Source organism: Serinus canaria, chromosome 20 (genome assembly GCF_022539315.1).
Source record: "Serinus canaria isolate serCan28SL12 chromosome 20, serCan2020, whole genome shotgun sequence".
Taxonomy (NCBI): domain Eukaryota; kingdom Metazoa; phylum Chordata; class Aves; order Passeriformes; family Fringillidae; genus Serinus; species Serinus canaria.
The window spans coordinates 4,305,824-4,448,532 of record NC_066333.1 but is presented as its reverse complement, the minus strand read 5'-3'; the positions used below and the strand labels follow the sequence as shown (position 1 = coordinate 4,448,532).

Sequence of the window (142,709 nt, the reverse complement as noted above, 5' to 3'; positions counted from 1 at the left end):
TTTGTGATGGAGCAGGTAAGGGACACACTGGACGTGTCACATCATAAACATTGGCTTTGCTCAAAAGCTGTGAACTTAATACTTTGGTTAGCACATGCAAACTATTAGTTTGGGATATGGAATGCTGCTGCACACAACTTTAAACTTTATAGAAGAAAAAAACTCCCATGCCAGCAGGCTTTTATAGTCCCAATTTTCATGGGAAGTACTTGACACAGAGGCGTGAACACAGCTGAAACAAATTCACTTAAGATGTTACACACTTCCCTCAGATTGCACATGTGTTTGAGGGTTCTGCTGGGCTGTGGACCAAAAAATCCAGTCATAGAAATCCTTCTTGTTCTCTCTGAAATTTTGTTTTAGTACTTCTGGCCCATCCACACACGGGCTGAAGTTTCTGACAGAGGTCTGCAAAAGCAGAGTTAATGTTCACCACAAAATTCTCCCATTTACATGGTGGGGCAAGGCCAGCTGCAGAACTGAAAAAAGGTGGTGGGAAATGTCCCATTCCAGCCATACCCCTCAAGTTCAGCCTGTTTCTCTTTAGAAACCAAAACCTTAGAGATCAAAACCCGCTCTGGAGAGATGGCAGGTACCACAGCTTTCTCAGCAAGTGAAAGAGGATAACAGCACTGCTGTGAACAGAAACAGCTCACAGGGACATTTCTGTGAACAATTAACTGCACTAATTCTGTTTTCTTCACAAGTGTTTACAATCCAGCAGGCTGCTCTGACCCACAGCAAGTCTGCAGCTACCTCTGATGGTCCATACAAACTGTGACATGGTTGACAAAAACCAAAAATAACAGAGACAGAAAAACTAATTTAAACCATTTTCATGCCTGAAAGAAAAAAAACAAACCCCAAAACCAGCACTGGTACAGTTATGACTTTTTGGATAATAGCAGCTCTTTTTTGATCACAATCATCCTCCAGCCACCACCACACCCAAAGCACTCAAGGTCTCACCACCTCTTGCTCATCCCTTTAGATGCCAAGGTGCATTTCCTCAATTCCAGTAGCAGAAGTTCCTACAGCCACTTCCAACTGGACATGAATTCACCATGAAAAGTCATTTCCAAGCCCAGCATTCTTTGGCTTGCATTGGATGTGGAGCAAGTGAAGCATCACAGGAGGAAAGCAGTTTCAAATATTTGTGCTGTAGTTGATGGTAGCTGCTTGCCAATTCTTTACATTACACACAACTTTCCAAATAATAAAAGAAAATAGAAGTGAACACCTCCATTTATATAATGATATGCATAGAAATGTATTGTGAGTATATTGTCCACCCTCCAAAAAAATAAAAAAACATAAGCTCAAAAATTAATTTGGGTCGTTGTGGTTTTTTTAACTTAAGTTTTTCTTTGTCTTCTAGTCCCTGAGTCTTTACAGTGGAGCCAGATCACATTTTAAAGCCATTCTCACAAACCACAGTTACTAGAAATGCTTCAAACAAAAGCCAAGATTCCCTTGCAGTCCCTTGCCTCCAGGAGCTGGGATAATGAACACAAGCCCAAATATCCCAGGGCTCAGTAAAAGCACAGGAACAAGCAGCACTGTCTCCATTTCAGTGCTAAAAGGCACCAAAAGCCCTGGTCACTGGAGGGTATGAACCAAACCCTGCAGGATCTGTGACTGGAGATCCTTTTACTCAAAGGGATTTGTGCAGCTCTAATTTTATAGATAAAACTAGAAAAATAAATCTGTCCTGCAGAGTGTTACTGATAACCCACCCGTGGCCAGGGACCCTCCCACATGGGCAGAGGCAGCTGTGCCAGCTGGGTGGGAGCTCCAGAGGCTCAGCTTGGCTTTGGGATGCAAGATCCAAGCTGGTCCTCTGTTGGACTTCATTGGCCAACTTCAAGAATTCTGATGGGTTTTCTTCCAATTGCTCAACTTCTCTTGAAAAACAATAAAAAAATAAAAGGAGGCAGAGGGGAAAAAAATTGGGGGAGGATTTAGAACAAGATGGGTGTCTGAGAAGAGTTTAAAAGCCTCAGCTAAATGCAATGGGAATTGGCACACTCAGGTTTTATCATCAATTTTACCTTCACATGAAGTTTTACAGCTGCAGATGTCCCAGCCAGCTGCCCTGTGCCCCCTGCCATGGTGTGCAGGAGGTGACCTGCCCACTCTGCTCCCACATCTCCTGCCTCTGCACAGGTGATCACTGACCCAGGGCTGAGGTGAAACCTTCATGCCAACTGTCAGAGAAGAGCAGGGGCAGCAGGGATGGGGATTTCTCCATTTGGGATGTGTGTTCAGGACTAACTCCTGCACCCTGGTGTGACAGACCCCAGGCCCTGAGCATCACTCCCACCACAGCCAGGGACGTGCCAGGGCTCAGCCACGTGAAGGGACTGTCCCCACTCCTCTCCTGCCAGCTGTACCTGACTGACCTGGCAGAGCTGGAACCACGGGGCACCAGCTGCCTCAGGCAGGACTGAGATGGACTGAGGATCCAGACCAGCTGATGGCAGAGAACAGCCAGTCCTGTCCAGCACGCTGCTCTGCTGGCTGCCCTGAGAGCTGGAGCACAGTGAAACATTGCCCAGTAAAACCCTGATGGCTCTCCCTGGCACTGAGGGTGTGCCCAGCAGCATTAACCCCCTCCTGATCAATGACTGACTTCAAAGGACAGCCCCTTCCCTAGAGATCTCCAAGACCACCATTCCACAGGATTCTCCTCTCCATTTTAAGGAACCACACAAGTTAGGAGGAGGCCAATGCTGCAGCCCCAGCCAAGGGAAAGAGCAGGGAAGGAAAGACAAGACCCTGACTCCCAGCTCTGAGCTGCAGGTCAGAGTCTCAGAGGCTCAGCTGGTGGCATTGGGAATAAACACCCAACCCCCCAGAGTGGGTTACCCCCTGAGTATCCTCAAAGTGCTAAAAATAAATCTGAAAAATAAAAAGCACCAAAACACAACAGGCATCAAATTGCATTAGAATGTTTATATTGAGGGAAATTGCATCCTGCAAACTTAAATTATCTCTCTCCTCCCTCTCCCCTCCCACCTGCCACAGCCCATTTCCTATTATATTTTTCTAACAAACCAATAGATGCTTGAAATCATGGAGAGCCATAAAGAATTGGAATCAAATTAAGTCTACATTCTAACTGCATTAGGTGCTGTCAAGCATAGTTTACTCACTCTTCACAGTTCTATCTAGAGGCTAAACAATTTTGTACCCTTTCTCTACTAATCAAAACTGATTACTCTGATAATGGACCCCTGACGCTGAACACTTTATGAAGGTAAATTATGCCATATCGAACAGGAAGGGGAATGGAAAAATCACCCAGAGATAAATAGGCCTAAAGATGCATATATTGATCCTCCACTCATTCCTTCTCTCTCTCTCAGTGTCTCTGTGGCTAAAGGTTCAATCAATACTTCCAGTGCTGTAATGCCATCTTTTATAATCCCATCATAATTGGCCGTTCCCACTGCATGCCCTCGGACTGGTTTGGGCTGAGCTGGGCCTTCCAGAGCTGGCATCTTTTGTTTCTTTCCTTGCCAGATCAGGTGTGACTGAAGGGGAAGGTCAAACCTGGCCCCAGAGGTCTCTGAGCAGGACCTGCCTGCACACCAGGGCAAGGGGAGAGCAGGGATGCTCAGCCATGAGCTGGGAAATTCAGCCAACAATCTTCCCATCCCTTCACCAAGGAATGCTCAAGTACAAGCAGCTCTTGTGCTTGAACATGTTGATTTTTGATTGTGAGAGACAATACACCTTCACTCTCCTGGAGCTTCAAAACCCCTCCTGTCCCCAGAGGAAAGGTTGGCTTTGCTTTACAAGGTTTAGCAGTTAACAGAACAAGCTGCTCAGGGGAAAGAAATGCTGATTTGATGCCTACCCAACATGAATTTCAATAATTCTGCAATATTCTGTCAGAGGACAAAGAACAGGACTGCTTCCCAACCCTGCCCCAGCAATTCCCAGCACAGTGCCTCAGAGGGTAGATTTATGGTTCTCAGAGATCAGGGTGATCCAGAGAGCACAGTGCACACTCCAGAGAGGAAAGGTCTGTGAGGGTTTCTTTTAAATGTGGAAAACCTGTATTTGGTCACACTGGGCTTGGCTGTACTGGTTTCCAAACACCCTCCAAAGCTTCTGCTTGAGGTGCCACCAGAACAAAGCCTTGTTACCCTGGGCTAGGAACCCCTCTGGTTTTGATCCAGCACCTTCCTTCCCATTCCACTGTAAGAGGATGCTGTGCTTTCACAGGAACCAGGAGCACCCCAAAGGCTGGGCTCAGCTGCTGCTTTCACTGCTGCCTCCCCAGGGCAGAGTCACCAGTGCTGGACTGTCTTGCAAGGGCCCCACCTCACTGAGCACAGCTCTGATCAACAGCACAAACCTCTCTGTCAGAGCAGCCCAAGATCCCCACAGCCACAGAGGGCAATATGAGCATGAAATCCTCTATAATCACAGGCTAGGGCACGATCCAAGCTTGTGCAGATGTCAAGAAACCTCTTCTTGGGAATCAGGTGGCAAAAAAATAAATAGAAAGATAAAACAAACCAGAAAAACTGCATAAAAGCATGTGCTCCACAGAATAAAAATGAGCCTTGATAAAATTCCTGAATTGCATCTCTAAATATCCCATGGAATTCCTTCACTGCACCTATAAACATTCCACATGTAACTCACATGTGAGACAGGAGCCAGGTTATAAGTTATAAGTTCTTTGTTTTAAGAGCAGATGTAACAAAACTCCTGGGGGATCCTGCTAGCAAAGTCAGCTTGAGGTATTTTGGGAGAAAAGCCTCTTGCAGGGGAGTGATGCTCTTTGGTACAGCAGCACCTTCCTGCACCTGGGCTGCTCCTTCACAACCTTCCCTGTCTGCCCAAGCACCTCACCTGATCTCCTAGGAAATAACAAAATTTAACAGGTTCAGTGGAATACAAAACTCAACAGGGTGTGCAAGGAATACCTGTGCACCCCACAGTCACATGGCCAGAACCACTGAGCTCTTAAAAACCTTGATCTTTGCTCTGGAGTTAGGTAACGAAGTCTGGTTGAAAGAAAACATCTGAGAACACCAAAAGAAGCACAATTGTACCTTTCTGAAGGGACAGAGATGCAAAGGGTTGCAGTGGGTTGAGTTTCCTCTCTTTTCCACAAGTTTAATCGTGTAAAGCTGGAAGACCCAACAGCAAAAGAAAAATCCCAAAACAGTTTTTCTGTCACGTGAAAGAATGGGGAAATGGAGAGAGGAAGAAGTCAATCATTTTCTAAACCTTTGCAAAAGTATTTAATGAACAAACAATTCTTCCATTTTATACCCTGCAAATGTAATCAATTTTCTCTCCAAATTTCTTATTTTAGATTTTCTTATGAGGCTTAGCAATCACATATTGATTTAATTAAATTAATCTCCCTTTGCTGGCTGAAATGACCTTGTTGTCTAGAGAATGGCCAATGTCCCAGTTACATTTTGCAAACGTTTCCAATGGTAACAAAAAGAAAAAGAAAAAAAAAAAGAAAGAAAAAATATCCCACACCATAATCTTCTGGGTTTAGAATCTTCCAGCAGGAATTTCAGGTGCAGTTGTTTCTACTATCACATAAACCTGATGAATCCAGCAATTCCTTTAAGCTCTCTTCCCTACAGCTGAGCTACATAAATCCCATCTCTTCTGTCAGATTCCTTTGTGGACTCTTCTCTTCCCCAACTTCCCCTCCTCTGGGGGCCTGGCAGCTCCTGAGCTGAAGTTACTCACAGTAATTCACAAATGCTTTCAGGGCTCTGCATCATCACCACTGCAGGGACCTCACGTCTCCCCTCACTTAAAACCAGCATTTATTTCATCTTCCTTTCCTGCTTTGCTCCACAAGGGAGAGGGGCAAAAGCCAGAGGAAAGACAGAAGCCAGGGGAAGTTATCTTTCCTAAAAAAACCTAACAAAAGGGTGGAGTTTTTCCCTTTCCCAAGTAGCTCTGTTTTCCCAGGATTCAAGCACAATAAAGGCAGGTAAAAGATAACAGCTCATGTGAACAGATAATGGTGCAAATGCTGGGAGAACTAAAATAGCTCAACAAAATAACCTAATCAGAGCCTCTCTGTTGTTTCTGACTGGTTCTGGGACACTGCCCTTCCTAGACACACTAAGAACTGGAATAAAAGGGCATTTCAGCATTGAAGAGGTCAGGCAGAACATTTAGTTCCTAACTCACCTATTTCTAAAGTGTGTGAAACAGCAAAGATCTTGCTAGAAGATAAAAATAGTAAACAAAAGGAGCTCTTCCAATTCCCTGGGTTTTAATTGCACAGATACTAATGTCTAAGAATTATTTACTCACAATCCACACACCTGCAAGGGGCTAGCTGGACCTGTGTCAAGCCTTTAAATTAGGTATTGCCCAGCAGAGAGCAACCACCCATTAAACACAGGGGAGGTGAAAAGACTCTCCTGATCCCTTTAATTCCAAGAAAGAGGAAGAGGAGAGGAGAGTTCTTATTTAACATGCACCATCAAGACCCAAAAGTAAAGTAATTCCATCTCCCCCTGTAGCCAACCACACAGCCTCATTCATCTCTTCTGGTGCCTTATCCAGGCAACACTTTTAAACACATTTTCTCTTTTCACAGCTGCTTACATCTCTCCTTTCACACTGTCCTCTCACCATTAGAAGTTTTTTTGAAGTGTCTTGGAGTTGAAATGTTTGGATAGTTCCCAACACACAGCAGTGCCCAAACATCTCCTTATCCAGCTCTGGGGCAAGTTTTAGTTCCTGAGGCAGGCAAGGGTAGCTGCAGGTTGTGCCTACACCAGCACAACCAGCTGACCTGAGCCTGGCTCAAGCAGGAAATGAGAGCATCGCAGCCTCCAGGCACAAATTCAGGCATTTCAAGTGGGAGGAGGCAGGCAATAAACTTGTGTTAATTTAATTTTTGTTCCTATTTGAAATGGCTGTGTGCTGGCAGAAGCCTGTCCTCAGCTGCCTCCCTCAGCCAGTGCAGAGAAAACCAAGGAGCACAAATCACAAATCTGATCTTCCCTGTGAGAACTGACTCAGCCTCCTGCTCAGGGTGTTGAGGCAGGTGTGCACAGGTGTCACCAGGTGCTCAGGTGACCTGACTGACCCATTTAAGGGCCATGACCCAAAGCTCAGGTGGCTCCTGCAGGTGTCCTGGCAGAGCTCTCTCCCTCCCCAGCACCACAGGCTCCTTTTTTTGTTCTCCCTACAAAATCCACTCTGTTTTCAAACAACACAGCAAGCCTCATGCCTCTCCTCTGTGCCTCCCAACAAAGCTGCTTTGTCTCCTTTGCACTTAACAAGACAAAGAAGATGGTTAACAAGAACTTTTGCAGATATGTTTTATTTTTATTTTTAAGACCTTCGGAAGCCAACTCATCTGCTCTCATGGGCTCCTTGCTGATATGTCTCACTTTATTAGTGACTTTGGCCTTGAGTGTCTCAGCTGTTTGATCAATACTGCAGGGGGTCAGTGATATTTTCTCACTTTTAGTGTCTCCCTGCCTTTAACTTTGTCACCTGATGAACAGCACAACCCCTGGAACGCTTATCTCGTATCGATTTTCTCCAGGCTCCTGCTGCATTTCCAGCTGTCCCACCATTTCCCTCCCTGTCACCACATGCCCATTTAATGTTAACTTATCCCCTTTCTCCTAGGCTTTTCATTCTTATGGGGTCTTTTGCCTCCCCCCTCCCTGCCCAGCAGCAGATTGTCAAAAAAACAATTTCCTTTTTTCACCTGACTCATTGTTATCCTTCAGCCGTTCATTGTTTGTCAGCGGTGCCCCTGGCTGGGCTCAGAGAGGGGCTGAGTGGAAGCAGATGTTTGAAATTCCCCTGCCCCCAGCCACACCACCCAGCCTGGGCTGGAGGGCTCAGATTTACCATACAAAGTTTGTCTCCCTCACCAACAGAACTTTTCCTCTCAGCTCCCTAGCTCAGAAAGCAAAATAAAATTATTTTTGCACAGCGAGGTAGAACAAACAGCATAATAAAGTTTAATACCTTGTAAATGGTACCAATTGGAAGCTGGTTTTGGGGAACACTGGAAAGCAGAGCCCTCCTTAGGGCAGGGGTGTTTAATTCCACTGTACCTGGCTGGCCACAGGGTGGAGAAGACTCTCCAGCCATGCCTGGAAGCAGGAAACTGTTTTCAAAACTAGCAAGGTGCTGTCTGAAAAGAATCAACTCATTCCATTCCCAGCATCTGAGAAATTTACCCACAAAGAGCCACTCCTTCTCATTTCCAGAACTCTGGGCTTTCTGCCCTGGGCACTTCACATTTGGTAAGGGCAGAGTCTGATAAGATGAGACTGAGAGAGTGATTTCTAGTGAGAGAATCATTTCTAGTGAGAAAACCTTAGAAATGTACCTCAGTTTAGAAATATCTAAAAGCAAACCAATGTAACTAATCTAGAATTAAAACCAAAATTAAATCATAAGATCTAAACCAATTAGCCTGATTTCACATCCCAACAGAAAAATAAAAAGCAAAATAAGTTTCACCTGATTTTTGACATGTAAAAGTTCAGTTTATGAAGGAAAAGGAAAAAGGAAGCAATGATTTACATAGTTCTATTTTCAGTCCCATAGGTGGGAGTCCATTGGTTTCAGCAGAGCAGATCCAACAGGTTTCCATGCTGTTTCCCTGTTACCAGCTCTGATCTTCAGCCTTTCAAACTCCTGAGCTCAGGGCTGGAGAAATGGTACAAGACAATTGCTTACCTCGTTCTGCTTTAATGTATGTATGTATTTAATCCTTGGCTTGAATTGCTCCATTTTTAGGCAAATAGCACAGTAAATCTCAGGAAAACTATCCCACTACCTGAATTAACACAGGAACTGTCCTCTGCAGTACTTAGCCCAACATTTTCCTGATTTTTACCTTTTGAAATGTATATTTTCAATGAACACACCCCCCTTTAACAGTTGAGTATCCTACCAGGGGTTCAAATGCTGCCAAGGAGAGCTGGGGCACTGAGCAGTGAGTGGGGCTGGATCCTTCCCACGTCCAGGAATCAACCAGCAGGGAGAATTTATGTGTAGCCCAGCCAGGTGAAGCCATCATGGGTAGCCCACCCATCACTAAGGCAGCTGTGGCTCTGGGTGGAGGAGGTGCTCAGCACCATGAAGATGAAGCAGCAGGACTGCCCAGAGCACACTGGAGAGCCAGGGAACATTTTTGCCCAGGGAAGGGTTTCACAGGAGTTTGTTTCCCCCCAGGACTGTGGGAGAGGAGCCACAGGCACGCAGCACACTCTGCCCAGCAGGACAAGCAGAGCCCAGGGAGTGGAGCAAGAGTGCAGAGGTGAGTGCTGCTGCCTTCAGCTGCCACCAGTGCAAGGATGCTGCACAGATCCTGGCCTCCCCACTCCCTGCTGGGCAGCAACTCAGTCCCAAAGGAAGTTTTGGACAGGTCTCACCCTCTCCTTTTCTCCTCTGGTGGGTGAGAACAGCACACACACTCAGGATTGGGGAGCTGTTTGTCCCTGTCCTGCCCATGAGACGCTTTCAAACCCCTGGGATCTTCTTGTGCCTTTCTCTGAGCCATCCCTGCATGGCTGAAGGGCCACCTGCAGGTCCCTGTCCCCCACTGAGCCTTCCCTGAGCAGCTTTGTCCCCTGCCCAGCCCTCTCAGTCCCTGCCATTAGCCCCTGATTTAATGTCCACGTGCTTTTTTATTCATCTAACAGGTTTATTCCTTTGTCAGGTGCAGCCTCACGTGGGAGCTCTGTGCTGGGACAGGCCCAGCAGGATTTATTGTGCTAACAGGTTTGTTCCTGGAGCAGCTTTTCATTTCTGCAGGCTCCCAAGGAGGGAGGCAGGAGGCTCCTCTTAGAGCGAGCCTGCATTGCCCTCCTGCGGCCAGCACCCGCCTCCAGAGCCCGCACATTAATCATAGCAGCAGGAGTGTAAAATTCAATTTTACCTCTCCATTCATTCTGAGATGAGTTGAAGGCCGGCCTTGTACATATAAAGCACACTTTACTTCATCAGAGCCCTGGTAACAAATGGAGTGTCTTCTTGGGGGAGTTTAACCATCAAAAAGCAGCGCGCCGTTTAATTCCACGCGTGCCGAGGGTCAGAGAAGGAGCTCTTGGCATCAGCAAATGCTTCAGCCCTCAGCTGTGCAGTAAACTATGTTTTAGAGATTGTTCCTCAACAAGAAATGATCAGTCCATTTATCTGCTAAAGCAGCCTGTCTCTGTGTTCAGTCTCCCAATATTTTTTCCGCTGACCTGATCTGGACAATAAACCAAAGTCATCTTAAGATATTCACTGTTCAATTTGTTACTTGAGTGCCTCTGGGTCTGGCTGGCCCTGCTGTCAGCATCCTGGGCTCCCCAGCCTTCCCCACTGACCCCAGTGCCTGTGCCAGGCACCCCAGGTCTGCACCAGCTCATGGGGCCAGGCTCTGGTCCCAGCTCCTGCCGTGTCCCAAACCCCCAGCCAGATGTTCTGCCCTGCATCCCTCCCACACCAAACACACCTCAGCACCTGTAGAAGGGTCTGGGGCTCTCTGTGAAGCTGCTCTAGCACAGCTGCAGCCACAGTCTTTCCTCAGGGTGCTGTGGTGCTGGTTCCCTTTTGTGAGAGGAGCTGGTCTGTGCTCAGGGAGTGCCCAGGCCCCCTCTTTGCTCCCTGACCCCTCTCCTGGAGCTGGTGTCCCACCACAGTTTGAGTGAATGCATCTGAGCCAACATGCAGGGCAGGAATGCATTCACTTATCTCCTCCTATAGCTGGAATTTTAACTGTTCTGCAGCAGCTCCCCATCCTCACACCTCTTTGCACACTCACTAGCAAAGGCCACTGCAATGGGCTGTGTCCCTCTCCCTCAGAAGGGGATGTAACTCCTGCACAGCCCAACCACTGCTGGCCATCAGCATCTCACTGGTGTCTGAGCCCTGGGCTGCAGTGCTAGAACTGCTTTGCCTCTCTCTACATCACTTTGTGGTGAAGCTTTCAGAAGCTCAGCTCCACAAGAGGTTTCACAGTAGCTCAGAGAGCTGAGCTGGCTCTGGCACTACCACCTCAGACTCACTTTTCCCTGGCTACCTCAGGTACCTCTGGCTGCCATGCACCTTATCCTTTGGCATCAGCAGTCCCTCTGCACTGCATGGGGGATCAGACACCCACCCAAGGCTGTGGTGTCCCCTGCAGGAGCCAGACACCCCAGAGTCAGCCCTCACAGCTCCCTGACTCACACCCTGAGCCCTTTCATGCAGGGAGCTGTAAATAACTCGTGCAAGTTTACACTACAATGATGAGGGATTTAATCTTTAAAGGTGTTAAAAGAGCTTCCAAACCACCAAACCATCCTGGCTGCACAGACAAGACACTGCCTGGAAAAGCTGCTCCTCATAATCATTAATTTTGATTCCCTTGCCATTTTTCATGGTGGGTTTGCCCTGTGTTGCTCATGGGGAGCTCCATATCATCTGTCCAGCATCACATAAGCAGCAAGATTTTAACAGCAGCCTGCTGACTGCAGCTTTCTCAATGCTGTGCCACACCAACCCTTCAGCCAAAACAGAACCAGCCTGCAGGAGCAAGTGAGAGATGCTGGAAGTCTCTAGAAGGGCATTTTCATTTCACTGCAAAGGCCCAGTGAGTTGGACTGTTGTGGGAGTGTGTGTGTGTGCAAAGAACAGATTGGGGAACCACACCTCAGCAGCTGGGCAGTGGCAGACAGTGTCATAAGCTTAATTTGGGGGTTTTTCACTGAAAAATTTTCTTTAAAACATTTTTGATCTTTTTTTTCCCAAGGAAACCCCTAACACTTTATCCATGTTTTGGAGCTTCACCCTGCTTCTTTGACAGTTTTTTTAAAAAGAAAGGGAGAGGGGAAAAGCTTCCTTTGGAGATCTGCATCATTCTGCAGTGGAAAAGCACAGCGAGGAGAGGGATGTGGCAAAATGCTTTCTGCCACTCAGCCAGAGAGAGTGAAGTGAGGAAAAAAGTGCAACTGAAATCAAGCACAGCATTTAGAGATCAGTCAGCACTGAGAAATATCAGATGTCAGCAATCTGCTCTTTCCAGCTTTAGAAAGAAGAGTTTTCTCTCAAACTGTCTCAGCCAGTTTTGGCGACAAAACTCCAAACATGCAAACCCACTTGCCAAAACCATTTTTGCCTTCCAGAAAGCGTTGTGTTGGTGGGTGTCAATAAATCTGACAGACACTGCAGGCTCCTACTGCTGTGGGAGATAAAATTTCACCCATATTTACACTTCAGTAAAATGAACTACAAGTGGATTTACCCAGAGAGAGACAAAGTCAACAGCAAAATTCACATGTTCCAGTTCCTTGTTTCCAACCAAAAAGTGATTCCAGAATAAAAATCTGGAGGGAGGAGGAGAATAGTCAATGTTTATCTACCAGCTTTGGTAAAAATACCCCAAGCAGCCTGCTCCAAAATAGTGGATAGTGCCCCTGGAGTCCTTGAAGGTGCTTTTCCCTGTAGAACCCAGCTGGGGAAGAGCTGGGATGGTGACAGGCACTGTGCCTGCCTCCATGGCTGTGCCCTGGGCAAAGCTCTGTCAGGCTCAGCTCCACTCTCCTCTCACTGCAGCTGATGCAGGAATTCTGGCAAAGCCTAAAACTCCTGTCTTGCCAGAAGTTATTGCTTGCTTAGGTACAAGGGCTCCTGGAAAGTTTCCAAACCCTAATGGGAACTTCACTCAAATGACTGAGTAGTGGGTTCCCACATATTTCAGCCTCTCCAGTCCCTGAGATTTCCTTCTACAATACATCTTCCCTCTGTATTCCACTCCTCACTCTCACAAGACAACCCCTAAATAGACTCAGGAGGACTTTGTGACAAAGGGACAAGAGTTAGGAGGTGTCTGTGAAAAGCTTTTGGATGGAGAGCAGCAGGAGGACATGGAGCAGACCCAGAGCAGCAGCTGCTCTTACCAACATGTACCAGCCCCTGCTGCCTTCATTCCCTGTTCAATGATGAGTGCTTCCCACTTGGACATCCTCACTCATCTTCACAAACTTCCCTGGGGCACAGCACATCCCCAGGAGGCCTCCAAATGGGGCTGAAATGAAAAGGTGGAACAATGAATCACACCAAGGGCACAGAGTAACCTGCACAGAGTGGGTTTCACACTGCTCCCCTGCTGCAAATCCTGCCCCCAAAATGGCACCAGAGGGGACATTCTGGGCTGGGGGTCAGGAGGTTTGAATGGGGCCATTTGCCATTTATAGAGCTCACTGAAAATTAGCCTTTTCCATGTATATTTTGGGGACAGGATGAGAAACAGAACATAACATGAATCTTGACAGCTGCTTGGAAAATCAGTTCTAGAGGATGATCAGTTCTAGTTCAAGCATCACCATGTGGGGACTCTTGGCCAGACAAGGGGCAGTGACAGCCTGGTCCCTCTCTGCACAGTGAGAGGGAGGTGCCCTGCTGCCAACAAGAGGCACACACACCACCAGAACTGTCTCCTTCCCTCCATGGTAGCCCTGCAAGGCAGATCAGGTGCCCAAACCCTGCACTGACTCCCTGCCACGATGGTGCTCAGCCAGGCAAGCTCTGAGGGCAGGGTTTGTGACAGAGCCAGGAATGACCTCCTCTGGAAACAGCCCCGTGCAGCAGCTCCCCCCCACACAGCTGCAGGGGGAATCCCTTTCTGCTTCTCTAGCTAAACCAAGAAGCTTCAAGGCTTCTCTGATGGATCCCTCATTCCTGTAACATGCTGCTCTCCCACCTGGAAAATGCAAAGGGTTCAATCAGCAGCAGCTGCAATTTCCAAAAAGTCAGACTTTGAGTAAGCCAAGACTGGTTCAACAGCGCTGCAGTTCTGCCACAACCCCATGTGCCAGGCTGGCCAGCATCCCCAGGGAGCTGCAAAGAGCCTCCCTGGTGTCCTGGCAGCTCTGACAGCTCCTAATGGCCATCACTATTTCACACTGCCCAGCCTGGATTTACACCCAGAGCTGCCTCTGTGATGGATGCCTCCCACCAGCACTACCCCAGCCTGTGCCAGCACAGCAGGGCCAGGCAGATCCTGCTCCCTGTGGCAGGACTGAACATGATCCTGGCTCTTCCAGGTCCCAGCAGGGTCTTTGCACAGCTTATGAAAGCCTGGTATCTCCCCAGACACCAAAGGGAGAAGCAGCAGGAGTTCCATAAAACCTGGTCCAGGAAGAGGTTTCCTGACATCAAAACGCTCCCTGTCTGACAGGACCCTCTCTCTGCCAACAGGATCTGCAATAAACAATCTATTTCTTGGCTGAAGGAAGCCAAGAAGCTCTGGTGATTTGCTGCTCTCTGTCCTGCTCTCTCTCCTGTAAGGTTTGACTTTTCCAAGCACTACAGCATGGAAAGTCCACCAGGATCTGATGGCTGATCCCTGCTCAGGTGGGAGGGCTTGAAGGGAGCCTTGCAGGCAGAGGCTGCACAAGCAGAGCAGGACTCACTGCAGGGACCCCCACCCATTCCAGGCATCTGTGGGAGGGCATCAGAAACACCCCAAGGACAGGAAACATCCTCCTCTGGCTGCTTCTGCCTCAGCTTTCCTCCCCTGGTGCCTCTGCCTGCAGCACCCAGCCTGGGAGGAGAGCACAGGGAGCAGCCTTGGAGCTGGGAGAGCAAGGAGGCAGCAAGGGTGGGATGTGCAGCTGCAGGCAGCTCCTGATCCCACCTGAGCTCAGCAGCAGGGGTTTCCTGGAGTGGGGCTCCTGATGCTCTGTGCACTCCAGCAACTGCAAGGGACAGGTCAAATAAATCTGCAAGACAAATTAAATGCATTTGGTTATTTTAAATTCCAGCTATTAATCTAGAAAGGAGAAAAGAGGGATTTTTTTTTTCCCTAGGAAATTTTTGATTGTTCATAATTGGCAACAAAGCCAAATTCAACCCCTGCATGTCACAGCCTTGCACATCCACAGCCCTGCAAAGCCAATTTTGGTATGGAGCAGGAAGATACTTCTACATCCTCTGAGACAAATCACATCTGCCATGCTGCCACAAACAAAACAGGAGGATTTTCTGTTTGGTTTGGGGTTTTGGGGTTTTTTTTTCTGCATTAAACTGTTAATTTTGTTTATTACAATAGTGGCTAGAATCCAACAAAGCTCAAAGATTCCTTTGTAATGAATATGAAGTGTGGACAAACTGCCATTTTCTATGACTCAGGGTGTAAGTAAAAGAACCACTACAGAACATCCTGGTTGGGAATTTAGGGGGTTTTTTAGGGCATTTTGTTTGTTTGCTTTTAAACCAGCAGGACATTCAGCCCTCTGGCTTTTTCACTAATCTCTGCACCTCAAATATTGCCTTTATCCCACAGCCACTGACAGATTTGTCCTTTACGCTTTCTCATCCCACTTACCACTAAACCAATTAAATGTTAAAACTGAAGAATAAAGGAAACTTTTGAAGAATTGGCAAATTAGTTTTTGCCCAAGATACTTTTTGAAACCGGTGCCTGCCATCTACTGGCACTTTTCTCAAAATGCAGCCAGAAACTAAGACACAAGAACAGTTTTTTCCACAAGCTACTTACCTTCACCTTGCAACTTTTTTATTCCAAGCCCCTGCAAAGCCACTTACTCTAAATGCTGAGTTGGGGTGTCGACTTTCTTTGCCAGTTGTTGACTGTGTGATCACTTGACAGAGATGAACATTATGAAATTAGAGTAATAAACCTCTTTCCAAGCTGCTTTCAGTAAAATTGCCAGAGCCCAGTGACAATTACCAGTATCTTGGGATAAGCAGAGTTATCCATGTTTGTTACTGATGCTCCCAAAAGAAGGGATTCTGAAAGGCTCCCTGCTCTCTTCTCTCCCTCCTTCCCTGCAACCAAAGCTCCCAACTTTTAATTACTTTTCTCTTCAGATTAACCAGAAAGGGCTGTGACTGTTTTCCCATGAGTTTATCAAAATTACTTTTACTCCACAAGATGGGAAACATATTTCAATTAATATTTTCTTGGCTGAATCTTTGCAGTTTAAATTGATTTTCTTCTAGAGCTGACAATACTGAAATCCTGAGTAGAAACATTGACAGCACTTTCTGAGAGCCTTGAGGAGTGCACCTATTTTTTACCCCACAATCATTTGATGTCAATGGGTAGAATATTTACTTTTTAAAAAACCTGTCTCCTTGCCAGCAATGGAATGACTTCTATTCCAAGCAGCATTTTGATTCAACTGAGTGATATTTTAACCTCATTCTCCAAAAACCAGGGTTCAAATCCTTAAATGTTCCCTAAACTCCTGACAACCATCTTGAAATGACTCCAACCTTCCCCACAACAACCTGTTACTGCAGCAAAGAGCCCCACCAAGGCAGTGAGCCACCTCCTTGCACCCAGCTATTTAAAGCAGAATGCTCTGTACTAATCTAGCAGGGAGCTGGAGGCCAAAGCTTTACAAAATAATTAGATTTTCAGGGTTTTTTAAAGTTTTCTGTCTTCCAACACCTTCCAAGGGCCCACATGTCTGATGCCAGCAGTGTTTTCTCTCTAAAGGGGACCTTAGTCTGGATCCTATGAACACTTACTCTTAGCCTGCACTCTGCCTGTTCTGGGTGTGGAGATACCTCAATTTGTAAAACTGCTAAAAAATCTCAATTTTTTTTGTTTTGTTTTGTTTATAAAAACCTACTGCACTCATTCTTACCTAACTGTGATGGTTTGCAGCATGTGACAAAGCTTGCACATCCCTGGGTTCTGACCTCAGCAGGACTCACAGTCACTCCCTAGAGGAAATTCTGCAGCTGTGCAGCCAGGTAAAAGAACATCTGGACAAGACAGGTCACCAGAGCCACCCAAAATTCTCAGAGCTGGCAAATGCAGTGGCCACCCACTGCCAGCCCAGCCCAACACACCCTGCTCAGCCCAAAGTGATTGCCAAGCTTCCACAATTCAACAGTTTTATTTTTCTTAAGAATACTTCCAGAGGACAGAGAAACACAGACAATTGACAAGTCTTCATATTCAGTTCTTTCTCCAATCCTTTAAGAGAAAAAAACCTGCAAATGAAATCTTTTTAGTAAGTTCCAACACTGCTCTCAGCTCTGGCTAGGAGACAGTCCCTGCCCCGAGGAGCTTCCAGTCTAAGAGAGTGATACAAAGGTGAGGGCCACAGGGACAACAAGGAGGAAGGTGACACAGTTTTCATGCTGCTGGTGCCATTCCTGGAGACTGGTACATGTGTTTGTGCTGGCAGTCAGGATGGACACACTGAGGAGACCACACAGTGCACATGGCACAACGTGCTCTCTCTGCAGGTATTGGGAAGGGACAAGGTAAAGAAGCTCTCAAGAAAGTTTTCAAGGCAGTCCTGTGATGAGGAAGGCATTTTTTCTATGTAGAAATTTTTGCCTATTTACATCCCTTTTTTTTTAAGAAAATAAAACAGTTAATATGCCAAAAAAGACATTCATCAAATCAGTTGAATTAGAAAAATAAAATTTTCAAGCGATGTCTTTCTAAAATAAATAGCAATAGGTAAAAATGGAAAATGGAAATAAATAAATATGTGTATCCAAGCTGTCTTGTTAAAACACAAACAAGCATAATTCCTTACTGAAAAGTAGCCATGGAATCCCAATTAAAGCAGCAACTGTTCAGAGCATCCTTCTCCTCAGTAACAGAGGAAAACGAGTCCCAAGCAGCAAAGAATAGATTGGTAATAAAAGAAATATAAAGGACTGTGTTCCTTATAGGAAAGTATAGAACATTTCCTTCTTTGCTGATCAACAGAGGCTAAAAAACAGAGTTCCATGATATTCCTCAATGAAATTTACTGGTATTTCCAACCTGTGGAAGGTTAACATTTTTTCTCTCATAGGATAAAAAAGAAAAGTAAAGCCCCGTCTGTGAACTTGATTGATTGTGAACATACATCTTTAGTCCCCTGATTGAGGAGAAAATTAATCCATCTTAAAAATACTGAGCTGCTCTTTCTCCCCCTCCCCAGACAGCAACTCCCATGAGCAGAACCCAGATATTTGAGTCCCCAGGGACTGCTCAGCACAGTGGGCTGGGCCAGCTCAGCCTCGGGCAGGACACTTTTACTGCTTGGGAGCACAAGCTGCACCAGTTTGGGATGGTCCAACAGGAAATCCATGTTTCCATGGCAGCACCTTGCATTTCAAGGGGTAGTTGATTGCCCTGAGCTCCTGCTGGCAGGAGCCAGGCTCAGTTTGGCCGGTGTAAGTCACAGTGCTCTGGGTGACAGGAGGCAGGGTACCCTACTCCCCACGCTCATAAGGCAGTACACCACTCCAGGAAATCTGTTTCTTTCTTGAAGGTTTCAGGTTTTTTGTGGTCCTGTATGTCCTCTTACTTTTTAAGTTGTTTTTCTACCTATTTAAAAGGAGCAACATGCCCAGATTAACAAGAGGTCAAGTAGGCAAAGATTAAAATGTCCACAATGCAAGCTCTAGGTTTACAATGTACTGGTCATGCATAAACCCCTACAGATCCTGGCAGGCATTTAAACATTTAGGTTGATGGAAGATCAAATTGCTAATGAACTGACTGCTGAATGGACTGTAGCCAGCTTGAAATCACTGGTAGGTTCTGCTTCTGATGTCACAACAACTGAAGTCATGTCAGTGGTCATCTACTTTAGCCCTTTTTGCTTTCAAGGAAAGATGCTGCAAGAAAAGAACAAAAAAACTGCTTAGCAGATATACCAAAATTAGGGGAGAAAATCAACTAGAATGCTTTCTGTCCTTAATCACAATTTAAATAAATTATCCACACCCATCCAACCTCTGCTTGTTACTGACACAATTAAAATAAACCCATTAAATAAAAACCCACATGCACCCCAAACTGATATTCTGGCTCGTAATAAAATAACTCCTAGTTCTTCTGTACTAGCTGCAAGCATAGAAGCAATTTCCCACTGGAAGCAATAAAAATGCACAGAAAGATGTGCTCCCAACAATACATCTGCAAAAAACACCAGGAGAATGTATGTGAAATACAAGATTTTATCAACTGTATTAATCCTGAAGTTGCACTGGATCTTTGGAGCCTCTGTGCCCTTAAAGACCTACAAATGTGCAAGGAAATATGAAGAGTTCTGCAAAACTTGGAATGAGAAATAACTGACCAAGATCAAGCTGTAGAAGAACATTTTTTAACACAGAGTCCTTTTCAGTGGTAATTTGTTTTTAACTTGACAAAGAAATAAAACCTTTCCTTCCTAGCAGTAAGATGTATCCTTCAGTAGAAAAAGAGTCTGAATATCTATAGATTAACATAAACCTGTGTGATTTGCAACAGATCACTTATTCAAATTTTATATGTATGACTCAAAGTTTTACACAAGAGAAATATTTCTAATTTTCAAACATTTTATAAGGACACCCAAGACTTTTGGCTGATATGGATAACTGACCAGGCTGGAAGAGAGAATTTTCCCCAAAACCAGCACCATCCTTGAGAGCTACCATTTATTTTAGGATGAAAGTAATGATTAGATCATACTGCAAACTGCCTTCACTTGATCAAAAGGTAAAAAACTTGGTAAAGACTGAATTTTGATGTAATTTCCTAGAATATCTACATGTTCCCTTATTCAAGACAAGTCCTCTTTGCTACCACCTACCTAAAGGAAAACCTCACCCCAAACTTCAGCCCATGGAGAGGTCCCAACAGGATTTTGTGTGGGTGTGGGCTGCTAAATGTAAATTATGTGACAACTGTAAATATGTGAGTCAAAGGACTAATTATTGCAGGAACAGATTTGATACAGCATTGGCTCAGCTCCTTTTTACACCATGTCTGCAGATCATCTCCCAGCAGCTGAAGGCTCAAGGCTCTGCCCCACAGGGGTCATCACTGCCTTTGTCCAATGTCTCATAGAAAAAAGGAAGAAAATATCCAGCTACTTAGGAAGTCCATTTATAGATGGGAATTGTCTGGATAATTGAGATGAATTATCCAAGATGAGCATAAAAAACCCCTCTCTCAAGTCAATCACATGAACAGATGCCAAACTGTTGGGAGCTGTAACCACAGAGGTGTCCTAAGGTGCTCCCTGCACCACAGGATTCCCCATTTTGACAACACCCCAAGAAGTGAAGAAAACAAACATCAGGTTCTCCAAGAAGTCAAATAGTGAAGCAGATGTATAAATTAGAAACACAGCACCTTTTTCATAGGTCTGATATGCAAATGCATTTTTTTCACTCAGATTTTGGAAATATTTCATTAATTTAAAATATAAAGCTCAATAGATAGTAATGTCCCATGAGAAATTCAAATACAAGATCAATTTGGTAATCTGTACAGTATTTACAGGCTATGTGGTACCAACAGCTCCAGCTGAACTAACATTTAGATAATATTTAATTCCAATTCAGTTCTCAGAATGACCAGTGAATAAGTCTGGATTGACAGATTCACATAGGACAGTCAACAGAGGCTGGTGACAACTACTAAAAGATACTTATAAATAAAAGGTATCTGTATCACACACAGCAATTTGCAATAAAGCTTTGCACAAACAGCAGCTGTTCTTTGCCATTTCACATTTGAACAGATCAGAACTCAGAAAAAAGGCTCAGGATTTTCACAAACATTTGCAAAACATGCAAAGGGTCTCCTAAAATTATTATGCAAGGTGTGACCACTGCTTACCTACATAACTGCTCAGAGAAGTGCTACCAAGGGCCTATACTGAAGTGTGGAATGGCTGCAGGCTTCATTTCCCAAAGTGATCCCATGGTAAATGTAACTTCCCCAGCAAATGGATCTCATTTTGTAACCCTGAGATCCACTGGCTGGACCATAGGGAAAAACATTTCATGCATCAACTTATTACCCTCTTCCTTTATATTAAAACCACTACAATGACCAGAGCCAACTTAATTTCTGTCCCATCAGACCAAGCAAAACATAAACCCCTAGAAAGGTCAGACACAAGAGCTGCTGTGCAGCAATGGTACCGTTTGGCCTTTATGCCGATTCCGTACCGTTCCTTGCTGGTAAAAGTGGGGTGCCAGCTCCAACAGCCAGGAGGATTCCACAGCTGTCACATCTCTCATGTAGTATTTAGCAGTCTGTATGACTTCATTGTACACTACCCTGGGAGAAAGGAGACAAAAATGAATAGTGGTTGCTGTCAAGCAATGAGGGAGAGCTGATTAACAGCATATTTAGACAGTTTCACATACATGCTGCCAGAGGTGACACTTACAGAGTGACAACAGAGTCCTTAGGCTGTAATTCAGCCTCTTGCCTATTTCTCTGGTTGGTCAGAGTTGTCCACATTAAAAAATCTTCAGATTGCCATAAAAACAACCTCACATACTACTAGAATATGGGTGCAAGGTTTACATGAAAGGTTTCTCATAATAGGGTCAAGGGGGACTCACAACTGATGCTTTGGAAGACAGAATATGAATTACTCAGTGATATCACAAGGGAAAATGTCCAAAGCACCAAAACCCTGCACCCACAACAAGGAGGGCACAAACCCCAGCATGACTATCCCTGGCGCCAGTCTGCAGACAGGTGAGATAAGCATCGGAGGAAGAAATCAGCTTTAACTCCTGCCAGAACATCTCCTGGGAATAGATTTAGGAACATCCAACCATGTGGACTCATCCCCACTACCAGCACAGTCAGGTTGCCAGCATGGACAATCTATTTCTGAGGTCACTTTCAGTAGGTAAGGTCATTTTCCCCAAGAAGTGCAAACCCTTGCACTGAAGGGGCAGCTACCAAATCCTTAAGGCACCATCTGCTTTCTACACACAGAAGAGCTGCAAACACCTGAGGTTTGTGGTTTCTCATTAATTGGTATTTAGCTCTCAAAACAAAGAGGAAAGAGTCCAAAATTCTCTTTGCCAAATGTGTCCTGAGACATGGCAACTAACAGAACTAAAAATAAATCAGAGGAAAACAAACCAGCATGAAAACACATTTCCTACACACTTGTAGCAGAGAGAGAACTGAAGCCCTCAATAGAGGATGGCTGCCCAGGCTGCAGCAGCACTGAAATTTAGGCTGCTGATTAAGTTAACTCCTATGTGACAGGATGACACCAGGCCAAGCTTATCCTTCTAAGTCTCAGCAGCAGGCAGTGCAAGATGGAAGTCCAAATACTTCAGGCTGATCATGCTGACCTGAGAGCTCCACACACATTTCTGCTTGTTATCTGAGGACCTTTGACCTGCAAATGGAACGATCATATCCCAGCTAATGGGAAGCACAGCCAGTTCTTCCCTCAACCTGCTGGACATCCATAACTTCTCACATCATGCATTTTATGTGTAAGCCCTTTTCCTGCAATCCATTTGCCATTTCTGCAGCACCTGTTTGACAGGATATTTCCTTAATAGGCTTAATGAAAGTAAATTAACCCTAGCTCTGTTTAGGTACAGAGACTACTTGGAGAACAATCTGCAGTGCAAGATGTGATGCCCACTGAACAGGGTCAGCTGGCTCTGCTTTCCAGCCTCTGCAGGTTTCTTTGACAGTCAAACATCACTTATTCCCCTTATTTATTTGGATACTCCCAAAAAATTGTTGCAAAGGAAACACCACTTGGATTCTCCCTGTGGGAAATATGACCTTCTACATCTATTCCTCCACTGATGGAGAGAAGCAATTCAATTTGGATGCTGCAAATCCCTTTAAAAATCCCTAAAGATGAGAAAGCAGCTCTGACTTACCAGCGTGGAGGTTTCTCTGCATACAGCACTGAGCTGGGGTGGATATGGAGCTCATGGTCATCACGGATAGTCCTGGAAAACAAGATACTACTTCAGACTGTGCCTCTCTTTATTGCTTAACATTTGGCTCCTTTCTGCCCCAGTATGAATGTTTCATAAAAGCAAGAATGAAAGGGCTGGAGTAAATGAACAACATTTGCATTTAATGAGCAGATGAAACCAGGCTCATATACTGGTGAAAGGAACAATCAATAATTTGATGTCCTAAAAGAGTTTTATCTACATTAAATGAAAAAGTAGCATTTCAGGCTTTTACTCAGTGCTCTGGGAGTGCTACAACACTACTACACTAAGCAATCTAATGACTACTAGTAGCTTCCCACTATTAATAATTTTAGTTGTATTTGCCAAAGAGAAGAGATAAACACTGAGGCAGTTTCCAAATACAGAACTTCAAATATTTAGTGCATTGATTGTCACATGTTCCTAACTGCAAATTAGCAGAAACATCTGCTTGTTGATTAAACTTAGATTTATTCATCAGGGGAGCTTTCCAACCAAGCACCAGTTGTAGTGAAACTGTATATAGTCACCTGTAAGCTCCTGTGGAGTGGAATTTAGCTGCATTAGCAAAGAATCCAGAAACTATGCACCTCAAAACAGGATCTGGATCACCTGGAAAGAAGAATTTTTCTGTAAGATGAATCAATTGAAAGGCAAAAATTGCTAAAATACCACTTAATCATCTCAAACAACTTTTCAGAGTGTATCAGGCTTTGATAGCAAAGGCAGGAGAGCAGACAAACCCTGCAAGTCCTTTTGACTTCAGTTTCACAGCAAAGCAAAAATTGCTGCCTAAAAAATGAATGTTGCCACCTGTGTCTCCATGAAGAGTTTCCTGAAGCAGCCCAGTGTGACAGCTGAGCATTGAAGGCTGATTTTTCAGAGCAGGTAGAGACAAGTGCTAAGAACCAGTCCCAGTACCCAGGCACACACAGCACAGCTGGAAATCATATCCCAAAGGCTGAACAGCATTTTGAACAAAAATGGCCTTTTTGAAAAGACAAAGAGGGAACAGAGTGACCTATTTATGACTCTTTTGGAAAAGCTGTCCATTAAATAGATAATCACTGGTTTAAACTTATGCTGGAAATCTCAACTAATGAAGACTGGACTAACATTTAATCATACAAATAGGCTAAAGTACTCATCTGCAGCCATTTTTAGGAAAAAAATCTGGTCTAAATTAACATTATTTTGAGGCCCAGGTACTCCAAAGGTTACAAGAAAAGCAGGGAGCAGACTGACAGTTTGGAAATAACCTTCACTCTGTATTGGACAAGAGCTTAAAAAAAAATCACCTTCACTGGACTTCTTCGGCACTTTAAAGCGGACGAGAAGTTTTTTCAGCTGCTCTCTTACAACAGAAGCTCTCACAAGCCCTTTGTAGTTCAGAAAGTGTTCCTGACACCACTGGGAGCTCTTGCTGTGCTGTACAGTGAGAAGAGAAAAAAATCTTAATGAGATACCATCAGCAAAGCAAACCCAATCTCTTTTGGATAGCCTTGTTCTGTCTTAATTCTGATCTCCTGCAACAAATTTCTTGTGGTTTTCCCTGAAAATTACCTATTTACAGAGCAACTAACAAGGGTAGGTAGCACTAGTAACTAAAAAACATGTCTCAAACAACTTGTAAAGAGCAGCAGATCAAATGCTATGGGGTATTTTCAAACAGATGTGCTTTATTTTTTCATATGTGGTGAAAGAGAAGAGCATCAGTCATCCCATTTAATTCTCTCAGATCATAAACTCGTCTGTTTTCAACCTCAAAATATAAACAACCTTTTCAGTGCTGTTTTCATTGGTCTTCTCTCTGCAAAGGGCTGTTCCTCCAGAATCCAGCACTCCTTCCAAGAACTTTTGCATCTGACTGTTTCTAACAGAATTACACAGATACAAAATGTGAAAGGGCAACATTTCAGTTGGTGCCTGCCTGGCTGCTTTGTGGCTGGGGAAAAAAAAGTCATGTTTGAACACTTGGGTGGTTATACTGTTTCAACTCAGCAGTGTTCAAGTATTTTACTACAGAAGTGGTTTGTGCCAGCAAAATATACCTTTTCCAAATAGGTGGAGCAACTTCAAAACTATTACATAAACCTCAGCTTACAGAGCAGTACTAAGGTTGGTGTTAGACCCCAGGGTATGATGATCAATGAGTTAATTTAACACCAGAAAAAAGACTGCTAGAATTAAATGCAAATTCTCATCAGTAAAACATGAAAAAAATATTAATTTTATTGGAAATTTGGACATTTGTTTTCCCCAGGACCAAATCTCTGTCTACTTGAAAACACAGCTGTCTACCCATAAGATTGCCATGCTGTACCCCAACAAAATTCCCTTTTACTCCCTGTTCAGAGAACTGTGGAAGATCTGTGGCAATGGTGACCAGAGTAGACTTATCACTTGATAGGCTTGGTAAATCCTCAGCTTTGAGGACTTTCTGTATCCAGAACATCCAGATTCAGAAGTGAGAACCTCAGGTTCCTCCCACTCCTGCAAATCCACATCCACTTGAACTGACTTACTTTGACAAAGGCTTCATAAACATTCAGCATGGTCAGATGATCCCCTTCCTCCACAGCAAACTTTCTGTGCTGCCTGGCCTGCAAAACAACAACACCATTTTATAGGCAGACTGATTTTTGCTGAAATCATGTCTGACATGCCCAGTTCCCTTCAGCTCTGTGTTTCCTGGGGACTGCTAAATTCTTACCATCTAGGGCAGCTCCTCTGGGCATTAGCAATACTTTAATAGCCCCAATAAACTCAGGAACACTTCTAAAATTGAAACTGGAAAAATGAACAGATCGAGAATCTCCATTCATTAAAATTAGGCTATTAAGAATTTGCTGCACCCTTCCTGTTTTGTTCATCTCAAAAGGAAATGGTGTGTGGGAAGGTTTTGGGGGATTTTTTTGTGCAAACCCTTCCACTGATCAATATTGCTTTACAACCTTTCATGTTCCTGGACCTCAGGAGGTTTTTAGCACTACTAAAAGACTCCAAGGTTCACCTGTTATTTGTTTTCTTTTTCTACCTACAACAGTTACAATTCCAGACCTTATTTTATTTTCAAACAAAGTTGCAGTCTATAATAGGCACCAATAAAATACTTGCCAGAAGTCCAGAAATGTGGGAACAACAAACAGAAAAGGAGTCACAAAGGAACTTACAGCCTGGTTTTTTTGATTTGGAGGGATCACAAAGATGTTTTGAATCTGCATCATGGCAGCAATTGTCAAGATCTCCTGGGAGCAGCCAAAATTTCCTAAAGAGTAAATGAAGAAATTCAATAAAGGAAATTTTCCATTCAACTTACCCCCACAGAGAATAAAATGTAAAAGAAGCAGAATATATTTTTATAGTATTTAAAACAAAAATACATACACTCCTGTATTTTTTTAAAGGAGTTAATGTTTTCAGTGGAAAACTTAAGAAGAAAATGTTAGACTTACTAAACTGTGAAATGTCTTAGACTAATTATTTAATAGAGATTTTAACCAATTCTTTTCACTGCAGACCACACCAAGATGAAGTATAGTTTGAGTTTAGCAAATGTCTAACCATGCATTAGAACTACATGACTGAAACTGGTGAGGAAACTGATCTTTTTCCTCCTACCTGATTCCAGAAGCATCTTTGCAAACATAGGATTCAAAGGAAACTCTGCTATTCTCATCCCAAGAGGCTCTGTTAATCGGCAGTGCATGTCCAAACCTGCAGCACATTCAGAAATGTAGCTGGGACACAGGCAAAACAGCCCAGCAAGGCTTCTTTTACATTTAAACTGTACTAAAGAGCAGAATTACATGCTAAAATATAGCAAATGCACCTTAGAGTTGCTGAATGTGTATTACACTTAGCTTAAAGGCAATCCATGACACCCATTGACTCTCTCATGGGTCACCAGATTTATTTTTCAAAAATACTTGAACACACAAGGTTTTTAATTTTGACCAAGTTTCATTCTTACTGTCAATAATTTAAAAAACCTGCAGTCCAACTCAATGCCATGGCCAGAGGGGATATCAGCTGTTAGACCTCTGATCCTCTTTCTAAGTATTTAGTAACATCTTTGTTCATGGGGATGTAAAGCAGATGAGAATGAAAATGGAGATAAACGTGGGACAGGCATTATTGCAGGAACAGGAGGCACAGCTGATGGTAGGGTGCCATGTTTCTAAGCACATCTACTTAGGCCATGGAAAAAAATAATGTATTATTATGTAAACAAGAGATGCACAGCTGATGAAGCTTTTCTACAGTTTAGTATGGCTCATGTCTCATCCACTCAGTTGCCAGTCATGCTCCAGATGTAGCCTTTTCCCTGGAGATGGCACAGGAGGGAGGCCTGACAGCTTGATCTGTGATGGCCAGAGCAACCCTGCACATTTACCCTTTTAGAGGTTTGGCTCCCTCCAGTCAAGCCCCTGCAGCAAGGGTGACTCATGCAAAGCACAGGTCACAGTCTAACTCTGAGCTTTATACTGAGATTTCAGGGAAAAATTTAAATGCAAAAGCCTTTCCTTTGCAAGAGGATGTAGAATAAAAAAAAAAAAATACACAGGGAACAATAATAAGGAAAAAAGCTTGCTAAGAAAGGCAGCAAAGAGTAAAAATTGAAAGAGAAGACTTCAAGAGGCCAAGTTGTATGAGGTATGACAGAAAGGTAAAGCACAAGAGAAAGGCTACACAAGCAGGAGTGAGTGAGAGCCCAGTAGCAGGACTTTGGGGCATTGCAGGTTGCATAACCAACCACAGCAAAGCAACCTGAGGAAACACAACCACAGCTCTCACATTGTATAAACACATTATTTGTCAGACTGTGTGCTGGTAACAAAGCCACAGCTGCACTGCCGCTCTGTTTTACAGAGAAAAGCAAAACCACAATTCAGGTCAAGGAATGAGATCTCCTATAACTCATGTCAGCATATCTGAACCCACAGATCCCTCCAGCCAGTGTTTATTTTATTATTTGATATGCTACCAACTCATGACAATGTAGTGATTCATTCACACACCCCTACACTGTCCAACAAAACCTACCAGGCTTTTCACATAATGTCACAGAGTTTTCCTCAGAAACAGGTACCAAAGGCAACTTTGGTACAATGGTGAGCTAACATATTTAAACACAAAGTCCCAGCACCTGCAAAAAATAAGGTATGATAGCTTTCATTTGACTAGTGCCATATGAGAAGTTTAAATTCTAACACAACTAATAGCTTAGACAGGTTTTCATCTACAGAAGGACAACTGCATCCTAAGTAGGAAAAAGGAGAAATTTCCATATATTTATGCACCACTTTCTACAGGTGCATCAAGCCAAGATCCTTTGGCTTCTGCTACATCCTACAAATGTCAATACAATTTTGCATCATCTATATATGGGTTGTGCACAGATCTATTTGTAGTAATAAGCTTGAATATAGCCTGCAATGGATACTAGTTTGGAATAGGTGAAAGTTTCCTTCAAATAATCCTGGAAGCAATCACTGAGTCCACATATATATAGGAAATTAAAGATCTTAGAAAAAGATATTATAAAGATTTTAATTAAATGTGCTCAGGAGAGATTATTCAAGTACCATGGCACTGAAATGTTTCAAGTAACAACCACTAGTGGTGTGACAGGCTGAGGGCTTAAAACTATCCTTTTTAAATTTAGGTACAGTGGTTGTTTCTGATAGGTGACAACTCTCAAACAAATCTTCAACAGAGACCTGAAATAACCCTAAAAATAAAGCCACTTTTTGCCTGCTTATTTACCTCTTAAATTATGCTTAAAACCAATAAACTTCAACTGGCAACTCTCAAAAAGGAATCAAAGGAGAAGGCTGAGGAGAGATAGTCCTGATGTAATCAGTTTGCACCACTGTAAAAATAATCCCTCTACAAACAGTGGTGTGTTTATTCAACACAGCTATCTCACCTTAGGAGCATCTGCCCTGCACGAGGTGGCACCATGCTGGCACAACAGGAGCCTGACCCCAAACTGCCTTTTTGAATGTGGCTGCAATGCCAGTGATGAAATTCATGTTCCTACTTGCACAAGAGAAATTTAATCCTCACTGCACCTGCAAATGCTTGGGCAGCTTCACCTCTGCACTTGATATAAAATCTTTGTAATAAACCACTGAAACTTAACTTCACCTTAAACTTCAGCAAAAACTGAAGAGTGTATCACACACATGCACACATATTTCCTTCCATCTGAAACACCAAGATCAGCACTTCTCTGTTCTGCTACAAAGCTGTGCAGCCAAGAGAATAAGAGCTCTTTGAAGCTACATGAGCAAGAACACTTCTGCCAAAACATCACCCAGCTAATCAACGAGTTTATTGAACTTTCCTCTCCGTTTCCCTAAGGTGGTTTTGGCTGTGAATCCATCCTTGCAACACATTCCTGAGCCACTGTGAAGGTCCTTGTTCCAAGCTTGCAGAGGTTGCCAAGAACCAAGTGTCTTAAGTGAAACCCTCCTTTGCGAGATGGAACTGAACCAGCACAGGGCAAAATCCTGGCCAAGCAGAGTTACAGCTCCATGAGAATAAAAAGAGAGCAGACTGCCACAAGTTACAGCACAGCATCTGTGAGTGGTCTAAAAACAGCCACAAACCTCTGGAAGCTTCCAAAACTTACACAAATCTCCTTTATGCTGCCTCATGTTTATATTATGGAGCAAACATTGTCAACTCTGAATTAGCTACAAACAAGGAGCTGAAGTCAAACACAGATTAGTTTTGACTACTTGGCCTGGCATCAAGTTTCTGTTTTGTTTAGTTTGTTGCATTCAAAAAGATTACACAGCTGTCAAAAAAAACTCAACAATATAACAGTTTTTCCTATAAACAATATTAGGCAGCAGGCATCTCACTCACCACACAAAAAAGAGTTGAAAACTGTGTATAAAAACATATTACTACAGTGTGATCTGAGTGTTAAAAGTAGCCAAGAGCAGCATAATGAATAAAACCAGAATGAACACACTTAGAATCAAAGATTATCTCAAGTTGGAAAGGACCCACCCATAAGGCTCAAGTCCAAGTCCCTGCTCCTCACAGAACCACCTAAAACCAAACCATATTCCAACAGTGTTGCTCAGACTCCAATGAATTGGAGAACAAGCTGTGATATTAACACAGAGAACAGAATTTTTAAAAAGATACTCTTTTAAGTAGCTAAATAATAGAAAAGTACTTTGAATTATGCTCGCAAGATCTGTCAGACTAATCTTTTCATTACAAGTTTGTGTGTATGTGTTGACTTGTCCATAACTGGCAAGTTTAATACTGAAACTAGAGCAGTCTTTGCAAGTGGCATGCACTTAAAAGCATGAAAAGCCAGAAAGCTCTTCACTGAAACACACACACTGCCTTGAGAAACACAGTTCCAGTTCATCCAGGAGAAAATGTGCTGTTTTTAGGGATGATCAGGGGGTTTTGTTAGTGGTTGTATCCTGTCATCACAGCTAATAGCATCAGGACAGCTTGACTTGCTGTGGGTTTGAACTTTGTCTCAGCTGCAGGACCAACAGCACAAACATGAAGAGCATTACACTACAGCAGGTGTAGACTTTCAGCACAGCCCATCCTGCATCCAGAGCAGAGGACAGACTGGAATTCATTTAAAAAATTGTAATTAAATTAGCTCTTAATAACTTCTGTCAGACAAACCTTCAAAATCATAGCAAGGAGGGAGTTTGAAAACTACCACACTCACTGTGGAGTATCATGCACAGCCTCCAGGGACTGAGCTCTCCCAGATTCAGGCATCACATCTGACTCTCTGCTTAGGCAGGAGTTCCAGCACACACAGCAAGATCAGATAACAACTGCAATGTGTTAACAGGAAAATTTACAATAGACAGACTGTGCTTTTCAAAGTCTCACTAAGGAACAAAGTTGCAATTCTCTCAGCCTTGATAAAGTCTGGGTTACTACAGCCAAACCTTTTCTGTTTATATCTGCAAGTGTAACATGTTTCCTTGCTGGCACAGTGACATGAAATAAAAGATCACCACACCAAGTCTTAGGTATGTAACAATTTATCTAACTGGGTGCAGGTAAAGTTAGTGTCTAACTCCTCCACTGCTCTAATTAGTGTACAAACTGCATTTTCATATTCAACCACTCTGTAAGGACTGAAGGAACACAAAGAGGATCTGCCAGGGAAAAAAAACCCTCATCAGCTCAGAGCTCTGTTCCTAGCAAGGACAAATGGGTGGTTTCCTCTCATGAAATTGCAAGAAAATACAAATAAAACAGCTATAAAATACTCATTAACCCAATCTAAATAGTTAAATTCTAGTTTAATCTCCATTGCTGCTGTTTGCCTGCTTACCCATCTGAAATAACCAGAAGAAAAGACAGTAAATCCAGAAGAGACTGAGGTACACTCTAAAAACCTTCTAACAAAAAGTGTGTTTCTCCTTCTTTCTCAAAGCACAGTCCTGAAATGCAAATTTTATTAATGTCCCTCTAACACCAAATACAAATTACATTTTTTTTTCCACAACTCCTGCAATATAGCTACAAATAAAGCAAATCATTAAAATCTCACCTCCTAAAGCATACAGCAACTCTAAAGCTTGCACCATCGACTGTGCAGGGGGTGGCTGTGAAGAGAAAATGTCCATTCATTGAAGTTATCAGCATAGAACATGCATTCATAGATCTTCCTATTTTGCAAAATCCTTAACTACCTACTCTCTGCTGCAAAATGAACAAAGAGCTCTCACATTTTTCCCCCCCTCATAAATTCAGTGCAAAGTGACTGCAGTTACAATTCAGCAGAATTGTAGAAGTTTGTCTTTTGTCTTTTTAAGACTTTCCTAACTTCTCAACAATTGAAACATCAAACTCTGGAATCCAAATGGCTGTCTCTAAGTAGTCACACACATTATTTGCATTACTGGCTCCCAGGAACACACTTTGCTGCCTGACAGGGGACAATGAGCTACACTTTCCAAACCAGCAGGGCAATGGTGAATGGTTCTGGGGGCTATCCCCAAGTCATCTCCTGCTGTCTCTTCAGCCCAAGGAAAGCTGGCAGCCTTCAGAGCCTGGGACTCACCGAAAGGAAGGGGAACCTGAGCACGTTGTCAATCCCCAAAGCCTTGAGCTGCAGGATGACAGGGGCCAGGTTGCTGCGCTGCATCTCTGGCACAGTGGACTTGGGCAGCTTCTCAAAGTCCTCCTCTGTGGGGAGAGAAAAACACAGCTGGGGACTGAGCTTCAGCTCCCATTCATGCAGTCACCACGACAGATTCACACCCATTCCGAGTTTAAATTATCACATATGGATAATTAACAGCTGTTAAAAGACAATCTCTATCCTAAAGATTATCTGTCTCCAATAACTTTTATTTTACACTACTTTTATTTAAGTAGAAATTCAATGGTTTTGGCTACAGTTTTGATTTTGTAGTTCACCCACCCACATTTCAATTTGAAATATTATAAATTTTTCACAGAAATCTGGAAATGTTTTGTTTCTCTTCTGTTTAATGTTTTTGTCAGAAAATAAAAGGCAGGGTGCAATACTACAAAAAAACCCATTCTTTTAAAGATTCGTGGAAAAGTTTCAAAGAAGCATGTTTTCAGTACAAGAACATTATTTTTGTAACTACTCAAACAAATGGTTTAAAATATATATTTTAAATAGAGATTAAGGATGGAAAACCAATGTATTTAACAATGCCTTTTTAAAATCACATTCACTATTAAATCCATGTCTGGAAAAATACTCCATGTAAGGATAAAACCTTCCACTAACCAACTGTTCTGCAGTAAAAAAAAGGGCACATTCTATATCATTTTTACCCAAACTATTTTCATTTCCACAGAACCCTTTTCTTTCTCAAACATTCCCTAGGACAAAGACAGTGCTGTTTCTCTGCTGTTGTTCACTCTGTGCAATTTCTTCTTTTCTTTTTTATTTTGCCCTCCTTTAAAACACTTCTTAAAGCACTCCCTAGACCTTGAGCTCTTGAGCACACAAAAATATCTTCAGTGTAGTCATGGTTTCTCCAGTAAAACACTCCCAAAGCTATATAAGCTTGGGATATTGTGTAGCACATATTGTCTCCTGATTCTTACTGGGTACATATAAATTCAGGGCATAAATCATGGCTTAGTTTAACGTGGCAACTGCTGGCAAGCACAAACACAATTTAAAGGAAAATGCTTCACCTCCAAATCTCAGAGCTCCAGTAAAACTAGAGGGGACCTGAAGCCCATCAGCAATGGGAGTGTTCAGCTGCAAAGCCTTTTCTCATTAAGCAGCTGAGAACAGACACTTTGATTGCAGCTTTCTGGGCAGTGTGAGGTAGCCAAGAGATTTATTTATAACAGCAATTTTTGTGCACTGCCAGGGTCATTGATGCAAGGGAAGAATTTGGGGTTGGCAGCTATTCCTAGGAAAAAAGGAGACATGAAGTTTTCTCTGAGTTACATAAAGGATTTCCAGAGCCCTTTTGTTATATGCAAGGTCTATAAAGACTTCAGTCAGAGAAGAGAGATTATAATACTGGTAAGCATAAAAAGCTGAAACTGCTCAGAAACCAAAATCCTTAAAGAACAAACTTCTTAATAAGCTCACCACTTTTAAGAGCTGCATTTTAACATTTCATGTTTGCAACTGCTGACTCTGCCTCATTTGTGCTTCTGATTCACAAAAATATTCAGTTTCTAACATCTAGCACATAAGAATGAGGTATTTCTAAACAAGCTAGAGGAACAACTGTGGGAATCAGAAAAATAGAAACTTCTAGATACTAACTTCTAGATACTTAGTTTCATGTAAATGAAAATAAGAGTTTCATTTACAGCCTCAGAAGAAGCTTAAGTTGATGTAAAAATACAATACACAGACATTAAACTGAAAAATTATAAAAATATGTTTCTACAGTTGTAAGTAAGAATATAACTTAAGTAAGTGAGAAACTGTATTGATAAGACAGTGATAGGTTTATAATGTAGGGGTGAGGTTATATAGATTATATAGGTTAGAGATATGTAGTGTAGAGGTTATACAGAACAAACTAGTTTAGAAGTTATATTAGAAATATGTGTATTATGTACAACAGCAGCCTGTGAGACAAAAGTATCTGCAGTGCAGTCGAAGTAAAACTGATAAGTTAAAAAAACAAAATAAACCTTGTAACATCTGTCCATTAAACTAGAAAGAATATAAATATATAACTAGAAAGTTATATATTATATAAAATTATATCTATAAGATAAATATTATATACAATTATATAAATATTCTATAAATATATAACTAGAAAGTTATATATTATATTGTAACAAAGAAATTTGTGACTACTCTTGAACTATAACCAGCTACTTAATCTCATAAATCTCACAACCTCTAAAACTAATATTTATCTAAAGAATAAATAGTTCTTAACCCAAAAGTAATCCCATTCCTTCATCAGCAACAGCAACCGCGACAAATAACAAAGGGAAATATTGTTCTTTCGATGGATGAACAAGCCCAGCCTTTTCTCTTTAATCTGACACTGAACGGGAAGCACGGGCACAGCAGCGCGGCCCCGGAGCTGCTGACCTGTGTAGAGCCGGTAGCATTTCCCGGAGCGGTTGCGGCCGGCACGCCCCGCCCGCTGGTTGGCCGAGGCTTTGGACACGGGCACCACCACCAGGCACTCGATGGCCGTCTTGGGGTTGTAGGCACGCAGCTTCACAAAGCCACAGTCGATGACAAAGGCGATGCCGTGCACGGTGATGGAGGTCTCGGCAATGTTGGTGGCAACGATCACCTGCGGGCACGGGCACAGAGAGGATCCTGTGAGCTCTCAGTGAGCCCATCAGCCAAATACCAGGCAGGGACATCTCAGCCATGAGAGGCCCAGGACACACTCAGGAGCACAAAAAGATACAGTACAAGCAGAAGGAGTTGTCAGCTTGAGATAAGACAGTTTGTACAGCAGTACTCACAGCTTCACAATCACTTTGTTATTCAAATTTATTCTCTCTTCATAAAGGAAGAGCTTGGCAGTGTTTGCAGAGAAAAAGATTAACTGACTGTAAATCAAGTGTTCTTATGTAGCAGACTAAGAATGTTTTCTTTCTGCTTCTCAGTTACACTGAACTATTCTTCGCACACTCACAAAGCTACATAAGGTGAGGTGGGAAGACATAAAGCTATGTAAGGAATAAAGTGGGAGATAGGAAGGGAACAGGGTTGATTAAGAGTTCCACATTCAGCATTCCTGCAGGGATTCACTTATATATGTATGCCCTAAAATAATAAAATAATTGTTCACAGACAACAGTGGGAAATATAATGTTTACTTCACCTGAAATTAAAAAGTAAATTTTGAAAGTTAACTGACTAATGTCATATCCTGGAGAGAAGTATTTATATGAAATGTTCTTCAATGGCAGATGAACAATTTCACTTGTCAAACTCCAGCAGGTACAAGAATTACAAGTCACCTTGGTGTAGTTTTGTCAGCTTATTTCAGCCCCAACACAGGCTCTGCATTAGCAGAAAGCACTAATCACATCCAATTATATACTTCTGTGACATTAAATGTCTAAACAAGACTTACAGAAGTCAAAACAAAGCTTTTTTTTTTTCCACTAAAATCAAGTAAGCATGAACTTGTTCCTTAGATGAAAATGCAGCACTTACCCACTCTGTCACCAGTTTTTCTGCTACTGGTGGAAAAGAGTCATAGACATTTAGATCACAAAAAGAAAGAAAAAGGTAAAAGCAAAGGAGTTCAGAGGGTAAGAAGACAAATACAAAGTTGTATGGAGACACTTAAAAATTGCAGAGTTGGTGAGGCACAGAGGAGAGCTGGAACTGACATGTCTAGGAGTGATCAAAGATGAAAAGGGAAGCCAGGGAACATATTCTTGGTTCCCAGTTTGAAAGCTGACAGCACTGATGGGAGATGCAGAAAGCCTCCCTCAAAGCAGCATTTGCAAGAGTCCCGTAACCTGATAAATGCAACCTGATAAATGCAACCTGTGTGCTGCAGACACCCTTCTAGGTGGTGGAAATTGAGACAGACACAAGAGCTCACCTTCCTGACAGTGTGAGGGACTCTCTCAAACACTTTCAGCTGCTCAGGAGAAGGCAGCCCAGCATACATGGGCAGAACACGGAGGTGCTTCTTCATCCCGGTGCGAGCGAGGGCCCGAGCCTGCTCTATGAGCATGGAAACCACAGTCTCCACTTCCTCCTGCAGCCAGAGCAGCACAGGGCACACAATGAGAGAAGTTGCACTTTAACAGCACATTTCTGTCACCTAGATAAAGAACCTGTACCAAATAATAGCACTGTAGTTGTCCAAACTCCAAGATTTGACTAGCTCGCTCCATGCTGTAATGTTCTTAAGATAAATTGCTATTAGGAATAAATAAAGCTTTATACACATGTTTGTGTTCACTGTTATTTGAGTCAATGTCATATCACAAACACATGAGCAAAATCACAGGGAACCAAGCTTAGGAGGAAGTAGGTTAATTTTCCTGTCTGTCTCAACTGGTGAGAGCAAAATGGGAGGCCAGAGTGCTGTGGGCCTGGATCAGGAATGGCACAGGAACAGCACTGACACCTCTTGCTCAACTTAATGTTTAATCTCAGCTGTGGCATCTCACTCTTAAAGACAGAAAACAAAATGTTCAAACATTGCCTCATGAAAAAGCAAATTCATTATTCCAAAGTTAAATCAATAAAGGGGAGGAGGAATTGCTTTTGAAAATATGCAAGCTGTTACTGAAGTTCTTCAAGGGAGCTCCTCACTGGAGAAATGAGCTGCCTCCCATTTGCTCTTCCCAGCTGCAAAGTGAGCTGACAAGCATAAATAGAGCAGAAGAGACCAGTACATTTTGATCGCATGGCAATTTGTTTTTCTGTCAGACACTTCAGATGTTAAGCCTAACAAATGGAAACTCCATTTGCCTTAACTATTAATGATGACTCACTGTCAATTTAACAACTGGGTATGTGTGACTTGCACCAGCAAACCACACAGAATTCCACTCACTAACAAGGCTGAGAAATACAGCATTGAATGACAAAAACTATCATCCATCACTAGCTTTGATAAATTCAGGCCATATATTGTCTTCACATCTTTGGGACTGGCCTAGTTTTGCTCCCATCAATAGAGAAATGCTTGTCATCTTTACTGTGAATAAAGTAAGCACAACTAAAGAAAGCCTCAGGAGACTGAGGCAGCTTTGCAAAGCTCACAATACAGCACTATAAAGCAAAAAAAAAATTGCTTATGTCTATACCTGGCCAGTTAAAAATGCCAGTATATCCCCATCATTCTCCATCTGGTGAATTTTCATTGTAGTTTCCACAGTTGATTTTATATAGTCAGGAACAGGGCTATGGGGAGAGAAAACAGCAGAGACATGAGCAGAAAAATAGGTACAGACTGCTCCCCTCCAGCAGGGACAAACAGAGCAGCTTTGGGACAGCAGAGCTCTAACCTAGACAAAATGATAGCACAGTTGCACAGTCTCACTACTGCCAAGACCAGACAGGAACACACCTCTGTAGGTAAAAGATGTCCACTGGAAACGTCCTCCCCTCAACAGTGAGGATCACACTGGTGTCTTTGCTGGGGTCACCGGTATCATTTTGATTAAAGAAATCCCTGAATTTCTACATTAAAATAAAAACAAACACTTTCAATTTGACATTTCAAGGAATGGAGAGAAAAACGTAAAGACACAAAGACGTTAAAACACTACTATTTGGATGTTTACTTTATCAATATGACAATGTCAATTAAAAAAATGTGAAAGTTTGATTTTGTTGCCTTCTATTCTGTCTGGGGTTCAGGCACTTAGTACAAATAGTGTTGGAATGTCTCATTACTTTGAGAAGTAAAAACTAGAAAGGGAAATAAAATTGATTATATCAGCTGCTACAGTTGGAAAAAGAAGATGAAGAAACTTTTAACTGGAAGTTAAATCTATCAAAGTAGCAAAGTCAAAGCTAAGAAGAACTCAGAAATAATTGGGGCAAAAAGGTTTGTGCAGGGCCTGCATATTCTCATCCATTTTGGGGTGAGTGAGTTAATTTTACAGCCCTTACTGAACACCAAGATAGCACTTTGTAAAAGCAGAATTAGGCATGATTTATGAAATTTTTTGATTTATGTATTGTGAGACACCTTCATAAATTCAGATCTATTGTCATGAAGTATTTTCAATAAATAACAGCAAAAGATGGAACTTAAGAACCCATATAACTCATCTTAACTTTTATGAGCATTGTAGAGATAACCATCAACTCTCTGTATTAAAAAATATATTTATATAGTCACACCAATAATTTTGCTGTATTAAGTCATTTTAGATTAACTGTCATCTATTTGAAATGTGGTTTCTGGCAGTTAAAATTTTGCATTGTAATGTACAGAATATACAGCAGTGCAAACACTACCAAAGCACAGCACACTACCAACATTCATGGCATATGGTACTTGTCACTATAGGAAATCTCTTCAGTGCCACATGCAAGCTCTCACCACCACATCTTATTAAGACAGAGCAGTTAGGAAAAGTGGAGAAGAGGAATGAACATGATATAGGAGATGGAATAGCTACCATATGAGGAGAGACTGAAAAGGCTCTGCTTGGGGAGAACAAGCTTGAAAAGACACAGCTGAAGTTTACAGAATCAAAGGTGACAAAGTAAATGTAAAGCTGGTTTTGGGGGTGGTTTTTTTTAAACACAAATACCCCATACAAGAACTGAGAGATCCTTGATGAAACTAACAGGTTTGAAAGAATTAGACCAAGTACTTCATTATACAGCAGGTGGCAAACTCCTGGAAATTACTCATGGTGTCCTGGAGATTTGCAGATTCAAAGACAAATGAACAAACAGCAGGTCCATAAACACATAGTAGAGGGAAACAGCAGGAAGGTGCTGACTAATAGCTGTACTACAACTATTGCAGCTGCTGAGGCAGCTCATACTGAACAGACCCACAGCAGGTGCACAGCCTCATGTGCTCTCCCTAACAGCATCTCCTGTTGCTGCTGCTACAAGCAGAACACAGGGCTGGGTGAAACACTGCTCAGCTCTTAGAGAGTTTCTCTTCTGTTCCTACTCAAAATTAAATGCAGGGTGTTTTTACTAACTTTACATAAGTGTCCACAGGCCACGAGTCAATCAGGGATGTAGTAAGATCTCACTGGTATTAAATCTATGAATTTATCATTTATTTTTACTTGTCTATAGTTGTCTCAGGTTATTTCTATCAGCAAAACTGAGCTAAATGTCCCTTAATAAATTAAGCCAAGAGAACATATTTTTATGAAGAATACAATAAGGGGAAAAAAGATATCAATACATAAAAAGCAGATTCATATTTAAATTCACATCCAAAACAGTATGCTAATAGAACATGAAAACCCAACAGAGCAACTGAACTACAGCAGATTTTTTCCTGCAACCACTCAAGCAGCACAGAGGATAAGCTGTACATGAGTAGCAGTGGAGCTGTCACCTAATGTCACCTCATTTCAACCCAAATCTCTGAGCTGTACCTCTGCATCCAAGGTGGCTGAAGCTACAATCAGGCGAAGATCCCCACGCTTCTTCTGAACCTGGGAGAGAGACCAACAACACCCAGAGTTAAAAATGCTTTCTGAAATATAAGACTAGAACCAAGATTTAGAGAATCCAGATTATCAAAAACCTCTCTGTAAAACTACAAGACAGGTGATGAATTAGGCAGCCGTATCATCCCACAGGTCTAAGAACCCAATGACTGTTTGGAGTTTTATGTATTTATTTGAAGGGCATTCAGTCAGTTATTTTAATTTACTCTTGATTTCTGGTGGGAATCAGATCATTAGTAGGCTGAAAGTCAGCAACAAGCCCCAATCAGATCACTGCACATGATCAGCAGCAGCAGAATCAACAGTGTATTTTTGGAACTATCAGCTAAGGAGACATTTCAGCACCAGGGGAAAGAAACAGAGGATCCTCAATGTCAGATGACCAAAGTAAATAGCTGGGTATGTACAATAGGCTGCAGGATAAATGAGGAAGCAGCAATCACACTCCCTAAATGAGGAAGCAGCAATCACACTCCCTCAATTACCAGCCATCAGGATCAGAGGTTGAATGAAAAGGATGGAAATTAAAACAGTTACAGAGAACTGTATTAAAATCACCAAATTAAAACTACAGAATTACACTGAATTAAAAAAGAATTACCTTTTTTAGTAAGCCAATGGCAATGTCTGTATAAAGAGTCCTTTCATGAGCTTCATCCAGCATGAGGACACTGTGAAAAAAGCAGAAAGGTAAGGTTTCAAAAATTACTTGACTGACACTAGAATCAGTGTCTCCCTGTCTTCTAGAAACCCCATTATTTGAAATCTGCTGCTGGACTATTACTGTTCACAGCCACTTACAGACCTGGGGAAGTTAAAAAACTTGCAGCAGTGAAGCAGGGAGAAAAATGTACCTGATATCATATGGGACATACACACTGATCTCTATTCAGGTTAGTTTTTGGAAAGGAGTAGAAGAAAAAAAGGGCTATGTTTATTGTACTGCATAGAAAAGCCTCTTTGTTGTTGACTTTTTTTATTAGTATAAGGAAGAAAAAATAATCTAAAACTAGGAAATGAAACAATTCAGACTCCATAAGGTTCCTTTAGCTTTCATCTCAAAACTACAGGATCAAATCCTGTTGGTTTTGGTGTTGCAATGATCAACTAACAACAGCATGTTGTTACTAAAAACAATGTCGTTTTTACAACATAAAGAAGTCAGACTCCTACAATAATTTTCACTTTTTTGGTATTTAATTTTTAATAGCCACTAATAATTTATAAAAATTGCTATCCTAATAGCTTGAAAAAAGCAAGTTTTTACCAAATTGCACTTCAGAAATCACTCATTCCATGTTTTCTTACCTGTATCTTGTTAATAAAGGATCAGCCATCATTTCCCTCACCAGCATACCATCAGTTAGAAACTAGAAGTAAATGAAACAAAAAAAGGAAAAAAATTCTTGTCATATAGTCTCCACTAACTGTGATTTTTATAGATGCTTTTGTAGGCTTTTGCCTGAATGTTTCCTGGCCTCTAACTTTCTAATGATCTATCAAATTAGACTGTGATTGCAACTGTGGTCTTGAACTAAGAAAGAATTAATGGTAAAACCCTCCAAATTTCCAACTCTAAATGAATAATCATGCTTTAAAAAATTAAATTCAGCTCTATTTAATGAACAAATATCTCCATTTCTTTCACTGTAAAAGGAACACCATCCTCTGAAAAAAATAAATCACAAAGCAAAATGTCTCATTCATCATCACTGCTATTCCAGCACAACTAAAGCAAGTCCTTTTCTGCAAGAACACAAACAACACTAACATTGCTCACAGCACTGTAAAACAGCTGCAAAGTTGCTATTTAATCCACCAAATTATCTCTCAGCCCACTCATCTTGGGTTTTATCTGTGCTTTTAATCAAAATCTATTGTTAGAGGAGGATACTTTTAATCTGTGATTCACTGCAGCCTTTCCCTATGACTTTGTGTGACACACAGATCACACCAGTGCTGTACCAACAGTTGGCCATACCTTGAAATTGCCCTCTAGATTTAAAATGGTGCTTGTCAGACTATCAGAATAGAACAGGTACTCATTTTAAAAAGGTTTTGATTGCCACAGCCATTTCAAGCACAATTTTGGGGTACCCACCTGGGAAGCTGAAATGTTACCTTTTCTCTTGAGTGGGTATCACAACATTCTCATTATTTTGCAAAAGAACTTGAAGAGTTCCAACTAATCCCTTCAGATAACCACACACTGTTGGTGTTTCACCTTAATTCTTGTAGCCTGTGGGTCTGTGCAGTCATCAAAGCGGATGCAATATCCAACCTCATGTCCCAGCACTGCTCCTCTTTCATCAGCAACTCGGCCTGCAACCTGAGAAAAGAAATCCTCATGAGCAACAGCTCAGCACCCTTCAGCCTTGTGTCATGACAAACTACAAAGACATCTAAAGACACAATAAAACTCCAAAATACATTAATTAGTCCCTGTAGAATTTCAACCACAAGTTAGTGTCAGTCTTTGAGTGACACTCTAGCCATACCTACAGGCAGTGAGTTCATGATTTCAGTTGGAATTCTATCACCCCATCACCTTCAGCCCAAGAATTCAGGATAATTGTCAGTCTGGGTAATGCAAGCAGAAGTGCAGGAATTTCTAAACTATGCTTTATATGTTTGCAGCTACCTATCTTTATTTCTAACAATCCCCATGTTGTAGATGGGAGAGCAGATAAGTCACTTATTAAAATAAAATATCATTTTCAGTTCAGGACAAAGCAATAAATCATCAGTTATATTTCTCATCTCCAGTAACAGCCACAGTCCAGGCAGGCTGCAACAACAGTCTCAAAGAAAAGCCCTGCTGGGTCCATGTACTAAGCCTGAATGGAATAATCTTTCTATTTTAGGCTTAAAAATGACGCATTGAGACATGAAAGGGAAAAGAGAAGAGAGTTTTTGCTGTGAGAAATCATTGCAGCACTCACAACATCTCCTGTAAAACTTGTGCTCTGTCAGCTGGATGCCCTATGAAGGAGAAAAGGGAGGACACTGCAGGCAGGCTGCCCAAAGCACAAGATGCAGAGCACTGCTAGAGACTGTCCCCTTAACCAGGGCTGGATCTGGTCAAGGAATACTGGATTCCACAGTATCTACTGAGGTAAATGCTGGTGTATTGTAGATACCATTTTTTATATTACAGAGAACAGGCAAAATGAGGGTTATAAAATGGCACCTCAGCTCTCTGTAAAAAAAAGAATGCTGCAGCAGAAACTTCACCCAAATCAGAGCCTGGCAGCAGTTGTGAAGGCAAAGGAGCAGTGGATGCTTTATGTGCATCAGAAAGCATCTGCTGCTACCAGACAGAAGAAGTCATTGCCCTCAGCATTTCCTTTTTCCCCTCACAGCACATCCAGATGATGTTATGCTCTCCAAGACAAAATATAAAAACAACACCTCATAAAAACAACACCTCATAAAAACAACAAAAAATAAACACAAAAAATCTTAAAAACCTGGTTATGAATTGCTAGAAAGAGGCACACAACCTCTTGTTTCTTCCACTGGCTGCATAACTAAATTCAGATTTACATCACTGTTTCACCTTGTGAAAGAAGTTGAGGGTCACACAAGCACAGTTCTAGTCCTGAGTCAATCACAGCTCAGCCCTAAGTTCTGCACACAGTTCTGCTGACATCAGTCAGTTTTACTTCAAAGCTTCTACATCTGCAGTCCTGGAATGTTGGAATGCTTGGCCAGACCCACTAATCAGGTAGAATTCAGTGTGTAACACCAGCAGCTCTTAGAGAAAGACAAGCAGAAACATATTTTCCTTCAGGAGCTCGTGCAGATTCCTGCTATTCAGCAAAACCTGCTGACACCCTGGAGGTTCTAATGCCAACAGACTGGGGAGATGGGGACACTCACTGAAACAGCAGCGACCCGACGAGGCTGTGTCACCCCAACAACTCTTCCTTCAGCTGTCCAGCCAGCTTCTGCCAGGTACTGCAAACAACAGTGGGGACAGGAGAGACACTGTCATGCTGTGGTTACACCAAGGTGTTAGCTCCTCACACTTTGTTGTTTTTACCTGGTTCTGCTCAGTATGCCATGGAAAATCCCCTGGGGGGCTACCTGATCTCACCAACCCAAACAGACACTTACTTGTGGAATCTGTGTTGATTTCCCACATCCTGTTTCCCCAATAATCACCAGGGTCTGGTAGTTCTCCACTAGGTAAAGTATGTGATTTCTTAGCTGAAAAAGAAGATGACATTTAAACATAAAAAGCAAATAGTACAAAAATAAGAAAACAATTAAAATTACAATGTTTACATATCTGGCAGACACAGTAACTTCTTGTTACATGGAGTCCACTGCCAAAAGCTAAACAGTCCTTTAAAATCTATTAATGACACGTACAGCATTTAGTAAATAACATCCATCAACAAAGCCCTTAGGACTGTCACTTACAGTTGCCAAACAGGACAATAAATTCCAACAAATAGAGAGGAAAGCCATAAAATTATTATTTATGTTGCAAAGTGATTTTATACTGCTCTTTCAAAAAAAAAAAAACCAAAAAAAAAACCCCACAAGAACCAGGCATCATACAGCACATTTAATACATCAAAAAGAACTCCTGTACCTTAAAAACAGGCAGCTTTTGCCTTTGCTGTTCAATGGAGAGGGAAGCATAAGGGTTGTAGATGACAGTGACAGCGCTGCTCTCAGCAGGGCTCTGCCTCTCCTCCGAGACACTGACACCAGGACCTTCTGAGCCTACACAGCAGGAGTGAAATTTAACTGGAACAACACACTTCCGCCAGGTGTATCACAATACAGCCAAAATAAAGATGTTTCATGCAAATAGGAATCATGGGTGGCAGCATATTAAAAAAAACAAGTTTTCTGTGAAAGCAATTGAAATATTACCTAACAATAAACAAGGGATATGCCTCTCACTTCAGCTCTGAATTTACATCAGGAAGTGAAACTTGATTTATTCCTGCTGCAAATTATCACAAAGCTACTGACAACTGAAACTGTGGAATCACACAAGAGAACTAGAGATAAAAACCCATCTCAGTAACAGAATCTCCAGCTGCAGATTCAAGCAGGAAAGTCTGAGAGCAAAGAGGAGGATTCCCCTGCTCTGCAGGATTTCCTTCCTTGCACTTCTCCCACTGTTAAAAGGTTAGTTCTCTTCAGAGCTGCCAAGCAGTTCTACCATAAATCAACAACTATAACATTATTTCCAAGGTGCTTCTCCACGGAGCTGTTCTCCTCTCCCTGGTGTTAACCACAGTTATTCCCACCCCTGGCCAGGATTTTGCTCCTCCCTCAGAACTCCTTGGGATCCCCCTGCACACTTCACATCCCCTGGAGACCCCGGCAAAGGGCAGCACACCCACCCACAAACCACCCACTCCACACCGGGCAGCACCCAGCTGGAGCCACAAACACCCCCTGGCCTTTGGCAGGGAGGGGACAGCCATTGCCCCACTGGCCTCATTGAATCATCAAGGTTGGAAAAGACCTTCCCCATCATCCAGCCCAACCATCATCCCTGCACCATCACTGTAATCCCTAAAGCACATCACCCAGCACCGGACTCAGACGCCTCTTAAAAACCCTCACGGATGGTGACTCCACCACCTCCCCGGGCAAATTACTGCAATGCCTGACCACCTGAACAGTGAAACAAAAAATTATAATAGCTAATGGGAATCTGCCGTGTCTCAGTTTAAGGCTATTTCCCCGGTTCTCTGACGGCAGACACGGCAGAAGGGACCGGCTCAGCTCAGCCTCCTGTCAGAGAGTTGTAGGGAGCGCTGAGGTCACCCCTAAGCCTCCTCTTCTGCAGACTAAGCAAACCCATTCCCCTCGCCGCTCTTCAGACGACACGTTCTCGAACCCTTTCAGAGCCTTGCTGCCCTTCACTGTAAATGCACCAGCGACCCCAGAGAGCCGAGGGGAGCAGCGCCGCACCCCTCACCACGGCCAGCCAGCTCGGAGCTCTGTCCCCCACACCCCTCACCACGGCCAGCAGGGCTCCATTCTCCGAACCCTCCACCGCGGGCAGCCCGCGGCGGAGCTCTGTGCCCCGCACCCCCACATCCCGCTCCCCCCACATGCCTCACCCGGCTTCCAAAACTTCACCGGCCCCACGGGCGCCGCCATCTTGGGGTGAGAGGGCGGCCGGAAGCGGCGCGCGGCGCCCACGTGACGCGACCCGCGTTGCCATGGAGACACAGACACACCCACACACCCCCCCCCGAGCCCTCCCCTCACAGGGAGTGCGCGAAGGTTTCGGCCCATGGCAGATCTGCCCTTCTTCCTGTGGAAAATGTGTATTTTATGATTGGCTTTTCGCAAATAATAAAATGAATATTATCTGTGTTGTGTTAGAAAATGATGTTGTGTTAATTCTCTTAAGTAGCGTGTTAAATATAGTTTTAGGTTATAACAAAATGTTAAAATAGAAACTATGCTATGTGGGATACTTTTTTTTTCTAAAGAAAGGACTCGCAATCAGACAGCAGCCGCAGGACACCTAAATGTTTCAGAGAAAGAGAATTTATTGCCCCATTATCAGAAGAAATGAACTTCTTCCTGCCTCACTCAGCCCTGAAGATGCTGTCAGGATTCAGAGGCAGCAGCTGGCACTGCCCAGACAGAATCCTGGCTTTGAATGGAATTGATGCACCATGGATGAGGTGTATGAATATGCAACAGGCTGTTGCTTTTAAGGGTTAATTCTCTGTTAACATGGGTCTTTTTTTGGGCTTATTTTGCCCAAAAGCAAACAGGTACCCAGACATCCGTAGCTCTTTGTTTCTATTGTCTCATATTGTCCTAATTCAAATTGTCCAAATTATTATTAATCTGATTGTATTACTATTTTAATAATTTTATTACTATTAAACTTTTAAAACTTTAAAAGCAAGTGATTGGCATTTTTCACATTCCCTCTGCCTTTTCTCCCCTCACAAGGCAGAGATCTGCAGCCCACAGACGCTGCAGTTACTGTTAGCACTCGGGAACAGCTCCTTCAGCAAAATTGGCAGTGGCTGTCCTACCAGCAGTGAACTATGAGGGAATAAGGTACAAACTGGCATCAGGTGAGACCCATCAGAAGCTCTGACTGCCCCTGGATTCCTGGCAGTGTCCAAGGCCAGGTTGGACTTTGGGGCTTGGAGCAATCTGGGATAGTGAAATGTGTCCCTGCTCATGGCAGGGCTTGGGATGAGATCGGCTTTGAGGTCTTTTCCAACCCAACCCCTTCTCTGCTCACCTGCGGGAGCACATAGGATTTAACAAGGTCAAAGATCACTGCCCAGAAGTCCCTGCTCATTATTTAATTAAAGCTGATTCCTTCTCCAGTGAAGGATGCCTCCACACTATCCCCACCACAGCTGCTGCACTTTACACCAGGCTGAAGGACAAGAAAGAAAATTATCACACTAATAGTGAACAGATACAGCTGGGCCCCACCACAGGCTGCTTATAGCCTGTTTAAACCACAAACACACCCATGAAAGCCCATGGAAGTTACTATAAGAATGAAACTTAACAAAGGCTTTGAGTTAATTAAGTAGAAGCTGAAGGAAATACCAAAAATTATCCCAAACTGCCTCTAGTAAGTTTATTAATACTGTCATATATTCATGCTTATGGGAAAGTAAAAATCTAATCACATCTTATATTCCTATAACTTCCCACGCTAGCAGTGCAGTCATGGTGACTAACACAAACTGTACCTCACAACACTCTACCTCCCTGGTCACTTGTTATGCTGAGTAACCACATGTAAAAGAGGTTATTAAGTTATAATTGTGATGTTCTTTAAAGTTCTAAGTATATGTTTCAATGTACTTTTGATATTAAGTCCACACTATCAAAAATAAACACAACTCACAGTATTTTGTATCATCAATATATTTTAAATCATTGAGAAAAAATCCCACATGGAAAGAGTTGCCTATAAAGTAATGAGATGAACAGCAAAGTGGAGAAGTTATGCTTGGAAAAATATATACAGATAATTATTATGAAAATAAGACTGCACAAACAGTATTTTGCATAGAATCCAACATTGTACGGGGTTTGCCTTTATGGAAAATATAGCTAAGAATAAAAATACATATTTCAAACTTCTTTACATCTGGACGGATGTTAATAGTACAAAGCTATAAACTATTGAATATTTACAGATTAGGAGAGCCAGAGTGATTACATTTCCATGATTGTCAGTGCAGAAGAAAGAGGACCCAGATTAGTTGCATATTAATCAGTACATTTTTGCAAGATCCATCTGTCCAGTTTAACGTCACCTTGCTGCTGTTTAGCTGAAATTCCTCTGCCAAGTTTTAACCTTCCCCTCCAAAGCCCAGAACCCACAAGACACTCACACCAGCACATATCTGAGTATTTTGCAGTAGAAGAGCCACGAGAACAATTGAGAAATGATAAACCTTTGTTTTGCCTAATGAGTATCTGCATTGGCAGGCTGCTGGTACTTCAGTGCCTCAATGTGCAGCTGTTTGGGAGGATAGCTTATTCATTTGAGGGTGATTTTTTTCCCCTCCAGAAATGAATGGATTAAAAAATAATAATAAAGAATTGAGCTTCCAAGAGACGTTAAAAATGGTTCTGTCACTGTCTTCTGTGTCATTTCTGGTGAAATTAGGACTTCTGTGAAGAGGCAGCAGCTTCACAGATTTCAGATCTACTCAGCTTTTCCCACAAGCAGCCACAAAGATAACAAAAAGTCTGTATGGTAATGCCAAGGAATTGGTCTCATTTGGCTCTCCTACAAACATAGTGGGTCGTTTAGAATATTATCACTTGCACACATTTATTGCATGATGTCCAGCAATCCAACCAGTCTAATGTAAAGGCCATTTGAAATTCAGTCACACTAAAGCCTTGTTTGCTGACACATTAGCTCCTTCTGCCTGCCAGCATAGCTTTGTATGAAGAAAATGTAACATTTGAGGAGTAGTAGTGTGGTACTGACCTACTGGTTTCTAGATTAGGGTTACTCCTGGTTTGTGTCATGAACCAGTTGGTGGAGAGCTTGTATAGGACCAAGACTGATTTCAGAGCCTGCTTTCATCTTGGAACAGACTTTCAAGCAATATAAATTTCAATACCTAGATTTCTCAATTAAAAAAAAAAAAGGGTTGAGCTACTGAGCTATGACACTGCCAACCCATCAGCTTAAAACATGCATAAACAGGTTGAGAAATGAAAATTTAACAGAATAGTAGAAGTCAATAATGGCTTTATAGTATTCTTCAAACAAAGCCACAATTCCAGTTTCACTTTCTCTCAGTCTGAGATTTCTTTCCCAGCTGCCTTCACAAACACACTGCAGGACAGTGCTGGGCAGGGATGGACAAACATCCCTGAGGTTCTGCTGCTTGCTCTGCACGGACATGCAGTTCATCTCTCTATGATCCAGTGTGGCCTCATAACCAGGGAGCCATTCCTCTTAGTCAGCGGGGGAGAGGTGTGCAGCGTGTTATTTGGGGTGTACACAGCCTCCCTGGAGGCGTGCAGCCAGCTCCTCTTCCTCTTCAGATCTCCTACAAATGCTCTCAGATACAAAAATTCCATTCTCAGGAAGTGTTCCCTGGTCACGTCTCTGGAAGCCACTGTTATCCTGAACAGCTGGTCCCACACCCTGTTCTTCTTGCAGCTAGAAAACTCTTTGAGGTTGATAGGCTTTGACCGTGAATGAAGAATCCGAAATTCCAGGTCAAAGTGTGCAACTGTGGGGCCTGACAGGATCAAAATGTTGCTGCTGTTCAGCTTCCCATCTGTCCACGTAAAACTAGCAAAGGAAGAGTGAGAAAATCATGAGTTAATTTAAAATAATCACTAAAGAAAGTATTCACTGGAAATTCTCCTTCATCACATTTAGTTATGTTGTTCTTACAACCCAACTGATAAGCAGTGCGCTCTTTTAAGGATAAATGTTGGTGATAAAATCTGATAAGGAAAGCAATCTGCAGTATTGCTGGTTTGCCTTCCCATGGAGAAAAATCATGTAAAGTAAGAGAAAGAAACTGGCACTTGCCTGTAGGAGCCTGTTGTCACTCTAATGCCATCAATCAGCATGAACTTTTCCCGGACTTTTCCAATGATTTTGGTGCCCGACCTGGTGCAGTACGTGCTCCCCGTGATAATCCGAACCCTCATCAGCTGTTAAACACACAGCAAGAGTCAGGTGCACTGCAAAGTTCAGTGATTGCATTAAAGGAGTAACACAGAAACAACCTTCCCTCATGAACTGTGCACTGTCACTAGAGTCACTCACCAGGAACCAAGTGAGGATTTTTGTAGGCAAAGAGGTGACATTAAGGGGCAAACCCATAAACTGTGCAGAATGGGACTGTGAAAATTCCTGTCACCTAATCATCAGGATCCAAATTCCACAGACTCCTGAGAACCTGTTTCTCCTTCAGCCTTCAAAGTCTCAGCGAGCCCAAGCAACTCCAGTCATGCTTTAGGAACTGGACATTCCTCCTGCATTTCCTTGAACTTTCAATTAGTATTTGTGCTCAGAAAGCAACTGTACATCCAATTATAAAGGTTTCAGATTTTCTATTAATTGCTGTCTTATGTAGGAATAGTTAAATCTTCCAAGATAGAGCTGGAGCTACAAAACACCCATTTTAAGTTGTGGCAGTAGGTGTAATAATTTCTTCCTTTCACAGCTTAAAGCTTACAGTCATAAGAGGATCAGTTCCCTACCCCTAAAATATGACAAAGCTCACCTTTTCCTGCTCAAGGTCAACTCCCAGATCCTTGCACATTTTTAGAAAATGGGAAAATGAAGACTGATCTAGAAGGATATACACTTTAACTTGCCGCTGGCTACAGGCTTCCAAGAGGTCTGTGAAGATATCAGTGTCTGTGAAGGAATCCATAACCAGGGCAATCATCTGAAATGAGTTTCAGAAAAAACCATTAGGCTGTTTTCACAGTACTGCAAAAGAGATAGCACATAAGAAATTTGAGTTTCAAATTAAATGCTCCCCTCTGCCTTTTTTTCAGGTGATTACGGAACATATTACAGTCTTCCGTGATAAAGAGTATTCTTCCTCATCCTGAGATAAAACTAGACCCCTGTTTTTGCCTTATGTTAGGCAAATTGGATCTCTTCCTAAGCAGGCGAGGTCTTTTGCTTTTTTTCTTTCTTTTTTCAAAAGAACAGATGTCTTTTCCTCAAAAGCATTGCCAGAAGAAAAAGTTGAGCTTACTTCCAATACAACACTTTTCCCATCTTCCAACTTTTCAAATATAAAAAGAAACAGTTAGAAAATCCAAAACCACCAGAGTCTGACTGCTCTTTATATCTCAGCTCTTTGTTTAAGATAAAAGTCAGGTTCATCTTCACCTTACTATTCAGATTGTCATATTTCAAGTCAAGATCTGAATAAAACATCCCTTGAAAAGCCAGCTCCTACCCCCTCAGATCCACATGGACTGAACCCCAGAATTTGCCGTGGATGCTCCGCAGGATGGGGAAGCAACGGCTATTTCAAAATGCTGGGAATGAGCACTCCGGATTTTATCGCTCACGGGTGCCAACTCCGAGGGAACTTAGCGGCACCCAGAGAGCCCATTCAGTAGAATGGGGGGGGAGGGGGGGAAGCTGGCAAATTATGAACCAGATTAAAAAATAACTACAAAAGATGGTGAGAAAGACATATAGCAACATGAAACAGCAAAGTAATTAAAAACGGAAGAATATATAAGTAAGAATATGTAAGCGGGGAAGGACGAGCAGCGGGAGCGGGGCGCTCCGCGGGCACTCACTCTCACTCGCTCACTCACTCACCTGTCGGGCGGAGCGGATCTGGCGCCGCACCGCCTCCTTGCAGCCGTAGATGCTGTCCCCGCAGCCCGGCTGGAAATGCGCCTCCACCCGCGTCAGCCCGCGGAAGGCGCCGCTGGCGAAGCCCGGCCAGCCCAGCTCCAGCGCGGGCGGCTCCAGGTCCGAGCGCTCGGGGAAGTAGGTGAGCGACGAGGCGTCCAGCGAGGCTCCGGCCGAGGGCTCGCCCGCCGGCTCCGGGCCCGCGGCGGGCGGCAGCGCGGCCCGAGCGATGTCCTGCACCTCGGGCTCCGACAGAAAGGGCGGCAGCTGCTCCCGCCGCAGGAAAGCGCGCAGCGCCTCGGGGCCGCCCGCCACCAGCTCCTCCAGCGCCAGCCGCTGCGCCTCGCTGTACGGCCCGGCCGGCGGCGGCCAGCGCCCCGAGCCCTCCTCCAGACACTGCGACGCGTTGGCCATGGCCGGAGCGCCCCGGCGCTGCCCCGGCTCTTTATAACGCTCCGCGGGCTCCTGCGCGCTTTCCCCGCCCGGCTCCGCTCCTCCCGGCCGCTCGCCCACGGCACAGTCACGGGTGGCACAGCCCGCAGCCTTCCCCACGCCCAGGGAAGCGCCCGCAGAAGCGCCAACCTCGAAGGAGGAAGCCCAGCCCTGGTCCTGCTGCCCAGCCCGGATCAAAAGGCTGCTCTAAAAGTTGGAGAGGGCAAATGGCCCCAGCCGGAAAGGACCAAGCGCCGACGAAGTGCCTTAGTCACCTCGATTTAAAATGCCAAATAAACAGAAAGCAAAGCTCAGCGATGATCAGGTGAAAGCCCCATGGCAAAAAGGAGTTTATTTGTAAACTGTTTCTTGTTCCTGTTAGAGTGTCTTAACAGCAGCACGGTATAATAAAGTTAAAAAAGCACATAGAACAAACAAGGTAATTTTACATACATTCAAGAACTGCAGGACTTGAGCTCGTAAAAATACAACTCGATATTGGCTTTGAAGGTGTAATCTTGGCTCCCTCCCTGCAACTTGGTTTGCTGCCAGTGTTCCAGATCCACAAATCAAGCAATAAAGTACCTTATCGTTTTGAACAAGTGCAGACAGAACTTTTTTCCCCACCTCCAGCTTTAGTGAAGGAGTGGCTGCTTAGAAATCCAAGCAATAAAATCTCTAAGCCTCCTTGTCCATAGAGATTTCAGACAGAAATGCCAAAGTTAGTTACTCTCAACACTTGGAGCCTTTTTGAGTTATGGATATTTTTATTCATTCATTCATTCATTCATTTATTCATTCATTCATTCAGTATTCAAGCCAACAGCTGAAATGTGCCATCTACTGGACATACATGCTCCTGAATAAAAAAATACATAACCCAGACTCCGATTTGATTTGGCAGAATTCAGTGTGGTTGGTCACTGAAGTACTGAGATGCAGGTCTAAAGAAAAACAGTACAGGCCACATCTCAGGGAGACTGCACACACTGCTCAGGTGAGAGACCCAGCAAGCACAGACATGCACAGAAATCTGCAAACAGTCAGATAAAGGCTTTGCAAAGCAACCAAACCTCAGGTCCACTCAATATTTGAAGTATCTTGGAAAACTAGACTGGCACTTTAGCTTCTCAAACCAAGTTAGTAGTGGAAAAATGATAGAGCAGGAAAGAGTATTTCAGACAGCAAAGTTAAAAAGAGAAAAATGTTTAACTCCTACAGTTACTTGTAAATTAACATTACCCACATAACCCATAACATTCCGTAGTGCATTTGTCAGTTTACTTTTGAACAGGGGCTTTGTCACATGCCCTCAGTGATTGTCTCGACTTGGAGTTCACTGCAAAGAAGGAAGCACACATACACACTCATATATATTTATATATCTCTAAACAAAGGCATACCAGCATGATCAAACTAAAGTTTGCTCATTCTGTTTCAGAAGGCTTAAACAAAGGAAAAATAACACAGTTGAAGATAATCTGCAACTGTTTCAACACTCTTTGCAAGTTTAGTGGAAGAGTAACATATATATATATCAGAGAAGTTAGAATAAAATCAGCTTTATGGCTCTTTGTAAAAGCTGATTCCTCTCCTGTCAAAGATAAAGTAGAAATAAAAACCAATATTGGAAAAAAAGATTGAGAATTGATATAAGATAGATCTCCAAAGCTACTCTGAGCAAGTTCAGTGTGACTCAGAATTTCCAAGTTTATATAAATTAAAACTAGGGCATCAGCAATCCTGGAAAGCAGTAACAAGTTCAGTTTTGAGGTTAAATACCCAGAATTCAAATGATCTTCACCACTAATGCATACAAGAGGAACCTTTAAGTATAATGTCTCTTTTTCATCACTTACATTGCATAGTATAAAACAAAGTGCTGGAGAGTGGTGTATTAAAAAAGTATTAAAGAAATAAAAGTGCTGGACGGAAGTGGAAGAATCTTTAGGTACAAAGTGACAGCAACTTGAGCCTGGGGTTTGTGTGATGTGTGGTCAGGGCAGGAATCATTTATTGAGGGAAAAGAGCGAGGCATTGCGGAGGCTGCACAGGCTGGCGCTGATGTCGCGCCTCTGCTTCAGGCTGCTCCTGGCAGGCAACTGGTTCAGGTAGGTGGCAGGGACACGGCCCCGCCGGGACAGGATGGCCACCATGTGGCTCAGTTTCGACCTGATCGTCGAGTAGTGGAACTGCCTCTCTTTGTGCAGTTTTTGGAAATACTGTGCCCTGTGACTACTGGAATATTCAAAGGAGCGGAGAGAGGATATTGAGCCTGTAGAGCTTGCAAGAGAGCACTGGGATGATGATGAAGACAATGATTGCAGACTAGAACTGGATACTGCCTTTGCAGACAGAAAATGCTCTTCTTTTGACAACCTTCTGGGAAGAAGGGGTGTTTCTGTGCCCTCCTCTTCCTTTGTCTGTGTCACTGCAGTCTTCAGCAAAATGGATGTCTGCGTGCCTGTCACTCTGGCTGTGACAGAAGCCTGAATGCTACTGTCTGCTGTGGCAGTGCTGGCCTGAGTGGCTGCATTGCATCTGGTCACTGCTGCCATCTCTTCCCATGGGCCAGTTTGAGTTGATGCACTTCTCTGTTCCACTGTGGCCACTTGATTGCTGAACAACTCCTCTTCACACAGGCAAGAATGCCCCAGGTTGCAAAGCTTCCCTGCAGGAGTATATTCAGTTTGATTTGTTTTTTCCAGCAATTTCTTTGGCGTGCTAGACAGTCTGGCAAATTCTGCTCTCAAGTTGCCTTCCACAGTATATTCTTTGGAGGATTCTGTTCTGGTCAGCAGGTGATCAAACATGCCACTGTTCCTGCAGCTGGACGGTCGCTTTGGGCTGATGGGCAGTGACTGGGCATAAAGAATCCTGAACTGGAGGTCAAAGTGTTCAACCACTTGACCTGACAACACCAGCAAGTTGCTGCTGTTCAGCTTCCCATCAGACCAGGTGAAACTGTTGAAAACAAACCAAGACTCACAGTTAATCTCCAGTGCATGTCAACAATACAGCTACAGACAGCAAAACTCAGCTTAAAAAACGAAGATAAGGTAAGAAGTCAACAGACCATTCATTTCTGCTGGAAGAACTCTATTTAGCCATGGGCAAGCTCTCTGCTAGCAACAAGCTGAGTAAACCAGTTTTCCAAAGGTGTTCTCAGATTTGTGTCAGCCCCACATGGACTCAGCTAGTCCATGTGCCATTGGCACTCATTAACACCGGGCAAACAGCAAAGTTAATACATCCTTTTGCAGCAAATCCCCATTTTGACAGCTTCACTGGGCACCAGCACACCCCAATACTTGCCTGTAGGAGCCTGTTGCCACTCTAATGCCATCAATTAACATGAACTTCTCCTTGGCTTTCCCAACAATTTTGGCACCTGACCTCATGTAGTATGTGCTCCCTGTGAGACTTCGAACTCTCATCATCTGGTTCAGAAAAGAAAGGAAAAAAGTGACATCAAATTTAAATTAACTTTCAAAAATTTTGATTAGCAATTCTACTTGAAAGCAGGTAAGCACAGTATGGAAGATAGGAATGAAATGAACCTTTTTTATACAGTCTGTGTATGAGTGTTTTTGTGCTAAACTGTGTTAAACTGCTGTTAAATTAAGTGACAACAGTCAGTTCCAATTAATTACTGCCCAGTAAGGCAGGAGTGTCTTTCCCTCTCCAGAGAAACTTCTACTGCACTGAACATAAGCCTACCCAAGCCAAGTCAGAACACAGCCATGTCCATTTATATTCACAGCAGCTAAACAAATCACCTGGCTCACATCATCCAAACCTTCTTAAAAGAAAGTATTAGGAAAGAAAGCAGATGGTACCAGAGCTGTACCACCCTTCAGCTTCCCACGTTTCTGTTTTCCTTAGCAAGCAGTTCCTGGAGCCAAAGAATAAAGCTATTTAAACATTGCAAAATTAAATCCCTGAAAATTGCTGCATCCTCAGGACAGGAATCCCAGTGCACACAGCACATGAGGCTGGTACACATCATGGTTGTAGCTCCTACATATGGGCAACAGGCAGGTTGCTTTAGCCTTTCAAGGCAGTCTGATGCTTTATAGAAAGGTCTCTTTCATATGCATAAACTGTACCACAAAAATAAAAACAAACCACACTGACCTCAATTCAGTACTTACACTTTCCTGCTCAGGACAAACTCCCAAATTGTTGCACATTTCCAAGAAATGGGGTACAAAGTCCTGGTCAAGAAGGATGTAGACAGGGACCTGGCGATTGTTATAGGCATCCTGAAGGTCACTGAAGATCTCAATGTCTGTGAAGGAATCCATCACAAGGGCAATCACCTGTAAGGAAAGCCACACCACTAACTCATGGGATTTATTTTACACAAGACCACTGCCTTCTCCAGCCATTTTCTCCTGCTGCTATCATCGGGGCCTCATGCATTTCCTTGTCCTGCACAGGCTCTGGCAAGCTCTAAAAGATTTCTATATTCCCACAACACTCCTGTAAATTCATTGTGCCCCAGCATGCAAAGCATAGGCTTGAAGAGGTTTTTCCTCTGTCTGCTGCTTTTGTACACTTTCACATTCTCCTTTCTACACAATCCCCTGTAGTGTGGCCAGACTGGGGAAGCTATCACAGCAGAACCTGGCCTCCAGACAAGCCATCTCCACACCTGTTCTCCCAGTGTTTCAAGCAGCTACAGGAGAATTAGCTCGAATGGCCTCTTTGCTGTCAGAGCTCACAAACCCCAGCTGATCTCCACACTTCCTGGTTTCTATATTCTTACTGAGTTTCTATCCCTTACCATCACAGGAAATCCCTCCACTCACCCTAGTTCTTTCAAAAAGGCAAATCCTAAGATGGGGATATCACATTTATGAACCATCTCTCCAGCTAATTCAGAACCACCTCACACACTGATTTGGTGCTTGAGTTCTACCCTTCCAAACCAATTCTGTGCAGGGACACAAAGATATACAAGATTCAGCTCTATAACTGAATTTTCCACTTTTCTATTAAACCAGCATAAAGAACAATGAGAATACAACCACAGTGGGTACCTGGCACTTGCCCTTATCAGATGGAGGCTGCTGCAGCACACCCAAGGTGTATAAGCACGCAACACAGCTGCTCTGTGTGTGGCACAACCTGTACTCACAGGAAACCTTTCCCACAGGAACAGGCTGAGCTCTGCATTCCCACCTCAGTCCTGCTCCCTAAGGGACTGGCTCTGTTTGGCTGAGTTCTAACATATAACATGCACAAGCACATGAGTATTTCTAGATAAAGTTACTTTATGTTGGTGCTTCTTGCCTGTGTCCTGAGGCTCTTGCCACCCAATCACTTGTCTAAGTGTTGAAGAAGATTAAAAACCAATAAGATGCTTTTGACAAGACCAGACAAGTAAAAAAACCACCCCTGAAAACAAAACAAGTCACACTAAATCCTTGGGAACACTGATGCCTTCATATGACATCTCAATTCACAGCACATTTGAGTTCTAGTCCCAGAATTAGCAGCTAAAAAAGAAATACAGTTTTGCCCAAAATGTTTAGAGGAAAGAGAGAAAAACCTTTTCTCTACTCATCCATTTAGGATAGCAAGGACAAGATCACAGCAGTCATTTGAACTAACTGCATTTGAGTGCATTAACTAGGGAAGAAATTATGCAGGATCTGAAGTTTTCCCAGTCTTCACCTTAACTTGAGGACCTCAGAAATTACTGAGAAATAGAATCTGACATTCAGTAAATCTTAGGGTGTCAAAAATGCCCATTTATGTCCACAAAAATTCTCCCTGGATCAGGCACAGCCACAAAAGGGGCAGGAGCAGCTTGCCTTGCTCCTGGCTCAGAATGAGGGAAGGTGTTTGCCAGGATGCTGCAAGGAACAATATTACAAACAAGTACAGCTTTTGGGGGGAATAAATGCCTTTATTGCACTTACTCAAGTTACCAGACTGATATACCTGTAGGGATTGTTTGAGAACAGAGCTTCCCCTGTGACCGTTTCTGGCAAGGAGCCCATCGTTCATGTCATCCTCACACACTCCCTAAGCTTCTGCCCTCGCAAGGGAGTAGAGACTAAGCTCGATTCTGATTCAGGGTGTGCCGTGCACGTTACACAAAGAGACAGGAGTTGCTTCATCTGGCCACCCAAAAAGGAAGCTACACATTTAAATTTTAGCTGAGCCAATGGAATGGCTGCTAAGGAGAAGGGTGGTTCCCGGCTGGGATTACAGTTGGAGGCTATAAACTCCGGGAATGCAATGGGTTACAGGGAACAGTTACAAGTTCCTACGCCACGTGGTTTACAAGCCATACGGTGCATTAGAACAATAGCGTTCACTCCTGTAGGGAGAAAGTCCTGTCAAAAGCAGTTCTGTACGTCACTTGTTGAGCAAAGGAAGGAAAATACAATCACGGTGTTACATCTATAGGTAACCTTCTCTTACAGAAGAGGCTTATTCTGTGTCACACCTTTAAAGGACAGTAGGAGGTTTCTGCGAGCGCACATGTCTGGCGGTAAACATCAGTGGGGAATCTTGAATAGGAGACCTTTTGCTCCCAGTGAAAGCAGGGTCAGCTGGATCCAGCGGCTGTGCTGGCCACGGCAGCAGCGCTGCGGGACGGGGAGCGCTCGGCGCATCACCCAGAGCACCCGGTAAGGGGAGGGCTCGCAGATGCAGAAAACAGAGCGCCACTTTTTCTGTATTTTCAAGCTTGTCCTCCTTAACGACACTGTCTGCTCGACAAGGGCTTTAAAGCCACTTGGTTTTGCTCGGTGTCCCATGGAGACGCGCAGCGGTGCCGATCCTTGACGCGCTCGCAGACCCAGGGGAGAGGGGCCGCGGGCAGGGTAGGGCAGGGCGCTCCGTGGGCACTCACTCACTCACTCACTCACTCACTCACTCACTCACTCACTCACTCACTCACTCACTCACTCACTCACTCACTCACTCACTCACTCACTCACTCACTCACTCATCTCCTCTCCTCACTCTCTCGCTCTCTCTCCATCGTCGCTCTCTCCTCTCTCTCTCCGTCCTCTCTCGGTCTCTCTCGCGCTCTCTCCATCTCGTCTCGTCTCTCTCTCTCTCTCTCTCTCTTACCTGTCGGGCGGAGCGGATCTGGCGCCGCACCGCCTCCTTGCAGCCGTAGATGCTGTCCCCGCAGCCCGGCTGGAAATGCGCCTCCACCCGCGTCAGCCCGCGGAAGGCGCCGCTGGCGAAGCCCGGCCAGCCCAGCTCCAGCGCGGGCGGCTCCAGGTCCGAGCGCTCGGGGAAGTAGGTGAGCGACGAGGCGTCCAGCGAGGCTCCGGCCGAGGGCTCGCCCGCCGGCTCCGGGCCCGCGGCGGGCGGCAGCGCGGCCCGAGCGATGTCCTGCACCTCGGGCTCCGACAGGAAGGGCGGCAGCTGCTCCCGCCGCAGGAAAGCGCGCAGCGCCTCGGGGCCGCCCGCCACCAGCTCCTCCAGCGCCAGCCGCTGCGCCTCGCTGTACGGCCCGGCCGGCGGCGGCCAGCGCCCCGAGCCCTCCTCCAGACACTGCGACGCGTTGGCCATGGCCGGAGCGCGGCTCGGAGCCCGCCGGGACCGCTTTGGAGTGAGTTTGAATCCAAACAGCGCGGCCGCCGCTGCAGCCGTCCCCGCCCCGCGCCGCCGTTGGCTCCGGCAGGGCGGCACCGCCTCCGCCGGGCGGGACCGGGACTGGGCTCCCGGCTGGGGACACGCCTGCTGCCATTCCTTCCATGGAGCTCCCGGCTGGGGACAGCCCTCACCCGAGCCCTGCCAGCTTTCAGTGGAGCTCCCCGGCTGCGGAGACCCCTGCCCGAGCCCTGCCACCCTTCAACGGAGCCGGGACAGCCCTGCCCGAGCCCTGCTGCCCTTCAGGGGACGGGCAGGGTTCGCAGAGCTTTTGCCCTGTATAGAACCAAACCCCTCTGAGAAGGGCGCTCGTACAGATGCGTGCTAATAATGGAGCTAAAGCCTTGAAGGCTCCCACGGAAGGCAGGCACAGTTTTGGCTGCCCAGCTTGTGTCCAGCTCCAACTGCCACCACTTCACAGCATCACAGAATATTCTGTGATGGAAGGGATCTCCAAGCCTCATCAAAGTCCAATTTCTGGCCATACACAGGGCAGCATCAAGAGTGCCTAGCCCTGAGAGCATTGTCCAAACGCTTACTGAGCTCTGCATTTGAGACCAAAAGTTACATCCACCCACTGCCTAGATTTCCTCCTCTAGATATCCCCTGGCTGTAGACAATTGAGAGGCAGGGATACTTAACAGTGCCAAAACTCAAACCAGTTAAAAACCAACCAACCAACCAACCAAAAAAAAAAAAAAACCAAAAAAAACCCTCAGTAGCATTTTTGTATTATTAAAAGAAATTTAATATAATTTTTAAATTAAAAAATTCAATCTCTATTAAAGACACTGAGTCAGGTGCTAATACTGTCAAACATACGCTTTTGGCATGAGTTTTACATAAAGTTTAAGATTTTATGCATTGCTTCAACATGTTAAGAAACCATCTTCATACTTACAGTAGCAATAAAGTCAATTCCATACAATATCAAATATCCTTTTTTAAAAAAGTTTTAAATATATTAGACTCTGATTGCCAAAATGCCATTTTATACACAAAGCTGCTAATACAATATACAGTTCTTACATTATTTTTTTTTCTTCACATAAAATACATTTCATCAAGTTTTATCTGTACATCGTTTACTACTGATCAGTGGAATTACGAGTTATTGCAGAAGGCTTGCCATCATCTCTTACTGCCCTGTACACACAGCAGTCCCGCCTGTACCAGGCTTATCCACACTCCTGCACCTCACTCTGCAATCTAAAGGCTGAAGACATGGTGGTGGCAATGCTAAGGCTGCATCTGCACTGTTTAAAAACCCATGTGTCCCCTCCAGCTGTGGGTGGAGATCATTGCATTGGTGTAGCTTTGGGAACAGGTATCTCGAGCAGAGTCTCCTCTGCTACAGCTTCCGTGGTTGAAATACAGCAAAATGTTCTAGGTCATAACTGCGCCATGGCAGATGTTGCCTGGAGAGCCCAGTGGTACTTGAATTGTGTGAGGGAACTGAGAAGTCCATTGGCAGTTTGGCCAACATGAAAACAGAATAAAGGTGGAGAACAGCCAGGGAGAACTGTTCTGTCGCACAGCAAAACAAAACAAAAAATGTAAATGTGTTCTGGTGTAAGGGGTGAGACCTTGCTGCTGCAAGCATGTTCTGGATTCTGCCTGTAGAGAACTGACACACCAAAGCAGTCAACATGATTTGTTAAAATACAACAAATGCCCTGTGCATTTCCTTTCTGTGTATTTAGGAAGAGAGAAGTGGCGCTCATAAGAGAAATTGAAAGAGCAAAGAATAATGTCACAATCTGGCATGCTCTGGACTGTTATCCCCTTGCAAAAGTCTCCAAGTTAAAGATCAGCAAGAACTGTATCATCACCACAAACCTTACAGAGACAAGTTACCTTTAGCAAGTATAAGGCACAGAAATAACCCAGGTGTAGGGAGAAACCTTCCAGCAGACAGACAGTTCATCCATGGCTCACTGGAGACCAGTGATATTGCTTTCTCAGGATATTCCCTTTTCCATGGTAACTGATTTTGTTTCAGCAGGGATGATGGGGGTCATCAGAGCTCCAAGACTGAAGAAAAAAGATACTAGGCAGAAGTTATAATGTCATTTGGGAGCTTTTAAGGGATTTCAACCCCATGAAGATCCTGCTCAATAACCTCAAGAATTCACTGCCTCCACCGAGTATTGCACCGAGTCATTATTGCTATTGCCCTGCCATGCTCTTCTCCTTCCTACCAGGAGTTCCTCATCCAGGTGGTTCTTCAACCATACCTCCAAGATGGCACAGAATCACTTCAGCTAGAGTCAGTTCTTCCCAAAATTGGGAGGGTTTTAAGATTCAGGAGCACCAAAGAAGTGAAATTTAATGGGCTGAAATTGCATCACGTGGTATGTGAAACACAGATCCAGGTCTGATTTCAAACAGATCCCAGCAATGGGGCTTTAGCCCTTATCCAACACTTCAGGGCTGAGCTCACTAAAATAGAGACATTGTTTTGAAAGACACCTTTTTCCTCCATCTAACACATTTCTTTCAACATGGAATGTAAAACTCTCATCAACCACTGGAAACAAATTAAGCACACAGGAAAATGAGAGGAGAAGGAATGGTTATTCCCATGCAGCTCTGCCTGCAACAGACCTGTCAGTACATTCACATTCTCAGATCTTTGCACAGTCTCTATGAACAACTACAACCTTTGGCTCACTGGTAACTGAACTGGGACTCTAATCTGGCCTTGAATCTGTTATTAGATTTTTACTGATCTTAAAAATATTCAGTATATCATAAACTCCTCAAATGCTCCTCTAATAAAGTAAGATATATCAGTCATAACATGATTTCTAGGTTCTACAGATTTTCAGCCATATTAAGATCCAATGAAAAAGCCAAGGGCCCTCTGCTCTGTACCTCAGACCTTTCCTCTGGGATGGCCTTTAAAACACACAGATATCAAACCCCCACTATTGTTGTAACACTGCTAAATTTTACAGTGAAAAGTGTTATTCCTAGAGGTAGGCTGCTACAATGCCCAGGTAGAGAATCTGTGTGTTTTTATTCCCCCAAAAGCCTGATTTTCTCCACAAAATAGTCCACCAGAAGCAAGTTAATTATCCACCTTACAGAATCCCTCATCCCAGACCTACAAGCAACAGCTCTGCCAGTGTTCTACAGGCAGTGACCATTACATCCCAAATGTCACCACACAGAAGCATGAATCCATTCCAGGCCATTCTTCAACAGCCTTCCAGCTCACACCCTGTGCAGCTTCAGCCCAAAGCCAGTGGTAGGTAAATACTTGGCAGGGCTGTGAAACATATCCTGCAAGATTTATCCATTACTGCCTCTTGCCATTAATAACTCTCCTGTCTAATTAAGAATGGATTACATTTGATCAGACACCACTGGATTCGCAGCTAGGATAATGAGTTCCCAGAGTTTTACTTAAGTGAAATACCAGTGGAAGCCAAAAAGCTGTTTCCCCAAAAATGAACTGTTTTTCTGCAGTTTTAACCTATTATTTGCACTCAGTGAAAAGAAGCCTCAAACTACTTTACACTATTGCATTCAGTGATCTCCTTTATTTCCTTGGAATTAGGCAGGGTTCAATACACTTGCTAGCACAAAGTTGCTCTGAGAAGGAAAAGGGCCCTACTCCTCCTTTGCTGGGAGGGAAGGCAACACCTGGGCCCAGATTTTGCACCATATACAACCTAGTAGATAGCGGCACCAAAATTTGTTAAGAGTGAGTTCAGAAATCTCATCAGGATGGATGTGGAGAGACAAACCTCACCACCATGGGAGAAGAGAGGCACCTGAAAGAATCCTCTCCCCAGTTCTGAACAACAGCCAGGCCACACTCGGTGTTATCCCAGAATAATTTACTCAAGGTAATCAGAAGAACCACTGTTAACCACACAGATGCAGTAAAGTCTTTCCAGTTACCAAATCATCCTCTTACTACTAGAGAATGGCTTTTAAAATCCCTTAAGGACAAGCACAAGAAGCATTTCCTAGTTCTATAATTAGCTCATGTTTCAGTAATGGAGGGAGCCCAACTTTAGCCTTTAGCAGAACTGGGGTTTTAAGTGAACCAGATCAACTGCTATCACTTTCTAGTTTGCACCTAAAACAAGTGAGGAAAGAGAATTCTATCTTACAATTCAAACCATTGAACTGTCAGCCTGGTACCTCACAGGTCCAAAGGTGTCACCTGCACAGGATGGCAGTGGTGGTGACACACAGCCACCTCTGCTACCTCAAGGAGCCCAGAGCCCTGCATGGGAATGTGTCCAGCCCCAGCAATGGGGGGATTTGATGGGGGGCAGAGGGTAGCACTTAACAGTCACTGGCAGCCTCAGCCAACTTTTTATAGCCTAGAAGAAAGTTAAGGCTGTGAGGATCTTCACAGAGAGAGAGTACATGTGAAAGGGAATATTGATGTCTAACAGGTGCCAGATACAAGGAAAATGGGTGGAAGGTGCATTTGCTGTTGCTTGGCTGAAGCACAACTGAGCTGGATCTAATCCACTGAGGCTTACAGAGACCCAAACAGGTTCATGTCTTCAGAGTTTGGAATTTAAGCTGCCCAAGACAACACATATTCATGCAGGCAAACAGTTACGTGTGTGACAGCCCCTCTGTGCAGAGGAGTTAGAGATTTACAGTTATTTCTGAGATACACTGAAGCGTGGCCAGTTCCTCAGAGCTGTCCCACACTCTCCTCTCTCCTCCCCCAGGTACACAAAGCCTGAACCTGCTGCAAAGCCAGTGCCAAACCCCAGGTGACCCCGTGCCAGTGCCTGCCAGGTGGGCTGTCTGAGCTCACATGAACTACACCAAGACAGCGTTGGCACTGCAGCTGCTCCACAGCAGAGAGGCTTTGTTAAGTGTCAGGCAACTCCCCCAGACACAGAGGCATTTAAACCTTCCTCTGCCAGCTGCTACCCACTGCTGACAGCTTCAGCAAGGGAGCTGGAAAACAGAACAAACCATCTCCTGTCCTGCTGCAGTGTTCAGCTACCACAGCAATGGTCACAGTTGTTTCTCAGCCAAAGACTGCAGGTTCATACAAGTGTCTTTCACATCTATGGGATCAGAAATGCTTTCATGGCCTTCCTGGGTTAGTGTTGGCAAGCCTCTCCTTCCCATCCCTCCTGAGCCCTGTGGTTCTGGAAATCCAGAAAAAAAAATCAGAACACAAAGCATATTGCCCCTACTATCTGTGTACATACAGAGTAAACAAACAGAATCAATAGGAAAGTGAGATCAACAAAAGTCTTTTCAGTTTTAACAAATTAAGAGTCTAAATAGTACAAATAAGTTTTTTAAATTACTTATCCCAATATAGACCTTTGTCAGTATTTTATTGCAGTAAAATTCTATTGCCAGGGCCCCTTTATTGCAACATCAGTTTTAAAGCCTATTGAGTGAAGCCTGTTCCAGGAAAAGTTCTGCTTCAAACCTGATGGCAGTCTGCAGTGACGAGCTGACAGAGCAGAACAGGACCCAGCCAGTGCACAGTCTGTGATGGTGAGCTGTCACTGCAAGGAGGTAACACCTTGCAAACTTCCTAAGTGCAGCATCTGTGCTTGCTTGTTGCTCCAGCCCAGGAAGTGCTAGATCCAGCTGTGTGGAAAACAGTTCTGTCCACTCTTGCAAACCTCACGTGGGGGCTGACCTCCTCTCCAGGATATGTGAATCCCCAAGAGTGAAAACTCAGGTCTCATCTGTCACCTTCCAGCTGCTCGGTGACTTACAGCAAGAGGCTCAGACACAAAGATTTGAATTCACATCCTTTCTTTGTTCCAAGGCATCTCATGACTTCCCAAGGATGGGGAGGCAGCACACCATACCTTCTTCCCCAGGGAGCAAGACTCAGGAGAGTCTTTTGACATCGTATTGATGTGCATCCCTCCTAAGAGCCTTGCTCCACCTGCATTACTCATCCAGCTGCAATGGAAGTAATTGGCAGGGTAAAGTACAATTTGAGATGAACAAGGCTGCCACAGTCAGGATGTCCATAACCAAATTCTCCCTTTGAAATGCAAACAACCCGGCCACTGTGATAGATCCGACCCACGTCTCGTGTCCTCTGGGGTGAGATGCAGACCAGACTAGGAAATCCTGCAGCACCCATGCACCTTCTCTTCCATTTCCTCCATGGGAGCTTTGAATTTCAGGAGGGGCGGATCACCACTGGACACTGTGTAATACACCGAGGTCCCATTGGAGCTGTAGGGAGAAGTCCTGGATTCCATTAAGTGCGACTTGGCCTCGGCCACGTTCTCAGCAACTCCTGCCATGCCAGTGCTGAAGTGGGTGCTGAGGAAGGGGTGCTGGAGCAGCTTGGCTGCAGCTCGCTGCCGCTTCAGCTCCGACAGCGTTTGGTGGTTGTGCTCCTTGTAGGTGCCCCAGAGCTGCGGTGCCTCGGGCAGCCCGGGGTTGCTGTAGGGCAGCACGTGCCCGGGGTTGCTGTCGGGCTCAGGGTGCATGCTCCAAATGTCCCCGTTGGAAAAGGTGTACTGGTAAGGGCTGGCAGATGCCATCAGTCCATTCTGGAGAGGGATCTCGGTGTCACACTGGGTGCTTTTGTTCGCTAGCTCCGGAAGGAGGGAGGAGTTCTCCAGCACTGAATTCTGTAACAACGAGACATGAAAGAGCATTTTCCCCCATTCCCCATTGAACCCATGATATTTTCTGAAAAATCCTTTCCTTAGGATTTTTCCTCCTGAGAAGCTGAGAGGCCTCAGGAACAAAATGTAGACAATTCTTATCTGCTGCTGTGGGATGCACCAGGTGGATCTGGGATTGGTCTCATCTGGTTGTTTCTAATTAATGGCCAATCCCAGCCCAGCTGTCCAGACTGTCTTGGTCACAGACAAACCTTTGTTATTCATTCCTTTTCTATTCTTACCTAACCCTTCTGATGAAATCCTTTCCTCTATTCTTTTAGTATAGTTTTAATATAATATATATAATAAAATAATAAATCAAGCCTTCTGAAACATGGAGTCAAGATTCTCGTCTCTTCCCTCATCCTAAGACCCCTCCAAACACCATCGCACCCCATAGCAGGGTTCATCCCTGTGACAACCTCCTAAGTCTGCCCACACTCAGCCTTTCTACCAGACAGGTGCTGCAGCACAAACATTGAATTTCCCCACTAATGCTGTCAGCCCCAACCAGGAACTGTTTCCCAAACAGGAACCTTAACTCTGAAGGCCTAACACACACACACACACAAAAATAAAATGCTTATCTACATAAAATGACAATAACTTCATTTAAAACAAGTCACTGCAAAGCAAGTGAAAATTCTCAAGTCACTGCAAAGCAAGTGAAAATTCTCAAGTCACTGCAAAGCAAGTGACAATTTTACAATTCTTTAGTGCTTACCAGCTTGTGAGTTTTAGAATGAAAGGCAGACACTATTTCTTTGGAGCATCCTGGTTCATTTGTATATCAAAACTATGGATGCAGCTGTACATCCAAAACAGGCTTTCCACTTGAGTGGGACATCCCAGTTTATACCAAACGAGAATTTGGTCTTTTGCTTACACCTGGTGGATGAGGTCTACAAAATTTTCAGCCACCTTCCACCCACTGCTACTGAAGCTGCACCACCAGCCCTCCTCAGTGACTCCCATGAAAGAGAAGAGATTCCTTACAGGGTCTGTATTCTCCTGGTCAGACCGAGTCTCCCCAATTTCTCCAATGAGACCCGAGTTTCTTCCTTCTTCTGCTGCCCCCAGTTGCTGCCACACCATGGCCTCCTTCTCACACTCCTTCCTGTAAAGGTTTGTCCTGTCCGAGAGGCTGGCCCTCCTCACCACCTTCCTGTGGGACAGGGACAAGGGGCATCAAAGCTGTGAGCAGGACATGACATTTCCTCTTAGCCTGTAGCTCTTCTCACCTCCTCCTCCTCCTCCCAGCCTCTCCCTCTGGAATGGAACGTGGATTCAGCTTCCTGGCATCCACACAAAGCAAAGGCACTGGTGTGCATACTGAAGGTGGGAGGAATTTTAAGGAGCTCTAAACTGGCACTGCAAATTTGTTTTAGAGCTCATGCAGGTCACCTTATGGACCTATTCTGCAACCAGTGGAGTAAATGTAGAAGGAAATGGCCCATGGACTGCTTAGGGAGCTTTGTGGTGTGCAGGACTGCTTTGGTGTCTAGAAACATCTCACAAAGACCTCTGCAAACTGTGTCTCAGCACTGCATCTTGGCCATGTGACATAATACTGAAAAGCTCAGGTTAATCCACTTGAAGCACTGATTTTCCAACACCAGTTTCAGTGGTTTAACAGGGTAAATTCTCACCATTTGGTCCTGTGCTCTGGGCAGTTCTTAAACCACACCAGCACAAAACCATTTCCCCCCAAGAATTAGCATCTCTTCCTAGTGAAAAAACCACTCTTCAAAGGAGCTCTGCTTTCAGCAACCAAAGTGAGCTACTGCCTTTCATTCAGAAAGGACAGATGGGTGGTTCTCACTGACCTCAGGGTGCTCTGCAACCACACCTGACTGGCCAGGCCAGTGGCCCAGGTGACCTGCAGGGAAGAGCAGAACTCACCCCCGGCTGCCCGTGCTGGAGGTCCTGCGGCTCAGGGAGGATTTGTGCCTCATCTGAGACTTCATGATCACATCGTGTTTGTGCTTCAGCTCCAGAAGCAGAACTTTGAATTCCTCCTCTTCACACAGATCTATGGCACACACAGACCAAGCTCTTTGTCAGATAGCTCTCATTAACACCACATTACTAATTGTGCCTTCCTAGTTAGACACCCAGGTCTTAGGGCTGCACACAACAGCAGGGAGGCTCCCAAGCACAGAGGAAACACACAGCAGGAAGACTTGGTGATTGGGATATGCCTTCTTCCTTCTTTTTATGAGCAGGAAGAAGCATTTTCTACAGTAAAGTGGTGCTTCAAAACTTCAGTCCCCGTTAAAGAAACTTGAACTTTGATTCTAAAAGGATATCTAAAACATGTTAATGCTTCTGAAAGCACCATGTGGGGACTCCAGGCATTTCTTAAACATTTCTTTCTTTAGGCTTCATAAACTCACCTATTGGCATCTCATCCAAAGATGTCCTGGCACTCAAACTAGCCCCATGGGACACGAGTAATTCAGCCATCTGCATCTAAGGAATGGAAAGATAGCCAAGTTGATAGAGGTATTTTAGGCAATTTAGGCTTTCCTCCCTAGAGCTGAAAGGCTGGAATAAGATGAGAGGCAGGTTCAACTCGCCTCAAATAACTCTGGTATGTGTGTGATGTTAAACACTGTTCCCACCATCCACCTGCACTGGCATGCTCTGCCTGAAATTTCTCAGCAACCAGTTCTTTTTGGAGCCCTTGGGATCTCCTCTGATGCTGTCCAGAGAGCCCAGCCCCAGTTCAGATTTATTCCATTTGCAGAGTACTCCACTGTTTGTCCAGGCAGGAAGAAATGCCACCCTCACATGTGACACTTACAGCAAAATCCTTACCTGTCCCCAGAAAGCAGCAGCATGCAGAGGTTCCCAGCCATCCCAGTCCTTAACATCCAGGCTTGCCCCCTGGTCAAGAAGCACTTCAGCTGCATGCAGATAACCATTGGCTGCAGCTATATGCAGCTAGGAGATAAGGAACAGAGCATGAGCTGCCTGCAAGGACCACAAATGGTTTTATACACTGAGTTTCAGAGGATTTTCTTGGATAGTGTTTGAGCCTAGAGCTGGACAGGCAGCACATTTCACACTGGGCAGATGGCACCAGGTCAAAAGCAGGTCATTCCTGTTATTAAAGCTCAGTATTGCCTGCATGTAATTCTGTTTGGAGAGGAAACTGCTTAACAGTTCTTAGAATAACTTAGATATATGGATGAGAAAAATAATGTATTCACATTTTAAATCAGGGGCTTTTAAGTGCTTCCCAGTCTGTAGGGAAAGCACCATCAAAGCACAAGCCTGCAATGCAGAACATCATCCACTCTCTGCCAGAAGAACATCTCCTCTTCCCCACTGAAGTGCTGTGGATGTGATTTTTTTGAATCAAATTTACAGCCTGCTCTAGTCAGGATTCTCTCTGTGCAATTGCACTTCCAATGACACCATAATTATTTTCACCATTTGAAAGTCAAAAACATTTTCAACCTTGGCTACTTTAACATAAGGGAGGATGATTTTTCAGATATTGGCTTTCAACTACAGCCACCACTTTGGAGACAATCAATAATGTCTCTTTCAGTTCCCCAACTTCATGTCTCTCAAGATTTTCTTAATTGCAGTCTGCTGTTGCATCTCTGAGCAAAACATTGACCCATGCACTGCTCTGAAGGGATTGACTCCACTCAGAGCTCCTCCTACTCCAGTTGAGCTAAATGAGAGAATCAAAGCTTCTTTTCAAAAAATTGTCACGAGGATGCCAACACAGAGAGTTAAAACTTCATCTGGAAATAAATCCTGATGCTTTCTGGCAACTCAGTTAATTTCTACATAAATTTTATGCCACTTTCTAGAGGCCACATGAATTAATAAGGAATCAGTTGGGTGTGATACAAAAGGGGGAGCCCAGAGGTCTGCTTAAATGTATGTATATAATCCTTGTTAAAGGGAAAAATGTGTTAAAAAATAAGCTTCAATAAAAACTTCAATCATCCAAGCTTACCTTCAGGGGAGCCTGCCCTCCCCTTACACTTCTGCTATATGCTGAAGGTGACATTTAGATTAAGAAACTGGAAGGCACTGCTGTGGCCTGGCCCTCAAACACACGAGCTAAGTGCCTGTAATCAGTTATGTCTGGACCCAAGCATTAAATGACCACGGTTGTATGAAATTCCCAGCACATATGACCTCCTTACTGACCTTTCCCGAAGATAGGACTGCTCTAAACACGATTCAGAAGACACATTTGTGGGGTAAAAAGAGCTAGGACTGTTCAGCCTTCCCAGTGCCTGTGCAGACAAATCAGATGCCAGCTTGCTTTGTGCTGTACACTTGTCCTGGGTGCCCACCTCTGCCCAGGGCCAGGTGCCACCAGTGTGAACAGACAGTGCCACTGACTCTGTGTCAGCCAGACCTACACAAAGCAGAAAGGAGGCAGGAAGTCTCCAGGGTTCTCAGCACTGGATCCTGCTCCTGGGAAAACCAGAGGGCTCTCACATTCCCTCCACAGGAGTCCAATCAGCCCATGAGAAGCAAGAGGTTACTGGGAGGTCCTCCAGGCCCAGTTCCCTGCAGGTCAGCAGATGTGTGGGACATTCTCCTCTTAGTGACTTGCACCTGTTGATTTTGTGTAACTCCTGCTTCAGGGCAGGTTTCATAACCTCTGGGCTGAAGGAAAGCAAAACTGAAGGCACTGCAGTTTCACTCACCAGCGTAGCACCTTGGGCATCAGTCCTGTTCAGGTCTTGGCCAGTGGCAAGTATGTCATGAATGTCACAGATCATGACCTGCTCCGGAGCAGCTCGCATCTCATTGATCCTTTCCTGGGTAATCCCTGTTAAAATTCCAGTTAAAAGAGGACAGTTGGAAAGGTTGAGTAAAACTTTCCACTGGTTGAGTAAAATAAGACTTATGATCCTGGTTGATATGACCCCACATCCTTCACCCTCATGATCTTTAGGAATCAGAATAACCAGACAGTCAGGTCCCAAGAAATTGTGCCAGGAGCAGCTCTCTGCTTTTCTCCAGAGGCCAATCAAGAGCTGAGAAACAGGGTAATTTTTAGTACCACACTGACCCATTTCTGTATTTTACATAAACTCAGTCTCCTTACCTTGATAGGCCATGCAAGTCTCAATGACATCCAGGGTTGGCTCATCTTCACAGAGGTCATAAGGCATGTTGCCATCTGCATTGACTGCCAACAGGTCTGCTCCACTGCAAGGGGAAAACTGAGTTACACCAGCAAGGACCTCAGACATCCTGCAGCAGACAGGGCCAAACACTGGGATAAATTATTAGGAAAAATAATCCTCTAACTGGGATTTGATAGTTGCCCAAATGCCTCCAAGGTACACAGGAGATAAAGATTGGAAGCAAAGCTGTGGAGCTACGAGTGAGGAAGATTAATTCCAGAACTGGCTGAAAGGCAGCACACTACACCTCCTTCCTGAGTCAGTAATGCCCTGTGTTCCATGTCTGCTCCATTTTTATAACCTCCAAAAATTTCCTGTCCCAAGTAGGAGCATCCTCAAAGGGATGCTTGACTGCATCCTCTTCTCTCCTTCATTATACAGTCAAAGAAGAGCCAAATTTTCAATGTTTATGCCCAGATGACAGCACCACAGGGAGAAGTCTCCCTCCCTGTGGGAGGCACAGCTGTGCAAGGCAGGTGCTTTGGGAAGTAAACACTCCCAAAGCACCAGCACTCTGGGAAAGGGAGGAGAGGGCTCCATACACAGGCACAGCTATCTGCTCCAGGCAGGATTCACCACAGGTGCTCATGAAACAGCTCAAAACACACCTGGTTTCCTCCTCCTTGCTGGCAAGTCTAGGAAGACTGGAGCTTTTGGGACTTGGTCAAACACCCTGTGTCACCACTGGGGATCAAATATTGCAGGAAGTTTAGTGATCACTAATTTAGACCCAGTGAGACAGGTCACAAAGTTCACCCAGGTGTCTGAGTTACACAAGCACACTGCTGCCCTCCTACACCAGTGTCTGCTTGACTGGGGCTAGAAGACCTGAAGTGCTGTTTAGGAGCTTGAGGATGGATCCTGCTGGCTGCTCCTGTTTCTACCCCCCAGCAATCACAGTTCCACAGGCACACACAGACACACCAGAATACAGGCAAAAAGGGGCAAATTTTGGCTCAGTCTCCAGAAGCTTCACAAAACTGAGCCTAGTCATCCAGGGTTTTATTGTCCCCTGAGCCTTTCTGCTCTTCCTCTCTCGCTCCCTTCTCCCCCAAGCAGGAAGGACCCCCATGAGCAGCCTGAAAGCAGGGAATCACCACCACTGCTGCAACCTCCCAAGGTCCTAAACAGTCTCAGTTTCCATCCACAGAAGCTGTGGGTAGAATGAGGCCCACAGAAAGGACAGACACAAAAAGCCACCTACTGCTGGATGAGGATCTTCACCAGGTTGATGTGACCACAGGTGGCTGCTGCATGCAGTGGAGTCCACAGCTCGTTGTCCTTGGCGTTGACGTTGGCCCCGTGGTTGAGGAGGAGCTTGACTATGTCCTCATAGTTGTCTATGCAGCACTGGGGAGGAAGAAATAAAGACAGATTGGGGTTTTTTAAACTTTGGGAACATGAGGGTTCATATCTGCTCAGCTGTAAAATAATAAAGAGCACCTGGACATGGAGACCTACTTTATCCTGCACTGCTTGGCAAGGAGAGTTAAACATCAAATTGAGGCCCAGGTCAGAAAGGCAGAGCACCTACACTGGGCAGACCAAAGGGTCACTGGTGTTTTCCAGTGCCTATTCTGGCAGAACCAGCAGGGAATAACAGCAAACACACTCACAGCTTCTATTCCACTGGGTCTTCCATATTCAGGAGCAAACATAGCAGAAATTCAATGTAACCAGTAGAACCACATACCAAGGGATGAGCTGACAAGCTGACATTCCCTTTTCTTAGGGAGAATCCCACACACTGGCATGTGATGAGCAAAAGTCTTCTCAGCAGCTCACGCTACCTTACCACAGTTATCTGGGGAGGCACAAATTGGATTCCCAGAATTATGGGGCACTTTGCAGGGCGCTTTTCACTTCCTGAAGAAATACCAGTTTCCTTCCTGCATTTAGAGTATAGCCCAGCAGGCCAGAAGGGCCTCAACCTCCTTCCTTTGGTGAACGTGGAATTTGCTCTTTGATCCACCTCTTGTTCACCTCTCGACATGAATGTGCATGTGATAAAGACATTAAAATAAGATTTATTCTTGTGCAGGAAGGCTGTTGGTGGTCTGTGCATTGCTGCAGACCCCCACAGCTCAGCACACAGTACAGGCTGTTAATGGGGCTGAATTCCAACACACAACAAATATTTCAGCAGCTGACTGACAAGGACCTTTCAGGTATTTCTATTTTGTTCACTATTTGTACATGGAAGTGGAGTTAAAGTCATGCCTGTCACACAGCCAAGTTATCACAGAAATGGAAGGAAGTCACATTCACTGGAAGGAATGCTAATGTGCCCACTGAGGGGCTTCTCTGTGCTCAGGGATTCAGTTAATTCCAGCAGATACAAAGCTCCCATCAGAACTCCCAAATGCACCTTTACAACCTCTCAGTGGGAAAGGTGGGATTCTCCAAGCTTCAGAGCCTGGCTGGGAAAGCAAAGAGGCTGTCAGTGTCTCTCTGAGTGCATCTCTTTGGAGAGGTGGTGGTGGTGGTGGGACCTTTTGTTCTTCCAGGAGCCAGTTTGCATTTTTAAACAAACATTCATGCAGCTTTGAAGAGAGCGGGTGACTGGCAAAAGAATCCAAAATCCCAAGTCAATGGGGGCATTCAGAGCAGGGAGCTCTGGCCAGAAAGCCCTGAGTGCTCGTGTGACAACCACGCCACTGTTGTTACAGGCAGTGGGGGCGGCAGCTGCCAGGCACGGCCAGTCCCACGTGCCTGAGAAAGAATAGAAAAACCCTTGTGGAAACAGCACAGGGGCTCCAAGGAAGGCCACAGACCCACACACCACTATAGCAAGTCTGTGTTTCACTGGTGATCAGCTTCTGCCATCTCATACTGACACTGGAAGTCCCTGAGTCCAGAGCGAGCAGCAGTGGATTCCTCAAGCATCTTGTGTATCGTTTATTTAAATCACTTTCAAACCTCATGGATTGCCAAGGTCTCTAAATTTGAGTTTATCTGTTATGAGAATTGAGATCCCAGTGCTACCTACAAAAATTAAAGAGTGGGGGAAATGCTGTTCACATGTGAAGTCCAGCCCTGACCCTGAGTTCTTATTATCACTGAACAAAACCTGGGATACATCAAGACTTGATCTCAGTTTGCTCCCCAAGAAACCAGATCGCCAGCACAACATGGTGAGGCTTCACTGCTTTAACAGAGGGGGAAAAAAAAGAAATCTAAGAGGTTTCCCTGTTAGACCTGACCAGGTTGGCTGAGTGGGCAGCAGGGAGGTGTGAGCTCCTGGCAGACCTGGCCAGGTTGGCTGAATGGGCAGCAGGGAGGTGTGAGCTCCTGGCAGACCTGGCCAGGTTGGCTGAGTGGGCAGCAGGGAGGTGTGAGCTCCTGGCAGACCTGGCCAGGTTGGCTGAATGGGCAGCAGGGAGGTGTGAGCTCCTGGCAGACCTGGCCAGGTTGGCTGAATGGGCAGCAGGGAGCTGTGAGCTCCTGCCATGACTCACCTGATGCAGCGCAGTTAATCCATCCTCATTGCACAGGTCGGGGCTGATGTTGCTCTTCAGCAGGTAACACACTGCAAGGCAAGGACAGAGGAGAGTCAGAGCAGCCACCCTGCCACATCTCATGCCCCCAGCCAGCCCTGGACAGTGCAATGCATTTCACACCATCAGTGTGGGCACAGCTGCAGGAGCCACAAGCCCAGCGCTGGCATGTCACCGCAGTGAGAGCAGAGCCTTCCTGGCTTTATCCAGCAGAGAGCACCAGCACACAATTTTCCCCCAACTTCCTTCCAAAGGAGACTTAGCACAGTTACAATTTTCCTTCAGTTGTGCTGGAGCAGTCTCCATTTTTGTAGTGTGCTTGACAATGCCTGAGTGCAACCTCTGCACTCCGTGGCCCAGGAGAGCCCAAAGGGGGTCCCGAGTTACAACCATGGAAGAGATTCCTCCCACCATGAGAGGGATGAGGCCTTGCCCCAAGAAGTAATCAATGCATTCAGGGCCCTGCCACATTGAATACACCTGGGCTGCTTTGGACACTTCACTTGAGCTGCTGGGTGTTTGGAGAAAGCTTCCCAAAGGCTTCAGTTTTTAAATCACTGCTTTGGGGGGGAAAGGGTAATGTTTATTCCATTAAAATGCAAATTTCTGAAACACATGAAAAGTCATTAGCCCCTAGGTGAAAAACTTGCACAGAGCAACAGCAACAAGGTTGGCAGAGGGCATAAATTAATAGCAACCCCAGAAACTCTTCAAATTCAACACTGTTGACAGATCTTGATGATCCATGCCCATTTTCTGTTGTTTCCTTGCTCATTCCCTGTTTTTTCTCCAGAGATTTCACCACCTAATGCTTTTCCTACCTCAAATGTCACTGACAGCACGAGCACAAGCCAGAGGTTCATAATCATCTCCCCAGGGCCAGAGCAGCAACAGATATTCACGTCACATCTGATTTGATGGCAGGCATGCAAGCACTGAGTGAAACCAGAGCTGCACAACCAGGAACACTGACAGAGCTAAAAGGGCAATAACTTTCCTCAGAGCTGGCAATCAAAAATACTGCAAGGCTGCTCACTCCAGAGCATCCTGCACCTCTGATCCCTGAGCTGCTGTCAGAGGGAGCTCTTTCCCCAGCACATCCACAGGGAGAGCCATCTGCAGGGCTGTCCCTGGGGACAGAGCACTTCTGGCACGCAAAACAGAACATGGAAAACACACCCACCATGACAGCAGTGATGATTTATGAGGCTTTGTTTAAAAGATCTGGAAAAGGCACTTGCAAGAAAGGCAAATTGAATGCAAAGTGAAATTTTGATTGGAAGCCACTGCTCTGACGTTATCACAAAGGAAGGCAAAACCAGACAGAAGTGAAATAAAACACATCACAGAGTTGTTTCCCCCCTCAAAATGAATGCTGGGATTTACTTTTGCTGGAAATAATTTCAAGGCATAGACACCTGCTCGCTGAAACTGCTGCAAAAAAGCAGAATACAGCAAAGACAAAACTCATCCAGCAGCACAGTGAATCCAAAGCCTTTGTTTTTTTTTCCCAGCTCAAAGGCCAGTGCAGGAAGCCCACGCCTACACTGGACTCACAGCCCCAACACTTGCATGCTGAACAGTAATAAGAGCACTGAACCTCAGCCAGTATATCCAATTTAATGACTCTGCTTCTACTGTTTCTGGCCAGCCCTGAGCTCCTGCTCTCCTAATCCAAGCTGAGTGATAGACGAGTCACCCACCATGGCTCTGCTTGTCTCTTATTTACCTTGGATGCTCTACCATTAGGGTTTTAATTCAATCTCAGTCAGTTAAGTGCCATTGTGTACTAATGACACACAGCTCCATAATCATATTTTGCCTGATTATGGAGATTTGGACAAGTAGATGCTGGCAAATTAACCTTGTAAGTGCTGTCTCTCCATGGGAAGGAGCAGCAGCATAAATCCCAGCTTGTTACAGGGTTTTGTGTCAAAGGCACTGTGATCATGGCTTGACAGAGCTTGTAAGAGGCCCTGAAGGGTTAAGATTCAGAGAAGTTTTAATCTTACCCTAAAGAAGCTTTGAATTCTTCTCTAACCCCTGCAGCAGCCCTCGTGTTCCCAGTGCACCTCCCTTTGGCTCCCTTCTGCCCTCAGGACAAGCTCACCTTATTTCCCAGTACCTCCCAACACACTGAAGACTGACAGCCACAAGACACCAGAAAAGGGCTCAGAAAAGTCAGATAATGCAGCCAGTGGATGTGGTACCACTGAGTCCAGGCAAACAAGGCACAAAGAAGAGATCAGACTGCTTTCTGTCCAGTCCTAACCTGAAGATTGCATGTTAGGGCTCAGGAAATGCATGTCAGGACTCAGGGCAGCACAGGGTCAGGCAGCAAAGCAAGCCCCCATTCCTGCTCACCAGCCCAAGTTCACAGCAGAACACAGCCCCATTCCTGCCCAGCAGCAGGGCATGGGGTGGCAAAGAGCAGCTCCATCACCCCCTCTCCCTGTGAGCTGCAGAGGCACATGGAGGGAGGACTTGGACACCTTCTCCGTGCCCACTCCCCAGGAACAGCCCTTCCCAAACAGCCAGGAAGAACAAGTCCTCCTTTCTGATGAGCTTCAGGAGAAAATGTGCCTTTGTGGGTTATCCAGTGCCCTAAGAATAGGAAAGGGGAGACTCATCTGTGCTGCTGTGCAGTGCTGGGAGCTGCACCCTCACCTGTGGCAGTACAGACCTGCTCTGCTGCTTCACACACAGCATCAGTTACAGCGAGCTGAGAGTGCCAAACACTTCTCTCTTCAAGCCCTGCTGGTGTCCCACACCTTCTCCCCCACCTCCAGGCATGACTGATGCTGTCCAGGTAGGAAGCAAAGCCTTCACTCCCAAGGACACAGATTAATCACTCAGCACCAGCTGATCACCTTCTGTCAGCTCAAGCCTCAGCCTGCGCTGGTGGAAGGACAATCCCCCCATGCTGGTGGAACAGCACAGAAATGAGCCCTCTGCAAGCTCCTGAGCCCCACAGAAGGGGCTCTTTGGGGTCACATCAGCGTGTTCAGCAGCATCAGGCTCCACACTAACACCTGATTAACTTCTTAGAGAGCTCAAGGCCAAAACTGCTGAGCCCTGTCAGAGCTGCACGTGGGCAGAGGCAGGTGGGGAGCAGGGGCTGGGTGCCTGGAGATTCTTCATTACAGGTTGAGCACAAGTTGTGGGAAGCAGTTCCAAAAGCATGGCAAATGAAGGAATGAAAATGATGGCAATAAGAGCTGGGTGAACAAATTGTTGTGAATAATTCATTGCAAATTGTATTAACTGAGCGATCACTCAAATGTATTTTCCATTATTCTCCTTGCTCTGCCTATAATTGAAACTCTCACACACCAAGATGGTGTACATTAATCTTCAATTTCTATTTTATCATTCACATCTGTGCTGTGTTAAATGGAAAAAGCTCCCACAACAGCTGTAAAAATACAGCCTCGGTTTTAAGCCTCCCTCCATCAGATGTCCTGGGGCAGCCTTAGAAAGATTCTCCTCCCCAAACACAGCAAACCACTTCTCAGGAGCTCCTTTTCCTCCCAGCCTCACTTATTCTCCCCAAAAACTAAGAAGCAGGGGAAAGGCAAAAACAACACTGTAAAGGTCCTAAGGAAAATTCAACACAGGGCAATCGACTCTCCAGCCTGAAGAGATGTTGCAGTGCTATCATTTTTTATTGGTGTTACTTCCCACTGAGTTTATTCTAGAAACAGCTTTTCCAGAAAAGTTCTTAAACCAGATGAAGGAAAAAAAGGCCTCTGTTAGTGCAGTTTCCCCTAAGTCAATAAGCTACACCATAAAATCCTGGATACTGTTACACTCCCATCTACACCAAGCACTTGCATACCTCAAGCATTAATAACTCATAAGAAGAAAAGCCAGCTGGAACTGATATGGATATCATGGAGGGATAAAAAAAAGCCAACAGACACCTTCCTGATAGGAGGTCCTGATTCCTCCCAAAAATATATAATGGCAAACTGCCTCTCCTGGCAAGCAGGCTTACCTGTGTGCTCCAAGTTCACGTACACACACAGGCCATTACTTTGCAAAAATCCAGGTTTGTCTCAATCTTTTTTACTCAACAATTTCTCTTTGAAATCACCCAAACTCTTCAAGTTCACCTTTTGTTGAAGCAGGCACTTTCAGGCCACCTTTAAAAGGTGGGGTGTCTACAACAGTACAATAATTTCTGTATGTTCACACATGACTTCACTGCATAAAATGAAGTTTCACTTGGGTTAATAAACCATTTTTACACATTGCTCCAAGTCCCTTTCACCCAAATGCAGCTTTAGTCAGAGACCCAGTGTAGCAGAAGCAGCTCCTTCCAGCATTATTTGTAGTGACACACACACAGGGGTGTTGGCAAATGCCTGCAAAGACTGATCCCAGCCTGCCAGGCATGGGACTGTGGAGGAGCTCAGCTACTTCAAAGCTGCATGTTTACTGCTGTGGTTGTGCAGGGATATTTATTACACAGGAGAAACAATGCCAGGAAAACAGCACTGAAGCTGTGAGTGCTCTGCCAGCTCCCTAGCCCAGTATACAATGACACTCACATTTTACAGCACAGCTAAACTCTGAGCAATAACAGGATGAGCTCACTCAGCCTTATCCTCCACTGCCTGCAATGTACAACTGATAGCCCGTGCTGCTCCATTGATAAACTCCACAGCTCCCTAAAGCTTTCTGAAAGACAGAAAAACCCCTCAGAAAGCAAAATGCCACACTCAGCTTCAAACACAGAGTACACCTAAAAATAAATATGGCCCAGTTTGCCTGCTGAGCCAGCGACTGAGACATCCCATCCTGATTGATCACTGAGCTTTCTCAGGGAGGTTCCAAGCCTGTTAAACACTTCCCACCCAGTTTATAGCCAGGCACACACACTGCTTCTGATATACCCACAAAATCTGGCAAGTCTGGAGAGAGGCCAGCAGAGCCCCATCTGCCTGGTGCCACACTCAGGGCAGGCACTCTGCACGCAGCCACACTCAGTCCAGGGGCTGCTTCTCTCAAGGAAAATCTATTTCTGACTTTGATGCTTTTTATTTAAGAGGGCACAGCCCTCCTCAGCCCTGAGGAGCCTGTTTTTCACAGCAGGCTCCTCCTGCATGATTGGGGGCCTGGTTTATACAAGTTTTATTCTGACAGCAAGTCAGTAAGCTGTACATTTATTTAATGCATAGAGTCCAATTCTTTCTCCCCCTGTTTGTGCATATTTCAATCCATTTTTGCTTTATGCTGTCAGCCCTTACCCATCACTGCAGCACCACAGTAACAGGAGCAATGCTACAAAGGGACAACCTCCTACAGCTGCTTCTCAGATGGATGGGGACAGCCTGACCCCCCACCCTTCTGCATCCCACATTTTTCTTGTTCTGCATGCAGGACTTCAAGCTCTGATAATCCACTTAGTGCTAGTGATGATAAAGCATCTTTCCTCAATGGCTGCCATCCACCTGGGATTACTGGGACAAGGAAATGTGTAAGTTACCCATCTGCAGCCACAGTGCTTGAAGGGTGTAGCAGAAACAAAGCCAAATTTATTTCAGTTGGGAAAAATAAAAATTAGAGGATGCTGCCATCTGACACACCTTTCTAAGGATGTAGTGTCATGTTCAAAAGTATCCTGATCCTCTTCTCGTGTCAAGCCAACAGTGAAATTGGTCCACACTGGAAATGTTAAATACATAAAGCAAAATTAAAGTCAAAGGTTACTTCCCTGGCTTCCCATTTGTCATCTGGTATTGGAAGAATAAATAAATCATTTTGGGATGGTTTTTAAACAGATGATGGGATTTGAAAGGGATGAGTGTTTTATATAACCTTTGGGCTCAGCTGCCTTCAGCAGGATTGCTGTGGGCAGGGAGCCAGGAAAGCAGATTCCCCAATATCACCGTGACAGAAACACCTGGGCTGCAGCACAGCCTCCTCTCTCTTTAGAGACATTTCAGAGTACTTATTTGAGTGGTCCTCATTTAAAGAGTACTAAAATATATTAACTCAGATTTTGGGAGGCATGGACCGAGCAACCCTAGGCCAAGTTTCCCAAGGATGACTCAGGAGCTTGGCACCAGCAGAGCAGTGCTGAGAGCTCTTTTGGGGTGTGAGAGCTCCCAAAGGGAATGGTCCTGCTGAGGTGGAACCACACCAGTCAGTGGCCTGAGCAGGGAACAACAGCACAAAGAAAGGGATGATGGACAGCCACGTTCTCCAGCAGCAGCTCCAGGGGCACCTGCACCCCCCATCTCCTGAGGTCACACCTGGAATTTTGGGTTTGGTGGGCCCAAGCAGGTGAACAACACATCTCAATTTAATTTAAGCTTCAGGCAGAGCGAGACAAAGGGCAGAACAGAACCAGAAACTCAACCAGGACCTCCTGTTCTCCTACTCCTCTGGCTGCTTCCAGCCTTCTTCCTACAAAAAGCACTTCTTGGAAGTCATTACAACACAAGCAAATCCATTCAGACAACAAAAAATCAACACTACATGTGCCTTTTATCTGAGCAGCACAGAGGATCTCACTTGAATACGAGTTCAGAAACAACTTTTGATGTGTTGGACCAAAATCCATCTACTGAGACATGGAGCACTCAGCACCTGTCTGTACCAATCTTGTTAGAAATTAAGTCTTTCAGGGTACTAAAAAGGAAATGCATCACAAAAATTAATTTGCTTTAATAGAAATGACAGCCTGAGAAGTGTTTAGATAAAAGGGAGCGATGGTGTCAGGAGGGAAACTTCTGCAGCTGCCTGTGAAGAGCTTCCCCAGCCACATTAACACAATAACCTAACAGGTGATCAGAGGAGCAGGATTGCAAAGGCCCCCTCCAACCTCCACACAGAGCCAGACTGCCAGGATTTGCAAGAGGATACTCTGATGTGCTCTGTGTAGCAGGAAATAGCTCCTATTGCCACTTAAAAGTGCTCTTAGGTTCCAGAGCCAACAGCCTCTGCCCCAGCTCGGGTTTCAGGCATCCTCTGGCCTCAGCTAAGCAGCTGTATGCTGACCTGAACCACAGGAACGTTTTTCAGAGTTTCAATTATAAAACAGGAAACTTTCTACTCAGAGTAACGGAAGAGAGGTTGTGCTGGAGGGTGGGGAAATCCAGATCTGCTTCTCAAGCTGCCCTGAGCTCATGCTGACCAATTCCCTGCAGGGACAGCCTGCTGACCACATCCCAGGAGCTCCTGGCAGGCTGGGCTCTCCTCCTCTGCCCAGGACTCCTGTTCTGTGTTTCTCTAACCACACTCTGCTCTTCAGAGCTCTGGTCTGCTCTCTCCATCTGCTCTGGCTGTTTCAGTACCTGCTCCATTCTGACCTCAGTCAATCCTGCTTATTGGGGTTGAAACCTCTCTCAAACAACTTCTGCCACAAGCTCCACATGATTTCTGCTTGCCACCACTTGGAGAAGATGAGCATTCCCAGGCAGGGTGATGCAGCTCTGTGACTGCTGGGAGGCCCATGGGAGGCAGCTCCAGAGCTTGACAGGTCACTCAGACCTTAGAAAGGCACAAAAAAGCCCAAGTGGCTGTCTTCACCCAGCCCTGACCTGTGCACAGACACCAAAGGGCAGCCTCATGTGAACTCAGGACAGCTTTTGCTGCCAGCTCTCCTCTGCTGAGCTTGCAGCACTTTGATGCAGAGAAGAAAGGAAGTGAGCACAGGGCTGGCAGCACTTTCCTTTTTCACCTCACTTTCAAAAGCCATCTCCATCAGCTTCCATCTTTCATCTGCACAATACAGCCTGAACTCAGCAAACCCCTTCAGATCAGGGATGGGCAGAGAGAGAAAAGCTCTCCATTTCCTGGCAGCACAACAAAGACACTCCCTCGAGCAAGGAGAGGTCTGGGGTCCAAGCCTGCAGCAGCTCAGAGTGGAGCTCTGAGCTCAGGACTCTACCAGCCTTTGGGGCAGCCTGAGAGCCTTTTACTCAACATAAGAAGAAAAAGAACTGAAAGTCTCCTCCAGAAAGTGCTTTGTCTTAGTGCTCCAAGCCAGGTCACTGATGTGAGATGAGCACTCCAGTCTCCATGCATACACTGATTTATTTATTTATTCTTAATTCATTGCTTTGTGTTTACATGCTGAGCTTATTATAATTCTATGTATTATGCATTATCTGAATATATTGTTGTAATATATATTAACAAAACACATAGTTCAAACCACCAAATTAAAAAATACGTCATTCCTGCAGCTCCTACACAGGTTTAAAGCACCCCACTTATCAGAGCAGTACCTCTGAACACTGAAGCCACAGCTCCTTGATGCTGGGAACAAGGAGGTACAGGCAACAGCAGGGAGCAGAGAGAGCACAATATATCCCACTTAGAATCTTAGAATTGCTAAGGTTGGAAAAGACTTTTAAGATCATCAAGTCCAACCACCTGTTGACTTCTCTCCCTTCATCCCTGTGAGAGGACTCTTATCCTGGGATAAAAGACAAGTCTCCAGTCAGAACTGCAAGTGAAATGCCTCCCCCAGCCTCTGCAGCAGGAGGCAGCTCAGAGGAGTTCTAGTTTTCATTTCTGCACCAGTGGAGAACAGCTTCAGTTTGCCAAAGTATATCACATTTCCCAATAAAATGGCAGTTTGCAAAATAATTAACAGCCATTAAAATTCCCCATTAAGTTTTGCCACTAGCAACAGCAGGACCATTCTCCTCCCAGCAGCAGTGAAAACCCTGCTTATTTCTGTAGTAAACCCAGTGCTGTTAATGAGCCATTTTAGCCCATCCTGTTTGTTTCTGAAAGCTCCCTCACAAGCAGATCCCTCTTATCAGGGAGTTTTTCATTACATATTTAACACTACAAGATCCTGAGTGCCATGGACCACCTTTGAGCTGTCACAGAGCAGGAATGGTGACATCCATCTTCTGGGCATGAATGGCAGACTGCTCTGAGCTCACTGCTCCCCTTACACCGAAGAGTAAAGGGGGAGTAAAGGAGCCTCCTTACTCTCTCCTGCCATGCTGCTTGAGGAGAACAGACTACATGATCAAATTAACTAAAATAATCCCAATTTTGAACATTAAAGCAAGAGGAAATCTGGGCTCCAGCTTTGCACCATCCCCCATCAATTCTGCAGTTTAATATTTTGACTTGAACATTTACAGGAACAACAAAATGCTTTAGTAGCTCAACCCACCTGGGTAAGTTCATTAAAGTAATTAATGCTGAAGTGGCTGCTTACAGCTCTGCTGACAGCACTAATTACAGGCTGCAGAGGCGGATCCCAGTGACAGCAAAGGAGCTGGCATGGGGATGGGCAGATGTGCAGCCCTGTGCCATCCCTGGGCTGGTCACAGCACTCCCTGGATCCTCCTGCTCCTAACTCCAAAATTCAGCATCCCCAGCACTGAGTGTAGCTGAGCAAATCCTGCAGCTTCCGCTGTTTTTCTGCAGGCCAACACCCAGCAGAAGAGACCTGGAGCATCCTCCTAAACACCTTTTGGAGAGCAAGCCCTTCATGAACAGGAGTAGGGCTGGCTAGCCAAGGGGCCCTCACAGAGGAGAGCAATCCAAGCAATCCAAGTGTTCTGCTTCCTGGAGACATCACAGACCATTTAATCTGCTGTAAAATGAAGTGGGAGGGTTGTACTCTCCCTCACTAAACCAGGGGTAGAACATTCCTCACACAAGAAGTCCTGTCCTGAAGGCATGGGCAGAGACCCCCACATGCTCAGTGTGACTCGTGCCACGAGCATCTGTGTCTGTTTTGGGAGATGCAGGAGATCTGATCCTCATTGCTGGATCTGTGATCAAGCACAGCTTGATTTTGGTTCACCTTTGTCTGGAAAAACCCCAGGCTTAGAGAAAATTATTATTTTTCCAGTCAGTTGTTTGTAAGAAATGCTTTTGATACATTTCCCACATTTCACAGGCTGAGGCAATCCCACTCCAAGCCTCCATCAGCACCCAATTAGTGCTACAACAGAGGAATCCTGTTTCCTTCTGTTCATCTGATCCCACAGAATCATTCCCAGGGAAAGGAGCCCACCCCACCAGGAGCATCCAGCGAGGCTGGATCTCACAAGCAGCTGCAGCCAGTACAGTTGTGTAATGGAAACCTGACCCACAAACCCTGAACCAAATTCTGCCTGTCCCCCTTTGAGAAGTGAGCACGTGAAGGTCGCACACATCTTCTGCCCTGGCTGCTGCCACCTCCCAGAGCTGTGATCCCAGCTTGGCTCCACATCCCAACAGGACTGCTGCCTCTCCTCCATCCAGCACAGCTGGCAGGAAGAGGACTGTCAGAGTTCAGGCCATCCCTCTGGCTGCCCTGGATTGCCAGGACCCCTGCCAGGGGGCTCAGAGACCCTGGCACAGAGCCCAAGACCCCTGTGACTTTGATTATGACCCATAGAAAAAATTACCAACCTTATAGGAAGATCTGCAAGCCACAAAAGTCTAAGTAGAATAATGGTTAGTTTGTCATGGGGTGAAAAATAGATTTTTGGGGTTTTTAGAATGGGGGTTCAGGGGGCAAGGTTGAGGAATCTGGGCGTGTCCAGCCTTTCTCCTTCTTCTTCTTGGCCTCCAACTTCTGGGTGATGGTGGCACTTTTAGATTGGTTTAGAGTAGCAGCTCACTGTCTAACACAGGTGATGGGGATTGGGAAGTTATGGTAAATAATGTACACCTAGTTTTTAGTATAAAAAGATAACACTGCTCTGGGGGCAGGCAGAGTGCCTCTGTCTGACCTGCTGGATGGACCTTGGCAGCCAGAGAAAGAATTTTATAGATAAGAAACAATAAACAACCTTGAGAATGAGAACTGAAGAGTTCTGACTCCTTCTTTGACAGCTGGGCTGGAAAAAGAGACTTTCTAACACATCTGGGGTCACTGTGAGCAGCAGAAGCCCTGAGAGAGGGCCACCAGCAAAAAGTGAGTTAAAAATGAGCCCTGGTTGCATAAATTGCATCATCTGTGCCTGCTACAGCTCAGGGATGGAGGTGGTTTGGTGGCCAAGCTCTCCACAGACCCCTGGGTTGAAGGACACACAAAGGAGCAGCTGGTGCTGCCTCTGCCACCAAGCAGGACATCAGCAAGGGACATTCCCCAGCACACACCCCCCTCATGGAGCTCACAGCCTGCTCTGGGACACTACAGCTGAGTGGTGATCAGGGTGACAGCCAGGTGACACGGAGAGGTTTTGGGACAGCCAGCATTAACCTCTTAGCTGCTGGAGCCTTGCTCACCAGTGCAAGGCCAGCTCCTCAGGAGGGCTCCTTCTCTTCACAGCCCCAATAACCAGATTGGTTTGAGGTGTTTTGTGCCTGTGATGCACAGCAGCACCAAAGGCATTAAGAAGAAGAATATATTGCACCACAGAGTCTAAGAAATAACTCACCCATAAAAGCAGAGATGAAAGCTCAGCACATGCAGGCAAATCCCAGCAGCTGGGAACTGCAGAGTCACCCTGGCAAGGGGACAAGAGGCAAGGCAAAGCCATCTCCTCCTCCACCCCAGCACCAGCCAGGACAGCCCTGCCCAGGTGGGAATATGGACACACCTGAGCCCCAGAGCAGCTCTGCAAGGTGCACAAACCTTCCCTTGGGTTTCTGTTCTGCAGTAAAATTCCAAAAAGCATTAGAAGGAGGCTCTTCAAAGGACTGTGGAAGGAGCAGGAGCTCTCATAAGGAAGTCCTTACACTGTCAGCAGTTTTGAGATGCTTTGCAACCATCTGACCCCTCCTTCCCCATGCAGCATATTTAACATTTAAATCAAGGAGTTTCTTCAGAGAGTGGACTGGATTTGAATGACAAGGCTTCCCAGCTGGAAATCCTTTCTTTTCCCACAGTCTTGCTGAAAATAAGGAGAAGTTTGCACATTGCCAGCAGTGATGGACAGGGGCCAGGCTGTGCTGACCCACTGACCAGTCCTGCTTGGCCACACTCCTGGGCCAGTCCCACGTGCCCATGGACACAGGGCACAGCACCTCCCCTCACAGGGGACACTGCCCCCTCACAAGGGGAACAGCTGGATAAAAGCTGCCCTCTTGGACTATCCCAGGAGAAAAACCAGCCCAGTCTGCAGTTAGGAAGGGGCTACATGAGCCAGTGGGGAAGATGCTCCTTCACCCCCTCCTGCCTTTCCCAGTGGCAGTTTGAGTGTGTCCCAGACACCAGGAGCACAGTGAGAGAGGTTTTAGCCATCACATGTAACCCCAGTGGATAACAACTCCCTAAACACCTGATTTACTTAATGACTGTGGCAGCAGCTTCCCAAAACTGTGATTCCAGAAGTACTCAGGGCTTTGCTGCTGCTCCCATTTGCAGCCAAGCCCCAGAGCAAGGCAGGAACGCTGAGATTTCCCCCAGCTGCTCTTATCTTGTCTCACAGAATTGGAAAGCGGGACCTATTGAGAGCACACAAACAAGCCATGGCATTCACTGAACTCTGCTGTAAATCACTGCAGGGACAGGCTCTTCATGCAGGAGTGACAAGGAAGATGTGTCTGCAATGGTTTTATGGCACATCAGCACAGAAAATGGTTTTGTGTCCCTAAAATGTCACAGATTTTAATCCTGAGCTAATTTTTTCCTCTTTTCTATGCTGTATCATACATCACCACCATCAAGAGAGCAGAACTCTCAAAAATCAGATTTCCTGAAGCTAGAGTACAAGAAAATTATGTTTTCTACAGCAAATCAGTTCAACAGAGGCTCAATAAAACATGATTGATAATTAGTGTTTTCTTTTTGGCAGCTAGTAGCAATTGTCTTCTCCTTAAGCCTAGTGCATTTGCAAATTTAAAACTAATCTGTCCAAAAATGAAACAAAACATCTGCCAAAAAAATTCCCAGTGAATATTGGTTAAGATTTATGAAGTTCCACAGCAGAGTGTCACCTGCTACAGCATCAGCCAACTCATCAGTAATTAGGGTAGAGCTGAGACAGCCTTGTGGAAAGAGCCATCAGGCAAATGGAAAATGGATGGGAATAGCTAAATCAGTTTAGATTTCCTTAACAGAGGTAGATCAAAAGAAAACTAACCTGATTAGGAGGGAGAGAGACACTGATCCAGATTCATGGAACAAAGCAGAACAGCTATAAAGTGATATTTATGCCTGTTTTTCTTTCTAGGGCTGCACAAAGCATCAGCATGTACCAGTAGATCTGGCCCAGATTTAGGGGCTAAGGGTAGTCCCTTTTAAACCAGGACAGCTTCTCTTCTCCAGTTTACTTTCCCAGTTAAGCAACTGTCCAAAAAAAGGAAAAAAAATTAAAATAGGCCATAAAAAAAAATCCATCCAAATTCAATTAAATGGAGTGGGTGACAGTGACAGTCAGTGCCTGCTGGCAGTGCCATTCTCCCTGCTCAGGGCACCTTGTCCTGCTTGTAGCAGGGCAGGGAGGATTGCAGAGCCCAGCTTTGGGCACAGCCCATGTCAGACAGCCCAGCTCTGGTGCCAGCACTGCCAGGTCCCCATGGATGCCAGGGTGGCTCCGTGGCCCCTGACACCAGGCAGGGCACCTCAGTGCTGCTGGTGGGATGCTGCAGCAGTGAATATTGCAGAACAGAACACACACAATGCCCCAGGAGCACTGTGCTGCCTTCCCAAGGAAAGACTGACACAGACCCTGCTCCTAGACCCCCACCACCTCCTCCTGCAGCAAACCCTGTGCTGCACAGAGCTGCCACCACAGACCCTGCTCCCTGCACCAGCCACCTCCTCCTGCAGCAAACCCTGTGCTGCACAGAGCTGCCACCACTGCTGGTCAGGGCTCATCTCAGCTGAAGGCAGCTGCTCAGTGACTTTGGGCTCCTCACTTGCCACCCCCAGCACCCTGAGCCATCCCAGCACAGCCACAGCCTCCCCCTCAGCCCCAGGGCAGGTGCCTTTGCAGCAAGAGCCACCCTCTGCCAGGGTAAAAAGCTCCATGGAGCCACTCCTGCTGTCCCCAAACCCCACGGGAAGGGCTCACTGCCCAGAGATAAGGACAGCACAAAAGCTCCCTGCCACCAGCAGGCTCAGAGAAGGCCACCCTGGCAGTGTCCCCACATGCTCTTGGCAGCCCTGCTGCTTTCCAGAGCTGTGAGTGTCCCAGGGGATGTGTGAGCACAGGTACACAGCATTTTTCCAAAGCAAGTACACTGCCAAGCCTGGGACACTTTGGCTCAGGTTAAACAGCCGTGCCCCCAAGGCAGTGTTTTACAGCATTGCTCTACACCACACATGTGCCCAACCCAAAGAGGGGTTTGTGGCTGAGGAGGCTGTGCCAGAGCCAGGGCAGGCTGCAGCACTCCCCCTGCTCTGACATGACACCTCCAGCTCCCTCTCAGCTCCTCCATAAGCACTTCCCCAGCAAACCCTCTCACAGCTCAGTGCCTCATCCTGCTGGCTTCCACCCCAGCTGGGCAGAATTCACACACCCCAACAAGAGCAATTTTGGGATGCCCAAAATAAAAGAGCCCAAAGTCCTCTCATATTTTAGTGAGAGATTGAGGTATTTGCTGGGTCCCCAGGACGAAGGAGGAGTTGAGAATCTGACTCCATGTTCTCTGAAGGCTATTCTATTCTATTCTATTCTATTCTATTCTATTCTATTCTATTCTATTCTATTCTATTCTATTCTGCTATACTAAAACTATACTAAAGAAAGAGAAAGGACACAGACAGAAGGCTACAAAGAATGATAATGAAAACTCATGACTGACTCCTCAGAGCCTGACACAGCTGGCTGTGATTGGTCATTAAGTAAAACCAATTCACATGAAACCAATCCAACAATCACCTGTTGGTAAACAATGTCCAACCACATTCCAAAGCAGCAAAACACAGGAGAAGCAATCAGATCATTACTGTTTTCATTTCTCTCTGAGGCGTCTCAGCTTCCCAGGAGAAGAAATCCTGGAGAAAGGATTTTTCGGAAAATATGACAGTGACAAGAGATAAACAGGCCTGAGACCCTGCATGAGTCCCACCTTCCTCCACACTCCTGCATGTGTCAGATGTCACCTGGCACCTCCCAAGGAGCTGATATTGACTGGATGTCATTAGGATCTAACATAGAAGCTGTGGGACAGAACAGAAACACTTTGCCCACTGCAGTGCCAGCAAACACCCTTCTTGTGCCCTGCAGTCCCAGGATCTCGGGTGACCAAGCTGCTCTTGTCACATCCCAGTCACAGCCAGGGCTGGGCTCTTCACCCCACAGCTCAGCCTGCTGGGTTTGCAGAGCCTCTCTGGCTGTGGCACCTTGGGATGCTCCATGCAGAGCTCCTAGAGGGAACAGCAGAGACAGGACAGCTGACAAACGAGGCCACAGCCAGGAGCAGCATGGGACAAGGAGCAGCTTTAACCAGATTTGAGCAGCTCAGTGGGCAGGTAAACAGGATCCCCACTTCTTTCCTGTTCCACAGCTGGAAAACCCACAGGCCCTTCCTGCAGGAAGGGAAGGAGGGTGGGGAGCCCACAGCACTGGGGTCAGCTTCCAAAACTGGGAACTGGCTGTCCCAGGGAACCACTCCTGCCCATGGCACACACAGGATGTTTCCAGTGCTGCTGGGAACTCCTGGCTCTGATCAGGGTGATCCCTGAGGACTCAAAATGCCAGGTCAATATATTTCAATACCCACAGGGCAGTGATTAATGGGGTGGTCTGTACAGCAGCATCCAGCAGGAAGGAGCTGAGTGGACTCTGGATCCTTTGGAGCACAGTGCTTAGGTTGCTTGCACCAGCCCTGCTCCAGCCTGGTTGGCAGCTGATGGTGCCCATGGCAGAGTTACCTGCACACAGCTTCTGTCCTGTCCTGGCTCACACCTGCACCTCTCTGGACACATCCACGTTTTGAGTGGGTGGGGAAGATTGTGGCACCTTCAGAGCATTTCCAGGTGGAGCAGCAAGGGTTGGAGGTGAGCTGCTGCCACTTGCATGGTTCTGGTTGCAATGATGGGGGCTGACACACCATGGCTTGTGTCAGTCTTTTAAATTATCTGATCTGAAGGATTCTCTGTGTCAACTGACCCAACCAAACTGATTGCAATAAAGGCAGAATACCCAAATATCTTCAGAGGTTTGTGCCAAAATGCTCAGGGATCCCCAGGGGTGCTCCTATGAGAGCACCCAGGACAGCTGGGTGAGCAAGGTGGTTGTGGGAGCTTTGTGAGAATGACACCAGGTGCCACACCTCTGGCTCAGCACCCTTGCCCTGCTCTGGGCACAGCTCCTTCCACCTCCACCTGCAATCCAGGCTGTCAATCCCACCCCACAGGAGAAAAATCAGCCAACAAATATTGCCCTTGAGCTACAAGACAAGTCTGTGGATGTAAGCAAAGCAAGAAATATTTCCTGTTCCCTTGTTCCCCACAGGGTAACTGACAGATCAGTGCTGCAAACATTCCCATTGCTGAACACAGGGCAAATCCTACAGCACTGATTGAGACAGTGCAATGATGAGCCAAGCCTTGAATTAGTGCTACAGGTCCAGTGCTGACCTGTACTCAGATGAACCTTTCCTGCCTCTGAAGAGTGGTAGAAAATTGCCACAAATGAGAATAATTTGGGTCAGGGGACAGAGCAGCAGCTTTTTCATAGCTATTTCACAACTGCATGATTGAAGTTATAGGAAATAAATTTCCTGTGAAAGCACAGGGAATCCTGCTTAGGTGCCTTTTCAGATGAAATTTGAAAACCCATTTGCCCTTCTAATAAAAGCAAAATGGACTTCCAGCAGCTCTCCATGACCCACTGGCACCTCCCAGACCAGAGCTGCTGTGGTTTTGGCACAGCATGCAGCAGCAGGTTGCAAGCTGGCTGGTTACAGCCTAGACTGGAACTTCCTATCACACTCAGGCCTTGCACCAGCTTCAGGAGGAAAGAAACCCCTGTGCTAACAACCCTGACAGGCAGGAGGATGTCACTGCAGGTCCATGGGGACTGTCCTCCTTCACTGGGGCTCTGGCTCTTTCTAACTCCTGCTATTTCAGGCTGTTACACCCACATTTTAATTAAAACAAGAGGCCCATTTAAGCTCCTGTGGAGCCCTGCTCTAGCCTTGCTAATTAATGACAAACTGACAGGATCTGAGATGATAAAATAAACCAGGTCTGAAAAGTTTGAGGGGCACAGGACGAGCCTGAGCTCTAAGTAGGTTGAAGCTTGCTCTCTCTGTGGGAGCACTGTGTGCTGCCCAGCCCCAGGTTCCTGAGGGGGGTCCTGCTCTCTGTGCAGCTGATGGGCTCTCCAGAGGGTGAATCACAGCACCCCAGGTCAGACCTCACCACACAAGATTCAGACAGACAGGGGAAGTTCTCTCCAGGTCCCTAACCCAAGTGGAAGGGCTGTTCTTCACTGCAGGCTCCCTGCTCCTCTCCAGCCCCAAGAGGCTGAGCTGGGATGGATTTCCAGCTGAATTCCTTGACCCAAGTGACTGGGCAAACCACAAACACCCTGCAGCAATGGAACCTTGGTGCTCTGTTCCTGTGCAAGGATTTTACTTTTCATTCCTCATTACTGAATAGGGTAAAACTTTGCTGTTTTTGATAAGGATGGGTTTGACACAGAGAATCCTTCAGATCAGATAATTTAAAAGACCACAAATACACCAAGACATTGTGTCTCAGTCCTCATCATTGCAACCAGAGCCATGCAAGTGGCAGCAGCTCACCTCCAACCCTTGCTGCTCCACCTGGAAATGCTCTGAAGGTGCCACAAAGGACAGGACAGAAGCTGTGTGCAGGTAACTCTGCCAGGGACACCATCAGCTGCCAACCAGGCTGGAACAGGGCTGGTGCAAGCAAGGAGAAGGTGTGACAGTACCTTAGAGGCTAATTCCTGCTCTAGCCTCCCCCTTTCTAAGAGCTGAACTCTATAGCAGTAGCCCTTAGGACAAAAAAAAAGAGTGTTGTTTTGTTTGGTGGGTGGGTTGCTTGGGGTTTTATTATGGAGGAGAACTGTGGTTAACATTTATTTTTACTAATGGGATTTCTCTTGTCAGCCCAGGTAAGGGCAAACCAAGATAAATGAGACTTTGGAGGTTTCCCACTGCATTTCAGAGCTTGATGCTCTCACACTCAAGGCAGGGACCTTTATGCTCTTTGAAAGCAAAGCCCAGCACAGCAGCCCAAACCACCAGGGAAATGTGAATTAAGGCCTGGCTTGAAAACCTTGGCCCAACTGAGAAATGCTGTGAACTGCTATAAAAAGCTATTCAGAGCAGGAGAACCACCCCAGAGTAACTAGAGCCCATTTCCCACAGGAGTGGCACTTGCAGCCAGCCCACCTCACACTGTCCAGGGAATCCAGAGGCCAAATGCAGCCACCAGCAGCTGCAAATTGCAGGGACCTCAGTGGAAACTGCATCCACAGGCTCAGAGCTGCACATGGGCTCTTGTTGCCCGAATTAAAAGGGATTGCAAGGTGCTTGATTGCATCTTGGCTCTTGATTACAAATGCACCAGCAGCCAGAATTAAACAGTTTGCTTCCTGGCCTATTTAGCATCCTTTAGTGCTGGGGTAGAGGGTGGGCAAGGCTTGGGGGATGTTTTTATATACCAGCATCTGATTTTTTTAATTTTTTTTTTTTTTTTTGCTCAAGACACTCTCAGAAAATGGTAACATTTCCCAAAGATCTGGCCAAGCTCCAGAGGAAAAAACAAGCAGTGGAAGTGTCTGTAGAAGCATCTCTGCACTAGGCTATAAGGCTCTGCCTGAACCAGCTGCCATAGCAACTGCTATTAAGGAAAGAATTAGAGCATTCTTCATGGAAGTAGGAAAACTCCCAGTCAATAAGTGTAATAAGTGTAAGGATGAGATGCAAAGCAAAAAAAAAAAAAAAAAAAACCAAAAAAACCAAAAACACCCCCCCCCAAAAAAAAAAAAAAAGAGGATAAATATAAGCAAGTAGGAAAAATAGGCACAACTGAATGAGAAGCAGGACTCCTTGCACAGGTAGATGTGCTCTGGTGTTGTGGAGATGCCTATAAATACACTAAGATACCTAACTCCACCCTCATTAGCAAGCATTTTAGATACAGTTGATCCTGCCTTGGGGCAGGAGGTGGATTACATGACCTCCTGAGGCCCTCTCAACCTCTATTTTCCATGATTCTAGGAGGGAGAAATCTACACCAGCTGAGCTGAGCTGGCCTCGCTCCAGAAAGGCAGGAATTTAAATCTGGAAAAAAAATAGATTTAATCCACTTTTCAAGTTCTCCTTGACCAGGAGAAAGGGGCAGAAAGCAGAGCCTGCAACCACAGCTTAGAGGCAAAGAAATGCATTTTCAGCTGTACCAGGGGTACAGCAACAACATCAGGTTTCACCCTGCAGGAAGGATTCACCCCAAAAGTATTCATTTCTCCACCAAGCCTCATTTGCAAAGAACAATCAGATAGGTGGCTGCAGACCTGTGGTTTTGGCTGTGGGCTGCTGTACAAAATACACTTGAAAAGAGAATGATGCTGCAAAAAGCCAGCGAGCTCTGAGGAGCAATCAGGCTCATGTCCCACATCCCTTGGATTAGACCCCACAGCAGAGCAGGACAGAGCCTTGGCTCTCAGAGCTCACAGCCAAGCACAGAAAGCACCAAATTCCCCTCTGGGTTCTGCTGCTTACTACACAGAAGACACCAGAGTCCCCAGTGGAGCTGCTGTTTATGCTCTCTGATCCCTCACTACTGGAGTGGGACAAAATATCAGAATAAATTGTGTGAGACTCCATTTTCTTCATGTGGAAAAACCTATTCCTTAGTCACACAACTCATTTTATAGCCTTTTTACAGAACTCATCTGCACCTGTAATTGGTTAATAGTTTTCTCGACAATTACCCTATTAGTTACTAAAAGGTATTTTACTTGTCCATCAAACTCTCTGTTCTTCAATTGTTTACATATTTCCTTCACTGATTTTCGTGGGGCAGATTTAATGTTTATGTAGATGCTAGCTGTTTTTCACCCAGGAATAGACTGTTATGTTAACAAACTGTTCACACCAAGATTGTTTTCACATGGGGACTTGCAAAGTACTGGCTGCACTTAAAAGAAATGACAGGCCAGCCATCAATCTAACAGAGCAGGCCTGATCTTATGAAGCCTTTCTTTGATAATGTTTCTACCTGACTGCAACAACAAAACACACCATGAATCAGAGCACAGGAAACAACACTCACCTGGAAGGCAGCCAGGCAGCAAGGAACACTCTGCCTGCAAGAACAGCCCCATGTGCCATCTCCTGGGGCAAGGACCTGGCTGGGCTGTAGTGCCAGCCCTTCCAGCTGTTATCCCAGTGAGCAGGAGCCAGGTGTGCTGCTCCCAGTGCTCCATCCCACTGGTCCCCTCCTGCACATGGCAGGCAGTGGTCCTCTCAGGAGGATACACAAGGACAGCCAAGCTGGGGAGTTACAGCCTAGCAAGAGCCACTTGGTGGGGAAGATGAAACAGGAAAGCCTTGTAGATATGATTGCCTGGCAAAAGATTTTGAGAATATGGAAAATACAAGCGAGATTGAAATGAAAGCAGCTTTGAGATACCTCAGTTACTGAACACCTGCAAAACACTGGCATGGCCAGCTGAAGGCAATCCCCTTTGGATGGAACAACACCCTCTGCCTGCAGGCAGCTCCAAGGGTCAGAGCAGACCCCGATGGCTTGGCAGAAGGGCCCAAAGAGGAGTTTTTGGGTTTAAAATGTAACACAGTGTGGTGATGTAATGATTCTTACAGGCTGTATGTAAATGCTGTAGGATTTGTATCTTGGATTAGATTGGTTGGTGAGAATTAGAATATTCAGCACAGAAGAAGATTTATGGTATTGTAATGGGAACCTCGTGCTCTCACTCTCTTATCCTCTTTTACTCTTCCTCGCTCTCTCATTTTCTCTTCTCTTGCTTCTCTCTCTTTCCCACTTTCTTTACCCTCCCCTCTTTGGGGCCTGCTCTGAGCTGTGGCTGGCAGCTCCCAGCAGGTCCCTGCCCCCAGGCCCTTTGCAATAAACCCCAAATTCCTGACCTGGCTGCAGAGATCTCTCATGTCTGTCTGTCCCCACCGTCCTACCCCCGACACTCCTGCAGCCACTGACAGATCAGCAAGTGGTAGCAGATTTGGAAGTCCTGGCTTGGACATTTGGCAGCTCTGCAGACCCCAGGAAACCAGCAGGCATGCAGGGCTGCCTCCACGTCACAGGAAGCAGAGCTGCCCAGACAGGGAAGGGTTAAGGGGCTCTGATTTAGCTCCTGTAGGCAGGGACATCTCCAGGCACCTGGCTGAATTAAGGTCCCATTGATAATCTGCCTTGGGCTCACTAAAGTCTGACATTCCTGCTCTGAGCCCTCCTGTGGTATTTTCGGGGTCCCCCATGGCAGGAAGGAAATGATTGAATCTGACTCCATGTTCTCAGAGGCTAATTTATTATTTTATGATCTATATTATATTAAAGAATGCTATACTAAACTATGCTAAAGAATAGAGAAAGGATACTTACAGAAGGCTACAAAGAATGATAATGAAAGCTGGTGACTCTCTCCAGAGTCAGACAGAGCCTGACCCTGATTGACCATTAAGTGAAAACAATTCACATGAAACCAATGGAACAATCACCTGTTGGATAAACAATCTCCAAACACATTCCAAAGCAGCAATACACAGGAGAAGCAAATCAGATAAATATTTGTTTTCCTTTTTCTCTGAGGCTTCTAAGCTTCCCAGGAGAAGAATCCTGGGCCAGGTGATTTTTCAGAAAATGTGAATGTGACACTCTCCCTGCCGTGGTTTGGCCGGGCAGGGCTGGAGAGCAGATGGTGACCTGACATATCCTACCTGCTGCACCTTGCAGCACCACCTGAGCAGGTCCAGCCTCTCCTCCCTGTTATTTTAGGATATCAAAAAAAGATGTGGATATTGGATTTTTTAAGGTAAAAAAGAGGGAAGTTTAATATTGGCTTTAATATTTATAGATTTTTAAAAGTGACAGTGAATTGGAGGGTGACAATGTCACCTCTCCAATGACACTGGACAAACTAACAGTTTATTAAATTTTATAAAAGAATGCAAACCAATAAGTTATTTACATAGAGTGTGTGAGAAAGTTTGTTACAAAAATATAAACATCAAAAGACTTAAAAAAACTTTAAAAATCAGAACAACACCTTCCTATTGCTCAGATCTCCTTGGGAGGCACAACACTCCTCACACACAGCCACATCAACACCACCACCAACATCACAAACCAAGGAAATGCCCAGTTTGTATTTAGGGGCACATGCAACCAAGGAGACACTGAGTTTCTCCTCCAAAACACACTTCAGCCAAATGTTGGAAGATGATTAAGTGGTTTAAGCTACCTCTTGTAAGAAACAAAATCTTGACAACAGCAATTGGCCTGTTTGATTAAAAACACCTTAAACCCAAACAGAATTCTTACTGCAGCTTGAATCCAATGTTTATTCATTACCCTGTAATCCTATTACAAAATACACCAGAAATATTTTCAGTGGTATCAGAAATGGTGGGAGGCAGCACAAGTGTAAAAGCCAGAAAGTGAAATGATGTGGAAATGACCAACTTTTGAGAAATAAAAGAAGTATTTTTGATCAAACTTTTTGTTTGATTGTCAAATGAATTGGTGAAGTTGACTCCAGATTTGGGGAGGGAGGGTCTCATCCCAGGAAAACCTTAGGTGGACTTTCAGCGTTAATTTGGAGACAGGAAAGTTGGCATTTGAAGCTCTAATAATTTCCCCATTTGATTGAATTTCAGAGAGTAGGGAGAAAAAAAATTTAAAAATATTTACTTGTTATGACAACAGAGAAAGTTGCTGATTCAATATTGCTCATGCTCCCAGATGCCTCTAGTTAGCTGCCATATGCAAATCACCCCACGTTGGCATCACATCCAAATTGCATGAAAAAGCCAAGTTAAAATGTGGCCAAATCCGTGAATCTGCTTTTGGAAGACATACCAACCCCCATTAACCAAATTAACAAAATTCATCATTGCCAAGGGCTCCCACATGCAGCATCCTAAAGAGGACAGCTCTCGTTTCCACACCCAGTGAGTTTAAAACTCAAGAAATGCCTTTGTTATTAAAAAGAAACTTTTCATTTCTGACTCAAACCACTCCCAAATGCCCAGATAGACGCTCAGACTGATGGTGATAAGAGATCTTTTCTTTTCAGAGCCCTTCAAAGGACACAAAACCCAGGGGGAACACCTTCTCAGACAGATAAATGCACTTACTCACAGACCTGGCCACGGGAACCCCAGGAAAAAAAGCTTCAGGAGATTAATAATGTGGGTGGAAAATTAAGGCACCTCATAAAGGGTTTGAAGTAACAAGGGAACAGATCACATCAGCTTGGAAAGGTTAAAGAAAGCAATTTATAGACACTAATTAGGGCCTCTTTTAAAAGTGCCTTTGCCAATGACAAGGTTGGGTTTATTCCAGAGGTGCAAAGGGAGCGTGGTCGGGGATGCTCCCAGAAGGGGCATGAACCACGCTGGGCACCATAGCACAGGAACAGGAGATTTGGGATGGCACAGAGGGAACCAGGGGGATGTGTTAATAGGAATAAGTTGCTTTCTCCCCATGGAAATCTTCCCCACACAGTGAGCTCCAAGCTAATGCTCTTTGCTCTGTCGCTGTTTTGCCGAATGCCAAGTCCAAGGTCACCAAAGCTGAGTTTTCCTTCACTTTCAGGCTCACCAGCCAGAGGATCTGCACAGTTAAACTCCTGCAGAAGTGCTGCTTTATGCAACACTCTGGCTCTGATAGGGTTTTGCTTGCAGGATGAAGTGCCAGGAGGTGGGAGCTGCAGGACTCTGCAGCGATGTCAGGGCCAGCGGGTGCCCGTGGGAGGCAGCTCTCACCCGAGAGCAGCAGAAACCAGGGCACCTCTGGTGCTGCTGGAAGGTGAATCAATCCTTGGGTTGATGGCTCCTTGAAGGAGCCCAGCTCACCCTGAAGCCAACACCTGCAGTTTGTGTCATTCAAGCAGGAGCTCCCACCACAAACAGCTCAGGTGTGCAAAGGGAGCTCCAGACAGCAAATGTCACATGTTTGTACAAGCAGCCACTTCACCCACCTCTGGGATCTGGGGTTTTTTTTTTTCAGTTTACAGAACAGCAGCTCATCTCCCCATGCTCTGGGGCTCCTTTTAGAAAAGCTCAGTGATGCAGAAAGACCTGGACATGACAGCCCCGGCTGCTTTTGGGGCCGAGGTGCTGCCCTGGGAATGGCAGGACCAGCCTCCTCTCCGTGGCTTCAGTCCATCACCTCACACAACAGCCTCAAAGGGCCACAGCCCTCAGCAATTTCTTCTCTGCTCAAATCCTTTGCCATCACTAGAGTAGCTCATAAAGCATTCCCTTATTGCATTATAAAGCAACTCTGCAGCCATCGGAGCAGCCCAGAGGCTGCACCCAGCACCACAGCCCCTGGAAGCTCTGGGTGGGCTGGGGGTCCTCCCTCTGCACCATGCCTTTGAACCCAGCTGGCACTGAGCCCAGAGCTGGGTGAGGACTGCAGCGTGTTTCCCAGTCAAATGGAGATGGTGTGGGCTGCCCCTCCCCAGCACTGCCATTCCCAGGTCTGCTCTGGCAGCTGGGAGTGCTCTGGGCTCCCACCTCAGACTCACCCAGCAGCTGTCTGGAGCTATCCCAGCTCACCAAACTGAAGGTCCAGGCAGCCCCCTGCAGCCCAGGGGCACTGGTGGCCTCAGTCTGGGGTCCCTCACTGCCTGTCACCTCGCTGTCCCCAGCCTGGCTGCCTGCTCACATCTGCCACCAGCGTGTTTGCAGTGTGCTCCCTGCCCCTCTTCTGCCAGCAGACATCCAAGGGAGCTTTTAATAGCAGCTTGTTTGTGACCCTGGGATGTTTTGACAGATCTGTTGCAGAAGATGAGAGGAACAGGCAGACAGGAGCCACCAGCCCTTCCCAGCTCCTGCCCACGCTGATGGCCTGCAGGAGCCCCTGCCTTCAGCCCTGCTTGGCCACCACACTGAGAGCATGGAGCCACAGAACACCTCAGGCTGGAAAAGCCCTCCAGGATCAGAGCCCAGCCACTCTCCCAGCACTGCCAAGGCCACCACTAAGCCACGGCCCCAGGTGCCACATGGATGCATCTTTGCAATCCCTCCAGGGATGGCTGCTCAACCACTGCACTGGGCAGCCCGTGCCAGGGCTGGACAACCCTTTGGGTGAAGAAATCTTTCCTAATTACCAATCTAAACTCGCCCTGGGGTGCAACTTGAGGGCATTTCCTCTTGCCTTTCACATGTCACCTGGCACACAGTAGCTCTCTCAACTGCACCAGGGCAAGAGGCAGGCAAAGGACAGTGAAAGCAGCATGTCCAGGAGCCCTGAAGAGCAGGGCTGGGTTCTGCACTCCCCAGCTCCATCCTACTGCACTCAACCACCACCTCAGGAGGTGTCATACACACCACAGCCTCAGCCACCATGTGCACAAAGAGCCAGCCCAGCACCCAACTCCACTTTCTCCTCCCTGATTCCATTGCACAGCACCCACCCCCATCCCCCGTGCCACTCTGGGGCTGAGAATGACAAAAATGAGCAGAGAAGTCACAAGGGATGGAAAAGGCACAGCCACCCAGAGGTGCCACGTGCCAGCTGCACCCCCAGCTCCAACCCTCCGCACTCTGACTTATCAACTCCTTCATCATTTCTATTTCACCTCCCCCTCCACATCCCACATGGAAACAAAAGATGATTCATATATCAAAATAATCACCTGGGACCTCCAAAAGCCCACGGGTTTCCACACTTCCTTGATAAAGAATTTTGCCAGTTTGGCACCTGGCTTTGACTCTGTCCCCTCCTCCCTTTATATGGTCCCACACCACAGAGGGGGCAGAGCTGGCACAGAACCTGCCCACACACTACTTTTGGGACTTACACTAACTGAGAACATAACAAGATCACTGTAGAAACTTGAGGCATCTGAAAAATGCAGCTACTTGGGAAGCACCTGTGCCCTGGGAGTACTGTCCCCTGTCCTCTCATAGGGTGAGAAAATTGATTTTCTGTCAGCAGGGAAGGGGCTGTGCAACAATTGGGTTTTATCACCAGCATCACATTGGAAAGAGCAGCTGCTGGTTCAAGTCCACAACCTGGGCTTGCCCCAGGAAGAGGTGAACAGGATTATGGTGCCAAGAGACCTGCAGTGATGGATTTTCCCTCACAGGAGGAAAAGAGTGAAGCTGGGAGCTGGAAGATCAACTCTGCAGCTTCAGCAGTGAAGTATCCATGTCCACATGTGGTGCAAGAGCACTTGCACAGGACCCTGCCACAGAACACTGGTGTCACAGCCTGACACAGGCCAGCCCTGCCTGCTCATGACCCCCAGGGAGCACAGCCACCCTTCCCCAGGGCCCTGACCTCAAACACCTCCACCATTCCTGCCTCCCTCACAAAATCACAGAGCATTGCAGGACAGACAGTGAGGAGGTTTCCTCCTTCCAGAGGGCCCAGATCCCAAACCAGAGGGAGCTGAAAGCAAAACTGCAGGGCTGGGCCTCTTGCAGACCCACCACACCCCGTGGGCACCGTGCTGAGCAGAGGCACCAGCACCAAAAGGAAGATAAAACTCTCATCATCTGTCCCAGTGCTGTGACCTGTCCCTGGCAGCTGAACAGCTGGGTGTGAAACCCAAACCACAACCTGCCAGCACCTGCCAGCACAGGCAGAGGTGATACACGTCCAAACCTGTCCCCTCAGGCACTGCCAGCAGCCACAGCTGGCTTCACTGTTGGAGCCCTCCTGGAAGAACACAGCAGCTCAGAGTGAGAAACACAACATGGCCCACTGAGGCAGAGAGCTGGAGAGAGCTATGAAACCTCTAAAGCAAGGAAGGAGCAAATAGAAGCCAGCATTTCCAGGGCATTATCAAAGGTCTGCTGTCCCAGGGAGGTCACAACGAACCAGAGCCACGGCAGGGCTTGGCAAATGCAGGGACAATGCCCAGGCAGGGTCACCACTGTCCATGCTCTGTGTCCAAGCAGGAGCAAAACAGACAAGGACAAGTTACAGGGCAGGAAAGGCTTGCTCAGAAACAGGGACGTGGCTTTGGGGAGATTCTTCACCAGACAAAACGAGGTCCTTGCCCTCCACCCACCAGGCAAGGATACACTGCCTCTTGTAGAGGGTGCTGGAAACTGGAGCAGCATTTTCTGCCAGAGATGCTCAGCTGGCCAGGTTTCCTAAGCACCCTCCTCTGCCACGCCAAGGGATCAGGGAGATCACACCAATTTTGCTGCCTTGCAGAGCACCAACCCCAAAGGCTGCTCCAGCTCTCCTGCAAGAGATATTTTCACTCCTCTGCAGAGAAGCACTCTCTGGCTCCCCAGAGCTCACAGGCTTTCCCCCGTGCTGTGCTGAGCCTAATGGTTATTGACTTTTAGACATATTTCTTCCTCCTCCCTTCAGATTTTGTAGCACTTTCATCCACTTTGAAATGGTGCAATTAAACCAATTTGGGAACGATTTGCAGGTCTGTTCTTCAGGAAGAACCAAGCAAAGCTGTGCTTCCCAGCATTTTGGGAAAAAATTCATCCACTCAGGTAGCTCTGAATGCATGCCCTCAAGCAGGGAAAGTGAAGATATTCACACTGACATGTAAATCCCTGTGACAGACTCCTCTAAAACCACGGAGAGGCTCACCCAGAAGGCAAGGAAGTACTTCACACCTCCTGTCAGTAGGAAGTGTGAGAAGGAAAGAGATGAAAACTGCCTTCCTTCACCCAAAGCTCAGTCACAACTCCTGCCCCATCCTGGCACTCACACACCCACTCCTGATGCCATCCAAGGTAACGTTGGGACCTGGGGCACCTCGGAGCTGTGCCAGGGATGGCAATGCTTTAGAGCCCAACACCACACCAAGGGCAGGCCATGCATGGCAGCACAGATGCCTCTGCACACCACAGATGCCTTCCCACCACACAGAGCTCACGGGCAGCCAGACAGAAGCTGCCAGGCACCAGTGCCATACCTTCCTCCACGTCATTCCTCAGGGAAGCCTCTAGCAGAGCAACGCTGGCCTCAAAAGACACTTTCTTTCTGTTCACAGCATTTCTCTTCTTTTCATGCTTCCTCTTCTTGTGCTGCATCTCCTTCTCATACTGGGCCCACTTCTTCAGCTGCTGAGCCCTGCGTTTCTGGGCTGCCCGCAGCCTCTCCAGCGTGGGCACCTTGTCCAGCAGCTGCAGCTCGGTCAGCAGGTCCACGTGGGCATCCATGGCTCCTGCCCAGGCAGGGAAGGGGGAGGATGGCCCAGGGGCAAGGGATGGCCCACCACAGCTCCTCTGGATGGCAGCCCCCTGCTGCTATTCCAGCATCCTGAGGCCGGGCTGGGGAGGGCCCATGGCAGAGTCCGGTGGGAAGGTGGTGGGAGCCTGAAAGGAGGAGAAAAGCAGGAGAGATCAGGTGTCATAGAGCACGTGAGTTCAGCCTGCTGGAAAACACAACAGGCAACATCTACCACCTCAAAAGGCAGCTGAGTTCACTGTGCTTTAATTGCTCTGATTGCTTTAATTGTTCTTGCCAGCCTTGGTTATTTCCCCCTGCTCAGCTGGCCATGTTTCCTAAGCACCCTCCTCTGCCACACCAAGGGATCAGGGAGATCACACCAATTGTGCTACCTAGCAGAGCACCAACCCCAAAGGCTGCTCCAGCTCTCCTGCAAGAGATATTTTTACTCCAAACATCCCAGAAGTTGATTAAGCAGAAGTTCCACTGTGCATTCATGTCTATTGCTCACATTAAGTGAAAATAAAGTCTTAATGAGCAAAGACCTTCCACATGTTGGATACCATTTGTCAGAGAGCTTGGGAGCAGTTTGAGTACTGAGACTCCCATCCATCCTTCCCTGGGCTAGTCCTCTGTCACAGACATATTTCATGAAAAATCCTTTTGCTAGGATTTTTTCTCCTGAGAAGCTGAGAGACCTCAGAAATGAAATGTAAACAATAATTATCTGCTGCTGTGGAATGCAACAGGTGCACCTGTGATTGGTCTCATGTGGTTGTTTGTAATTAGTGGCCAATCACAGTCCACCTGTCTCAGACTCTCTGGTCAGTCACAAGATTGTATTATCATTCCTTCTTTTTCCTTACTAGCCTTCTGACGAAATCCTTTCTTCTATTCTTTTAGTATAGTTTTAATATATCATTGAGAATAGAATAGAATAGAATAGAATAGAATAGAATAGAATAGAATAGAATAGAATAGAATAGAATAGAATAGAATAGAATAGAATAGAATATATCAGCTTTCTGAAACATGGAATCAGGATTTTCATCTCTTCCCTCATCCTGGGACCCCTGAGAACACCACCACATTTGGTGACCCCGAGTGAAGACAAATTCCGCATTTGATGAGCCCCCAGAGGAACATGACCACAGTCCTCCTCCCCACCCCTGTTCCAGGTGTCCCCACCCCACAGTCCTGCCCCAATGCACACCAGCAGCCACCTCCCTGGGGCATTCCAGTCTGAGCAGCCAGGCACAGGTCAGAGGGGACCAGGCTGCAGTGCCTGGGGCAGTCACAGACACCAGACAGGGCCATTCCAGCACAACAAGCCAGAAGCCAGAGGCTGGACATCCCTGGGGCCACCTGTCAGGTGCCACGAGGCCAGGCAGGTTTGCCCAGAGGAACTCCAGCCACCCACCAGGAGCATCATCTGTGCTGCTCTGCCCCATCCATCCAGCCCCAGCTGAGGGCAGATGGATAGACCTGGCTCTTAATAACACTTAAACCATCTCAGCTCTAAAAAACACAGGGGTTGTGTTCATTTCTCTCTTCCCTCAGGTTTTCTCCTCACCACACACTAAATCACTCTGGTCCAGGGTCCACAAGCAATGAGAACAGTGAAGTTCACAGCTCCTGACCCTCGGTGTGACCACAAGAGAAACCTCTGAGCAGGGCTACCCACAGTGACCAACCAGTCACCTGCTGCACAGGAGGAGGAAACACAGCCCAGATCTCCAGAGATGTGCATTTGACATAAAGCTGAAATCACAAGCAAATTGAATTTATCCTTTACAATCAGACCTGTGCAAAGGACATTGAATGGCTCATGCAAAATCCAGGTAAGCAGCAAATAATCAGGTATGAGATGAGAGCTTGTGTGGTCCAGCCAGCTCAGAGGGGAGAAAGGAAAAAGAAAAATCAAGTGTTGATGGGAAAGGGCAACTGAGGAGCTGAAGTACTGGCATCTGAGAAAGCCTTGATGAGACAGCTGAAGCTCAACCCTGCTGCTGCAAAAGAGAGGAAGAAACAGCCCTGTAAGCACTGGATGCAGAGATTCTATGGGGAAAGGAGCAGGGGAGAGGCAGCTGCACTCAGCTGAGAGCCATGGGGAGGGCACCAAACCTCACCCAGCTGAGAGCCATGGTGAGGAGCACCAAACCTCACCCAGCTGAGAGCCACGGTGAGGGCACCAAACCTCACCCAGCTGAGAGCCACGGTGAGGGCACCAAACCTCACCCGGCTGAGAGCCACGGTGAGGGCACCAAACCTCACCCGGCTGAGAGCCACGGTGAGGGCACCAAACCTCACCCAGCTGAGAGCCATGGTGAGAGCACCAAACCTCACCCAGCTGAGAGCCATGGTGAGAGCACCAAACCTCACCCAGCTGAGAGCCATGCTGAGGGCACCAAACCTCCCCATGCAGGGGAGGCAGGAAAAGCCACAGCTCACCCCTGCCAGAGGGTGAAGCAGCCCATGGAGGAGACTCTGAGGGGCTGCAGGGCAGTGTCCACAGCACACAGCACATCCCAGGGAATCCTGGCTGAGGCATCCACACCTACTAAACACTGCTCCAGACCTTCCACAGGGCTTTGACCTTACCTATAAATATCTGGGCAGACTGAGAGCGAGACAGGCCATTTCCTCCAACAGATAATTGGTTTGGGAACTGAAAACAAACAAACTCAGCCAGAGCACACAGGCAGGTCCAGGCAGCTGCTTTATCCAGCAAATGGCCAAGGACAGCTTCAGCAGCACCTGCAAACCTTATTCTGAAGGCTTCAGGATAGACCTGAACAGGAAAAAAAAAAAAAGCCCTGCTTAATCCCACAAGAATTTAAGAATGCAAAAAATTGCTTCAGTTCTACACAGGAACAAACCCAAATCCTTGCAAAGTTTTTCATAAGGGAGCTACTAACTCAAAATCCAAACTCAATTCACTTACTTGAGATGGAAAATGCCAACTTGTGGCTTTGGCACAGCACTGGAAAGCAAGGGAAGGGTGGCACAGCTCCTCCACAGCACTCACAGCTCCCCCTGACCCCTGCCCCCAGGCTGGGACTCACCACAGTCCCCAGAAACCCCCCAGAAAATGCATGAATGCACTTCCCAAGGAGCTTCTCTTCTGGGACAGACATTTCCCCACGCAGGCACTCAGCTGGAAAGCTCTTCAGCACCTCTGGTGAACTCAGCTCCTGCCCCTGGCAAGCATTCCTGGGCAGTATCTTTGCTGGCAATCTCAGCCTCTGCTGCAGCAGCACAGCCTGCAGATCTGAAGGCCCAGTTACAATACCTCGAAGGAGGGGAGATAAGGGCAGGAAATGCCTCCCAGAATACTGCACAGGCACTCCCACCTCTCTCCTTTTCCAGGCCACTTCTGCCATTGTTTGCTCAAAGATGAGCAAATATTTTCCAAAACATACCTGGAGTAGAAATGAGGACCTCATTCTGCAGGATTGTTAAAGCAGGAAACTTCATTTCAGCATTTCACAAGAGAGGCTGGAATTTTTCTTGTGCGTTTAGGACTGCACCTTGGGAAGTGCAATTTATAAGTAAAGGACAAGTGTGGCTGGGCCTGTCCATGTTTCAGCTTTCCTGCATGCACCTCATCCTCTCACAACAGAAGAAATGGGAGATTCAGGTGGTCTGAAAAGGGGAGTGGAATGGAGAGGGGAGATCCACAGACATCAAGACATGTCCCCAGTCCAACCAGAAAACAAACCTCTAAAGGAGCTAAAATGCCCTCTGAGAGCTCTTCCTCACATGGACACAGCTCAATTTCTCCCAGACATAATTCCCTATCACTCTCACAGATGCCAGAGCCCCAAAAAAGACTCTGTCCCCATAGCTGCCTGCTTTCCAGTGCCCTGGTTCCTTCCCTGTCCCTAAAGAAATGGCACATTGACTCGTGGCACAGCCAGGTCAGGCTAACTATAGCACAGGTTGAGGGCCCAGCATTTGTTTACCTGCAGAGTGACACAGAAGTGCCTGTGTGGGTGTCTGTGGCTTGCAAGGCATCACACTTTGGTTGCTGTTTTATTTAAAGAAGCAGAGGGGGCAGGAGGAAAAGCACCATCCTGGCGTGGGACCGAGCTGAGCAGTTTCCATGAGCTCAGCAGAAGTGGTGACACCAGGCTGAGCACATCCTGCCCCCCCCGCCCCACACACAGCCCCTGGCCCTGCAGGGACAACGGGGGCTATGGCAGGGGACAAAGGGAAGGCAAGGCACTGGTGCCATCCCCCTCCTCCTGGTACTGCAGCAGGGAAAGTCTCACTCTGACCAAGACTGGCTCCTGAGAAGGGCACACGAGTGTTGGCCAGCACCATCGTGGGGTTTTTTGGTAAATTTGCATTTCCTGTGTGTTTTTTATCACCTGACTCATTACTCCCTGCCAATGCAAGGGGAGGCAGCAGTTCTGTGAGGTGGGAGCTCACTGAGGCAGGGGCTGCAGATTGTGCCACCACCCCTGTCTGGAGGTGTCTCTCACACACAGACTCCTTCCCATTTCACTCCTTGAGGTTGGCACCTGCTTCCCCCAAAGGTCAAAACCAAAGGTACTCATTTCCTCCACCAGCATACACTCAGAGCTGCCCCCCGACCTTCCTCCTAAGCATTCAACCAGCAGAGAGTTTGCCCTAACACTGCTGAGGCTGGAGCTGGGTCTGGTGAAGCAGCCACGCTGCTGAGTGAGGCTGGAGAGGCTCCTCATCTCCCCATCTGGTGGTGAAGCTGGAGCTGAGACCTGCAAATCCTCTGTCACATCTTCCCAAGGCAGCAGTTAGAGCACAGCGTGACACTGCTGCAGAACACAAACACTCACAGAAGCCCTTCACTTAAGTGTCATCAACTGATTTCAGTCTTATTCCACTTAAAAAAAAAAACAACAAATAACACCCACAAACCATGAAAGAGCAACCCTTGAATGGTACACTTTGAAGTGAAAGACTGGAGATTTTTTTAAGTTTTCAAGCAAAGGGAAAGCAGAAAACTTCAGAAGTGCCTAAGGAGATTGTTTCCAGCCACTGGGCTGCTGGTGGTGAGAACCTGGATGATCAGGTGAGGTGTCTGCAGCACAGAGCCAAGCCAGTGGCTGGGGCAGACAGAAACAGCCCTCTCCTCCCCACAGCAAGCTAATCTCTCCACTGGGATTGCAAACCAAGCACCAAAGCCTAGAGCAGGGACCTGAGTGCACGAGCAGCCTGCAGAGGAGGTGGTGCCTGATTTATTTATTTCATCAACATCAACACCTGCACCATGGCAAGGTGAGCAGTTGCCAAATTCACCTTTTCTGCTCCCTGTGAGGGCCAAGGCCCATCTGTGTGTTCCTGTCCCATGAAATGCAGGGTGACCAGCCCAGTGCAGCCCCTCTGCTGAGCCCCTCCTCTGGCAGCAGGCACCAATGGAGAATCCAGGCTTTTCCTTTGGCACTGTCCCTGCTGAGGGACACAGGCCAGCCAAAGCTGTGTGTTCTGCACTGGTGCCCCTGCTGCTGGCCAGGATCTTCCCAGGGTCTGGAAGAAGCAGCAGAGCAGCTCTTCACCCCTTGGTGCCCAAGAAAAAGTCAAAGACAGGCACAGAGAGAAGGAGGAGAGAGCCCAAGGGGCAGGCAGGAGCAGCAGGGAAAGGCAGGCACAGGAGCTCAGCCATCCCCAGGGAGCACAGGCTGGGGCTCAGGGGATGAGCACACACCAGGAGCTCAGGTCCTTCCCCTCCTTCCCACAGCCCAGCAGTGCCCCCCTCCCAGGAGAACATCTCCAGGTCATCTCCTAAGCCATGTCCCACAGAGCAGCCCTGCCCAGGCACTCCCCACCCCAGCAGGCACACCTGAGCTGCTCTCACCTGCTGCACCTCCAGAAGATGGGAAACAAGCCCCTCTCCTGCCCTGCTGAGGGGAACAGGAGCCCTGTGCTGGACAGGAGCTCCTGGGCTTTGAGTGGTTTATTTGTTTAATTAGTAGAGAGTGCATCAAATCAAGAGGGTTCTCCATGCTTAGACCACCACAGCCTAAAACTTTTTTTTTTTTTTTAATAAAACTGCCTCTGTCACTTCCTGCTTTTGGGAAAACATTTCATTAGAGCACCATCAACAAGGACACTGCCCTGAGCCCCACCTATTGCTTCTGATGGCTAATTCTTCTTGCACACTGTGTGATTCTCTGTGAGCTCCACAGCACCCACAGGTTAACCCCATGGAGGAGTGAAAATTATGAAAATTGTTGCTGCCTGATTTAATTTCACTGGTATCTTAGAAGTAAACAGCCCCTCTCCTAACTCAGGGCTTCAGCTACACTTGAAGCAGCAGATGCTCAGCACTACCAGAAGAATGGTTCCTCCTGAGGGAATGACAGGGAAGTGGCAGGAAGCATCACTTTTAAAAATATATAAATATATATATAAATATATATGTATTTCAGCCAGGACCCCTTGGGGAACACAACTCCTACACCTGCCCTGGAGTGTTGGTGGGGAAGAGCAGGTACAGAAATATTCTGGGTGAGAGATCTCATCAGAAATTGGGAGAGATTCTTGGCTTTCCCACAGGTTTCTTGTATGCAAAGTAAGTAACTTAATCTGTGCCCCAATTACCTTCTTAAAGGGAAGATACTGTTTTACCATCTGCAGCAAAGGAACTTTCATTGCTGCCTGCTGTAAAGGTGCATCATTGTAAAATATTTTTCTAGCTGGATGGAAAGCTCAAAATTTCAAGCTAAATTCTGCTCCAGAGAATTAAAAAGATTTTAGTTTGGCTGCTTTATCTCTAATTCCAGATAATCTCTCTGTCTTCAATGAGCTCCTTCCCAGCAGAGGGAATAAAATATCAACAAGAAGGAAAAAAGTGAAGAAGAAAGTCAAAAAAATCTCTTTGGAGCCAACGCTGGTAATAGAAAATTTTAAGTGCCTCTTTCTTTTCTCCTCCCAACTGTTCCACTCCTGACAATACTGGCAGTTGTTTGAGGAAAGCCCCTCAGTATTTTCACTATATATTTCCTGTAAACACCCAACACAGCACAATATACATTCTTTTTCCTATCAATATTTCAACGTGGGCTTCCTTAAAGAAATAAAAAGTAAATTTAGAAACCCTTTTGTGCCAAGCAGATGAGTGTGCAGTGGGGAGTGACCCAAACCTGGTGGTGGTGCCCAGACACAGGGGCAGGGCTTTGAGCACAGCTCACACCCAGGATTTAGGGCCACACCAGAGCATTAAAGCTAAACCAGAGCATTAACTCCCTTCCCTCCCCGTGGCTCCTGTGCAGAGCAGCTCCTGGAGCCCAGCACAAGGCAGCAGCACCTGGAGGTGTTTAAAAACCTTCCCCCAAAAGCACCTTTCTGTTTCTGCTCCAACACAGCCCTGCAGAGCTGCCACCTGTGACAGATGAGCAATGCCACAGCTGACTCTCACAATTAAAGGGCAAATATCATGTACACGTTAAGGGAAGCTCTATAGATTTATAGTTATGTTTCACCCCCCTCCCTGCCTTGTCATCAGGGGGTGGCCTGGGACATTTGGAGGGTTGGCTTGTTATGGCAACAGCTGCCCTCCAGTCAAGGTGTAGGAGATGTCCACCACTGGACAGCCAAGAAGGAGTCAATGGACAGAACTTTGGGAGGGGCTAAAGGGTTAAAAAAGGTGGAATATCAATTTTTTGGATGAGCACATGGTGGGAAAAATCCTTTGCTCCCAGTGCTGTAATATTTTCTCTATTCAGTCTTCTGTTGTATTTTTGATAAGGTTTTAACAAACATTTGAAATATTTTGAAAGTGAGTACCATTTCTCACACACCTTTCTGCATTAGGCTGCCCTTGCCTGGAGATATCTTCAAATCTAGAACTTCCATGTGGATGGTTTTCCCACTCACTAGTAGCTGGGGGGTTCTTCTCCCCTCTCTATTTTTATTCCCTGTCATCTTCCTCACCAGCCAAGCTCCACTCTCACTGGCTCTTCCTCCACATCCATGGGCAGAATGGGATTTTCCAGCTCCAGACTGAGGTGTAGCTCTAGTCCAGGCACTGGGATCAACTTGAAGGATGCACTAGAGCTGTAAAAGCTGCTCAGCCCACTTCTACTTCCCAAGGGGGACACCTGGGGTTCCCCTCTGCTTTCAGGTCTATCAGTGAATCAGTAAAAACAGACACCCTGGGCTCTTGGCTATGAAATTCCACAAGGAGAAGGGAGGGGGGGGGGGCATTTCTGCCAGCTTGAACTTGAAAATCTCAACAGCGATTTCGAGTCAAGATCAGAAAGTTCAGGGCTCAGTTTCAAACTACAGCAGAGCAAGGCACTCTCCTTTAGCCCAGTGCACACAGAAACCCCACTCAACAGCACTCACTAATTGTCCTGATTGCTTTTCTCCCTGAGCTGAGGGCTCAGCACATGGAGCCAGAGCAGAGCTCTCCCCTCTGACCCTGCCCCAGACAGCTCCAGGGAAGATGATGCTTGAAGACAAGGAAATTTTATTCCTTCAAGAATCCAGCACACACCACTCCCCTCTCCCCTTTGCTCCCCTTAGCAGAAAAGTGTCTGCTAACAAAATTTATCTACAGCATCAGAGGAGCAGCAGGATCCCTGCCCTTAGGCAAAGAAAGAAGGATCAGAATGGGATTTCTGTGCAAACATGAAGCGAATCCCAACTTCCCTCGCACCAGAGCAGCCCCATCCTCCGAGCCAGGCAGTTAAATATTGAAGGAAAGGCATGCAGCAGCTCTGATTATGTGGAACAAAAATTAATTGAGGGCATAAGTCTCCGATTGGGCTCTCAATTTATTTTTTTCACAGCACATTATATGGGAGTGGGGATTGCAATGCAGACACCTGCAGGGAAAGCAGCCCGACCCATCTGTGACAGGGATATTACCTCTTTTTATTTGTTTTTCTGGTTAGAGCTTCCATTTTTTATCAACCCTGCCACAGACAGATGTGTGGAGGCTTCCAAAACTGCATCCCTCTTCCTGACATTTTCAGCTACACATTGAGAGATCTGTAATTTGGAAAACAACAATTTTTCCCTCAAAACGGGCTTGAAAATAAGACATAGAAAAATTCAAAATAAAAAAGAAAAAAGCAAACCCCGAGCTAATTTCCAACAGAATCTCAAAAACACCACTGGAAGAGCCCACACCCTTCCCTCAAGATATAAATTACAACCCTATTCACACCCCCACCCCACTCTTTTTAACAGAAATCCTTCCATTGTTTAAAGCCATTTACACATATTTTGGCCCACGGGAAAAAAAAAAAATAATCCTAGGAACAGCCCTATTCTGGCACAGCAACAAGCTAGATAAGTGCCTGGATTTTCCATTCACAGCTCCTCAGGCCGTGCCAGGGGGACGTGCCAGCAGCAGGACTCTTGTAGGGTCCCAGCTATGGACAGGGATGTGCCTTTCCCTGGGAATTCCCACTCCAGGCATCCCCCGTGCAGATGTGCACCCCCAGGGCTGTGCCTTCTTACAGGGAGCTCCCATCCAGTGGGACTGACTACATTCCACAATTTTTATTGATTCTCTGGGGTTTTTGCCACCAAAAGCAAGTCCTGCCTCGCTGGTCCCTTTCCAAGGAAAGGTGTGATTCTGTCAGCCCTAGGGCACCACGGTGACAAAGCCAGTGACTGGCAGAATTTAAAAGTGTTTGCTACACGCCTGACAGGAGGAATATTGATTTTTTGGGAGATTTATGAGAGGATTCCCTTCCCAACCATCTGATCCATCCATTCCAACCAGCGGTTGCATTTAATTACCACTAACAAAATGCTTTCAGCTCTAAAGCTTATGGACATTATTGAGTGTATCTATAACAATTCCAATAATTCTCCAAAGGCCTTAACAAAATAACACAAAAAGACACCCTCTGACCCATCCTGCATCCATCAGGGAGCCCGTACAGCTGCTCAGGAAAGTGTTACCCTCCTGCCTCTGCTGAGCAGGGACCAGCAGGGAGCCCAAAGGGTCTGCTGGGAGAGTAAAGAGGTGAGAAAAACTTGGGGAAAATTAATTAACCATGTGACAGTGTGGGATGCTTTGTTCCAGACAGCTCAAACATCTGGGTTTGTTGTCTAGGGTTTAGCCCTTATACCTTGGTGAACTCCATGACTTCTTGACCAGCTAAACCACGCATGTGTCACCAAAACAATTCATCCTCCAGCTCCCCCAGATTCTGCAGGTCAAGGTTAGCCCCCAGCATGCAAGAAGGGGGCCCTGAGGCTGCTGATGCAACACTTCCAGACCAGGTCAGACCCCCTGCAGCACCCTATAGCTGCTATAGGGAACCAGGGCCAGCTCGCTCACAGCAGCACCCACAGTCAGCACTCCTGGACCAGGGCAACCCAGGCTGCTTTCCCTGGAAGCCTGCAGGAATATTCCAAGAGCATCTTCTAGAAAGTGGAACCACAATACTTGAAGAGGACAAAGGCTCCTTAAGATGCAGATGAGCAGAAAGCAGCAAGGGAAAAGCAGCACCGCCTCTCACTTCCACCTCTGCCCGCCCGCTCCAGAGGAACTCGCCTTATCTCACATGCGAGCCATGAGATGGAAAGGAACTGTTTTGCTAGCAGAATGCTAACAAATCGTTAGCACAGCTCTCTGCGGTGCCAACATCGCCAGTTTCACTCTGAAATCAGACTCTGGGAGCAGCTTGCCACTGCCTTGCTTGCAAGGCAGATTTTCTGTTTCTGAAGGACCTTATTTTTATCAAGCTGCACGTCACCATACGTGCCCTACTTTCTGTGCTTTCTGCATCTCCTCTTGGCCACAGTCGGGGTGGTTGTTGGCTTGACTTGCTGCTCTGACAACACAATTGCTCTGACATCTACTTTAATCAAATATTTACCACTTACTTGTTTGAAAATAGGATTTCTGATACGTGAGATTAACTTGACTTGCGAGCATGGAACCAGAATTGCTGATGCAGCTCTCCTCCTCACCAGTCCAGTTCTTACTTTGCTTCTGCCATTTCTGGGATTACCAGCACAAGGGCTCTGCTCCCACAGGCCAAGGAGGACCACGGAAAACCTTGGAAAACCTCAGCCCAACATTCAGCCATTCTTCTCTGCTGTCCCAATGTGCAAACAGTCAGAGACTCTTCCCAAAGATATCAAGATTTAAGGCCTCAGCTGGGAAGAATGGCTGCTCTAAGGGAAGACTTTCTGGAGGGGCAGAGGTGCCAGCCTTGTCACTGGGTAGATACCTCACTTGAATGTTTGTTCTGAGAAGAAATGTTCTTTGGATGGTAGAAAAACCAGTGCAGAAGTCAAATTCAGGTGACAGGGGCACCTTAAAGCCTGAAATCTGATCAGACCCAGTAGATGGTGGGGATGACCCTTCTGCATCCCACTGACAGCCCTGCAGCCCTGCTCCCACCCACTGCTTGGGGGGCCTAAGCAAAGCCCACCCAGTACAAAACCACTTAACTTCACAGACCAGATGAACTCTTGCTTGAGACCTCACTAGTAAAAAGCCAAGTCCTATACAAATCCCTGAATCTCATCTTAGCCCCACCAAGGAGAGAAAATGAAGCTATTACTGGGCACCTCACAGCCAGCAGAGGGTTCTCCTCCTTCCTTCCTTGGTCTTTCTCCTTGGAGGGGTATTTGACCTTTGAGCTGCTGTGCCAGTCATCAAGCAGAATCTGTGCCCATTGAATGCTGCCAAACTCCAAAACCACAACATGGAGCACCTTAGAGCAAGGTCTGATACTTGGGGTTTTCCCATGTGGATCATTAAGGATGCCATAACATCATATGGAGCAGCTGGGATAAAATTAAGGCAACTGGTCCTGATGAATGAAGCTGTGCACCTCCATCCTTCCCTCCTGGGCTCTCCTCTCTCCCAGAAATACCCAACCTGCAACTCCTGACCCTCTCAGCTCAAGGGCAGAGCAGGAAGACATGGCAGACCCTCACCCACAAAGCAGGGACAAGAGCAAACTCACAAGGAAGGTCTCTTGGCAACTCAGGGTGAGAGAAAAGGAGGGGGGAGTTGCTGCCAGCTTGTTTGTGTGCACTTAGGGTGGCATTCCCAACCCTGTAATTGTTGCATAATGAATTTAGCAATGGAGTTCAAGAGCAATGAATCATTCAGGCCAAGAAAGCATGAGTCAGCCCCCAAAGAATCAGGAGATGTTAAAATTACATACATTTAACTTGAGCTTGACAAATCCAGAGGATCAATGTCCAAGCACAACTCAAACCATCACACCAACATCCCCACTGCTCCTCCTGATGGATACAAGACCACAGAAGCACCAGAGCAAAACCTTTGGCCACTGCAAATAATTTACACCTGCCACCCCTGGCCAGCCCAAATTATCAGCCCCAGCTCTGAAAAACCACCTGATGCTGCCTCTCAGCTGCTGCTCACACCGACTCGCTGAGAAAGGTGGTGAGCCTGAGAAAAGCTCTTTGCACAATCCTGACGGGGACTGAGCACTCAGGATGCTCATTTCACTGAGTGTCACCTGCTCAGGAGCTGGGTGGGGACAGGGGAGGGCAGCAGAAGTGGCTGTGGGAGCTGGCAGTCAGTCAGGCTGCTGGAGCAAAGCACAGAGCTGGGGTGGGAGAGGAGCACAGCTCTCTGTGGGGCATCGAGAATGAAACAGGGCAGATTCATGACAGAGAAGGATGCCTGAATTAAGGAGTGTGTGTGGATTCAGGGAGACCTCAGGAAAAAGAAGGTGTTTTCCTGGCTCTGGTGGGGATCCTGCTTAAGCCATGCCCTGTATTTTGCATTTACAGGGCCTGCAATGGTGGAAGGAAAGTTATCTTGAAGGGAGATAGGGCGTGAATTCAAAGCAGAACAACTATTCTGGGTTAACTCCCCAGGTGGCTTCTTATTCTAGAGTGGCAGTACCTTTTTCTAGTTTAATTCCCTGTAAAAATAGATCAGGCCAATGGTTCTCATCTGCAAGGCCATGGTAGCTGGCCTGCTGCTTTTAGAGCATCCTTAATTGGAGCCTGGCTATGGGGACATGGGGGGCTCTGGGATGCAGATGTGGTACTCTCCATTTGGGAACATCACATGAATTTAAACCAGGAGAAAAACAACCACCTGCAGGAGTGTCTGCACAGCCACAGGGCTGTCCCTCAGCAGGTGCACGGGACACACAAGACAGGGGACAGAGCCTGCAGTGCTCTCTGCCCACCATAACCAAACAGCACTACAGCAGACCCACAGCCTGCCTCTTATACAAACCCTAAGGCCTCCTTGTAAGGCCATTTTTGTTTGAGGTTCCTTTGACTTTACCATTTATCAAGCTTCCATTTAGCCCCATTAATCACAGCCTATCAAGCTCTTTCAAATGCAAACACAAAAATGTACCCAGCAACTGCACTTTTCCCGTTCATCCTTCTCCTGCTGGAATTATGGAGGGCTACAAAGCAGGAATGCCAACCCACCTGTCTCATGCTTTTCAACCACTTCCCATGGGACAAAATCAGCTGACTGTTCTGGAAAAAAACAGACTGATCTCTTTCCCTGCCAGCTAGCAACATTCAAGGAGAGCAAACAATGTGTTGTGCAGGAGAAAGAGCATCCACCCCTGTGAAAGTCAAGGGGAGAGGCAGATGGGCGGCTCCAGCAGCTCAGCACCTGCATCAGCACATGGATGCTGTCTCTGGAAGCAGGGACAGCCAAGCCACCTTTGTCACAGGCTGTGCATTTCCTAGCTGGGCCTCTAGAGCCAGAGATCTCCCAGCTCACTTAATCCCCATCAAACGATACACCATTTTTTTTTTTGCTTTGTTTGGGTATTAAGCTTAGCCTTCCTCAAGCTATTCATTCTTTTTCCTCAGTGCCTATGTGGCTGTTAACCCCAGTGCTGACATGCTTCTGAGAGCTGCAAGGAAAAGCTCTGCCAGGAAGAGCCACATCACTCTGCAGGTGTCATTTGCCCCGGCCAGCAGTGCTGAGTCCTGACTCAGCCCCGTGTCAGAGCCTCACTGACAAACCCCAGCCCACTGCTCTGAGACCCGGGGTGTTGCATTCATTCCTCTCACCTCCCCAAGCCTGACAGCTTTTCTGCTGCTGTTTGCCCAAGCCAAGCCCAGCACTGCCCAGCAAACTACCCTGATTTCATCCCTGGGAACTATCCTGATTTCAGGGGTGAGATGCTCCCACCATCACCTGCCCCTGGTGCTGCTGCTGTGGCCAAGCCCCCCGTGCTCCACACTGAGCCTGACCTGACCTAGGAGTGGGTTTTGCCTTAATCAGAGCTGGACTCACCTTGCTGTGGTACCACCCTGCACCTCCACCCAGCCAGCAAAGCACCTGGGCTCCACTGTCCTTTCAGGAGCATCACCTTCAGAGAAAAACCTTTAAAAATATAGTATCTCTCTATATATAACAAAAAAAAACCACGTTGGATGGTAAAATGTGACAGTCCACAATTGTGCAAGCCCTAAGAAAGGCTCTGGCAAGCAGCAGAGCTGGTGTGGGGCAGCAGCAGAGCGGGGCTGTGGAGGTGAATGTGCAGGGGAGCGCTCGGGAAGGAGACAAGGAGAGACAAGCAGATTAATAGAAGACGACAGATTTCTAGTAAGATTGTGATAAGCCTCTTGAAACTCCCCTAAAGGATGAGCCAGCTGGCAAGCCCATCCTAGGAGGTGGTGTAAGTCGACTAACAGCCTTGCAAAAGCCACCAGCTGACCCCTTTCACACATCCCGGCTGACTCCTGCAGCTGCTTAAGCAAGGAAAGCTGAGCAGGCCACACCTGGATGCTTCTAGCCTGGCACTCCCCTGCAGTTCCACTCTCCTTGAAGAGAAGCCACTGGCCCTGAGCTGTTCAGAACAAGCAGCGAGGTTGGACTGAGCACAGCAGGGCACAATGCCCTGCTCTCCCCAGCTGGCACCCAGCACTGCCCACAAAGGGTTAACCCAACCCGTGTCCCCAGCATGGGGCCAGGAAGCTGCCAGGCATCTTTGGGAAGTGGCACAGGGCTCCTGGAAAGGGCTTTGCCAGAGCAGGGATGGGAATGGCAAGGTGATGAGCAGGGCCCCTGCATTATGCTTTGCGTTCCTTCCTAAATTCAGCTCTGCTGGGATCCCCCCAGAGCCAAGTCCCAAAACCACCACACCCCAGTGAGCACCCTCTGAGGAGGAAGAGGAGAGGGCAATCCACAGGGGAAGGCAAGCTTGAAGAGTTACGATTTTTATCCTTCAGAGGACAATACCTTCAAAACCTGCTGGAGGTGGAGTGGACACCACACCCAGTATGGCCAAAAGAAGGAGCTGGCTGTGTCCCCTTGCCAGTGCCACAACAAAACCCTGTCATTGTTTGAAACTGGAGCTTTCACCTGGAGCATCCTCCTCAGGATAATGAACAGCAGCAGCCAGTTTATTTGGTATCAGGCAAGTTTTTCTTCTTAGGCCAATTAGCTGCTGATATAATTTGCCCACCGAGGTCACTGAATCATCATTTAGCAGTTTCAAAGGAGATGAGACGAACTGCAGGCCAATTTCCCCCCTCCAGGTCAATGAGTGATTCAAAATGCAGTTAATGATAGTGGCTCATAAGTATCTGGCAGAGGATTTGAGAGAGCAATTTATTGCCCAAAAAGAGGTTGATCTCTTTCAGCCAAAGCAGCTCAGCTGGTGAAGATGTAGGATCTGATTTTGCCACCTTCCTTGACATTTGTTAAATACTCAAGAGCTGCTAAACTCAAGTCAGACACAAGTAAAAGGAAAAAGGAGAAGAAGACCCAAAATCAGGGTAAGGAAGGTCATAGTTAAAACCCACTTTGTCACCAGCAGGCAAGAGACCTTTTAAAGGATGGGGGAAAGAACTAAGTAACAACCAACAAGACTTGCAGCACAAATCCTGCATTTTTGTGAGTTTATATAAGATAAAAACGAGACACCCCCTCATCCACAAAAGCTTCATTATTTGTCAACCTCAGGCTTCGTAACCAGTAAACACTGGTTGATGTTTTTCTTCTTGCTGGATGAAATGTGCCTAGAGGCAACAGGCATTTTATAAATTATTAAACCAAGGGAAAATAAGGTTCCAACAAAGTGACTGCAGAAGCGATGCAGAAGGACTGAGGAGCTGGTACAATTGGTACCAGCACATTTACACAGAGCCATTTTTCCTGCAACAACTGACTCAACAACAAGACATTGTTAGAAATGCACATCCTGAACACGTGGTCTTGATGGCAAAAAGAAGATGTGATATCTCGGCATTTCATCACATCCATCACACATATCTGGAGTTCAACACTTTAAACCTTATTTTTCTTATTAAATAGTCACTTATGTTTTTCAGTCAGAGGGAAAATTAGCTTTTTTTTTTTATTAAATTCCAGCCTCATGAGAGATCTCAGGACATAAAGCAAAACCCATTAAAATACTGTAATAAGAGTATTGTAATATCATCCACAGTTTTTTATCCAACCCATAGCATTGAGAAGGAAAGGAAGGAAAAAACATGAATGAAAAAAGTATTCTTCACTATCAGGGTTTAATACATTACATCTTTCACAACAAACACAACCCACCTCCAGACTAAGTTCTGTTCCAGCCAGAAAAAACCCTTCTGCTTTCTGCCATAACAGCCCTTGGCCCTTCCATCTGTGAAAAACCACTTAACAGTAATGGCAGGGCTCAGGACAGCAGGTCAGGGGAGGCTGGGTCAAGGTGACAGCGAGGGCAGCCCAGGCAGCCGCTGCTCCCGAGGTTTCCTGAGGGTTTGCCAGGGAACAGGAGGGCTCAGAGATGGGTTTGGGTTTGTTTGGTTTTTTTTTTTTTTTCAGGTTTGTGAACCCTCTCCTTTCTCTGACAATTTGTGAAAAGCCACTTTACCAGCTATTACTCTACTGCAGCTTGAAGCATCTTCCTCCTCCTCCTCGAGCGGTTTTCACCGTGCAGAACAGATCTTTTCACGATAAGCAAGTACAGAGATAAACCAGAATTTGGTGGCTTGTCAGTCAACCAAAAGCATCTCTACCACCACTGCCACCTCAGGCCCTGGAGCTGGAGAAGGGACTGAAGTTCAGACTGAAGTTCCCCGGGTCTGCCAGAGCCTGAAGGAGACTGTCTCCAAAAACCCTTCACCTCACCTGAAATTAGCACTTGCGACCCCGATGCCAATTTCAGCAATTACAGTTGCTTGTATTTATGCTACCTCGAGTAAATTTCTTCCGCACCCCTTTCGTGCCAGAAGGGATCGGAATTCCACACGCACCGAGCAAAACCCACCCACGAACAGCCCGGAACATCCCCATCCTCAGCGCACGGCGACCCGCGCTGCCAACACCGCTTCAACCCGAGCCACAAAAGCCCCGCGGAGCCGGAGAGAGGAGGAAGGAGCCGCGTCCCCATCCATGTGCCAGGGAAGGGGCCGGGCTGAGCCGTGCCGTGCTCCGGGCAGGGCACAGCCCGCTCCGGGCTGGAGTTACCCAAACTCCGCCGTGGCTGCGCCGGGGACCGCGCCCGCCCGCGGCTCGGCAGCACCGCGGCACCCCCGCAGCATCCCCGGCCGGACCGGACCGAGCCGAGCCGAGCCGGGCCAGCCCCAACCCCGCCGCTCCCCCAGCACGGCCCCGGCCCCGCACTCACCGCGGAGCTGCGCGCAGCGGGCCCGGCCCCGCAGCACGGCGGGCGGAGGGAAGCGGAGGGAGAGAGGCAGCGGCGCCGCGCAGAGCCGGTCCCCGCCCGCCTCCGGCCCCGGTTGCGGCCGCAGCTCCGCCCCGAGGAGGGGCCGGGGCCGGAGGCGGGCGGGGAGCGGCGCCCGCCCCGCAGGTGAAGGCGCGGAGCATCCCCGGGGATGCTGCGGGAGCGGCCGCTGCGGGCTCCGGGGAGAGAGGGCTCGTCCGCATGGGGCGGGAGGGGCTGTTTCTGTCGCCGGGAGGGGTAATTAGGATAAATAAATATTTTTTTAAAAAACCTCTTTGAATTTTGGTGGAAGGTCGTACCTCTGCCTGCCCAGCTGCCTATGGGTAAGATTTACCCCGACTTTTGGCTTAGCACAAGGATGCTGCTGCCCCCACTGAGGCTGGAAGGTGAATATGTGGTTTAGAAACTGTTTTGCCACGGGTTTTGGCATAAATATCTGAGCCTGTCAGCAGGTTCCTATTTGCCACAGAGTGACATAGGATGGGGTCCCAGAGAATTTTTTAGGAGGAACCAAAATCCCCCCCAGCGCAGTGTAACATCGCTTTAAACATGGTGACTGATACCAAAACCAAGTGCCATTCCTGAAGTGTGCCTTATGCCAATTTTATAGGCAGATAAGAGCCATTGCCAGGAGTCAAACCAGTCACTGGAGCTGGGAGAGAAGCCAAGAAGCCTCCTGGGCCAGGGAGTGGCACTGGGGAGCCCACACTCACCCACTGGGAGCAGAGCAGATTCCTCATGCTGCTGTCAGATATTGTGTCTGGGATCAGCTGCATTTTCCAGGGCGAAATGGGTTTCAGAAGGTTTGGAGGATTAATCACCATGGACTCTATTTCTCCTTGGGAAAGAGCCTCTTCCCAGGCTGAGCAGATCCACGGGGAGCAGCTCTGACACCGAGCTGTGAGGTTTCACTGAAACCCTTCTAGCCCAAGAGAGGCCTTTAGGTTCAAAATGTGAGTCACTCCCTGAAACAGGGCAAGGTGTAGGGAAGTGTTCACAGGTAACAAGCCTGAATCTTTGCAGCTGTACAGGAGTGTGAGACACCATCCACAGGGTGAAGGTCTGGCTAAGGTGGGAGCTTACTCTGACATGTGATTGAGAGCTCTGTCCAGAATTCACTTATTACTACTGCAACATGGCAGAACCCCAGTTTAGGAGTCAGCAAGGGACCCAACAGAGACATGGCTTAACTGTAAAACTTGTCTTATTACTGCCTCTGTGGGTGCAAAAATCTGAAAACAAAGCTGAAGAGAAGAAAGTGCATCTGTGTTCCCCTCCTCACTGGATGCACAGAGATAGAGGGGCAGGATGGATGGAATGGGAAAAGCTGTGGCCACGTTAGAGGTTAATTACAGCTCTGGGACTAGGCTTGGATCAGCAGGCAGGACCTTGGCAGCCCTGGGCTGCGCAGGGTGGAGGCGGCTCTCCAAAGCCCGAGTCTGGCAGCAGGAGCCTTAGCCCAGGGCACTGGAGAGCTCAGCAACTTTGCATCAGTCTCTGAAGTCCATAATTCAGTTGTCTGTTTATTGAAATTGTGTTGTAAGCACAGCTGCTTTCTGAGGCACGTATGGAAATGAAGGGGAGTCTCATAAATCCCCTGGCTCTGTGCCAGACCGGTGAGTCAGCGTAAAGAGCTGAAATGCAGCTTAACAGCTACATGATAAAAATCCCCTAAAATATCCTCAAAATTGCTCTCACAGCTTCCCCCCCGCCCCTTTTCTGTTCAAATTTGGGTATCAGCATTGTTATTGGGAAGATAAGTACAGCTACAGCCTTAGCAGGATCCTGCAGTGCCCAGGGCCTGGGACTGGAGACCTTCAGGGCAGAGGGAGGGCTGAGCTCATCTGAGAGCCCGCAGCCTTCTGCATCATCCTCGTTTCTGCTGGCAAATCAAAGCCTTTGCTTCAGTTGCCAATGCAAAGATTTGGAGCTAGAAGAGAAATACAATGTTTGTTTACTAATATAGTCAAAATTCATGGCATCAAGTTCTCCTTCTTTTTTCCCCCAGTACAAATAAAATTTTGCAGAGACCTCAGTTAAGGAAAAAAAAAATTTCAAAGGTGAACTTGCACAAAAAGCACCAATAAAGCATCCAGCAGTTTCAAAGACTCAGTTCCTAGATTCCTCTTCCTCATCCAGCATTCAATCCAATTTCACAAGTAGCTTTGGTTGCTCAAACTCCTTTTTTCAGGAAATCACTATTTGCTGCAAAGATTTCACCCAGGCCTAAGAAGGGGATTTTTCTCTTGTGCTTTTATGGTACATAAGTTGCTCAGTGGTCAGAGGAGCCTCCTGGATTAAACAAACAGGTGGAAAGCTGCAGAGGCTGAAGGACACTGAGCAGTCCCTGTGGCTGGGATGCACAGAAGGAGCTGCCATGGGCCGTGCTGGGAGTTCCAAGTGAAGAAGTGAGGTGACAGCAGAACTCCTGCCCTGCTCTGCAGGCATGCAGGACACGTCTGGCTGTGGTCTCTGCTCCAGGGTGCAGGGCTGCTGTCAGCCTGTCAAACACACAGCTGGGCACAGCTGGGCTGCAGCCCCACACAGGGCTGAGGTGCTGCTGTGTTTTCCTCTCCCCTCTTCAATTTGTGCTTCCAATCTCTGCAGTTTGAGTGCCCTGGCAAAGTTCTCCTTTCGTGGTGTTTCAAGGTCTCCTGGTGCGTTTGTTTGACTCCAGCTCAGAGCTGCTGTCTGATGGAGAGCGAGCAGCCCATGTCCTCACTTCAACCTGCTGCCAAGGAGCAAGAGCCTCTGCAGAGCAGAGGAACGTGTCCTCTCCCTGCCTGCACATCCAAACGCCCCTGGGAATGCCCATGGGCACTCTGGCAGCACAGGGAGGGCTGGGAGGAGGAACAAGGCATGAGACAACAAACGAAGGCAGAAGTTTGCCATGGCTGCTTTGAGCACCGGGGCTCACCCAGGGCAGGAGGTGAAGCCAAGGGAGGCACAGAAAGGTGCTGGGAAGGTGCTGGGAAGGAAGGTGGGTAAAACAGGGATGGGGAAACAGAAGGAAATGGGCAATCTTGCAGATGAGGGTGGGTTTTAAACAGAGATAGTGGGAGGAAATCAGTGGTGCAGCACAAGGGGAGCTGCGGGGTGGTGGGAGGAGAGGAGTGATCCAGCTGTGGGGTGTGGGCTCTCCAGAAGGAAACAGCAAGGGACAAGAAAAGGAAATGATGTTCAGGCCAGACAGTGGCCAGTGGTGAAACAATATCATAGAGAAAGATTCATGTGTAAGAACACTGACATTGATTATTCTCTGTTAAACAAACAAACAAACAGCGGATTCAAGGGCTTGAAAAGTGCTGATGTCATGAGAAAGCTCTCAAATGTCTTACACGTGGAATAACCAGAGTTTGACTTAAGAAGGAAAATTAGATGAAGGAAATCAGTAAGAGAAGAGAGGACACAGGAGGGCACCAAGGGAAAGGGGAAAGTAGCAACAGAACTGAGGGACTAAAAGAGACAGAGGAGTAGATCTGGGATATTCATGCTGATTTCAGTAGAAGGTCAGGAGAGGATATCAGAGATTAGCTGAAGAATAAACCAGGATGCCAAAACAAGGTGCATTCATCTGGTACTGCTGAATTCAAAAGTGCTGTAGCAAGAAAAGTCAAAAGTAACTGATATTTCATGCTTCAGATCAGTAAAAAACCTTGCAAAGGTTGGTGGGAGGGACTGTGACCTTGAGGACATCACCTGCACCAGGGAAGTCCACGCCAAACTGGGCAGTGAACTGGCACCAGGAATTCCCAACACACCAACAAGCTCTCCAAGTGTATCCTCACCACTGCAGGAAAATTAAGATGTGGGATGGTGCCAGTGGCAGTTGGTACCTTGTAAATAGACCAAAAGAAGGAAAAGGCTTAATGGGTCAATCCCCAATACTTGTACAACACACCCTTATCACGGGCTGCCACTCACTTCTCCTCTCCTGCAGGCACAAAGGCCAGCTCCTGCAGGCAGAACATGCAGTGCCAGCCCCAGTGCCCACCAAGGCAGTGAAAGCTGCACTGGCACACCAGGACTTTCCCAGCATGGTCACCTGCAGACATAAGAGCCAGGAGCAGGTCTGGAGAGGAAAACCTCTCTAAACCCACAAAGAGCCAGGACCAGGCTGACCTGTGAAGGATTTCAAGCCTTGGCAGGAAGGAACTCTTACAGGCTGGTGGACAAAGATCCACAGCCTGCAAGGTCACAAGTCCAAATCCCTGTGGAGAGGAGCTGTCTGCTCACCCAGGGAGAAGCTGTGTCCCAGCTGCTCCTCCTCATCCTCAGGCTGAAGGAATGGGCACTGCCTGCCCCACCTTGCCAGGGATGCCTGCAGCCAGAGCAGTCCCCTGGTGTCAGGTGAGCACATCTGTGAGGACACCTGAGTGCCTGGCACGGAATCCTCTGGGGTTTGCTTGGAGGGGATTTGCTCTGGAGGTGGTTTCCTCCCCCCACTGTGCACAGGAGCTGCAGTGACAAGCAGGAATTGCACTGCAGCTCAGCACAGCCCTGCAGCAGCCCTGGTTTGATCTCACCACTAACCCCTGCCCCTTCTCCAGTGCCTCCAATCCCTGCTGGGGCCTCCCTCCTGCTGCAGCATGTGGGTGAGTGCCATCTCCAGAACTTTCTGGGAAGACCCCCCCCCCAGACAGCTCCAAGCATTTCCCTCTGTCCATAGCTTGGGAGATGAAAACCTTTTATACTGCTCTAGCTTGTTTCCTTCCTCTCACCCTCACATGGCACTTTAATACCTGTTACTTACCTTCTTCACTGCATTTGGGGAGATTAATCACAAAGATCATCTCAAGGTGCAAACTTTGCACCTGGCTGGAGACTTTGAAGGCCAGCAATGAGCTGGTTTATGTTTATTACAGACTAAAACATGAAAGCACAACACTGCTGGTGCTGCACAGGCTCTCTGCACTGCCACATTGGCAATGGACTCATAGCAGGGACTTTAAAGGTTACAGCTGCTCATGGAGAGGGCAACCTCAAAATCCAGCCTCCAAAAAGAGAGAATCAGTACAAGACCCTCTGGCTACCTGATATCAGGCCATGCTGGACAGCTCTGGTGGCAGTGATGAAGGCTTTTAGGAAGAAAATATCACAGCAGGCACAGCAGGATGCTTCTAAAGTATCTCAGCACTGGGCTACTGAAAGATGCTTTAGCATTTAGATGAGACAATGCTATTTTATTTGCAACTCTCCTTCCTGATAACATCCTTGAATTTCTCAGTTTCTGGCCTTGAGGAAATCACCCAGCCCATAATTCACTTGTGGAACAGGGTGGGCCTTCACCTGTGGTTCACAAAGCTGATGGAAATTTGGAAAATAATTGCCATGCTGCTGTTCTCCAGCCTGGGACCTGTGCCCAGAGAAAGCAGAGACTGACACAGAAACCCAGAGCAGAGCTGTGCTACCAGGTTTGGTACCCCTGCAAAACAGGGTCTGCAGCATCCTCAAACACCTGCAGCACCACTCATTTCTCTGAATTCTGCTTTCTTTAATCAGTTAAAAAGTCTGAGAATAAAGCCCTTGACCACAGCAACACAGCAGTGTTAAGTGTAATGGCAAATACAAAGAGCAGCACAGGTTTTGAAAGCAAATGTCACTTTTGCAGAGGGCTGTGGATTAGAGGGAAAGTCAGGGCACTACCAGAGGAAAACCATGACATTTTCTACACAGCTCTCACACACTGGTCCCATTAAAGGCCCTTCCACCTTCTATTAGGCAGCCATTGATTGGAATTAATTAAAATATCTCCAGTGCACTGGACTTGAAACTCATCAGTGCTTTGTCATTATCTGTGAGCTTTCTCCCCTGTTAAAGCAAATACTGTCCAATAATCTGGTTTGCAGTAAGTGTACAGAACATTTAGCCACAAAATACCCTGTGGCATTCAGGTATTTGACAAGCTGGAGGGTTTAAGGGTGTGCCTGGCATTTCTGTTTAGATATACAACTGTGCAATGTATTTTTTAATCCAAGCTCACATAGAAACTTGGCCTCAGAACACTCTGGAACAGAAAAACTGCAAACATGTTTTTTCTGGAGTCATAACCTCAGGCCCTTGGCTTGTTCTGGCACTTAACCCTTGAGATGAACCAGCCATGCTGTCCTAGCAGCCTGCTCAGTCACCTGCTTCTGCTGGCTGAGGAGCTTCATCCTCCAGTTTCCAGGTGGGTTTATTCTCAGGAATGTGCAAACCCAGGGCACAGGGAATATTTCTGTGTCTGCTCTGGGGTGCCCTGACCCCCAGGGGAGCTCTGACTCTGACCCTCATCCATGGAGAAAGTGTCCCAGACTTCAAGACAGACTGGAATCCACAAAAGTGTGCAATAGATTCTAGAGAGCAGTGCAGGTGTGTCACTGGGTGAGAAATTGAGGGTTTGGGATTTTTAATGTGTTGGATGGAGGGCACAGAGTGTCATCCTGGGTTTCTCCTTCATGCTTCTTCTTCCTCCTTCTCCATGGGTTTGGGTGGCATTTTGTAATTGGGCAGAAAAGTCCCCATTGCAGCTCTGTGGGATCAGTTATTGGGTTAAAAGGAAAATTATTGTATTTGCTGGGAAATGTCCCAACAAAGGCAGGAATGATGAATCTGACTCCATGTTCTCAGAAGGCTGATTTATTATTTTATAATACTATATTATATAAAAGAATACTAAACTATACTATACTAAAGAATACAGCAAGGATACAGACAGAAGGCTAAAAAGATAATAATGGAAGCTTGTGATTCTCTCCAGAGTTCTGATACAGCCTGGCTCTGATTGGCCAAAGAGAGAAAACAACTCCCAGCAGAATGCAATGGAACAATCACCTGTGGGTGAACAATCTCCAAACACATTCCACATGTGAGCACAGCACAGGAGAAGCAAATGAGATCAGAATTGTTTTCCTTTTCTCTGAGGCTTCTCAGCTTCCCAAGAGAAAAGTCCTGGGTGAAGGGATTTTTCCAGAGAATGTGAATGCCACAGAAAATAATCCAGGTGTCCTTTCTTCATTAGATACTTTAGTCTTTAAAGCCCTTGTACCAAAAATTGTTGGCCATTTTGTGCCTTCTAATGAAAAGCTGCCCAACTCATGGTTGTGAGATTGTTTCACTGATAAGAAATGATCAACACTTAATTCCAAACATGAACTACCATCTCAAGTGTTCAATGCAGACCCAAAGAAACCAATACAGGAGCTTCTCCCCAGCCACTCTCATGGCTCTGGTGCCTCACCCAGGTCCTGCTCCTCTCCCAGGGGTGAGCACAGCCCTTGTCCCCTGGAGCAGCACCCAGAGCTGCAGGGAAGGCTGGCAGTGCCACCCCTGACTCTGAGCAGCTTCAGAGGGGCCTGAGTTCAGCAGGGCTTGACCATCTGGGAAGGGAAGGAGCACAAGGAGACTGTGAATGCTGGAGCTGCTGCTGCCAGCCCAGGCAGAGCTGCCCCAGGGAAATGATCCTGACAGGCCATGCATCTTTAATGGTGCTCCCTGCACAGAACACATTTGATAGCTGAAGGCACAAAAGCCTCAGCAGTGTCAGGAGCCTTTGTCCATCTTTCAGAGCCAGATCCAGTTTCTACAGTTGATGAAAGTCCCCCTGTTAGTTTTAGCAGGGCCTGAGGAAGGAAAGCTGCAGCTTGGGCTTACAGCTGTGAGAGTCAGGGGCTGGTTTATGGGGATTTAAACACAGATATTCCATGCTCAGCCCTTTCTCCTCTGTAAGAGGGATGGTTTTACTGGTCAGCTGCCCTGACAGAGATGATGCTGTGCAAACACAAGACTGCAGCAGCAGCAGCATTCAAACAACCTGGGTTATGTTCTCAGAGTTCCCCTGTCACTCATGCCCACTGTTTCCAAAAGGGAACATAATGCCTTTGCTCTTCAAATCCACAAATTCACATTTAAATAATCAGCATTTTAAGAACAGTGAGAATGAGAACAAAGCAACACCAAAAGACACATCAGGAGACAGCAGGAACTCAGCCCTTTATCAGAGTTCCCTGACATTCAGAATACAGAGCCAAGGTTAAGGTATCCAGCCCCAATTGAATATTCAGTATTACACAACACACACAGCACTCAAAGCAACATCAGGATTCTTTTTTTCCCCCTGAGGCTACTGAGACCTGGTTGAATGTTGTATCGAGACACCCTGACAGGGCAGAACACATAGAGCAAACCCCATGCCCTGGTCATGGCAACACAGATGTCACTCCTGCCCCAAACTCGGGTTTTATTTTGCACACCCCCAGATTTCCCCACTTTTATTGAGCTTTTAGCAAAGCAGATGAATGGGTTTTTTCCTTTCCCAGTGCATCTAGCAATTCATTTGCAATCTATTGAAGGTCAGGATGTTCCTAATTGCTTTCACATGTATTCCAGTTAAGCAGCCCTGGTCATGTTACACTGCAAATGAAAAACCCTTTTTTCATTGAAATCCTAACGAGTAGGAAAAAATCAATATGACAACTGTAGCAGGAAAAGTGATGATGACAACATACACTGTCCTCCTAAAATGAGGGGGGGAAATTGATTCTAATCAATATTAATTGGAAGTTTCCTGCTCTGATACTCTGAGTGCTTGTTAAAAGTTCACAGTTGTACCACCTGGTCTGATCATGGGCATTACTGTCCCACAGAGTTTGGCTGATATTTTTTGACACAAAGATGAACTTCCAGGAAAAATAAATCCCAAGAAAAAAAGGAACAAAGAGCAAGATGATTGTTTCACAAATGAGTTCTCCTCGCATACTTCTCCATTTTATAAGACATAAAGCTGTTAATTTCTGATTCCCCTTAGAAGATTTGGTGCCTGACCAGGCAGAGTGCAGAGGGCTTTATTTCAAGTTCTTATCTATGCCCAACATCCCCTCTGCAAGTGCTGCTGCTGGCTTAGCAAGAACCACGTTTAGCCATGCAGTTATTCAGCTGTTCTAAAGGTGACAGCATGGATAAAAACTCACAGCACTGGGGGTGAAGTTACCAAAAGGAGCCTTGGCCACTTCCATTACAGGAACAGCACTGATTTCAGTCTGAAAGCATTCCAGGTGTTGGCTCAGTAGCCAGGACAAGCACAGAGCTACCACACTGGTCAAGCCCCTAGGAAAACACAAGTTTTGGCATTAAAATTGTAAGAGGACCCTGTGTGAAGTTATTCCAAAGCACACAAGACACTGCTAAGTGTTGATAACTGCTTAGCATTAATTAATTTTTTTTTTCAATTCCACCCACAGGTGAAGGAATAAAGCCCTGATGTTTGAAATGAGCACTTTTGAAGGCTCAGCAGAATTAATGCTATAATGACTCAGTGCTGGTTAGCAGCAGAACTTAAACTGGTGGCACTGGAGAGACCCCAAAGGGACAGGGCCAGCTCACAGCAGCACCAGTGCTCTGCCAGCCTAACCCCACTCATTTCCTAAAGGTTTTTGAGGAGGATTATTCTGGAGGAGAAGGAAAGAAGGGAGGATTTGTGATGGCTAATCTGAGTGTTTCTTAAGGAGCTACAGTATTTTTATACTCATCAGAGAAATCCAGTTCTACAGATTGGAGTGTGGGGAGAATTAGGGATGGCTGTTCCCATGGCAGGAGATGGACAAGCTGCTCCTTGAGGAGAAGTTTTGGCACCCAGGGAGATAGACAAGCTGCTCCTTGCTTTGAGGAGATGCTTTGGCACTTGTGCTAAGTCGTTCCTGAGGAAAAGTGCTCAGAGTGGGAGACTTCTGCTCTGCCTTGTGCCAACAGACTGCAGCCAGCTCTGTCAGCTGGGATGGAGCCCTCTCAAAACAGCCACCAAAGCCTTCAGGTGTGGGATTAAACTACCCCTCCCTTCCTCAGAGACCCCTGCTCAGCACTTTGGGACACTAAATAACATTTAACACAGAATGCTGTGCCTGAGCTTCTTTGGTAAGGTCATAAATTTTCTTGGTAATAATGTTTTAGAGGCATATGGGGGGGTGAAGCATCAGTGAAGTCACCAGAAACACAGATTTATATCTATTCAATCTATTAAAGCTGCAGGAAGTATTCACAGTAAAATTATTTTCTTGGCTGTGCCCTAAATCACATTCTTAACAAATAATTTTAATACCTGGACTACAGCAGCATGGTGTTAAAATATCACTGTCTTCTATCAAGGAGATATTCCTATCCCTGACCATGAAACAGTGGGGAAAAAAAATCATCAAAATCTGAAATACATTAGGAAAAAGAAAAGTTTCCAAAAGCAGTGAATGCTGGTTTAAGTCTGCTCCCAAATATCAACAGAAGCTTTGTCCTGTTCTCAGACTGGACACTTACAAATCACCTCATAATGCCTGAAATACAAATTCTGCTGAGCAAGGGACAAAATCTTGCCTTTTCCCCTGAGTGGTAGGCTGTAAGTCCTCACTCAGGGGTGTATAAATAAAAACAAATAAAATACACCCAGGAAGTGTAAGTGAAGTTTTAGGTCTGACTTATTTTTAAAAAAGTCAGTTTGCAGCTCTCATGGGCACAGAGATACTGAGGCCAGGATTTGGAGGCACACCTGGCTTGGCAGCACTGCCCCCAGTCCATGGAAAAGCCCTGGAGCTGCTGGCAGAGCCCAGCTGCAGGTGGGAGCACAGGGACTGCAGGCTGGAGGTGCCCCACTCCCACTGTGGGAGGAATAGAGAAAATCCCTCTCCTGCTTCCTTTCACTGATTCATGCAGGCAGCTCCTTGCATTTCTCAAGACAAGAATTAACAGAGTTAAGGGGTTGCTATGAATTCCTTATTTCTGGAGAGCTGATGCCCCCACTGCCTCTGCCCAGCACAGGCACACAGCAGCATTGGAAGGGAAATGTCCTTGTGGTTTCCTTGGGCTCTCACATGGCCTGGGGGACCCAATTTAGAGATCACCAAGGACTCTGAATGACCTCTGGACAGGCATGAGCCCTTCCCCTGCCCAGAGGGGCTGCAGGAACAGCCAGAAATGCCAGAGGAGGCACCCTGGAGATGGGTACTTGGCTGGCCCCAGGCTTGCCCGGGTCACAGCCTCATTTGTCCTCTGACCACCTCACCCAGTGCTTCTGAACACCTCCATTTGCTGGGACTTTAAAAAGAACCCAGAGCACTCCTGCTCAGGTTCCCAGGGCTCCAGCACACAGCAGGGTGAGCCCCCAGCAGCAGGAACCTCTCAGAAGTCAGCCAACACCCTGAGGGAATCACCATTTCCCCTCAGAGTCCTTCCACAGTGAGCCAAGGCAGCCCCAAAGAGGAGTGCCACCAAAAGCACCTGGGACCACAAGCAGAAGAATAACTCACAGAGTTTATTTGTGTCCTCCACAGCATCCCTTTTCACCACAGAGGTGACAGTCCCAGCCCCTCAGCAGTGGCCCAGCCCTGCCAGGCTGCAGCTCAGAGAGTCCCTACAAACCTGGCAGGAGCCCCAAGTGCTGCTGGCACACCTGGCTGAGCTTGCTCAGCCTGAATCCTTCACTTCAGCCCAGCCTGAGCACACCCACAGCTGGAGACAGCCCCTGCCTGCTGGCACTGGGCTGTGACACACAGACACTGCTGCCAAGGATGTTGCAATGGATTTTGCTTCCCTGCAGGTCCACTGGGCTGCTGTCCCCACTGTGACAATTGGCTTTTTCCCTTCCTTCTTCCTGCCCTAATCAGCCCCAGTGCCCAGGCTGGCCTTGCACAGGTATGGCACCAATGGGGAGGGGTCTGGGAAAGAGAGAGTCCCCAGGGGCAGGAGAAGCAAAGCATAATCCATCTACAGATCTTTTCAGCCAGCAGAGATGGGGAAACAGTCCTGGTGCTGGTGATCCCTGGAGAGATGCTTCTCTGAGCAGCTGCAGCAGGAAACACTCTCTGAGCCATCATTAAGCCTTCTCTTAATTCAAGAGTAAGGAGAACATGATCTTAGGTAGATCTACAGCTTTCTGCTGGCTGCTGGGGGAAACTTGGGCTCTTCTACCTCGAGTGAGCCTCTCTTCAGCAAAGCCAAAGGGACCTGTGACCACTGCAGGGTTTCTGCAAGGAGCTCTGCTCACCAGGAGACAGGGACCAGAGCCAGCTGTCCTGCAGAAACACCATTCCAACCCCAGCCTCAGCACACAGCCAAAGCCAAGCAGGGAGATGAGCCAGGGGTCCAACAGGAGTGGCAGGACTCCTTGGGAACCCCTGAGGTGGGATACACTGGGGTTACTCCACTACAGAAGGAAAAGCAACAAATCACAGACCTGTTTGCCTCCCCTCTAGCAGCAGCCATCAGTGCAAACCAACAGACCCCAAATTTCTGAAATCACACAGCTGAGAATCAAACCCCTGTGAGACAAAGCTGATTCCCAACTGGACAACCTCCACACTCATTATTCCATCCCTCTGAGCTCATCTCCTGCCTACCCACACCTCCTCCATGGGCTGAGCCCACCACCAGGCACTCAAGTGCACCCACCAGCACAGCACAGGCACAGCTGGGCAGGATCCCTTTTCTTCTGCAAGGATTAGAAATGCTCCAACCAAATGTGCCATGTAATTATTGCAGTAATGTATGAAGCAGAGTGGAGGTGGTGAGTAGTTCACGGTGCCTTATTTAGTGGCAGGTGATTAGTTAAGTTACAGGGTTGGGGATTTATTTTTTCTTTCTTAATCTTTCACTCTTCTGTGAAAAATTCAATTTGCCTTAAGGCAGTGTTGAGAGCTGATACTGACCTAATCCCTGAGCAGCTGGACCTGACCTGCTGCAAATTCCCACCTTTATCACAAAACCACATTCCTCTCCCTGACAATACAATGGCCCCTGGATCCTTTTACCTTCAGACCCTGCTTAAAATGTGTGCTTCAAAGCACATTATATAATTGTGAATCAAGAGTCAGCTCTGAGCCAGCAGGTGAAAATGTATTTTTCTTGTTCTGCCAGCCTGAAAAAGCAGCATTAAATATTTTCTTTAGTTTTTTCTTTGAAGGCTTCCAGGTTTTCCTTCTCTTCCCTTCCCTGTTAGGATCTTAATCTTTCTGCTCAGCAAACATTAATTCTCTTCTGTCCTGCTAGTGTTAAAATTGGCATCTCTGTTGATCACTCTTGCTCCCTTCCCTGTGCACCTAATTGACCATTATCACTGCTAATGTCACCAGGAATCTGGGAGGGATATTTAATACCAGAGCTCTCCTGGGGAACAGCTCAGGGAGGAACTGCAGGCAGAAATATGCATTTATTTCTTCTTCCAGCCCTGCAGTAACAGAGAGCTTGACATACACTCTCCTCCCTCTGCATTCAGAAGTTTAAGCAAATAATTTGAAGGTTGTATTCTCGAGCACAAGGGTGTTCCAACACCCTCCCAGGGACACCCAGCTGCATCCCTGAAACACAAGGCTAATGGTGGCCTTGGCCATGTGGGTGTCAGCATGCAGCCATGTGGAAGGAAAAAGCACAAATGAATTTACATCACATGAAAGTGTGGGCTGGTGGCTCAGAGGTGAGCAGGGATGTGTGAGCAGAGCTGTGGCACCTTGTACCAGGGTGTGCAGAGAGCATCATCCAGCTGCATTGTTCTGCTCCTGCTCAAGCCATTAGTGCTGCAATTTCCACCAGGAGAAGATCAATGCTCCCAGGCTCCAGGAGCTGATGGCAGAATGTGCTGTAAAGGGATGAGGTGTCAGTGCTGGCATTGTGACCCCTGTGGGATGCACCAGGGACAGCCAGCAGTGCTGCTGCAGGAGCTGCTTCACTCACAGCAGGGCAGGCATGCAGCCAGCAGACCCTGGAGAAAGAGAGCAAAGTATAAAAGCACACCAGGGCACCTTCCCAGAGCATCCCCACACCTGGACCTGAGTGCAGGAACTTAGAACTGAATGAAAACCACCCAGTCATGGCATGGGTTGGGTTGGAAGGGACCTCAGAGACCACCCAGAGACACTTTCCTCTGCCCCAGGCTGCTCCAAGCCCTGTCCAACCTGGCCAGGGGTCATGGGGCAGCCACAGCTTCTCTGGGCACCCTGTGCCAGGGCCTGCCCACCCTCATAGGGAGGAATTTATTCCCCATATTCAATCTAAATCTACCCTCTTCCAGTATAAAATGTCTCTGTGGGCACAGGCTCACATGTTTATAAACCTTCATGAGCCTCTCTGGAAAGAGTCACTGGAGGGCTGGGCAGGACAGCAGGGTCACTGCTGCTTCTCTACACATGTTCTGCTTCCCAAAATGCCAGGGAATGCAGTTTTGACAAACATTGGAGAGAGCAGTGGAAAACAGAGCATATCTTGTGGAGCTCTGACAGCCAAAGGCTTTTCATTCTGTTTTCCGTGGAACATTGCTGAGAGGAAAAGGGACAGCTCTGGAAAATCCCACTGCTCCACCTGCACCTGGGTGTATTGTTTGGGCTGGGATGGAGGTCATTTTCTTCCCAGTAGCTGCTGTGGGCCTGTTTTGGGTTTGTGCTGGACACAGTGCTGATAACACTGGGGTGTTTCAGTCCTGCTGAGCAGGGCTTGCACTGTGCCAAGGACTGTTCTATTCCAGCAGCCAGGAGCTGGGGGTGCTGCAGGTGTGGGGGGGACACAGGTGGGACAGCTGACCCCAGCTGGCCCCAGGGACACAGAGCCCATGGGGCCCCCTGCTCAGCACTCAGAGCTGGGGGAGGAGAGGGAAAGGGGAGCATTAGGAGTGTTTGCCTTCCCCAGCCACTCGTGGTGGAGCTCTGCTCTGCTGAGGAGGGCTGAACACCTGCTGCCCCTGTGGAGTGGGGAATGAATTCCTTGTTTGGTTTTGCTTGCATGAGTGACTTTTGCTTCCCCTATTACACTGCCTTTATCTTGATCCATGAGTTTTCTCACTTTTCTCTCACCCCTCACACTGGGGCAGTGAGCAAATGGCTCCATGGGGCTGAGATCAAACCACAGCACCAGGAGGGAGGATGCTGTGGGCATGAAATGGGACTCTCTCTCCACATCTCAAGCAGGGCATTCTGCATTTTATATCCTGCACCCATCCTATCTAATGCCTTAAACTTCTCTTTCCAATAGCTAAATTATTTTTAAAATATTGTCATTTACTCATTTGAGGAAACTCTCTTTTCTCTGGAGAAATTATTCCATCGTTCTGTTCAGTAAGGCAGAAATTAAACATGATCATGTTAATTATGGTTCCTCATTTAACATAAAGCTGTAATCAAATGGCTTTTATGTCTAAACAGTTGTGGCAGTGGTACTAAAAAATTGTGCTATTAAAGGCTTGCACTTAACTTCAAAATATTTGAATTATGCATCTTAGAAGAAACTGAAGCCACATTGGGAGAGGTACAACCTTTTTATTTTCAAGCAGAAACATGAAGGTGCAAAACACTTTAAAAATAAATATATTTTTGCTTTAATTTCCAGGAAGATCTGAAATAATATATATATTTATAATAATATAGAATACCAGGGGGCTTGTGTTTAGATTTAAGCCACAGTGCCTTCTTCTGAAAAGAAGGAGCAGCCTGGTTGGGCATCTTCTGACAAAGCCCATGAAACAAATATATGTCAAGAACATGAAGTCTGCAAAGCAGGAGAACTGGAATTTGTCACTTCTGGCAGGGCTGGACTCACTGGGCTCCTACCAGCCTGGTGGGACTCACTGGGCTCCTACCAGCCTGGTGGGGACTGCTGGTGTCTGTGGCTCCAAAGTCAGTCTCAGATTTGAAGACTGATTTCCTGAGCCAGAAAACCCAGGAGCATTTCTGTCTGCATTTCAGGAAAACACTTCCTTCAATTCAGGAGCTGGAGCTGCTCAAACAGCTGCCTACAAGGAAGAAAAATAGGAAATGGTCAGTGGGGCTGCTCAGAACGAGTCACAGAGGGTTCCTTCTATGGGAAACACCAAATTGCTATTTTGGGTCCAAAATCACAACAGTGGTGTTTGGAGGGATGATTTTTGTGTTGTTTTCTTAATATCTACTTTACCAGAGCAGGGACATTCCTATGTGAACCAGCTCCACTTCCCACATGGCCCTGTAGCTCAGTCCCTGCTGCCAGCCCCTGCAGAGGGGTGTTGGGGAGCACTTGAAAGTTAAAGTTCTCCTCAAACAGTGACCATCTACTTAACCCCTTCCCAGAAAGCCCAGAGCTTGAGATAAAACCCCTCTCTCAGCCCTGCTTCCCAGAGTGTAAGGGTGCACTTGGATACATGGCAAAATCAATTGTTTGGCTGCTGGCTCCTGTGACTGAAGTGACACTGCTTGTAAAACTCCCATCCACAGCTCCTAAATTAATCATTAAATACACATTTCCAAGGTCTCTGTAAGACACAGAGCACAAGCAGTGCTTGTACCTATTTCAAATCCCAGCATGTAAAATTGCAGAGTGGGTTGAAGGTGATATAATGTTATAAAGTGCATTTTGAGTTGGGTAAACACACTCAAGGGGTTTATGGTTCCTGGGAATTGTCGTCTCTGCTGCCTGGGGAGGCTGTTGTGTGGTGAAAAACAGTATTAACTATGATTCCTAGCATGTATCCAAGAGACTGGGCTCAGGGGGAGTTCAGATATGAGTTATTCCCTCCATTTCTGCATCATTATAAACGCTGTTTTCACCCAGTACCCAGACAAATGGATCTGGGCAGCAAGGGGCAGAAAGAGCCTCCTGTGAACAGGAGCCGTGGTAAAAGGCACGGATGTGGCAGTGTTACAGCACAGGGGCAAGCCAAGCCCTGGGGAGCTGGGGAATCATCCCTGGCAGCCAGGATCAGTGCAGCCCCTGTGGCAGGGGGCCTGAGCAAAGCTCTCCAGGACCACATGTTGGGTATCCCCACCTCTCCCCGGCATGAACCTGAAGCACAAACCCAGTGCAAAAAGCTCTGTATCCTCCTTGTTCTTCTCTCCCGAGAAAAACTCCACAAATTCCCCGAAGTGCCCAATCGCATCTTCTCCCCCTGCCGGCGCTGCAGCACCAGCAGCTGCTCTCAGCCACCTTTGCTGCTGGCCAGGGACTTTGCTGTGGCACAGGAGGGCAAGGCTGGGCACAAATCACAGGGGGGAAATCGATTTGTAAAGAATTCTTAAAACCCGAGAGAAAGTTTACACAATTTTGCTACATTGTGTGGCTAATGCTAATAGGCTAAAAAACATTTTAAAAGGTATTTTGACCAAGAAATAGGTTCACTTCTGATAGAACAGAACAGAACAGAACAGAACAGAACAGAACAGAACCTATTGGTTGGATAGGTTGGAGGTTGGATAGAAGAGAATAGAAAAGTTTTACATCTCTTATGTCTTACCTTTCATCGCGACTGATAATAGAATAAAATATTCTATTTTGACTGATAATAGAATAAATATTTTATTCTATTTTCTCTGAAAAACTAAGAGTAATCCAACCCAGCAGGCTGGGGACAGCCCACAAAGGGCATTGTGTGGTGCCAGGACAGTGGGACAGCAGCCCCTGGCCTGGACTGGATGAGCCCGGCTCAGCTCTTCCCGTTCCCAGGCCAGGGGACACTCCCGGGGCTGAATATCAAAGGCCTCCTGCGAGCCACGTCAGGCAAAAAGCATAAATAAACCCTGCAGAGGAGTCACAGCAGTTCCCACAACAAGAAGTTAGCAGCAGTTAACAAAGGATAAAAGCAAATAACCGAGCCCCCAGTTCCTTCCATCGGCACCACCCTGGAGCAGGAGGGTGTCCATCGCTGCTGGAATCAAAGCCTTCCTCTCCATTGTTCCCAAGGCAGCCAGGACAGCCCGTGGCCGTCTGCCACAGCAGAGCTGGATGAAAGGAGCCCGGAGCTCCTCCTGCTGCTGTCCGTGCTCCTCTGGCAGGGCAGGAGCAGAGCCGGGCTCGCTGTGTCCCCTCCCAGCCCTGCACTGCTGGGCACAGCCTGGGGCTGCAGGCTCGGCAGCATCCCCTGCCTGGGGCATTCACATTCTCTGGAAAAATCCCTTTGCCCAGGATCCTGGGAAGCTGAGAAGCCTCGGAGAAAAAGGAAAAAAATTCTGATCTCATTTGCTTCTCCTGTGCTGTGCTCACATGTGGAATGTGTTTGGAGATTGTTCACCCACAGGTGATTGTTCCATTGCATTCTGCTGGGAGTTGTTTTCTCTCTTTGGCCAATCAGAGCCAAGCTGTATCAGAACTCTGGAGAGAATCACAAGCTTTCATTATTATCTTTTTAGCCTTCTGTCTGTATCCTTGCTGTATTCTTTAGTATAGTATAGTTTAGTATTCTTTTATATAATATAGTATTATAAAATAATAAATCAGCCTTCTGAGAACATGGAGTCAGATTCATCATTCCTTCCTTCATGGGGGCACCCAGCAAATACAATACCAGCCCAGCACTCTGTGATGCTCAGTCCCAGGTGGTGTTGCTGCTCCAAACTCATCATCCATGCTGAGCTCTGCAATTTGGATGCTTTCACCTGTCCTGTCAACATGTGTGATAGGACAGGGCTGTGGGATGGATCCCACTCCAGAAGCACTGTGCTCCCGTGTCCCTGGATGTGTAGCAGTGACCAGCTGGCATGATTTCCCATCCCCTCCCTGTTTTACACACACATCACATTGCTCCTATTCCTGTACTTCCCCACAAACATCTCCTGGAGCTCACTTCCAGGAACCTTTGATCCAACAAATCAGTATGTTTATTAAAGGAAGTTAATGACTAAATCTGGATGAAACTATTTTGACTGAACCTCCTTTATGGTGTCTATATGGAAGGTTTGGCCACATTGGAGGCTGAGTTCTGCTGGTCTCCCCATCTACTTTCTGCTTCCTCCACTGGGAACTTGCTCCATCAATGACAATACTTGTAAAAACAAAGCAGAAAGTAGTTATTGAATAGGGAGGCAAAAACTCTGCTCACCATTACCAATAAAGCAAGGTTTGCTGTCATGGACTATCTTTCAGGGAGGCTTGTATCCTAAATGGGGCTTTTCATGAGAAATCCACTTAGTATTCCTCTAAAATTCCAGGAGGGTGAAATCCCCCACTCCTTCATCTCATTAAGGATGAAAGAATGCCAGGTATGTGGCAGGAATCTGGGGTGAGAGGAGGAGTGGGGTATATTTTAACCAAGTTTTAGAATGGGAAAAATAAACTGAGCTAAGGATGAGGATATGAAATATATTTCCCAAAGCTGAGAAGCAATGTCAGCCAGGAGAAATGTGCTAATGCACAAGGAACACAAAACTGTGTTTAAAGGTTACATGTCACAGTGGATGTGCTCAAGAAAGCACTATGGGACCCTCTCAAGGCATTCTGCCTCTGGAGCACTGAGATTTTATCAGTTGATGGCTTCTAGATCAGGTGGATTTATCTAAGTGTAGCAGACAAAATGCTAAAAGGCAGCAGGTGCTCAAGGTGAGGGGGTGACAGAGAATTCTGTGTACCACAGGGGACTTCTGGGCACTCTAGCAGGGACAGAGTTATTTCTAAAATGTTGAGTGGAAGCCTTGTGAAGCTGTCAAACCAGAGCAGGAAGATCAGACCAACAGGACTGTTCCTCATCTGGGGCTGCTGTTCAGGTGCAGAACAGGTGTCTGAGGCAGGACAGTTTTACCCATTAGTATTCTCCTCTGAAGAGGATGAAAACACCTGGAAGAACAAAACCTCCACATCAAAATGTTTAGTGGAAAGATAAGACTACCCAAAAACTGTTTGCACAGACTGGAACTTGCTGCCAAGCAAGCTCAGTCAAGGCAGTGAGTGCCCAGCCTCCCAGGCTTGTACAGGACATTTTTTGCACTTGGCATAAGGAGCCATTTAGGAGCAGGGAGTGTGCTCCAGGGAAATCAGAGGGAAATCAGCCTCTGCTGCAGCCAACAGCCTCCCAACCCTCCTGGGCATCAGGGCACTCAGGAAAGTGTCACCTCAGCCCTTTGGGGGCAGGTTGCCATCATCCCTCAAAGCTTATCCCACCCAGAGGTCACCATGCATCCTTGCCCTTCATCTAAATAAGGAAGGCACCCAGTGCCCCATGGTCTCTGTGCTATCCAATACTCTGTCACCCACTATATTCCCAAAAAGCTCAAACAGTGGGAGCTTTCCAAAGGTCTCCCTCCTCTGGAATTCACTTGACATAGGTTTGAACAAAGCCACACTTTTTCCTTGCATGTTCTGATGCTCACTGGTCCAGCCAGACCTGCCACAAGCTTCCCTGGGGATGAGCTTCCTCCTGATATAACAGCCTGACTACTGGAGTGCAGGAACTTGGATGCCTTCACAGAACATCACTGTCAACACAAAAATGCTTTCACCATCAGCACTGCATATTTACCTCCTGTCAGATGAAGGGAGAAGCTGTTTCATATTTCCCCTTAGTTGTGAAATAATTTAAAAGCTAAAAAAAACACTGTCCTGACTAAACCCAGGAATTTTAAGAGTACAAAAGTTTCTCAGTCAGACCATAAATCCAGTTTGATTGTGTTCTGATAGTGGGAAACAGCAATTGCTTAAAAATAAAAGTATACCTGCACAGAGTGATTCTCACCATACCTGGGACTTCTGCTGGCTTCAGGAAAGGAGTGGCTTGAAGATTTTTCCACTTGGCACACCGTGCAGTGGGCAAAGAATGGACCAAGTCTCCATGGTTTTCCTTGACCTCCCTCCTTCCCCAGAGGAGCTGTGAAATCTGTGAAAGCCTCAGCCAGCAACACTCTCAGGTTGGCTCTGCTGAGACAGAACTGAGGGCAGAACAACAGCTGTGAATTGTCACAAACACCGCTATGAGCTGGATCCATGAAAATGGTTCTTTCATCATGAACTCTGCTCCATTAGGAAATGGGAACCGAGTGCACTGCTCAAAAAGAGAAAGAAAAGACCCCTAAGGGTGTAAAAAAAGCAATATAACTTAAAAATAAACAACCAAAAAAATCCCTTGAAACTGTGACACCTTGCTAACATGAGGGCTGAGATGGTGTGAACAAGGAAGGGGAAAAGGTGTTTGTCAACTACACACAGGAAGCTGAGTGCCTGAAAAGGAATGAAAGGAGCTGAAAATCTCTTGGCAAACCATGCTCAGGGTCTGAGCCATTGAAACCCGAGTTCTGTTGCAGCTGCTCAGGGAGCAGCTCTCTCCCTGCACAGAGCAGTGGGAGTGAGCCATGGGGATCAGCACAGCTGCCTGTGCCTGGCGTTCCCAGCCATCGCTGGAAATCCCACCATATGACTTTGGGGATAATGTTAAATCCATTACAGCATTCTCCTCTCCCCTGCTCATCCCACACAAGCTTCAAAACTTGTGGTTTATGACTGACTGCCAGAGGATCACTGTGGGCTGTCTCTGGAGGGATAATCCTAAATTTTAAGTGACGCTTCACAGGCATCTTCTCTTTCTTCCGAGATGCTGTCTTACACAGCACATTAAGTATTCCAGAGATTAATAACTGGAGCAGAGAGTTCTAATCTTGGTGTCCTAGCAGAGATTTAGCAAAGAACATGTTTGAAGTTGCTGTGGCACAGGAAGCATAAGAAGCCTTGAAGCCCCAAAGCGAGGCTCGTCGGCAGCTCCAAAGGAAATCTGGGACATGGGACACGTGATGGATGTTCAGTCTCCAGGGCTGCTCACTGACGTGGTGTTTCCACCCAGAGCAGATCTTAGGGACCCTGTGAAAGGTGGGACCCAGTTTGAGCTCTCTTTTAAATAGACCAAACTCAGCACTGCTGTGAAATTGTACTTTCGTATTCTTTGACCTGAATTAGGGCATAACTGAATTGTATAATCAGGTTACAGGTCACTTTGAACTTAATTTACCAGGGTCCAAATAGGGACCACTTGACCATCTCAGACCTGGCAATTGCCCTGGGTCAGCTTGGAGGACACTGCCAGGATGAGCACAGCAATGATTCTGAGGCTGCTGGCACAGCAGCTCACTCAACAGCAGCCCTGCCATCACTTGCCAAAGGCTCTAAGGGTAGCACTTTGAGATTCCTGTCCACAGCAGGATTACTTTTCCTCCTACTGCTCCTCACCCAACCAAAAGTCCATTAAAAAGAGGCCTAGCAGGTGTCTTTTGGCCTGTTCTCCTCTCAGGGGGGGCATAAACCAATGACAGGAGACATCCAAGCCCCTTCTAGGTTTGGAGGGCCCTGTGCCACTCACATGGAAAACAACCAAATTCTCCTGCACATGGGGATGAGAAAACCTTGCCACAAGTGTCCCAATGGCGAAGCTCCACAAGGACTCCAACACTACTGTCTGAAATGACACCAATGTGTCCTCCTGCTCTCAGCACCACACACTCCTTCCATTTCTCTCCTGCCAGCACCAATGCTCAGGTAGCACCACAGCAAATCATTACCAGGGAACTGAACTGAAATGACTAAAATTCATCCCATTTTGCAAGATTCATGATTATCATGGTGCTGCTCCAAGCACCTGAATGGCCACCAACACACTCAGAGCAGCCTGTGACAGTGATCACCTGGTCCA

General features: G+C 46.5%; 4 protein-coding genes across 6 annotated transcripts; all 4 read right to left on the bottom strand.

The window, feature by feature from the left end:
- Positions 1 to 16,867: 16,867 nt before the first annotated feature.
- On the bottom strand, positions 16,868 to 45,503 carry DHX35 (DEAH-box helicase 35). 2 transcript variants are annotated; one of them, XM_018917196.3, is made up of 22 exons: positions 45,432 to 45,503; positions 43,937 to 44,070; positions 43,453 to 43,545; positions 43,216 to 43,293; positions 41,558 to 41,662; positions 40,642 to 40,703; positions 39,935 to 40,004; positions 39,259 to 39,318; positions 37,248 to 37,360; positions 36,985 to 37,081; positions 35,766 to 35,924; positions 34,280 to 34,490; positions 31,781 to 31,905; positions 31,268 to 31,322; positions 26,329 to 26,424; positions 25,881 to 25,975; positions 25,233 to 25,310; positions 24,006 to 24,135; positions 23,238 to 23,319; positions 22,645 to 22,716; positions 20,914 to 21,052; positions 16,868 to 18,609 (listed from the first exon to the last, which is right to left on the bottom strand). In XM_018917196.3, the coding sequence occupies exons 1-22, from the start codon at positions 45,469 to 45,471 to the stop codon at positions 18,565 to 18,567; spliced, it is 2,139 nt and encodes a 712-aa protein (XP_018772741.1). In that variant the 5' UTR covers positions 45,472 to 45,503; the 3' UTR covers positions 16,868 to 18,564. The 2 variants fall into 2 exon arrangements, with proteins under 2 accessions (XP_018772741.1, XP_009091204.1); XM_009092956.4 differs by having other exon boundaries at positions 20,941 to 21,052; positions 45,432 to 45,494.
- A 1,714-nt stretch (positions 45,504 to 47,217) lies between these two features.
- LOC103818788 (protein FAM83D-B-like) lies at positions 47,218 to 51,798 on the bottom strand. The gene is made up of 4 exons (XM_009093186.4): positions 51,143 to 51,798; positions 50,076 to 50,243; positions 49,376 to 49,500; positions 47,218 to 49,129 (listed from the first exon to the last, which is right to left on the bottom strand). Exons 1-4 carry the CDS (start codon positions 51,590 to 51,592, stop codon positions 48,739 to 48,741), a joined length of 1,134 nt encoding a protein of 377 aa, XP_009091434.2. The 5' UTR covers positions 51,593 to 51,798; the 3' UTR covers positions 47,218 to 48,738.
- A 132-nt stretch (positions 51,799 to 51,930) lies between these two features.
- LOC103818787 (protein FAM83D-B-like) lies at positions 51,931 to 59,213 on the bottom strand. Its single transcript, XM_030233286.2, has 4 exons — positions 58,706 to 59,213; positions 55,765 to 55,932; positions 54,926 to 55,050; positions 51,931 to 54,574 (listed from the first exon to the last, which is right to left on the bottom strand). The coding sequence occupies exons 1-4, from the start codon at positions 59,153 to 59,155 to the stop codon at positions 53,620 to 53,622; spliced, it is 1,698 nt and encodes a 565-aa protein (XP_030089146.2). The 5' UTR covers positions 59,156 to 59,213; the 3' UTR covers positions 51,931 to 53,619.
- An 819-nt stretch (positions 59,214 to 60,032) lies between these two features.
- On the bottom strand, positions 60,033 to 120,386 carry PPP1R16B (protein phosphatase 1 regulatory subunit 16B). Of its 2 annotated transcripts, XM_030232824.2 has the most exons (12): positions 120,299 to 120,386; positions 105,351 to 105,540; positions 102,493 to 102,895; positions 74,507 to 74,577; positions 72,253 to 72,398; positions 70,967 to 71,070; positions 70,563 to 70,687; positions 68,698 to 68,823; positions 68,274 to 68,349; positions 67,780 to 67,909; positions 66,874 to 67,042; positions 60,033 to 65,841 (listed from the first exon to the last, which is right to left on the bottom strand). In XM_030232824.2, exons 3-12 carry the CDS (start codon positions 102,737 to 102,739, stop codon positions 65,320 to 65,322), a joined length of 1,716 nt encoding a protein of 571 aa, XP_030088684.1. In that variant the 5' UTR covers positions 102,740 to 102,895; positions 105,351 to 105,540; positions 120,299 to 120,386; the 3' UTR covers positions 60,033 to 65,319. The 2 variants fall into 2 exon arrangements, with proteins under 2 accessions (XP_030088684.1, XP_030088683.1); XM_030232823.2 differs by lacking the exon at positions 105,351 to 105,540.
- Between the last annotated feature and the right edge of the window lie 22,323 nt (positions 120,387 to 142,709).

Bases quoted from the DNA above. Each gene is read 5' to 3' on its own strand.
- DHX35 (XM_018917196.3), bottom strand. From the start codon at position 45,471: ATGGCGGCGCCCGTGGGGCCGGTGAAGTTTTGGAAGCCGG. The intron at 43,546-43,936 runs GTACAGGAGTTC...CTTCTTTTTCAG, and splicing joins AAAAGCTGCCTGTTTTTAAG to CTAAGAAATCACATACTTTA. The intron at 25,311-25,880 runs GTAAGTTCCTTT...GTTGTTTTGCAG, and splicing joins CAAATCAAAAAAACCAGGCT to GCCAGGCAGCACAGAAAGTT.
- LOC103818788 (XM_009093186.4), bottom strand. From the start codon at position 51,592: ATGGCCAACGCGTCGCAGTGTCTGGAGGAGGGCTCGGGGCGCTGGCCG. The intron at 50,244-51,142 runs GTGAGTGAGTGA...AACTCATTTCAG, and splicing joins AGATCCGCTCCGCCCGACAG to ATGATTGCCCTGGTTATGGA. The intron at 49,501-50,075 runs GTGAGCTTTGTC...TGTGTTTAACAG, and splicing joins TTGACCTTGAGCAGGAAAAG to CTGATGAGGGTTCGGATTAT.
- LOC103818787 (XM_030233286.2), bottom strand. From the start codon at position 59,155: ATGGCCAACGCGTCGCAGTGTCTGGAGGAGGGCTCGGGGCGCTGGCCG. The intron at 55,051-55,764 runs GTAAGTACTGAA...TTTCTGAACCAG, and splicing joins TTTGTCCTGAGCAGGAAAGT to ATGATGAGAGTTCGAAGTCT. The intron at 54,575-54,925 runs GCAAGTATTGGG...TGTTTTCAACAG, and splicing joins GTGGCAACAGGCTCCTACAG to TTTCACCTGGTCTGATGGGA.
- PPP1R16B (XM_030232824.2), bottom strand. From the start codon at position 102,739: ATGGATGCCCACGTGGACCTGCTGACCGAGCTGCAGCTGCTGGACAAG. The intron at 74,578-102,492 runs GTATGGCACTGG...CTTGCCTTGCAG, and splicing joins GAGGAATGACGTGGAGGAAG to TGTGTTACCTGCTGAAGAGC. The intron at 68,824-70,562 runs GTGAGTGAAACT...CTTATCTCCTAG, and splicing joins ATGCCCAAGGTGCTACGCTG to CTGCATATAGCTGCAGCCAA.